The sequence below is a fragment of the Mauremys mutica genome, chromosome 6 (genome assembly GCF_020497125.1).
Source record: "Mauremys mutica isolate MM-2020 ecotype Southern chromosome 6, ASM2049712v1, whole genome shotgun sequence".
Lineage (NCBI taxonomy): Eukaryota > Metazoa > Chordata > Testudines > Geoemydidae > Mauremys > Mauremys mutica.
The window spans coordinates 41088120-41232298 of NC_059077.1; the positions used below are offsets into that span (position 1 = coordinate 41088120).

At 40.8% G+C, this 144179-nt stretch overlaps 1 protein-coding gene across 3 annotated transcripts; it reads left to right on the forward strand.

The window, feature by feature from the left end:
* The first annotated feature begins 29261 nt into the window (after positions 1-29261).
* PIK3R1 (phosphoinositide-3-kinase regulatory subunit 1) lies at positions 29262-105595 on the forward strand. 3 transcript variants are annotated; one of them, XM_045020730.1, is made up of 16 exons: positions 29262-29388; positions 34165-35057; positions 76375-76467; positions 78391-78465; positions 81575-81706; positions 82564-82765; positions 82938-83017; positions 93996-94098; positions 94774-94872; positions 94997-95177; positions 95657-95782; positions 96742-96884; positions 97129-97305; positions 97405-97473; positions 100342-100512; positions 101024-105595. In XM_045020730.1, the coding sequence occupies exons 2-16, from the start codon at positions 34724-34726 to the stop codon at positions 101211-101213; spliced, it is 2175 nt and encodes a 724-aa protein (XP_044876665.1). In that variant the 5' UTR covers positions 29262-29388; positions 34165-34723; the 3' UTR covers positions 101214-105595. The 3 variants fall into 3 exon arrangements, with proteins under 3 accessions (XP_044876665.1, XP_044876668.1, XP_044876667.1); XM_045020733.1 differs by lacking the exons at positions 29262-29388; positions 34165-35057; positions 76375-76467; ... (2 more) ...; positions 82564-82765; positions 82938-83017 and adding an exon at positions 90149-90506; XM_045020732.1 differs by lacking the exons at positions 29262-29388; positions 34165-35057; positions 76375-76467; ... (2 more) ...; positions 82564-82765; positions 82938-83017 and adding an exon at positions 91967-92601.
* The last annotated feature ends 38584 nt before the right edge of the window (positions 105596-144179 follow it).

Sequence of the window (144179 nt, forward strand, 5' to 3'; positions counted from 1 at the left end):
GGATGTTTTTCTAAAAGACATGTTCTAGTTCAAACAGGAATACATTCAGGGGAGCCCGATGACCTTTACTGTACAGGCAATCACAGTAGATGATCATAGTAGATGATCATAGTGATCCCTTCTGGATTTATAATCTATGAGTCATGGTAGAAACACTGGAAATATAACAAAAGGAAGACATGGTTCTTCTCTTCTGTTAGTTATATCTTAAATTATATCTTATATCCTGAATTTTCACCCCACATTACATAAATACCTTAATACCTGTCGTGTTAATTCCTCATTCCCATTTACTCACCATCAGCAAAACAATAGTTTTAAGAACAGAATTGTAATCAGTAGGGAAAATAAATATAGGTGGATTTTTTTATATGTAACCAGCAAACCAATCAGGCTGCAACACTGTTCAGACATCCTGAATGCGCAGAGAAAATGACAGAAAAAACATAAATACAGTATCTTTTCAGGTGGGTTTTAGTCCATTTTTCATGTCTGCAACTTTCTTCCTGGTTTTACTGATTTCCTTAACTCCCTTTACTTTCCATATAATTATTTTTTCCATATTCTTCACCCTGCTTCTTGATAGCTTTTAGTCACTGACCATTTCATCTCTCTCCTCCTCAAAAGGAACTTGATATTGCCACCAAAGGTTCTTCAGGCTCCTCTTTCTGCCCAAAGTTCATTGAAGTTTCAGGCTCCAACACTCTTTTCTTCACATTAAAGAGGCACTGACTGGAGTGCTTTGTAATTGCTGTCTGGAAAGAAAAGGCTATTGATCCATATGTACAGGAGTTATGCCAGATTTGTCTCAGCTTAATGTCATTCCTCCATATCTTACAGGAAGATTTCTAATGTGAAATCTTTCCACCTTAAGCCCATTTGGATGCATCTGTAATTCAAAAGTTTGAGAAATCTTGATGGGCAACCTTTCGGCTAGGACTCCTACTTACTATTTCAGAAATGTTCCATAAATAATCTCACGCTCAGCTGTATGCAGAAAGACTATGCGTGTTCAAAGGTCACTGAGACCTCAAGGTTCTTAGAAGCTGCTTTATTGGAGACACACCAAAACATACTATCTTTGCCTTCTAAGAACAAGGCTGCTTATGCACTTCCATGAACATTTTTTAACCTGATTTCCATACAGCAAACCTGTTAAGAAATGTGGTAAATAGGATTAGATAAGAGTTGGGATAATTTATCATGGCGCCCAGTGACTTCAGCATCCTAACAATGATATGTATTGATCTCCTACCCCCTTCTGAATAGCTGTCCACTCTTGGATGACCAAGGCTGGGAAGCACAAACACGTCAGCTTTGTGTAGAAGCTTTGCAAAAAAGAATGAACATATGTGGAATCAACAAACACTTAAAAGTCTTATCTTGGAAATGCTGGGTCCACACCAGGACTCTGACTTACCTCATAGTGCATGATAACAGGACAAGCAACGAGCCTTGAATTCACTCAGCGAGGAGATATAAGCCAATTATTGGCCTGATTCTCCTTCTCAGTGACACTGGCAGAGAAGAGAAACAATTGACATAACTAAGGTGAGAAGTGCAGAATGGAGAAGCAACAGGTTCGCAGCATATTTCTCATTCCCTGGGAACTTTCCTAGGCACAGGATGGATTTGAAGTGTGCAGGAACAGAGTCTTGGGAGCAATAACTTTCCATGTCAGATTCTCCATATGACCCAGTAGATTTCTGAATGGGAATCTAGTGGGAGTTATAACTAAACTCCACTACTTAATGAACCGCACCTCCATTGTTTCTACACCACTCCAAAGAGTAGTGGTGAACAGCCACTGAGGAGTAGCTAACAATACAAGCATCCTAAGGGATGGAAGAGTGGGGATCCAGAGAGAAGGGCAGAAGGAAGGCTATTCCCAGGCTGCACCCCCCAACCCCCACTACCCAAGGTTGCAAATCTGCCCCTTGGAAGTGAATATGTGGCTTCTGTTCCACAAGGTTCAGCTTGTGATGTTCAGTAATTTTTTCATGGCAGGAGAGCATTGGATCCTGTGGGTTTTTTCCCTCAAAAATCTTTGTAGCTGGCCTAATTCTCTACTGTCTTGCACTTTTCTGTACACCCACTTCGTAAAGCTATAAATGACTACACAAGATGCAAGACAGAGGAGAATCAGGGTCAGAGTACTTAAAAGTTCAAAGGGGAAGAAGTCATTACTACTAGATGGAGTCCATTTGCTCCTGAAAATATCTCGGACAAAAGAGATGAGAAGAACATTTGCTAGCCGTATAGAAAAGACAAGCAGCTGTTTCTAGTCATTACACATCCATTCTTACCAAATGGTACCTTGGTATGGCTGGTGTATAACATCTAGACAAAGTGTGCCCACAGTTTACTGCAACAAGCCCTGGTCCCTATCCAGGGGATAAATGAGAGCAAGTCCTTGCATTGTTCTCCTCATCCCACTGTAGCACAGTCCAGCCCTATGTTCTTCATAAAAACAAAAAATGTATCAAGCCACATGTGTAAAAAAGACGCCAAACTTAATTCTTTGATGTTACTATCTGAAGTTAGCAAAAATAAATAAATCTAAAACTGGTTAAAATGTTACACAAGCTCCCATCAGGGAGGATGTGAGAAAAATCTTGTAATGGTGGACAATATCCCTTACAAACTCTTCCACCCCCCATTTTCATAGATATATTATGACCCTATCTCAGAAGAGGGTAAGCGGTGGATTACATTACTTGGAAAGGGGTTCGCAGCCTAAGAAGTTTGAAAACCACTGTGTTACAGTGTAAATTATAAAGAGGCTAAGAGACCTAGTCCTGCTCCTACAGAAGCCAAAGTAAAGTTGATTTAGGCCATTTGCATCTTTTGATTTACAATTGTTTTTAATTATTTATATTTTTAAATGATCTCATCTGACAACTTATCTGCTACACTATGTTACAACTCAAAGCATTTTTAAATAGATAATCTACGAAACTTCTGAAAACCCCTATTTATTATAATTATATTAATGTATGTGCTCTAACTACAATGTTGCTATAGGCCCTGCTATAATAGTTGGATAGTCCTTATGGTAAAGTCTACTTCTACTTAGGAAAATAACAGTGTGTCATGACAAGTCCCTATGTGTAACATGAATTGACTGGCGGAGACCTATTAAGCTGTTTATTTGAAAATTAATACTTTCCATGAACTTTATTTCACCTTTGTTAACACAAACAGTGTCATACAGCTGGCAACTGAAGAGATAATTCACAGTGAACTGAGTAGTTAGAAAGGGCCAAGAACTTTGAAGCAAGTCTGAATGTAAATAATTCATTTAGTTAAAACTGTAAGTGATATGTTCTGTGCATACAATTTCACATTACATTCAGACGGCATTAAATATGATGCTCTTGGACAGATAAAAGGCTATTTATTAAAACAGCATTTTACGTTGAAATAGAAACACTAATAAAATTAGTCAGACAAAAGGGAATTTCTTCATCATATGTTATTCATCCCAGTTGCACTATTCCAGGAACTGATGCTCCTTGTAATAAATCAGACTGTAACTTTACTCCATCTCCACCCTCATTAAAGTTGAGGTAGTGTTAATATAAAACTTTTAACAATGACATTTGAAGCATGTTACATTAACAAATTTGTAGCCTACTTGATAAAGATGTGCAGCTATCTAGGGTATAACCAAGTTTTTGTGTGGAGTCCCAATTAAACTGTTTTCGGGATGAGTATGACATATATTGAATCTCACATATTTTACATCAAGCTTGGCTTTTCCTGTTGAGAAATCTATGCCCAGTGATAAATGGACTGAAAGAGTTGATATTAAGTAGTCACTATGTTTAATCAGAAAATCAAACAAGATTCCCCATCTGTTTGGATGAGACGTTATCTTAAATAAAAAGTACAACATTAAAGTTGCCATAGAGTGTTTTTAAATAAGCCACCATCCCAACATGAATTAAATATACTTTATGTCTGCAAACCCTTTTCCAGAGACAAGTGATTGAATAGTGACAGCCAAGTGACAGCTTGGCTTTTACATTGTACGGCTCACCTAAGGGTGCTGCAGCTAAGACAAATAGACTTCTCAAAGCTTCTGCAGCCCAGCATGATACAGAGGAATCTAGACATATGCCACAGGACTTGATTCATTCAATGGTCTGTTTTTTCCTTACAGTTGCAGAATTGCCAGCATTTCCATAGACTGTGTGGGAAACCCCAACACGTTTCATCTTACATAATCATTCACGAAGTGACAGCTGAAGAAGTGTATTCCGTGGGCAACTGAAGCAATGAAGTTGACCAAACCTCTGTGGTCTCTCAAGTGCTTTTCTGAGGGGCAGAGGGCATAATGTCACCTTTGCCCTTTCTCCTCAGGCTCTGTGCTCAGGATTCAGTTTTATCACAGAAGGGAAGTTCGAGTAACTGAAAATAAGAATTTCGAGTGAGAATTTAGAATGCCTTCTGAACTTTAGCTGCATACGTTGGCAAAATTCTGTTCTCAGTTATGGGTACAACTGCCCTTTAAGTCAAAGGTAGTTGTAACCATGTAACCGAGGATAGAATTAGTCCCACTAACTCCTGCTGCAAACCCCCACATGCACGCCCATTTGCTGGGAATCCTGCACTGGACTGTACTTTCTTTTAAGATGTATTTTGAGGGCTAGACTGAGGTTATGTCTACACTTCAAATGCTACAGTGGGACAGGTGCAGTGCTGCAGCACTTCAGTGTAGACACTCACTACAGCGACAGGAGGGGTTCTCCAGTTGCTGTAGTTAATCCACCTCCCCGAACGGCAGTAGCTAGGTTGATGGATGAATTCTGTCCAAGACCTAGCACTGTCTACACTGCGGGTTAGATCGGCATAGCTATGTCTCCTGGGGGTGTGGATTTTTCGCATCCTGAGAGATGTAGCCATGCCGATGTAAGTTTCCAGTGTAGACCAGCCCTGACCAATAAAGTCCATGACTATGAAAACAACAAGGAGTCCGGTGGCACCTTAAAGACTAACGGATTTATTTGGGCATAAGCTTTCGTGAGTAAAAAACCCACTTCTTTAGATACAGACTAACACGGCTACCCCCGATACTTAAGTCCATGACTCTTTATGAGACACTAATGGTCCACTTCGCCATTGTTCCACTCCTTGTACAGTTATTTACAATAGTACAAAAAGGGGCAGGAGTAGAACACTTCCATTACACTTTGGTAGCATTTTACACCCCTTTGTACTATTGTAAATAACTACACAAGGGGCAGGACAATGAAAAATCATGCTGTTGGTGTATTTTCTTGTTTGTTTGCAAACTGTGCTTGTAGCTCCCAGGCCTCTACTAACAGCTGAAGTCTACAAGCGACTTGGCTGGCTGCAGCTACCAGCAGCCTCTTCAATCAGGTTTGAGGAGAAATAAAGATCAGGTAGGTGACAGTTTTTATAAAGTATGTATTGAAAACCATCTGCCCCTCCTCCAATCTACACTCCATTTCCACAGCAATAGAAGTGGAAGTCTGCCACTAGCCTCTGTGAATCAATTTCAGCTACTATCGGTTGATTTCCACAACTGAAAAAGGACCTTGGATCAGTGAAAACAAGAGCTTTTAAATGCTCTCTAGAAATATCTTTTAACTTATTTTTACTCACCCAAGCTTAGTCTCCTGGAACCAGAGTCAGGGAGGCCAGCAGGGAGCCAGCAGCTGAGAATGAGAACTTTCGCTTATAGATGTCAACAGAAAGATGTAAGTGCTGGTTTATGAAAAGCAGCTGAAGCTCTGGGCTCCTGAAGTCTGTAATATTTTTAAGCATTAATAAAAATGTTAATTAAAAATGTTTTAAAAATTCTTTAAGACAATGACTTTTAAATATCTGTTTTAAAAACATGTTCTGGAAGCCATTTTATAAAGGTAACAATGTACGGTACTTTAAGAAATGTATTTACTTTAGATTGCTGCACTTCTTGGGTGGTGAAAAGCACCCAAGGCATTTGGTGTATGACCATATATTTTGTGATATGTTACTTTCTCACTGCAGTCCAGCCATTATGTCCAATAGATGCAAGTCTAAAGTGTCCATATAATTCTTGACATAAAATTCAAGAGCAGGGGTGGGCAAACTTTTTGGCCCGAGGGCTGCATCTGGGAATAGAAATTGTATGGCGGGCCATGAATACTCACAAAATTTTGGTTGGTGTGCGGCAGGGGGTGAGGGCTCTGGTTGGGGGTGCAGGCTCTGGGGTAGGGCCAGAAATGAGGAGTTCAGGATGCAGGAGGGGGCACTGGGCTGGGGCAGGGGGTGGGGTGCGGGCTCCAGCTGGGGGTGTGGGCTCTGGGTGGGGCTGGAAATGAGGATCTTGGGGTGTAGGAAGGTGCAATGGGCTGGGACCGAGGGGTTTGGAGGGCGGGAGGGAGAATCAGGGCTGGGGCAGGTGTTTGGGGCGTGGGGGGTGAGGGCTCCAGCTAGGGGTGCAGGCTCTGGGGTGGGGCTGGGGATGAGAGGTTTGGAGTGCAGGAGGGTGCTCTGGGCCAGGATTGAGGGTTTTGGAGGGCAGGAGGGAGATCAGGGTTGGGGCAGAGAGTTAGGGCGTGGGGAGAAGCTCAGGGGTGCAGGATCCGGGCAGCGCACACCTCAAGCGGCTCCTGGAAGCAGCGGCATGTCCCTTCTCCAGCTCCTACGTGGAGGCACAGCCAGGCAGCTCTGCATACTGCCCCGTCTGCAGCCATCACCCCTGCAGCTCCCATTGGCTACGGTTCCTGGCCAATGGGAGCTGCGGGGGTGGCGCTTGGGCTGGAGCAGTGTGCAGAGTGGAGCCCCCTAGCTGCCCCTATGCGTAGGAACCGGAGAAGGGCCATGCCGCTGCTTCCAGGAGCTGCGTGAAGTGGCCCCTGACCTCTGACCCCGCTCCCCAGCTGGAGTGTCGGAGCGAAGCCCCAAACCCCACTCCCCAGCGAGAGCTCAAGGGCCAGATTAAAACAGCTGGCAGGCTGGATCCGGCCCACGGGCCATATTTTGCCCACCCCTATTGTAGAGTATTGAGTTAAGAGAACTCAAGGGCATTGGCTCTGAATTTTTGGCTAAGATATGTTGCAGAGACATAGCCTCCTTCTCCCTTCCTATTACTTGTACATTGGTGTAGTGCCATTGATTTTAATGGTGCTACTCCTGATTTTTATAACTGAGAGGAGTTTCTTTTGTAAGAAACCATAGAAATGAAAGCCAAGTTTTGAGATATTTTTCAAAATATTGTAAATGTACAGTGAATCCCTTTGACACTACTTTGCTGATTATACAGTTTCTCTTACTTTATGGATGTTTGAAACACACACCCGGAAGAGAAGAAAAAAGCAGAGGCAATATTCTTGTCACCATACTTGCAGTAATGAGGGAGCAGAGCTAGACTATGTCTACATTAGAGCTGAAAGTTGTTAGCATCTCGAGGAGACATTCATGCACTAATTCTGATTGAGCTACTGCACTAAAAATAAAAGAGTAGCCACGGTGGGGGGAACAGCAGAAGGGGCGAGCCACCCTAAGTGTGATCCCATTCGAGACTTTAAATATGCATGCGGGGCAGTTATCCTGTCCTGCCACTCATGTCACAGTGGCTGCACTTCCATTTTTAGTACTCTAACGTGATCAGAGCTAATGCATTGTCTTCTGGAACTGGAATTTACACCTTTCAGCTCTAGTGTAGACATACCTCTAGACTTGTCTAGATAAATTACTGTGCAAAATCACTGAGTACCAAGTTTTCAAAACTCAGTGAAACATGTAAGCCACTAAAAAGACAATGGGTGAGATCCTCAGCTGGTGTCCTCAGCTAAATATCATAGCTCCATTGAAATAAATGGAGCCATGACAGTTGACCCCAGATGTGGACCTGCCCCAGTGTGCGCATGTGTCGTTTTCTATGTTTGCATGCAACACCCATTTGAATAGGTTACTCTCATTTTTGCAAATGTGTGTTATTGATGCAGATGCTAAAACTGGACCTACAGTTTAGTGGATGCATCCACAGCAGCAGGCTTTATACGTTTGGGTAGAAGTAAATTCACAGCACAGACTTCTAGTTGGGTTGAGAGTCATGTAACAAAAATTCCGTGTAGCACTTTGAATATGAAGGGATCACTAGGTTCTCCCTTTTTCTAATTAGTTTTACACCCTTGACATGATTACAGCTTAAAAATTAAATACTTCACAGTATTTTTTTCAAGAATTATGCATCAATTCTGCACTGTATTGATATAAAGGTCAAGTTCCATAAGCTTCTGCCAGAGAATTCTCTGAATTTTGCTGGGTTTTGTTCCAAGACACACAATAAACCAGAACATTTGTTCTAAAAATGTTTAACTTTTTAGATTGTGGTGTTTTTCTTACTTTTTTTTCTTCCAAACTGAGCTTCACTTTTGAATAGTATTTGTTTATTTCTTTGTTTTTTATTTAGCTCCTTTATTTCAGCGCTGAGCAGTCTCTGTCTTGGGTTAAGCCCTTAGTTCAGTCACCACAGCTCTCAGAAGTGAAAAAGAACATCATGTTCCTGCGGACTGCCCAGGACACATTCTTCACAGCTGTGCCAAGTTTGCAGCTGACCAATTGGCCTACTTTGCGAGAGGACTCATTTTCAAAATTTACAATCGTTTTTTTCAAAGTGTGCCAAATGGGCTGATGCACTGAGAGATGTCTTTGATTTTATTGAAAGCTAGAGCCCAATCCAGTTCCCAGTTAAGTCAATTGAGGTCTTTCCATTCACTTCAGTAGGAGTTGGATCTGTCCCTAACAGGGCAGAGCCGTTTCACTATGTCACCTGTTGCTTCCATTGACACACTTCAATAGGTGGCTGATCCCTACTATAGTGTAATCGTGAACAATGGCACTCACTTCTTTGGGGATTTATAAAGTCCTCCATCACATTACCTCTCAAGGGATTTACAAAAATGTAGATGGCAATAGAATTAACAAGTAACTAACAATTCCCCCAATTCAAGCCTATCAGGGAAATGGCAATGGCCAATAGTGGAATTTTGTTTCTCTTTTTCCAGAAAAAATAGTGTGTGTATCTTCACTATTATTATTCTCTGGTCCCTGAATGTGGTTGGCTAGTCTGGGTCCAGGAAGAAAGTAAACTTCAGATGTATATTAAATCAAATGTTAATATTCTTAGCCTAAATAGGATTTGTTCAGAACCATAGAATCCTGCATAATTCAACCATATGATGTTTTGATTATAATTTAGCATCTGAAAATATTTTAGACTGAGCATTTCAATTTACAGAGAGTATAAACAGACTTCTGTAATTCAGTCTTTGCAGAGATGACATCATAAACTGGAAGACTCCAAACCCAGATGGCATTTGAATACGTAGCCAACAATAGCACACGCTCAAGAAATGCGAAACGAGCAAGGGAAGTGACGATATTAACATATACGCTACAAGCCCAAGAAAATTGATACAGTACAAGTACACAGCTGCTTCTCAGGTACCAAGAGAAACAAGGTGACAAGAGAAATTGAACACTTTGGAGATTTCCAATGGAATGGCCACCACAGTACAATAGAAAAAAATAAAGTGTAAAGCCCCTTTCCATGCCTCAGGGAGGAGTCCTTCAATACCCTGAAACAGCCTCATATGAGGATGGAATTAAGGAGCAGGAGAGGAAGGGAAAGAAGAGGCGGAAACAATTATAATTCACCATCATTTTTTTCTTAATGGGCCTTCTCTTCCCTTTGATCTTTTCTCCCCTCCACTTGTGTCTGAATTCAGGTTTGCTTCAGATCACAGCTGTTGAATTGACAGCTACCTGTATGCATTAGTTTGGCACAATATTATGTACCAGCTAAGCTAATCACAAGAATGTTTTCTTTTAACCCCAAGGAGTGAGAGAAATTGTTTACTGTGATCAAAAAGGGATGTGACTAGTTCTGACTAAAGCCGGAGAAGGGAAAATTAAAGCTGAATATCAGGAAACATTTTCTAATAGCAAAGACTATCAGAATGTGAAATAATATCCCAAGGGGAATGGTGAAAGATCAAAAGTGTCAGTCACTTATATAGAAATTGGTCAAAGCATTTGAGAATAACTTGTATGGAACAAATCTGCATTGGAGATGTGTATGCATGAACAAGAAAACTTAATAAGCCCTTTCCATCTCAGATTTTTATTATTTTAAACTCATTGAAGCAGAATTACTATGAAAACTGCAAGAAGGACTTAAACAACCAGTCAATTATCCAACCGTTTTCTGGTTTTACGGCACTTGCATTGACACATAGATTAAATACAGGTTTGCTGGAATTTTCAAAGGATCCTATGGGAGTTAGGCACCCAAACCCCATTGAATTTCAATACCAATAGAGCACCTAACTCCGAAATCTGTTATTATTTGTCTTATTGTAGCACCTAGGAGCCCTAGTCATGGACCAGGACCCTACTGTGCTAGGCACTGTACAGACAAACAGGAGCTTACAACATAGGCATAAGACAAGAGACAACAGATGGACACTGACAGACAGATGTGGGAGTACAAGAAACAATGATGTACTTGTGAACAGCACCCCAGCAGCCTAACCATTGTCAGGTTTTTTTGTAGGCATCATGGAAAAGGACAGTTTTAAGGAGGATAATGAGGCAGCTTTGTGGATGTTTACAGGGAGTGCCTCCCAAGTGTGTGGGCAGCAAGGGAGAAAGCATAGAGGTGCATGTTTGCAAATTTAACAAGTGGGCAATAGAGGCTGGCATCATGGCTTCTTGAAGGCAACAGTCGACATTTTGATAGTGAGTGAAAGCTGATAGGTAGAGTGAGGCTAGACCATTAAGGGGGGCCTGAAAATGAAGACAAGCAGCTTGAGTTTGATGTTAAAGAGAAGGGGGAGCCAGCAGAGGGATGCAAAGAGATGGCCAATGTGGTAAAAATGACAGGCTAGGGAAACGATCTTTGCAGCAGCGTTGAGAATGAATATGCATGGGACAAGATTGCTTTTGTCAAAGCCAAAGAAGGATGTTCTAGTAAAGGCCATAAGCCTTCCCCCAGGAGAAGAGAGGGGAAAAAACAGAAGTTAAGTACAATGAGACCTTTATGATGAGCCAGCCTGGTGGCCTAGAGGTGCTGGTAATGTTTCTTGGTACCAAGTGGGAAACCAAGATTGAAGAGTAGCCTTTGGTAATGGCTCAGAAGGCTTCAGGAGTGGTGCTCTTAGCTTTCATGCAGGAAGGGAAGTGCTGTAAAATCCCTGCTGGCCAGTTAAGGAGCAGCACTAACTAAGCACCAAAAGAAACCAGGTTCTTGGTGTGAGGTTGCACTCCATACTCTTTATGGAAATACGCTTATAAAATGGATATGACATAACTGAGATATACTTTATGCAAGATGGGTCTTGTAAGGTATCATTGGAAAAGTTATGATTTACTTAATGTGATTTTCCAATATGTATGCACGTACCATTTCTGTATTTAAAGTTAGAAATATGGACTATGTAACAATTACAACTGGGTGTGTATTGGGAAGACACCCACCACACGACAGGTCATCAAATTTGATAAGCCATCAGGAAGGAACAGCAAAACCATGAAGATACTAATCTTGCTCCCTCCTGGGAGGTATCCCAGGAAATAACTGTGACACTACTAGATCAGGTGGTCTTGTCACCTGATACTAAACATTACCTGGGTCTTCTTGTAACTTTACACTGGAAGGGAAGCGGGGGAGGTGTCAAATTTGGGAAACAAAAGAGCCCCGCCTTATGTAAACCCTATTTAAGGGTGGAGAGAAAGGCAAACATGGCTCCTCCTCTCCATGGCCTGTCTGCTCAAGAAGAAAGACTGCTTAAGCCACCTGAAGGGAAGGCAAGGGGGAAGTCCAGACTGAGACAGGGGTCCAGTCTGAACAGGAATATAACAAACTCTGAGTCACAGAAACTTTGCAACCTGCCTAAAATAACATTTAAAGTAAGAATTTACATTTTGTAACCTGTTTCTCAAGTATATTGAGCTTAGCTTGCATATTTTGCTTTATTTGGTCAGTAATCTGCTTTGTTCTGTCTGTTATCTCTTATATTCACTTAAAATTCACCTTTTGTAGTTAATAAACTTATTGTTTGTTTATAATATAACCCAATGTATGTAATTTCTAACTGGGGGGTGCAAGAAGTTGTGCATATCTCCCTCCACATTGAGGGAGAGGGCGAATTCCATAAAACCTTTGGGTTTATACTGCTTAAAGGGAGTGGGCACGTGAGTGCTGGGGGAGCCCTCTCACACAGAGCTGACTTCAGTCTGTGTCTGCAACGGGGTGTGGCCCTACCTGTGTGTGTGTGCTGCAAAAGGCTGGAGAGCCTAATCCAGTAAGAGGGAACCCAGGCTGATTGAGCGGGGGTGGGGGGGTTAGTTAAACCCCAGCACATCAGGTGGCATCCCAGAAAGGGGGGTCCAATCTGTCTCACTTGGATCTCCTGGCTGTGAACAGTTATGCCAATGCAAGCAAATATAGAAAGAAGGATGTTACATTGCTGGAAGAGGGGAAACATGGGTCACCTTTGAAGAGTTACATGGGCATGGGAATCACCCTTTACTTTGCAGATCCTTAGGCCCCTGATTTTCTGTCTCTAAAATGGTTCTTATCTCCAGATCTCAGGGTTGTTTCATATAGCAGTCATGCAAGAATGACAAGAGCTCATGGACTAAGATGAAAGGGGGCTAGTTACAAATAGGAAGAGCACCACACCTGGATCTGAGAATATCCTTGCTATGAGAGGGCCAAGCAATCCAAGAAGAATCTCAGACACCTCTCACCTTCTGAGAGAAAGGATAAAACTATGAAGACCAGAGCCAAAATGACTTTTCATAGTTACTGTAGGCAGGGAGATCCAATGTTAGAATCACATAAGAAAGCCAGGGATTAATAATCTAGGCTTAGTTTTGTCACTGTAGCAGGAATGCAGAGCGGACAAAGAAGAAGCCCTTCTCATCTATTGGAGTAAATCCAATGACTAAACAAGGTAGCAGTAATTGATTATTTGTATCACAATAGCACTGAGAGGCCCCAATCTGGACTGAAGCCCTATTGTCCTGAGTACTTAAAAAACCCATAGTAACATACAACCCATATTCTAAAGCAGAGGTCGGCAACCTTCGGCACACAGTCCATCAGGGTAATCTGCTGGTGGGTTGCGAGAGATTTTGTTTACGTTGACCATCCGCAGGCATGCCCGCCCCCCTAGCTCCCAGTGGCCACAGTTTGCCGTTCCTGCAGCTCCCATTGGCCGGGAATGGTGAACGGTGGCCACTGGAAGCTGCAGAGGGCCGTGACTGCGGATGGTCAATGTAAACAAAATATCTCGTGGCCCGCCAGCGGACTACCCTGATGGGCCATGTGCTGAAGTTGCCAACCCCTCTTCTAAAGAGTTTACAGTCCAAAGGTATGTCTCCACTGCAATCAGAGGTGTGACTGCGGCATGTCTTGACATACGCAAACTAGCTTTGATGTATCTAGCTCAAATAACAATACCAGCAGCACGGGCTGTACAAGTCTGCTTGGAACCACACATATGTACTTCAGCGCCTACTCTGTGCTGCCACGGCTTCACTGCTGTTATTTGAGCTAGCTAGATCAAAGCTGGCACAGGTATGACTTCCCATGCTGCTGTCACACCTCTGATTGCAGTGGAGAGGCAACACTGACAGACCCCAGTTGTCGGTGGGCAGGATCAAACTGGGGACCTCTGGAGCTTAGTGCATGAACCTCTACCGCATGAGCGAAAAGCCAGCTGGCTCTTAGCTAAGGCTGTAGAGCAGACTCATTTTATTTCTCTAAGTGGTCTCGATGCCACTAGATGTGACACAACACCACATCCAGGAGGTGTGGGGGTTACAGAGACATACCCTAAGACAAGAGGAAGGTCCTGAGGATCTAGTAACTGACAACTGGGAGGGCTCAGGGAAAGAGGATGAGCAATAGAAATACATGTTACATAGACTAGACAACTACAGAATTAGCAGGTTTCAAGTCCTTTTTTATTCAAGATTTAAACGAATATGGAATATTTCATAACAGTAATCGATATTGGCCACCTGCTTAGTCAGATAATAGCTTTAGTCATTTCACCTCCTTGCTTGGCCAAAAAAGTGACATATGAGCAGGAGATAATCTGGATTGCAAAACTCCAGAATCAAACGGGAAGCTGACTAGACCTCTCACATATCAGAAGAGCTAACATCGGAACAGAGGCTTGAGATGTCTGACTAAGAAGCTATATTTCACATTTTGGGGGAAGTTTGTTTTATATTTTTATGGTAGTGTTGATCTTGTTTTTATTATGAAGCATTAATTAAAGTCTTATGTCAGTGCTGCACCTGACAAATTAAAATGTAATGCATTAATGAATATGTAACTCAGACATTAAAACAATCTGCGTGGGCACAGCCAAAGGGCCCGTCCACCTGCCAAGAAAAAAGAACTAGTACTTTAGTGTGTTGGGAGGGGGCCCTCGCTAACCATTAAACATCTGTACTGATCAGCAGTTTATCAGAGATACTATCTCAAGGCTTTGTGGGTAACATGTAAGTGCAGACTCAGCAGGTTCAACACAGAGTCTTAGTTTACAGCCTCGGGATGAGATCTAGCTGACAAGTTTGTCTGTAGATCCCATATCAAGATGGCTTGTTCTTGTTTGTCTGTAAAACTGATCGAGGCATGTGATAGGATGTGCTCTGGGATGCACTGCTGACTAATGAAGACACAAGTCATCTGAAGCATTACACTTCCAGTGTTACATGTACGAATGGCACATGACAAAAAGGGAAGATAGATTTATTTATTTATCCATCTCCTTGGAACTGGCATATTAGCTCTTTGAAAATGAACTGTAAGTGTAAATTAGAGTACTCATACCATCAGCTACCAGATTTGCACCCCTAATCATCCTGCTGACCTTTAAATGGGAGCATAAAGTCAAAAGCAGGTGCAAGTTGAGGTTACTGTTTAGAAAATTTGTTCCCTAGAATGGGAAAGCATGTTTGGCCCATTTTAAACCCTAAGTTGGGAGCTCTATCCTTTAAAATTCTTATACAAGCTCTTAATACTGGTGAGAGAGTGGGACTGTTTGATTATGAAAGCTCTTCCTTAGTCCTTGTAGAGACTAAATTCACTAAGTAGTTAAAAAGGGATAAGCCAAATTCCCATTTTTCCTTTCTTCATATCAATGCCATTTTGAATCTTATAACAATGACAGATTATGAAATGAACAGCCAAGCATCTGACATGATACCTCTGTCCCTTACGGGGAAACTATTCTCTTGGAAAGCTAATGATCAAAATCCTTGATCTAGGAGAGAAGTTTGTAACTGGCTTCTTGCTTAATTATTTTCACCTTCTCACATTGCATTAGATAACATTCATCCATTGTCCTGTGCAGAATTACAGCTCCTTTCTTCAGAGATAAACATACACACAGCCAAGATGTTCTCATAAAAGATTAAAATTCCATTCCATACCAACAAATTACTCAGTCGTTTTCACATTGTTGCACTTCAGAATCAGAAGAACATAAATTATTTACTATTCTTATATTCCTTACAAAAGCAACTATTTTAGTTAGTTGCTAGTTTGAGCATGACTTAAAAACAAACAAAAGTGTAGTGTACATTTTGGTCATATTGAAACCAAAAGTGGATTCCAGCAAGCATAAAATTAGCACTTGGTACCGAGATTTAGACTGTGCAACTCTTCACACAGAGTGGTCAAATAAAGAATTTCACCAAATATTGTGATAGAGAGACAGAGATATTTAATAATATTTTGGCACTGTACATGGCTCACCAGCTAAAAGTATATTTTCTTTTTTCCTATATTTGGGGACTTGACAGCTGACATGAGGGAGTATAATTATATAATTTTGCAAGTGTTTAACAATCCTGTTTGGTACTCTGATGGCAAAGTTCAATCAAATCTTATCTATTACATGAATAATTAATACTTAGACAGGAGAGGACAAAGTTAAGGCCCAGTTCTACAAAAGAGATTGGCCAGTGCAGACCTTTGTACCTGCACTGAACCCAGATCTTCAGCTGGTATAAATAGATATATGCCAATTTACATCCACTGAGGACTCAAATAGTGTGTGCCATAAGGAAAGTTTAGTGGAATATCATATCTAATGTTATGAACAAAACTAGTCTAAGAATTTCAGCGAAATATTACTAGGCAACTCTGCAGCAAGACATTAAACAGAAAAAAAAACTGTACACCCTCCCCCATGTATTTTCCTTCTACATGAAAATAACACCAACTGATGGAGTAATAGAGCCATCACAGCATTGCATCAGAATCTTTGTAGGTATAAAACCCTGATGGGCAGCAGAACTCATGGACTTCCAGTGGGCAAGAGGTGGGCAAGAATGCAGGTGGGCAAGAATGCAGGGAGCACATGCATGGAATCCGCCCTACAATGGTTCCTACCACCCAGAACAATGGGTGAAACAAAGGGTGGGGTGGAGGCAGGGCTGTTGGAGTTGTAACTATTGTGAATCCAACAGCCAAGGTCCATCCCCCATGGGCATGTATGGGAGGGGGCAGAGCTTCAATGAAGTAACCCTGCACTGATGTTATCATAGGCCTGATTGTCAGCAGGTGGAGGATGGGGACAGCATACAAAGAGTGAGCATATGTACAACCATGTTTGTGAAATATTTTGACCTACTTGGTGGCCTGCAGCCTTTGCTGAAGTAGGTTCAGTGAGGCCACTAACCTTGCAGGTGCTTTCTCACAGTAAAACTTCTTTAGGACAGCCAGGGTGTACATGTAACCATACTGACTAATGGGTTACTTGTCTCCCTCTGTGTCACATGCAGAGGATGCAACTGTTACAGTCCCTACCTAAAGCCTGACTTTTTAGCTCAAGCTGTTGAGACTCACTTTTAGCTTTGGAGGTCCCCCCTCAGTAGGACCACCATCTTGGCTACCATCATTGCCTGTCGTCTCTTAGAGTATGTCTACAGTGCAGCTGGGCATACGAATGGCAGCTCTTGTAGAGGTACTCTAGCTAGCTCATTAAAAATAGAAGTGAGGACACAGTGGCCCATCTAGCTCCCTGGGTGCATACTTGCTTGTAAAGCTCAAACCCAATGGTTTTCAACCTGTGGTCCACAGACTAGTAAACTATGTCTAAGATTTCCAAAGAGAATGCACCTCCATTCGAAATATTTTAGTGGTCCGCAAATGAAAAAAGGTTGAAAACCACTGGCCCAAACCAAAGCCCATGCCACCACATCCTCACTTGTATTTTTAGTGAGCTAGGTAGACTACACAAGCTGCCATTTGCACCTCTGGCAGCAGTCCAGCCCTGTGAGGGCTGCTGCGCTCCTCTACAGTCACAAACTGCAACTGCCTGCATCAGTGAGGGTACATCAAATTTGTTGTTGCAAATCCATTGACACTTACATGGGAGCATAAGGGCTCAGATGCAACAGCAAAGCCATATTTCCAGGAGGCCGGAGAATGAGTAGTGTGAAGGCTCACAAAAGGAACCTGATTTTCCTCTTATTTAAGACAGAGTAACCAAGAGTATCTGTTGAAATCAGTGGAGTTACATACCAGCATACACAAGAGAAGTATCAGGCCCACATAATGTCTATGCTTCATAGCAAACAGATCTCCATAGTGACCCTGTTACCATGCCTATGTTGAGAGGAAACAAGACTGTGGCATATGGGTCCATGCACAACACTGATCCTCTGGGCAAAAGACTGTGAAGGGTGAGAGCAGTGGGCCACATCTGCAACTACATTTTTCAAGGCAACCAATTCTGCTCAGCAACTGAGGGGATGCTTCTCTCTCAGAATCAACTAGATAACAGAAGTAAACCTGCCCCTTCCTTGGAATCACCTTGGCCTGCCGAATGCCATACAAATGCATCCCTCATGAGGTCTTAACATTGGGGTGGCTTCTTCTTTGAGTGGCTGAAAGAATCAGACAGGAAATAGATTTTAAAAGGGCAATATAAAAAAAGTGATGTAACTTAAATAGGTTTCCATCTGGGGAAATGAAGGCCTTATCTAACTAAGAATTCTACCCTTTTGCTCTTCAAAACAGGTGCTCATGGTTGGGGTGGTGAGGAAGAGAGAAACCCACCTAGCACTTAGCTGTTATATATCATTTTCCATCAGTAGATCTCAAAGTGCTTTACAAAGGGAGGTAAACATTATCCCTGTTTTATAGCTGGGGAAACAGGCATAGTGAGAAGAAGTGATTTGCCCAAGGCCCACCAGTGTAGTGTCAGGACTAGAGCTAAGGTCTCCTGAGTACTACTCTAGTGATCTACCCACTAGGTGTTGCCTAAGCTCCCAATTCTGCTGTCTTCGTTGAGAGGGGGAGGGAATTTTCAGTACATATTAAAGTCTTATAAAGGAGATTTGTGTGCAAAATAAAGTATTTGTTTATACACCCCAAAATAAAAACCAGCTGTTTGTTTTCAAAGCTTACAATGACACTCTAAAGATACAAGGTAAAATTTACCTCTGTGCAGGGAACCAGCAGTAAGCCAATGCCTCACTAAAATCCCACCTGAGCCCTGCCTACCTACATAGAGTGGGCATCCATCCAACCTGAGAATAAATGGTGCCCTTCTGATCCTGTTCCCACAATAAATCATTGAAAACAGTCACTTTTCAATGGACTGCAGTACAGGACTTCTGTTAAGGATTAAAATGAGACATCATCTTTTATTAAAAGGAGCCGCATAGATGGTCCTCTCTAGATGACAATCGTGTAGGAGTTTTAGTCTGCAGTGCAGAATCTTCACAAAGTATACATCCTTTTTTAAAATAGTCTGTTCCTTAAAAAGCATGTTTTTCAAGTCAGAGCTCAACAGTCCAGTGTCTGAAATGCCATTCCTAAGTGTTCTCTCTTTTGGGGAACCAATGGCAGCCAGAGAACTAGTTATAAACACAACTGGATTAAGAAGTCTAGAGCTCTAGGCACAACTCACAGTAAAATTAATGCCACAACCATATTGTATTAGCACACATCCACCCATCCCACATTCATTACAATGTGAAAATCCTTTGAGAATCCCATCATATTCGAGGGAACAAGGGTCTTCCAATATGTGAAGACCTAAATAACATTGAGATTCTGACACAAATCCAGAAAACCTTTAGCTTTCAGTTCAAGAGCTTGAAGACTCAGGGTTTTGTCCTGAAGATCAATGGTGAGCAAGATGGAAGGATGCCACCATCCCAAACAAACACCTGATTAAGGACCCAACCAAAGAACCCACTGGCTTTTTGCTCCCATAGAAAATATGGTCCACTTTGAACCACCGCTCCACATTACAAGGCAGATGCACTTACCTCCTTCATAAATGGGGACTGAGACACAATCCTATTTGTGACTTCAAACGTTGGAACTCCTCATCAACCAATGTCTCACACAATCATATCCTGGTGGTATCTCTCCCATCCAATCTGCATCACCTGAGGCAATCAATTGAGTCACTAGTCTAGACTTGGACATCTAACATTGATGTTTTTATGCCATGCAAAAGAAGACGACCAGGCTCCATCAGCTGCTGCTATTTCTAGAGAATCACAACCCCTTCTCATCCCAGGGGGTCTCTCATCCCAGGCTTTCCACAGTGCCAGTGTAGCACAGCCCCAGTAAGGTCCCTTCCCAACCCTCACCTCTCTGTGTTGAGCACAGGCTACTTCTTATATGGCTCCCCCACAGGCAGTCATGGGATCCCTGAGACACATGACTCTTCCAGAGGAACTACAATTCCCAGAATTCCTTTTTCCTTAGCGAGTGATGCCTCAATATCAGGTGTCTGGGGACACCTTCTCCTAAAGGGGTTGGCTTCCCTAGAAGAAATATGATGAGATGAAACTAAGCCACACTAGTACCTGCACCCCCATAGAGTTCTCTGCTGGGATGATAGTGGTGAAGGCTTTCCCCGAGCCGCGGATTGCAGAATTAAGTTGGATGGGACAATTCACAACTTTTGGTGCTTTTGTTTCAGGCTGTCTGCTGCTGACACTGGCTGCTGAAAAGCTAATGCAGTTCACGGCTGCATTAACTCACTTTTGTATTTTCCACATGGCTTTGAGGGGCTGATGCTGTAGATATCTATTAGCCAACCCCCCTCCCTCCTTTGTTATAAAAAAAATTACTAAATTTGTAACAAATATTACTTGAATAGATTAACTAACTCTATTCCAGGCATTCTTTCCCTACCCATTACAGGGCGATAGCCTATATTCCAAACAACATTTAAAATAAAGTTCTGGAATTGTGGGAGTTGTACAAAAGCCCAGGATCATCATCTCACATGAGATGTGCAATAACAAGGAACAATTCTAACACTAAGGGGCTGCATATCAGCAGCCTTATCTTTGAACGTACATGCTTTCCTCAGAACTCTCAACTTCATTTTAGTATAGGGTTGGGTTTTTTTTTTTTGTGGTTTAACAGTTAAAAAGAGAATTGGGAGGGAGTTGCACCACTTCAGCTGCAAGTAAAAACATTAAATTATTCTGTTATTCTGAGGCTCACTGATAATAGGGAAATGACAACTGAAGCATGTGGATAGTATTGCCCTCATTCTATTAGTAACAGATGGATTTTATTTCCAATTTAGCAAAGTCCTGGGCATACTTGTTTTGAAAAAACAGTTATGGGTAGCTGTTTAAGAACAACATATCAAAACAACACTTCTCTGCAGTATTCCTTTAGGTTGGACAGCTGACACCTTCTCTTTTTCACTTTTGTAAGAAAATAACTTGTAGACAACAATTCTGTTTATATTTAAAAATACTAACTAAAATGTATTTGATCACTTTTTTGGTGATTAATCACATCAGAACTACAAAAAATCTTTCTGTAACAATTTATTATATCTGGCAAACATTATTTTTAAAGTTGCCAATGCCAACTGAAATGAATTTTTCCCCAAAAGGGTTGTATATCAAACAGCAACCACTCATTTTATTATGTTTCTTTTACACTGACATTTATTAATTTTTTTCTTAAAAACATTTTATTGTAATGCATATTATTTCATAATATAGAATTTTTATAGCAGCTGTAAACAGTAGAAACACACTACACGAAAGGACAATTGCAGTGAGAACAATGGTATATATGTTTACATTATGGTCCCAATTTTCAAAAGTATCCTCTAATGATGTCTCAGATGTAGGTGTGCAACTTTAGACATGAAAATGCTTATGCCAGAGGAAATGTTTTGCTATTTTCATTTGTGTCAAAAAACAAAACAAAACAAAAGTGAGGATTCTTCTGGTTAGGGCACTTGTCCAATGGCTCTGGCTGCAACAGTGGGGTGGAACTAACACAACCATTGTAAGTTTCACTCTGCTACTCCTGTCAGAAAAATGTTATGTGGAGGAACAATAGAGGCACTGCTTTTGTAGTTTAGTATCATATGTGAAGGTGAGAAACACTCTTCGACTCCCTTACATCCATTACTATCTCAGTTTTATGAAACAACCCTGATTTTGTCAATGCTATCATTTGGGGCCTGATAGAACAATATCTTTTACGTTGTGTTGAGATGATATTCCAACATGACATTATGAAGTTTTGTCACTTGTCGAGTTATGTAGCTTGATTTCAACACAGTGTCAAGTTGGCACAAATTCATCATTTGACAACTTTATCCCAAAGGACTAAGATTTAAAACTAACAACTCTAGTCCAGGGTAGCAGCAAAGAATCATTCTTGTCTGGTGCTTCAGCACAGGATATTTCCCCAGCCCAAGCAGCAGAATGAAACTGATTAGATCCTGCATTCCTCATGAACCTTAAACTCCCACTGATTTCACAGGATGGGGCCCTAATTTCTTGTTAGTTTCAAGATACTGATATCTCTCAAGGAGGCATTTTATGCATGAACATTTTATGTACATATTACTGTCATGCAGAATCAGGATCATTCATATTTATATTGAAATATCTCCCCCCACTCCAAAAATAATTCTGTTAAATTGGAAGATCAACCTACTCCAAAACTTTCACCATCAAGTTGAAAATATTGCATGGCAGGGCTTTGTGCCTTGCATGCTTTGAAGACATGAAGGCGCTGCCTATCTGCTAGGTGTATCACTATTTAAAGTGATCACTGACTGCTATGAATAATTGTTTTACGGGGAACTGGGTGTCTCAGATGACTGGAGTCCATGGAATAAACTGGAGAGCCTTTACCATATGAGAGTTTACACAAAATGAGTTGTAGCTCATTTAAATCTAACTGGCAGGGTGGCATCCCAGAGCACAACCTCTCATGGACCAATGTGGTCCTGCAGGCACCTGTCCTCTTTTCCCTCCTGGTTCTCCGAGTAACTTATTCATAGTCCTGAGTACTTCAAGTAACCCCTTTTGGGGTTATTATGTCTTTACAAAAGTCAGTCTCCTTTGGCCCTTTCAGGCCCAACCCTTCCCTTTTGGTGCTTCCATATCACCCTTATTCCAGGGCTTCAAGATCCCAGTTTTGATACAGTTCATTCTGAATCAGGGGGCTCTGCCAATCTCACTGCAGCTTCTGGCCTCTCTAGAGAGTCTTTTCCACAGATCTCCTCCTGCCCTGGTCTCTGTTGGTCCTTCCCATTGATTCAGGAGCCCCACAGCTCTTCTTCTTGGGGCTGTACTGTGATTCAAGATGACTTCTCCAGGTCACCAGTCTCTCTTCTGGTTCCCATCCCTGGGAACCTCTCTCCTGACTCAATATACTCCTGCAATTCTCTTCTCCAGGCTGTCTGCCTTCTCTCCCCTTCCAAGAGTCACTTAGCAGCTGGGTTTTATCATATTTAGGAGATGGCTACCTGATTAAGACCATCCCCCATCTTGTCTGCTGCTCCCTTGAACACCTGTTTCCTTAAAGGGGACACATCATGGAACTGGGGTTGGCTGTCCTTCTCCCCCACTACTCCTTAAAGGGGACACACCACCCTGTTATGCAAATCTATCTGTTTCTTGCATAGTACCCATCATCATGGAATCTGAATCCCCCCAAGGTCAGATGTCCATATTAAAACCCATCTCACAACTGTCATCTCTATTAACAGTCTCAAAAGAAAAGATATAAATTTGATGGCTATAGAAATTTAATTACATTTTCTAATTCCTAGGGGGTCCCTCTAAGGCAGTGTTGACTTACATTGGGTGCATCAGTGATATGGTAGTTGTAAAAACTCGTAAGACTCTTACTCTTGATGTATGTGTTGTCTACACAGAAGACTTTAGTCTGCAGAGCTATCTAACCTATACCTTTCATGAACATGAAATAATCTGTACGGAGCAGTGGGAGGTGTTGTAATGGAACTTCAGCAACAGAAAAAGAATTACTCATATTTAATAAGAGGCAGAATCTATGTTTATATCATTTTACTTGGCTGAAAAATAAACACAGATGTCACAGTTGCAGATATGTTGTTTGTAATACATTATTTTACCACTTTCTGCGATGTCGCAGCTAAGAGAACCATTAAATATCTCTCTCAGTGCATTGTAGTGCTGGTCAAAAACATTCCACTGATGTTTTGTTTTTAACAAAATAGCTTTTTGACAAAATGAAATTTTTGCGAAAAATGTTTTTGTTGAAAATTTCTGGTGTTTTGTAGAAAAAAATAAAAAATTCAGTGTTCAGTGGCTGAGAAATGAAAAAAAACCCCACAGTGTTTGGGTTTTGACATAAAACCTAAAATATGTCAAAGAACTTTGTTGACAAAAACAAAAGAATTCATTTCAATTGACATTTTTTGCAGGAACAAAATAGTTTCCCAGCCCATTCTAGTGTTTTGTAAGTTTGCTCATCACCATAATATTGGAGCACCTTCTAGTTAATAGATTAGCATATCAAGGTCCCTAGTGAATGTAAAAAATTCTTTGGCTTTTCTCCTTTTACTGATTGTAAAAAACTGCTCACGGGGTAAGGGTTTTTTTGGGTGTATTGAACTTGGGTAATTGCTCTAAGAGTCATTCTGAATTATTCTAATTATTGTGGAAAAGTTTAACCAAAGAGGAAGGTCTAGCAGTATGACTGGTCAGGATTTTTGGCTCCTTCAGATGAGTGATATTCATGTGCTTTTTCTATGTGCCTGGTCAGGTTGGGGGTGATCTTGGTGGAATGAGGAAAAATCTTGGGAGCTTCGGAGATATCGTTATCACAGCCATATTCTGTCAACTGCAGAACAAAAGTCTCATACTTACCTCTCTAAACATTCTTGCTTTTAATCAAACAAAGCTAGTAGGTACTGCCAAAGCTCTCCATTTGCAATATGTAGGGACTATAAGTACATATGACTTTGTTATCTTACATGGAATTGTACAATATACAATTAGCAGCTAGCCTTTGCTCTCTTTAATATCAGTATGAGTCATAAAACTAGACCATTCTTCACCTCTTTTACTTGCAGCATGACTGTTACTCATGTGCCAGTTCAGCTTCTTTACAGTCTATTTAGTATGTATTTGGATGGGTTTGCTTCCATGCATCTCAATATGATAGCAAGCTTGGGCTTTTTCTTTTATACGTTCCTGTGCAATTTTTAGCATCCCCTCCATCTCTGTAGGTCGTGAGTGGCAATGTACTGATGTTAAAAACACTTTTAAGCAAAGAAGCAGCTTGCTTTTCATGTTACTGTTTTGCCTTCCAAAGGTTGTCCATTAAGCTTGATTCTTTGGAATACGATATGCCCTTTGTCCAAGCTATGACAGGAATACATCACAGTTCACAGCCTTTAATTCTTTCTCTTCATTGTGATTTTTTGTCTCTTCTTTCATGTTTGCAATGAACTTGGCTTGGTTTTCTGTGTTTATCCTGACTCCACATACTTCTGCTTAATCCTTTGGGGTTTTACATAAGTAACTTAGCAAAGACAATGTGAACTACACACACACACACACTCTCTCTCTCTCTCTCTCACAGTTCATACAGGGACTCGCTTTCAACCAGCACTTCTCAATTGCATTTAAATCTGCTGGTTGAAATCTGTCTATTCCAGAATAATATGATACCATCTCAAGTGTCCACAGGACTCAGTCAGTTGATGACAAGTGATGCAGATGCTTCACTCCTCTCAAAGCACTTTCCAACAGAATTCCCTACACACAGACACCCCTTACAATCTTCCCCTAGGGGCCAAATTCATCCCCATTGTAAATCCACTGAAGTCAATGGAATTACCCAGAGATGAATCTGACTTAAAATTTAAAAGATTTTAAAAGCAACAGAAGAATTTTGAAACTTCCCTGCACTTGTGAATGCACAAAAGGGATTTGTCAGGGAAAACTGAAGTGAGGGACTTGATGTTGTGGGAGCTCTGGCTTCCCCAGGGATCCTGTTTGGTAGATGCTACTCCCCTCATCTCAGATCTTTTAAACAAATACAACTCTGGTTTCCTTTCTCTCACCTCAGTTTTTGGTTTTTTGAATTTCCAACTTGAGATCAGGCAGAACTTCTTTGCTACAAGGAAATATGCTCCCTGGGCTAATTTCACTCTCAAGTACTGCATAGGCAGGGCCTTTGTAAGCGGAAAGTCTACCCAAAGGTGTAATGGCTCAACTCAGCTAGTTGCTAACAGACAGCAAGCACAAACCTCAAAGGGATCAGCACCAGCTCCAGAGAATGGTATGCTTAGGGTAGATGGAAATTCTGCTGATTTATTGCACCCCCTTAGGCAGCCTTTGCCAGCAGTCCTTCTGTGGAGCCCCTGATGAATGAACATTAAAGATGTCCTTCACAGCAGACACCTCCTGTGAATGTGGCTTGCACCTTGCTAATCCAGTTTTGGCGAATTGAGTTCTTTTATTTCACCCTTCCCCCACTTCTGTCTTTACTTCTTTTCCCCAATCACCTGGTTTGACAATTTTCTTTGCTTGTTATGTTACATTGTGGCTTTGCCTTTCAGTTGGTTAATGAAATTTTTCAGGAGAAACTTTGGGCCTTATCAACCTCAAATGTAACTCCCACTGAAATTCATGCAAGCTTTACATGCAGAGGGCTTGCAGGACTGGGTCATGTATTTCTTTCCAAGAAGCTGTTCAGAGGAGAAGCACCCACAATAGAATTTTCCCCACCTCTGCGCTCACATTTCAAGCCCTCAAACTGCAGAGGCTTTTGAGGTCTCTTTAAATTCTTAATTAACTGACCAATACCTGGAACTGGCTTTCTGACCAGCCTTCTAACCCCCTTCAAAATTCATGTGGTTTCTGCCCTCGGCTACAGAAAATGCCAGAGGTAGCAGTCTGGACAGAAGAGGTGTACCTTTCTTTTTGTTCTTTACTCTACCTTTGCCTTTAATCCTGCATTTTTTAAGCCCTCAACAAGTGTATGATGGATAGGCCTGGCAGTTCCCTCAACATCCCTCAATTTACTGTATTTAATATATAAATTACAGTAATGTTCAGGCAGGTCCCCATCATGACTGGAGCCCTGTTGTGCTTGTTGATGTACACAGAAGCAGAAAGCACCAGTGCTGAGATAAGTCAGCCTAAAGAACTGATGAAGAAGTGGTCCCAATGGTGTTCAAAGGGAGTCCATTCAGTTATCCTTCGATGCAAACGCAGAGGTTACAATGAGGCCGGGGATTCAGAGAGGAGGAAAACAATTTAAATAGTCCACAGAACCCTAGAAGGAAATCATGAGAAAACTTGCCTCAGGAGAACATATTTGAAAAAAAATAGTTTGATTTTAAGTTCTAATTAAAAACGTGTGGCATCAGATCAGTGAAAAAATGCTCCTGCTACAAAATACACCCCAGTCTAAAACTAATTTGTTTAATACTGGGCCTACATAACAGTAGTAACTAATTTAACAAACCAAAGAGAGATGTAACATTTAATAATAGAGCTCAGGATTTTCCAGAGTTTTGTGATTAAAAATTCCTTGATTAAAAAGAAAAATATAGGGTCAACAGTAAGCCAGAACTCAAAAAATATTTAGTTTCCTCCATGTCCACTAACCTTTTAGAAAGAGTGAAAACTAATTAGATTGTACTGAAGTGAATCTGTTTTGCTCCCTACCAAAAATGGCTACAATCAGTCGATGAACAGATTTATTTTTTTCAGGAATGAACCACTAAAAACAAGGCAGTTTCCTATAAAAATGTGCTTTTGTCTTAATCATCAGGTTCCACACCATATACCTTTTTGGGCATCTGTATTACTTCATCAATCTAAGTCTTGCTGTTTCTTCTATCACATTTCAAAGATCTGACCTTTTCCCTCTGTCCAGATAGGCAAAACTCTTATCCATGCCCTTATGTCCTGTCTTGATTACTACAACCGCTTTTTCTCTGACCTCCTCCACACTCACCACCTTTCTCCAATCCATACAAAGCACAGCTGCTAAAATCATCTTCTTGACTAGTCGATCTGACAATATCCCGCCCTTCTGAATCCCTCCACTGGCTCTCCCTGTTCCACCGCATCAAGCTTACATTTCTTGTCCTTGCTTTCAAGATTCTGCATAACTCCACCCATGCCTACACATCCAGCCTTGTCCCTTATCTTGTGACTGTGTCCACTCATACCTTCCTCCCTCCCCCCATGACATGGCCTTGATTACCTGTTTGCTTCTTGCATGGCTGTCTCTGTATGATTTTCCATGCTGCTGGCCTCTATGCATTACACGTCCTCCCAGAACTGACCTGCCAAGCCACTCTCTCACTGAAATCTCTCAAGACCCACTTTCATACTGACACCCACGAGTGAATCATAATAACATTTGTATACATATTTGTTATTTACAATCAAATACCTATTCTAGCATGATATGTGCATGCCTTAACCGCATGATCCTGTTGCCGCAACCCATGTGCTTTTGTTACACCCGCTGTTGTCACATACAATTTAGAGTGTAAATTCTTTCAGAGCAGGGACTATGTCTGTTTAATCTGTACTGTGTGAAGCCTAGCATACCTTGGCACTGTAAAATTATAATTAATTATACTTGCCTAGTATCTTGGCTCCCACTGCCTCCCATTTTACTGTGCTTCTTCCTTTATCCTCCCCCCTCACCCTGTGCCAGGGCTGTTCATAGTAGTGACACTTAGGGTACGTTTATACTTACCGCGCGGGTCGACGCGGCGAGTTCGACTTCTCGGAGTTCGAACTATCGTGTCTGATGTAGACGCGATAGTTCGAACTCCGGAAGCGCCGCGGTCGACTCCGGTACTCCACCGCGGCAGGAGGAGTTGGCGGAGTCGACCTTGGAGCCGTGGAGTTCGCTTCCGCGGCGTCTGGACGGGTAAGTCATTCGAACTAGGGTAGTTCGAATTCAGCTACGTTATTCACGTAGCTGAATTCGCGTACCCTAGTTCGACCCCGGGGCTGTGTGTAGACCAGGGCTTAGGTCCTTCACAGCTCTGGGTTCATGGCAGCTTAGAGCATGTACCACGAGTACACAAGGATTCATTATTATCTGTCCCAGATTTTGCAGGCTAGCCCTGTTTTTTTAAATAGGACTGTCCCACAGTCAAGTTTGAGAACTTGGGAACTGTCATCACGTTGTGACAGGATGATGTTTTGACACAACACCATGCTGTTGGTGCAGCCACCAATGACGACAGCACTGCGTTGCAGTGGGTACCCATAATACACAGACGGGTACAGCCAGGCCTGTCTTCTGGACACTCAACCCGACCCTCATATATTACATTATTATAAAAAACACACCCAAAGAGGATCAGGATGCCGAGAGGACGGTGATCTCTCACTGTCCCAACTCTCATCTCCCATTACCCTTCGTGCTCCTTTGTGCCTTGGCGTCCTTTGCTGAACTGAGTTGGATTCACACTGCCACTGGCCTGCCTTGGAGGCTGCGGCTGTGTACAGCGCCGCGCACACTGCGGGGCAGCAGACACAACAGTCACAACTAGGCTGCCCCGCCAGCCCCCCGCATCCTAACCTGCTTTGTCCCTAGGGCCAGGAAAAGCCAACGGGCCCCGGGGTCCCTGCGGGGTAAGGTAACCGAGTGGCAGCTGCGGGCCTTGCTTTCCTTCTGCGCCCTCTCGGGGCTGCTGGGGGTCTCTGGGCAGGCGGGGCGAGCGGCTCCGGGGGGCGCCTGGCCGGCCGGGAGAAGCCCCCGGGTGGAAGCGCGGCGGCGGCGGGACCTGTGCCGGACCCAGCAGGCGCCCGGGGCGGCGGCCAGCGCAGAGGCTGCCCGCCGCATGACAGCGCGGCCGGGTGGGCGGTGCCCGGCCCTCGCAGCCCGAGCGGGTTGGCCGGGCGTGGGGAGGCGGGGCGCACGCCGGGCCGGGCGGGGGCACCGAGCGGAGGGGCGCTGGGGCGGCGAGTGGAGCTTCGGGAGCCGAGCGGGACGCGACGGCGGTGCCGGGTGCCGGGGCTGGAGCGGGCTCCCGGCCGCAGGGAGCGAGGGACGGCGCGGAGCCGCTGCGGACGGTAAGGGCTGTACGCGCCCGGCCCCGCCTGCCAGCCGCAGCCCCAGCCCCAGCCCCGGGGAAGAGCTGCCCGAGCGAGCCGGGCGCTGGGCTCCTTCCTGCACGGCCGGGGCCTCTAGCAGCAGGGCAGGCTCTGAGCCCCGCGACCCGGGGGTGGTGTCAGGCAGGGCAGGAAGCGCTGCCCCGTGCAGCGCGGTGGGTCTGTGCTGCAGGCGGCCTGTGCCCTCGCGGCGGGCTGTTAAACCCTAGCTTAGCCCTTAGTTAGTCCTGCCCGTGGCCGAGGTGGCGAGAGAGCGACCGGAGTTTGCCCTGTGCAGCCAGCCTGGCTCTTTGTGTGCAGCGGCTTGTGCCGCCTGCTCCCCTGTTCGACCGTGCCGCGACCTGCACCGGCGCTTGGGGAAGGGAGAGGGGATCGCAGGACGCTCCCAACTTTTAAACTTCCGAGTTTATTAACTTGGAACCAAAGCAGGCATGATGTCCCCACACCGTACTAGTGATTCGGTTTTTAATAAAGGAATTGGCTGATTTAGCAAACTAAAAAGTGGACGGCACTTCCTACTTCAGTGATACTGTTACAGTGTGTGGTGTCTGAGCATAGCAAGATGTTAAACTTTTATATTGTTGAAAAGCTTTCATAACATTGCAACTTTAGATTTAAATGTCAGCATTCAATCTATTATTCGTGGCAATATGAGCAATCCGTACAACTTCACATGAAACACTGCCCCATTTCTTTATTTTCATTAGAACTCTGGGGTATATGTACATAATGCATTTATTCCTGTTTTTTTTAAACGGACTGTGTTTAGAAACTTTAAAAATAAATAAATATTTACTTGCATTATGTTAGGAGATTTATGGTAAGAACTATGCTTTGCCTTTCTTTCCCTGTGATCTCTCAAAACTTTCCCCTTATATTTAAAAAACCCTTTCAGAGTTACTTAGTAATATAACTAATATCCTCAATTTAGCAAGTTTATATACAGATTTCTACAACAAACTTTTTTCACTGGAGACATTTAGCAGCTTGGTATGGGAATATTTTATACTGCTTTGAGAAACTGCATTGCTTTCTGAATCTTAATGATGGTATTTGAAGAAAGAATAGCTTTTGTTAAGTGTATTGCGACTTTCCTGTCTGGTTTTGTAGAAACAATCTAATGGTTCAAGGATTCTGGTCCGTAAGTGGGAGGAAAAAGTACACTTGGTTGCCAAATCCCTGCCTCCACGCAGTGGCTGTACTTGTAGTATGTTGTGCTGACAATTATTAGTCTGTCCCCCAATCCTACACTGATGGAAAGCTGATTTCCTTGCAGAAGTGATTTCAGTCTATGGGTGACCTCTTAACTGCCTGTCAGAGGAGGATTCCAGAGCGGATTACTTATCCTTCCTCTTAGTAGGATGGAAAGACACTTAGGTCTGACTGCAATAGAAGTTGGTAAAAATACCAAAAAAAAAATTTAAATTAAAAAATCCAAGATGCTGTCATTTATCTCCAGCATGGCCTTGCGGTCATTGTATATATAATACTTGATGGAATGTCTGCTTAAATTTCAGAATGACATTCCTTGCTGGAATCTGGGATTGATCAACGTAGTTTGTCTGTGTAGAAATATTTGAATTAATTCAGTGCAGGAAACCACAGATGCTTAAACTGCTTCATCTAAGGATAAAGCATTATAAATGGTGTGATAAATCATCGACAATACATTTTATGATACTTCATTGGTTTATTATATTAACTTTCTTTTCTTTAGCAAAATAACATCCAAACAAACTACTTATCTTGCTTATTTTTATTTAGCAAATAGTAGCATCACACTTTCATTGTAGAGATAATTGAAATTTGAATTGCACCTTGTAGACACCTAGTGGGGATAAGTTAGTCAAGCAAAATATCCATTGATAAACTTCTATTTCAGTTCTTTCAGTGCATTGCACTGCATCTCTAAATTTTTTGATCTGGTCTGCTGACAAAGCTCATGTGATAATTAAAGAAGGAAAGTTTTTATGCTGGGCACATTTTTTCTAGGAATTTTCTTTTTCCCCACAGTGGATTAGGGAATCTTTGGAAAGAAATGTCAGATGAATGCATGTATGATAGGAACAATTGTATCTTGTGTGTAGTCTATTGAGGGCAGGGAGGGGATGGATTTTTGTTACCCTGATGATATAGAAGTATTTTGTGGATATATGTGAAAATGAGCAAATTGAAGCAAGTCTCCCTCCAGCCTGGCAAAGATTGAAAGCAGCATTTATTCACGGGGGTGGAAGGCAGATACATTTTCCTTTTTAGTTAGTCAACAGAGGAATGCTGCTGTGGGAGGAAATGCTTTGGTACCACAGGTGTGGGTGCCAGAACATTATTTTTTGGATATGGGGAAAAATAGTTAAAAATCTGAGTGGAGGATGATGTGTAGGAACCTCTAGCAATCTAGAGTTGAATTTTAAGTAAGTGTTGTTAGCACAACACAAGGCACATCATAGAGTGAGTGGAATTCTGCGGAGAATTTGGGATTGATAAGGGTTACAAGTACTCCTATCTCCTCAGGATCAAGCCCTTAGGCTGCAAATAGAACAAATTAGCATTTGGTATGTTTACAATCCTTCTTCTACCCCATCGCACCCTACTCCACCTCGTCTGCCACCTGGCTATTCATTCATATTTCCTCCCTAAATATAACATTGTTTCTTGCCAATGGTATGTCTTTTTTTTCTTCTCCTTTTAAACTCCCCTAGTTGAATAATAATTAAGGCAGTCTCTTAGCTGTTTATTTTTAACTCAGATGTCTGAAGATAGAGACAATATAACTCCATTTGGAATATTTATTTATGTAACATCTGAACTGGACAAAATAAAGAACTGGTGACACCGTTGATTTTTCTAAAGAGAGTGTTGCTGTACAGCCGAACTAATATCGAAGACTCATTTATTGCTGTTTTTTTAAACTCTTTAACCAGGTTTGCACATCAGTGTATAAAGACTGACTGGGTTTTATGTGAGGAACTTTGGTAGCGGGACAAAATGGCTACTGTCCCCCCCACCCAAAATTGACTGATGTTGTGGTCTAGCCTTGTGGAAACCGTTATTCCTGGCAGACACCACCTCTACTCCGGCATACTAACTGCAACTTCTCTGTCATTGTTTGGGCCACTAGTTATGTGCAAGTGTGGCTTCAATAACTCCTTCCCGGTCCAACTGCAATGGTGTGCTAGTCTCCAGGTGCCATTATAGCAGCCAGAAATTACCAGGAGCAAGGATTTTATGTTCCCCCTCCCTTGGTAGCTGGGATGGAGGGTGATGCAGCAGCCACTATGGCAGCTCTGTGTCTCTTGAGAATTCTACTATGCGGGATGAATCCAGCAGTGCCCAGTTAAATTGGGCTTAGGGCAAGTTCATGCTACCTGAGCAGGGCAAAATTTTTCTAACATACTAGTGAATCTGGCCCTTTGTTCTCACATTCTTCTTTCCGTTATAGGACTATTCAGTCTTGATTTTTTTTTCTACTACATTAAACTAGTTTATAACCATTTCTTACACTTGCACAGCACTTCAATACACAGTAACATTATTGCCTACTCATATTACATAATTCTTAAGACTTCTATTGTGCTGCGTTTTAAAAGTTTTTCAGTGCAACACTGAATAGTTTGCGCTCTTTGGTATCCCAACACAGCCATTCAAGTTATGATTGGACGCAAGTAGATGCAAAGGAATAACAGTTGAAATAATAAAGTTTTAAAGGATTCTGTTGTTCTGTCTATCTTGTTAGTGTATATTAAAAGGTTATTTTTCAACAGTGTTTTTTACTCATTGCTTTCTAGTTAGACTTGATTGAACTTTCAGACCAATAGTTTCTTGTATTAAGTAATTTAAGTACCCACCCTTGCAACGCTGCTCAGCTGCTCCTTCTTAGGTGGTCTGTGTGTGTCATTTTCAGTTGCTGAGTAACATACTTTACCACTGGAAAAACAAATTAAAAATTGAGAGGGAAGACCCTCACCTAACCAAAACCACAAAGTAGCATAACTTAAGAAAAATTGAGAGAGGGAAGGATTACTTCTGACTTCTATTGCACAGAGCATGAAAATTAAAGGAAGCTGTGCTAAAAGGGCCCAAACAATTTGTTGGAGGGAGGGAATCTTAGTCAAATTAGCATCATTCGTCACCCTCCTTCCTCCCTCGGCTGTTTCTCAAACAGCAAGTAAGCTCTTCTATGCAAGCATGTATGGAGGTCCTTGGGGTTACAGGAAAACAATTCTGCACATCCTCATTTTCTGCTAAAACCTCAGGGGAATACCCTGGACGTGAATTCTGACCATGTCATCACTAATTCTAGTGGGTTCCCATTCTGTCCTGGCATCTCTCCTGTGATGTGCTAGCAGAAAGGCATTAGATGGAGTCCTGCTGCCAGGTTAGACAGTGTGCTGAAGGAAGAAGTGTGGAGCCTCTACATGTCCCCCAGTATCCATAGTGTATGCCGTGTGTCTTGAGACATGGAGGTTCAGAGGGACATACCTCCTATTTGACTGAAGGACTAAATTGGTCTCTTCTGACCAGATAAGACTTTAGAAAATTAGCATGTGTAAATGGCCATAGTTTTGGTGTGACTTTGACCCTCTTTTTGGCCTTTGCATGGGAATGTAGGACCTGTCCGATGTTTTGAGAAGTATGTCTTGCATATAACTTAAATGCAACATCGTTGAAGTCTTGCAAGCTTAATGAAGTCTGAAACAATGTCATGAATCTTCATGGTTTTTTTTCTTCTATTTCTAGGTACAGCATGTGTGCAGAGCTCACTAACGGATGTTAAATATATGGAGATAGGTATATCTCATAGAACTGGAAGGAACCTTGAAAGGTCATCAAGTCCAGTCCCCTGCCTTCACTAGCAGGACAAAGTACTGATTTTGTCCTAGATCCCTAAATGGCCCCCTCAAGGATTGAGCTCACAACTTTGAGCATTGGCCTGCTAAACCCAAACCACTGAACTATCCCTCCCTCGTGTTCTATGGCAAGTACATCAGAAGAAGGTGTAACAGGCTGTAAAATTCAGCTTGAATTCTTGGTCTCAGGAGTGCCAGGAAACTCAGAAAAGGAATTAATTGGAAGAATATTGATCTAGACTTGAAGAAGTGGAACACATCAGCAACATAATACCAGATCCTGGTGCTTTTTGAATCTTTGGAGGATTGTATTCTTTAGGAATTCCTATTGACATTTTAACTATCCCATTTAGTACATTTTTAATCTGTTTGTACATAAAGATTAATCTGGACAACTTGAGTTTTGTTATTGTTTAATTACATTATTGAATGTTAAAATATTTGCCAAGATGAGTGCAGAAGGATACCAGTACAGAGCTTTATATGACTACAAAAAAGAGCGAGAAGAAGACATTGACTTGCACTTAGGGGATATATTAACTGTGAATAAAGGTACCTTAGTAGCACTTGGATTTAGTGAAGGGGAAGAAGCGAAGCCTGAGGAAATTGGTTGGTTGAACGGCTGTAATGAAACCACAGGGGAGAGGGGGGATTTTCCAGGAACTTACGTAGAATATATTGGAAGAAAAAAAATATCTCCCCCGACTCCGAAGCCTCGTCCTCCTCGACCCCTTCCTGTAGCACCAAGTTCTGCAAAAGTTGAAGCAGACAGTGAGCAGCAAGGTTAGTGCTGTTAGCTCAATAATTGTTTTTCTTGTGACTTTTTTCTCATCAGATTTCTCTCTGTTCCACAGTTTTCACTTAAATATGTTTGTGTATAGGACAACCTGGCAAATGTACTGTAGTCAGCAATTTATAGAAATCCTATAAAGATTTCATATGGAGAATGAGCAGATATTGCTGTTTTGTTAAGTTTTAAAAAGCTGAAGGCAGTTTTTCCATTTTTGGTGCATCCAATTCACTAGCAGGAGTTCTCTGCAAATATTGCATTCCTACTGTAAAATTATTTTGTTAATGGCTTAAAATATAAAAATATTTTCACCCAGGGTTATATCTAACATTTTCTCTTATTGTAAGATCAGATATTTATAAAATAAGTAATAGCTTGATCATAGAAGACACTCCAGTTAATTTACTGTGTCCCCTGTCCAGAAAGTGTCAAGTTTAGTTCTGTATAAAGGAGAAAGAACTTCCTACGTTTAAGCACATTCTTCCTTAACTTCTGCAACATGGTGGTCAGAATGAAGGTAGGATTTGGCCTGTGGTCCGTAGCTGACATTGGAAAGAGTTTTAATTGAAAATTGTAAGTAAATATCTGTGTCAAGGTGATTTGTCTAATCTACCTACTAAGATTCAGACTTTTAGGCTATGTTGACACTAACACTTTTGTCAGCAAAACCTTTTTGTTGGTCAGGGATGTGAAAAAAAACACACCCCTGATGAACAAAAGTCTCGCCCACAAAAATGTTGTTGTCAGCCGTACTATGTTGGTGGGAGAGTGTTTCTTGCCTACATAGCAACCACTGCTCATTGGGGGTGGCTTAATTATGCAGGCAGGAGAGCTCTCTCCTGCCGGCATCGAGTAGCTACACGGGAGACATTACAGTGGCGCAGCTGCAGCGGTATAGCTGTGCCACTATAAGGTCACTGTAGACATAGTCTTAGATATTTGCCTTAAACCAAAAGAAACCAGGCAAGCCCAGCAGACAGTATTTTGATATTTAAATTAAAGGACATTTTTTGCATTAGTCCTTATTTCAGATACAGAACAATTACTTAAGTGATTTTTTTTGTTTTAAAGCATTTCTGCAACAGTTTCCTTTTATTCTATTTTGTTTGTTTTTACCAGTAATTAACTACATGTAGTAGCATTTTTGTTTAGATCACCCTGATTTGTATGGTGGCACAATCATCATATACAATGACATCACATTGTGCTACCATGGAGGTGGTGTTACTCAGAATCGTGACATCAGTTAATCGGATGGAGTGGGATGAAAACTGGTTATGAGGCTCTGTTTATACGTAGCTGCTTTGATAATCTACAATGACCAGAAAGGGAATTCAGAAAATTGTATATAACTAAATGGGAATTTCTAAGACACACTTCTAAAATGTGGTGGAGGTTTAATAAAGAACTCGCATGACTTATTCTTCACAGTAACTCATCCTCAAATATTTATGAATTACTTGTAACTCTTAGTGTTTTGATCATAGGGACTTAGACCCCGGGTAAAATTTTTAAAAGCGTCTATATCCCATTTTTAAATTCTGGCCCGAAGTGCCTAAATCACTCAAAGTATTTAGTCACCTAGTGGGATTTTCAAAAGCACCCAGGCCCAAGTCTTTAAAACTACTTATGCTTTACTCTGCTCATTGTTGTAATGCCTAATCCCTAGGTGACCTGCCCCAAGCTAGGCACCCAGCTTCCCATACAATACATGAAGAGAGTTTAGGCACCTAGAAAGGGATTTTCAGAAGCTGACCACCTGGGCATGAACTTTCCTAAGCCATTCAGAAGTGAAGTGGTGGGAAGAAGGGCTTAGGCATCTAAGTGGCTGACCTGGGGCACATGGCTGATGGGCCAGAGATCGCCACCTCTCCACTCAAGATCATCAGCTGTGAATCTTTTGGAGTTAGGCACCTAAGCCGGGTCAGCTTTTAGGTAGCCCATGCCCTAGCATCCAGAGCTGTATCTCCTGCTTGTGCTTGAAACCTGTCTTATGCTTGCCGTGTGCCCTCGTTGCCTTTTCTGCATGTGCTTTGCTGCCCCTGTGCCTATTGGTAGTCTGCCTCTGACCTTCCTGATGCAGGGGTTGACAGGTAACAGGTATTAGGCTCTGAGCATGCCTACAGGATTGGGCCCCACTGGTGAGATAAGTGTTTCCCTGCCTACTTTAAGAATCCTATTTTGGTGTCTCCGGGGCTTAGACTTAAGCCATGGCTCCAAGCCCCTCTTTGGCTGTGGAACAGCATCAGCGCTCAGGTGGCTTTACAGAGGTTGACTTAGGTGCCTTGGGAACTTAGATGCTGGTGCCTATGAAAATGTCAGTGGTGCCTAAATGGTGAATGTGGGCACGTAAGAGGCAGATAAATGCCAACGTATCTTTAAGGATTTGGGCCCTAACTCCCATTGATTTCAGTGGGCGTTGGGTGTCTAAACACTTTTGAAAATCCCATTAGGCATCCTATCTGTATCTTTAGGCATCTAAATATTTAATCTGCTCCAGCCTTCTAAATCCCATTGGCTTTCAATGGGATTTAAGCTCGGAAGAGCCTAACTTACTTTTGCAAATGAGCTTTAAGTTCCTGACTCAAGTAGGTACTTTTCAAAGTCCCAACCTTTCATTGTCTTTTTGGCAACTGGAACATGCTGATTTTGATGCGACTACAAGTCTAGTCAAGATTGGTTATTTCTGCTCTAAACGTGTTGCCTGCAGAATAACTTACTCGGATGGGCAGTAAAAACAAGAAGTCAGCACTCTGAACACAGGTAGCAGGCAGTGTTCATTTGAAAATACATCAGGCTAGGAGTAGAATACATTTATTGCATTACGTGCTGAGGCAGTCACCATTAACGGGCAGTGATTGCTGAGTCAGAAATGTAGGGGGTGCGCAGTAACTTGCCTGAGCTCCACAGGTCTCCTCCACACTTACGTTAGGGCAATTTAGAAAGTTACCCTCAGAGCTGTGTAGTGACTGTCAAACTTTTCAGAGAAGTCACACAGCTAATGTTGATGGTTTGGAGCCCCTTATGGAATGTGCTCATTATGGACACTTCTGCAAGCTATGACTCCGGCTGTTCAGTGAAAATCTGCCTTTGCCTTAGAGCCCATTGTTGGTTTGTTGTATGAGTGCACTGTGCTGGGAAAAATCCCAGACGAAAATAAGTATGTCCCTTTTGAGTGGGACAGTGCCCAGAGCTCCAGTGGCAGAATCTCCCCTAGCTCTTGCCTCAAGCCGGAGTATTAATTAAATGCAAGATTAGAATTCTTTGATTACCTTGGAGCTCTGGTGACTTAGAACTGCAAAACGTGCCAAATTTTAACAGAGAATTTAATAATTTGAAAGGAGATTGGCCAACAGCCAGAGTGAGGTTTTGCAGAAACTTTTAAAAATCATTTTTGCAGTCCTAGACCTGTAACTTCCTGGTAAAAATTCTTTACTTCCCCAAGACTTCTTTGAATTCAGGGGTTTCTGTGTATCTTGTAACAGTTGACTATACAGTTAGCATGTAACGATCATTGAATGGCGTTCTCTGCACAGTTGTGAGGGAAACACAACTTTGAACGTCAAGTGGCAGTGTGAAGAGTTAAGTTTGTATGTTCACTTGAGACAAATTTGAAAAAAGTAAAGATTGAAAAGGGATTTTTTTTTTGTTAAATAAAACACACCATACAAACTTCTTAAAAAAGTAAGGTCTGAGTATGTGCACCAAATACTGGAGACAAAAGAGGATGGGTTGAGGGGAAGGGGGAAATCAAACTGAAAGGAGGGGATAGAAACTAATGTTCAATATAAACACAAGAAAAAAGTCATTTGGACAAAAAAAGGGGGAGGAGAGGCAAAGGGTGTCACTGGAATGAGACCTATAGGTGAAAGGGGAGATGAAAATAAGAGTAGAGTAGTTAAAAATGCATTTGATTTTCAGATGGCTTGTTCTGGTTTAAAACTTGCTGCAGGGAATGGAATAGTTAGTATTGTCTACAAGCCAAACTACCATGGCAGCAAGCCAATGAGATTCTTCCCAGGATGATAAAGTATTGCTCTGCACACTCCTAGAATGCATTTTGAATATATTAATGCTTGCTGAGAAATTTGCTTGACTGTATTTGGTCAAGTTTATATTTTCATTGCTTAACAGTTTGAAACTGCTGTAAATCAAAGTGACAGACTGGTGGGGGAATTGGAAATAATGGCATCTTTCTTTACTGCAGCAGTCTGTCTATAGTCTGTGCTTTTTATTTGTTCTGTAATTTGAGCCAACTGTGTGTGTATATTGACACAATGATAGTAGTTTTAGTGAGCTTATCAGAAAGACAGTTCTTTGTACCATACCAGTTCCTTAAAATTAATTTTTAATCTGCCAGTGTCTAAAGTTGAGAGAATTTTAAATAATCTGTTTGGCTATTTACGTTTTATTTTTTTGTTGTTGTTTTTGTATTTTTCTCATTCTAGTCAATTTCTAGTCAACTTCACTTTCAGGTTTCCAGGCACTAGACCAGGGGGAGGCAACCTATGGCATGCGTGGCACTCACACTGCCTGGGTCCTGGCCACCGCATTTTAATTGAATTTTAAATGAAACTTCTTAAACATTTTAAAAACCTTTATTACCTTGCATAAAACAATAGTTTAGTTATATATTATAGACTTATAGAGACCACCTAAAAACGTTAAAATGTATTACTGGCACGCGAAACCTTAAATTAGAGTGAATAAATGAAGACTCGGCCCACCATTTTGTGAAAGGCTGCTGACACCTGCACTAGACCATAGCCACCGTTTTTGGCCCAGATGAATAACTGCACATGTTAGTAGTCCTATTAAATGTAATGGTGCGAGTAAAATTAAAATTACTTCTAACATTTGCAGTATCAAAGCCTTTGTTTATAAACTGCATAGAAATCTTTATTATTCAAAATTATAAGCTATTAGAATATTTGTCAATTTTTTAAATTCTGTAAAAGCAGTTTTTACTAAACTTAAACTATAATTTTGGGCACCATTTGAACTGACTGTCCCATTTAAGTTATTTATAGGAGAATGGGGAGGGCCGGAATTCTGGTTAGTTACATGAAATTTTAGGACTTTTCATTTTGCATATCTTCCCTCCTCCTTCCAATTTCTCTGAATTCAGGACATGTTTGATTTGCATGGGATTGATTTTTCTACTGCATCTGGGTGGGATCATGGTTGGGGGAAGGGTGGAAGGAGGAGCTGATTCAGTGCCGCTCAGGGCTGTGCTGCACAGAGCCAGCCTTCCCTTATGCCACTGGTACAGAGTTCCTGCCCTGACATGCACCTGGTGTATGGAGGAAAAAGGGAGGCATAGGGATGCTGGCACTGTAGATAGCAGAGCCACTTCCACCAGGGGAATGTTCCCCAGCACAGTGGGGATTTTCTCTTAGCCTTCTGTAGCCCTCTTGATGTTTACACATTGCAAAATAGCCTTAGCAGGCTGGAGAATCCATGACATAATAAGTTCATGTTTACAGCTTAGGTGAGCGATTCCCTTCCTCTGCCCTACAAATCCTTCTCTGATTCCAAAATTAACAGGTTACTTGTAGCCCTGTTAAGTTCCCTGTTTTTTTTTGACTCAGCTCTCATCTGACCAAATGTATTCATAGAATATAATTTATGCATATCTGAATCAGTTTGCTGAAAGTGGATCTTAGACTCTGAAGTTTCATTAATTTACAGAAATGTTTTCAGATTGAATTTTATATGCTAAGTTGTCCTCATTTTTAAAAATTGCCCACCTCATTCTGCAAACTCAGACCAGAATTTCACCGTAGCCATTTGTTTCACTTGTTTTACTGTTCTAAAAAGCTTGGTTACTTCCTGTTCAATTTAAACTGTCACATCTGTTAACAATGAACTCGCTCAAAGGCAATGCAAAGCATTAATAATCACGAGTAGAGTCCGTTCAGCGTCATCACAGAAATTCAGCATAGATCTTTAAACCCTTCATTCTCTGTCGTGCTATATAGATACAAATCAGCAGGTCAAACACAATGGCTGTGATGGGGTATACTCATTGTAGGGGGAACCTCCTGGTGCCTTCCTCTGGAGACCAGCTCATGAATGGTGTGGTGCCCTCTTCCATTGGCTACTCACACTGTGACCCTTCTCTCTCTCTCTCTCTCTCTCTCTCTCTCTCCCCCCTCGATTCAGGGTGCTCCCTCTTTGTGACTCAGTCATCCGGCCAGGACATTATATAGTCCTCCGAGGATAACAAAGTGCCTCCAGACTAGCTGCCCAGCTGGCATCTCCAACAATACTTTGCCATTTCCTAAGAGCTCTCTACAGAGGGTCCCTGGGCTGGAACCCAATAATGAGCAGCCCAGATCTGCCCAGTTGTACTCCATGCTGTTGTTTATCTAGGCTCTTCCTACTGAGCCCTCTCAGGCATTCTTTCCCCACAATTCCTCTGGGATTGACCCTTCTTCCAGGGCTAGGATCCCAGGGCTTATTCTCCTCCCCCCCTCTCTGGTCCCAGAGAGTGATGGCACCCTCCCTCTTTGCAGCCGCCTTCTGCTCTCAACTTCCTGGCTTTATGCTAACCGGCCTGCTCCTGCCTACCTGGGCTTCATGTTCAGTTAAGCCTGGTGTTCCCTCCAGGTGCAGCCAGATACTATAATTGGCCTCTCAGGCCCACATTAACCCCTTCAGGGCCTGAGTGGGGTGCACACCCCACCACAATGGCGCATGGCACAAAGTGTTGGGACTCCCTTTCCCCATACTGCTTAACCTGTCGATGACCAAGTGTGGGATGCAGTGCGTGGCAAAGACCGAAATGGAGGGAGACTAAAAACTTTATTTATGCCTGAACATTAAAATGCTGTAGGATTCATTCCTTTATTTTAATTAACCTCAATGCAATTATTTCTTTCCAATGTAAATAATGTTCAATAATAGCAATGAGGGAGACATTTTGTGTGCAATATAGGTAACTTGGGGACTAAAATGAGTAATGTCCTTCAAAGTAAGGGGCATTTGAGAAGTATGCTTGGAGCATCACTTCCTAGAGAAGTGATGGCTATCTGATGACATGCAAGCTCAGCTGTACAGATCTTAATGCTGTATGAGCTGTGAGACTGCAAAGTTCTAAGATTCCTCTATTCAGAAATAATGTTGATTTGGTGCTCCACTTGCGTTGCTGCACTGGAAAGCTGAAGGGAACAAGACCTCAGTACTTTCTGCTGGCAGCCGAGGAAAGAGTGAGCAGATAAACCCTAGTGGTGTGGGGAGAGGAGATGCCAAAGGCTCATTATTTCCTTCCTTCCTTTTCCCCTACACAAACACGCTCTTTGAGGATGAGTCCATCCTCCTCTGCAAGGTGTGGAGGAAATAGATCATGGGTTGCCAACTTTCTGACTGAGTAAAACTGAACATCCCGGCCCCGCCCCTTCTCTGAGGCCCCGCCCACTCCCTCCATCCCCACTCCCTCTGTTGCTTGCTCTCCCCCACCCTCACTCACTCACTCATTTTCACCGGGGTAGGGAGGGACCCTTTTCGACCAGGTGTTTGGTTGAAAACGGGAAACCTAGCAACCCTACCATGTGGTGGAAAAAGAAGGAAATTGTCAGGAGAAGGGAAGAGTCTTTATCTCATTCAGTTAATGTATTTGCCAGTTAAATGAAGGCTTCTAGGAAGTTGTCAGGATTGCTCCTGGTGCCTTAATACTGGTCATAACAACCTTAGAGTTGTGAGTTTCATTTTTGAAATGTTTACTCATGGGGGAATTCTGCACCACTGTGCAATTCACAATTTGTGCAGAAATTAATGTTATGTGCGGAATTTCCTTTTCTTCCCACAAAAAGGCTGTTTCTCTTTCTGGATCCTGGGTTCTGTGGGGAAGGGGTGTGAGAGTCTGGGCTGGGGAGGCACAGCTGGGCTCTGGGGGATAGGGGATATGTGCAAGTGCCTGGGCTGGGGGCACAGCTGGGTTCTGGGGGAGGGGGTGTGGGTGTCTGGCTCCCCTGCTGGGCTGGGGGGCGGGGCAGAGAAGCAGATGCTGGGTTGTCATAGAGGTGTCCTTAGCTCTCTACTGCTGAGGGATTTTTTTGTCTCTATTGTTATAGACACAGTTGCTGCTAAGTATTTTGAAATAAATTACAAAATAATTGAAACTGGTGTGATTAAATAGTGTTATTTTGACAAAGTTTTCACAACTTTAAAATATTGTGTCTAGACTTCTTAAGTTTTTGGTTCAGAATTCCCCCAGGATTAAATGTTTGACTTACCGTGCTGCTGTAACCAGAAACATGACAGTAAAACAAAAATGTGGTAGTGCATCGGTGACTTCATTAGTTTACAAATCTAAACATTTTCTAACTGCCAGATCAGCCAATGTATCAAGTTTACTACCTGTTACATCATGAACAGGAATTAAGGTTCTCCAGTCTACTGCCACCTAGCAGAGGCAGAACAGAACACGGCTTACTTTCACAGCTATAGTGACTCTACAGTGCTAACTGTAATTAAAACAAGAGGAAATGGCTTGCCCTGAGTAGGAAGGTGTCATTTTATTGACCATGGCTTTTGACTATTGACCCACATTAGATTTGGTTAGTTGTAGTTTAATGTTTTCTAAAACTACATTTAATAGTTGAAGAAAGTTGCCTTGCCAAGTGCCTAGTTTCTGAACTATTAAATTATATGGGCCCTTGAAACTTCATAGCAATGAATCTTTTATATCTTCTTGCTTTTCTTTGCTTCTTCCTCCGATTTAAAAATAAAAAGGTGAAAATATCCCCTCCGTTAGCTTATAAAATGATTAAGAGGGGAGCTCTATCTGCAGATGGTACCTGTTGTGAGAGACACTTGTTGGGCTGTTGATTTTAGATGGAGTTGCTAAAAACAAAGTGTACAAAATAATGCAATCTGAGTATACAAAATAGCTGTATATTTTGCAGAACAGTTCTACTCTGAAAATTGTTGGAGGCTTCTCTTAGGTGCTTTGTATTTGGTCATGATCATCTGCAAGTTAGAAAGGCTAGTGTAGTTGTCAGGTCCTTGCAGCATAGCAACAAGGCCAAGCAGTTGGCTGTTATGGTAAAGATTGAAAAAGATAAGCACCAAAGTTCAACTTCTGAAAAGCCACTTTTCATATGGGATTGCTGGCTTCTGATCTCAAAAAAAGCTTTTCACAGGATATGGGGGGCGGAGGGGGCTTTTTTCCCCCACCTCCAAGTCTGAAGTGCTCTTGTGTATCTTGTTTGTTTGTGCCTCTAAAATGTGTTGTCTTACTATGCAAAATATTTTAATACAACAAATACTGGGGAAAATGTCAGTTTTTCCATCGTCAGGCATTTTTGTGAGCCTTTTTCTCCATAGGATCAAGGCATTTGGCCTACTACATGATATAAATGGCCTCTTGTGCCAAATTCTGCCTTGGCTTACACTCTGTGTGCAATCAGTTGCATTGGGTGTAAGTCACTACAGTCAGGGCAGATTTTTCTTCTTAATGATTTTCTTTGTGGATACTGTTGAATAATTGCCCTCCATTTCACATGCCATGAGCTCTGTAATGTAATAAAAACCATAAAGACAAATGTCTAGCATGAGGGAAGCTAGTCTGTCTGTGACCCGTTCTTGCAGTTAATGTGAAATGCTGAACAGATAGTTGTCAAAGGACATTGTCTTCAAGTGCCCTTTTTAATTAGCTCAAAGAGTAATCATGCTTCATTTTTCACAAACCGCTTAGATATTTTTAAAAAGAAAATATGGAAATTGTGTCCTTAGTAGACTTGTAAGACAAAAAAAAATCCTAACAATGTTCTTGTTTTATTCAAAACAAGAAAAATGACTCCTTAAATCCAGTAATCTATACATTTTTATGTTTGTGCGTGCTAGTGCAGCTGGTAATTGTTCAATGATCAGAGATTTTATGCTGAATTGGTTAGTTTTCAAGTTGTATTTGCATTGCACAAAGTATAATGGTATATTTGTAAAATTGAGCTTAAATTGTATGTTAAACACTAAGACATGGGGAGGTGCATGATTGTTGCCTGACCCCACTGGCTGGTAGAGGGAAGTAAACATGCTAGTATTGCAAAATCCCAGGTTGACAAAGAAACTACATGTTTTATGCTGTAAGGAGTACTCACCTGTTAGTTTGGTTCTGCAGTTATTTTAATGATGCTATTTTAGTCAAATCTGTACTATTATTTAGCTCATTATGGTTGTGCTTTAAAAGTACAAGACAATCATTTTGACTAATCTTTCAGCCTTTTGTACTACCCATTCACTACTTTTAATAACTCCATATGTCTCACACGCACAGCAGATTTAAACTTTGGCAAATACCAAGTGGCCTCCTCATCTTAATCAGGATCATCGTAATCTGTTCTAGCATCTATAACTCATGGCTGTCTGAAACAGACACTAGACTAGTAAATGCTTTTCATTTAGGTTGTACATGAGAAAATTAAAACTTTGAGATTCAGCAACACATGGTGTTTTACAGCTGTTGAGTACTTGCCAAGAAAGAATAATTCTGTACCACCAGCAAATGACCATACCCTCTTAAATAGTTGTATGGTGCCAATTGCACATCCACATTTTCTTGTGTGAAAGAACACAGATGTTAGCAATACAGCTGGCCATCAAATCTTTCACATGTATATCTTTCTTCCAAGCTGGTTTCCATGATAAACTACCATGAAATCAGCCTACAGGCTGAAATCTGATGAATTACATTATTTTAATAGCTAGGAACGAGAAGGACAATTGCATGATAAGTACTTAAGAATAGTGAGAGGCCTTATGTACTTTGGTCATTAGATTGAAATCACCCTAAGTTTGAGAACTTAATTACATTATTTTGACACTGAAGGGAAGAAAAAAATGTAATCTTAAGTTTTATTTAGTAATGTAATTGAAATTAATATCCTACTGTTTGGTCATTAAGGCCTTGGCTACACTGGCGCTTTACAGCGCTGCAACTTTCTTGCTCAGGGGTGTGAAAAAACACCCCCCTGAGCGCAGCAAGTTACAGCGCTGTAAAGCGCCAGTGTAAACAGTGCCCCAGCGCTGGGAGCGTGGCTCCCGGCACTGTAAGCTAATCCCCACGGGGAGGTGGAGTGCCTGCAGCGCTGGGAGAGCTCTGCGCTGATGCCGTGACCACACTTGCACTTCAAAGCGCTGCTGCGGGAGCGCTCCCATGGCAGTGCTGTACGACTGCAAGTGTAGCCATACCCTAAGACTGATTTCTGTTTGCACATTTTAATTTAAAAAGAACTATTAAAACTGTCATAACTTACAGTTAGAAGAGCATTTTGTAACTTTAACATATGGAGCTATACCTATCTCATAGAACTGGAAGATCATCGAGTCCAGCCCCCTGCCTTTACTAGCAGGACCAAGTACTGATTTTGCCCCAGATCCTTAAGTGGCCCCTGCAAGGATTGAACTGACAACCCTGGGTTTAGCAGGTCAATGCTCAAACCATGGAGCTAGCCCTTCACCCTTCGCATGTATTTATTACATTTGCCTTCCTATATCTTGCTGTTTGGTTTCAAAGTTAAAATACTTTTTTCACTTTAATTGGCATAGTCAAGGAAAGGTGCTATGTCTATAACTTATCACCTGAAGTCTTATGATGAATTGCAAGGAGGTACAACTCCTTGTACCAACTTAACTTCCCTTTGTCACAACTGATGTTTGGATTCCATAGTGCAGTCTGGAGTAATAACACCTATATGTTAGTCTGCAGTTTCATAGTTTGACCGTTATTACAAAATCATTTACAATTGGATGGTATCAGAAGTTATTAATTATGATGATAATAAGTGTTTAATATAAGTAGGAGTCTAGGCTTGATATAAGTATTTAAACTCTTGAATAGATAAACTGAAATGCAACCTTCACTGGAGCTTTAAACCTTTATTTTGTTTTTTAAAAAATCTGAAATGGCAAAAAACAAGACTTAGAAATGTAAACTTTGAGTGAAATTTGAATGAACGGAAGCTTGATGAAAAATGAACTGATTTGAGAGAGAATGAGTTTAAAAATCCCCCCCTTTGGCAGTCTTTTATTGGATTGTTCTTTATCCCTTTTACAAGAAATCTAAAACACTCTGGGATCTATCATTTGTCTCCATTGTTGCTCCTTCTGTTTTCGATTATGCCAATATCAGTTACACCGTATGGACAAGTGCTATATTTATTATATCTATTTTTCTGGGAGGGTGGGGGGTTAATAAGGACACACTGAGTCTGTCTTAGTGCTCCCATTTATCTGATGTGGGTACCATCACTGACTCACTTTAGCAGGAGGGAAAAAAACAAAATTCCTATCTCTGTAGCCTAGGAGAAAGTTCCTGTGCTAGGAATGGTGAGTCCCGGGGTTCAAATCTCATCTCTTCTAGCTACTGTCTATATTTCCGTGCACTTTAGTTCCCTTACTGTTGACTAAGGCCATGAATTCCAACCCTGGAAATTGATGGCAAAAAGCTGCTGAATCTCTACCTCCATTTTTGAAATGTTAGCGAAGAGCTTATGCTAAGTCACTTCATGGAGTAGGAATAGAACCCAGGCAGGCGTCTAATGTGATAAACCTCAGTCTTATTCGCTGCACCATATTAGCTGTCAGTGTGGTTATACCAATTTTGGACATCCTATCTCTAAGCACAGTCCTCTCTCAGAAACAAGGGTGGAATCCAGGATTCTTGATCACCAATATTCTACTGCTGACTAGTAAATAGTTGTGTAACCCCCTGGAAAGTGTGTGTGAAGTCCAGATCTGAGGGCTGATAATGAATACTGTAGCTCAAGTATCAAGGGTCTAAACTAGAGAGCTAAAGATAAGGGTGTTCAAAACCTATTGCTGACCTACCGTGGGGGATGATTTGACTGCATGTGATTCACACAGTGGGAGAACCTGTCTAAAACATATTTGGTACATTAAAAACTAATCTGTAAACTATGGTGCGACTCACCAAAATGTGTTTCACATTTTAGTAATTTGTCAGGCATTCTACTTGTGTAATTGACTGTCACTGTGTGTTATGCCTCCTTTTATTGGGCCCATTCAATCCACAGAGGATATGAGTTTGTGGCAGCTCCTTAATGTGAGAGCAGGGCTCTTCAGCAGAAGTGGTAAAAACGTATCCTTTTAGCTCTGGGGCTCCCTGGTTCAGTCGCTGACGGTGGCTGTCACATGTGACGTGTTGAGAGGTATGCTTCATAGAGGCAGGGACAGGAGCCTTCCTGCAGTGGTTAGAGCTGCTGCTGGGATGCAGGTATGCACTTTGGGATGCAGCTGCTTCTGGCTGCATCTGGGATTCAGAAGTGTGATTGGCTATGGAGTGATGACTTGGGATGGTTGACAAATTTCTGTCAAAAATGTATTTTGACATCAAATTGGGTTTTTGAACTAAAAAAATTATCATGGAAAGTTTTTGCTCTCCAAGGAAAATTCTAATACTTTGTCATAAAACTTGTGGCTGACAACCAAAATATTTCAATTGAAAATGGCATGCAGTGCCTCATAGGGCGCATAAGGCATCAAAATTACAAGTCCTTTCTCCTCTATTGGCCAGCTTTTCTGGACAGACTACATCTGCCATGATGCAGCACAACCAGGGACTCCTATGAGACACAGCTTACCACGAAGGGAGAAGGTGGTAAATCACAGGATTTATAGTTCAGCTAGAGAGCATGGCCCATAGAGGAAAATGGAAGCAAAATGCCCCCAAACTACACCACCCACGCCATGAGACACCTTTGAACCACTTTCAGTCGAAATACGTAGTTTTTTAAAATATATTTTGGTAAAAAATCAAAAATTTCAGGGGGAAATGGACTTTTTTTTTTAACTAGTTCTAGTGATGATATGAACTTCTTCAGAGGTTCCCCTCAGCTAACAGGTTATGTCATTGGTACTAAATAGGGAAGGTTGATCTTGGTGCACTTACTTCCAGTAACTTTTAAACAGGGATAAAATGTTATAGACACACAATTTACTGCAGCATGTCACAGCCTTTCTGATATCTTCTGTCACTGGGTTTTTGGTTAGGCCAGTGAACACAGAGCTCTACTCCCTCACACTAGGGAGCTGTCCCCTGGAGGTTCACCAAACTTGTATAAAAATACTAGTAAATTAACAAAGAAAAACTACATATAGTGACAGTTAAGGTTTTGGGGGTATTGTCATGTGATCCAACCTTAAAAACTCTCTGAAATAAGAACTGAAGGTGAAAGATTCTTGCAGACTTTTCCACCTTCATATTGCCTACTGTCAATAGTGCATCCCAATGCTCCATTGCTAGGTTTTGGTTTCTGTTGCTACCTGATGGTGTTAGATGGAGGAGTAAAAATGTCTACATTATTTAAAGAGTTAGGCCCAGATTGCCTCCAGCTTGGGAAAGGCTGTCGGGGAGTGCATTATCTTTCCCTGATTTTCTGAGCTGGTTGGTGCTCACCCTACAGGCTTCAGTGCCAGCTGATGCGGGTTGGAGGTCTCCCAGGACTGTAAACTGTCTGGGGAGGGGCAGAGTACACTGTGCTGCAGCCATGTCCTCTCTGTGCCCCAACCAGCCCCATATGCAAGCCAGATATAGGGGGTGATGCAAGGGTCAGCTATGTTGACTTTGCAGCAATTGAGAGCTCCACCACAGTGGGGGAATTCTTAGCTAGCCAGATGTGGTTGCTTTCCAGCCCCGTTGTGCCTCTCACAGCAGTACAGGCAAGATCTGGCCATTCCTTTTTCACTTCATGTTTATTTTACTTGTTTGCAGTGTACTTTTTCCCTGGAGAGAAACTTCAGAAAATGTCATCTCTTGACATTTTTGAGGCAAGTTATTTTGAGTAGTTTGGAGTGGATTCTGTACAATGGTTTGAATTGAATTTAAACTATGTTCCTGCCAATCCAAATCTAGTCAATTGTTCTAAAGCCAGAATAACATAGTTACTCATTAGCCTACATAAGCAATTTTCTTATGAAAAGCAAGACTTAGCGAGGGTTTTTTCCAGTATAAGCCTGTTCTGGAACTTAAATTCTTTTTGTGGTCTTCACTTTCTGGCTTGTTAGCAAGAGAAAGTGTTGAGGGATACATATTCAGTTACATAATGGTAAGTAGCAAAAGCTTGCTTTGTATCAAATATCTGGAAATAAAGGACCTCTGTTCATTTAGTAAGGGGTCCTCGAGGGCACTGGGAGTTGTGTTGAATTCTTTTTGCTCCGCTGTATTTGTAATTTATTACCATTAGTTGAAGGATTAGCCTGCATTCCCTACTGCTTTTATGTGTTTCTAACTTCCTCTTGGGTTCAAATTTAGGGCTTACATCTACTAACCCCGTCATTGTTTAATCTGTGTAACTTGCAGTCCCAAATTTAAACTGCTACATTTTCCTAATTTTATTCTTAGCAGGATACTTTCTTTTTGGTATAGTAAATCACTGGGTTAATAGCGTTTACCACAGAACGTTTTAAGATCCCCGGCTTCTTTTGAGCTGGTTATTGGCTGACTATAGAATTCTGTTGCTCTGCAGAGCTAAAGGAACATTTTGCACCCATCTGTTGTATAGAATATTAATTATTATCCTGGACTATGCTAGTTTAACAATCAGATCTGCAAATACCAGATGTGTTTTTCAAACTTATGTTAAATCTCACAGTGAAAAACAAATTGGTATCTTGATGATGACTGAAGATAAGAAACTTTGACTAGCTTTTATAGCTTAGTGAAAAGGGGAAGACAGTTATAGGCTGGTATGGTTTTTCTCCAGATGTTTCCTCCAAGACAAATATCTAGGGTTTTTATTATGACACGGTAAGGGCACACCAACCAAATAATGGAAAGCAAAGAAGATTCTTATCTTACTGTTCTAAATATCCAGTCAGTCAAACACAGTGGTAAACAAAGTATGTCAAAACGTTCAGATGGAACATACATGTGCTTGTTAAAAAGATGTGAGCAGTTCTCTTCTAAATGAAGAAATAAAATATTGTATTCAAAAGCCTATCAGATGCAATGAGAAGTTCTTTTTAGTACTGAAGTGCTTGTAAACGTTGCACATGAGTTGGGGTTGGGGTTCTTTGCTTGTTTAAAAGAATAGTAATGTAAGATAGAGCAGGCCCTGATCCTACTCCCGCCTAGGTCAGCGGCAAAACCCCCTTTCATTTCATTGGGACTAGGACCCAATATATAGTCAAGGATTAGCAGCACTGGGACACATCCTGCAGTCCTTTAAATTGGTCAATGGACATTTTGCCTGAGAAGCACTATGGGATTTGGACCACCAAAGACATAATTATGCCAGTTCTGTGGTGTAGTGCCGCCATATGGCAGCACACCAAATTAGTGAATAATGCACTATATCCATGATTTAAAGGAAAACAATTATTCTTTGTCCTTTCTGAGACTTTAAAACCAGAAGGGACCATTATGATCATAGCAGAGGGCACGGAATTTTACCCACTAATTCCTGTATCAAGCCCATAACTTATGGTAGTGTCTCTCTCTCAGGGTATGTGTACATTGCAATTAAACACCCGTGCCTGGCCTGTGCCAGCTGATTTGGGCTCAGGCTAAGAGGCTGTTTAATTGTGGTGTAGATGTTTGGACTCGGACCTCAGCCTGAGCTCTGGTTCCTCCCATCTTGCAGGGTCCTGGAGCCTGGACTCCAGGCCACGTTGGAATTCTACAATGCAGTGAAACAGCCCTTAGCCCACGCCCTGTGAGCCCAAATCAGCTGGCATAGGTTTTTATTTGCAGTGTCCACATACGCTTAGTCACCTCTGTCCCCTCTTGCTGGTACACATGTAATGAAGTTGGTTTAACTTTTCCACCATGCATATCTCCTGTACAAATAAAGATTTACTGGAGTCATGGTACTGTTGCCACCAATTATGGTTCACAGACTTAATTGCAGCTGGTGCTTAAAACATGGCACTTTATAAGTAGATTCTGTTTAGCCAAATTGCTCTTTGTATTCCAATATCTTCACTAACTAATGTAAATAAGAGAGATCCATAAAACTAGATAATCTGGCAAGCACACTTGGTTTCTTAGGTTACAATTGAGTAACTAGTATGGCAGTAACTATGGTTTCTCATAAGTGAGGAAATGAAATGGCCACAGTTTAAATTTAATACTCTGTAGCAATAACATTACTGTACTAGAGTAAACATGGAGTTTTACAATTTTGATGTGGGTGCATACTGTACATAGAATGTATTACACACATACAACTATGCTTTAAAGAACATTAAGGCTGAAAAGTCAAGAAATGCCAGAACTAAAGTTGCATGTGCAATCTTAATTTCGCCCTGTTGAGTGTATGCATTGCGATTGGGCTTGGTAGGATTCGGTATTAGTTGATAGCTGTTGGTAAACATCGATTTCAGCTGACACTAAAATCAATGGGGAAAAAATATTAGTTGGTGACAGTTGACGTGCCTGCAGAGACTGGGTGTCACCATGCCTGTGGTAGTGCAGGGAGCCTTCTGCAGCCCTGCTGTCACAGGAGTGAGGGAGCAGGTCTGTCACAGTGGAGCTGCAGAGGGCTCCATGAACTGCTTCCGGGTCAGAGACACCCGACCTCTGTGGACACAAGGTGTGGGATGGAGGGAGGAAAGCTGTGGTTCTTGCAGGGAAGAGCAAAGACCACTGGCCAGGACTGCAAGGAGGAGGAGAACAAGCCTTTGGCCACGCGGGGGAGGCCACCCCACTGCCTGTGGTGTAGGTGCAGTGAGCTCTTTGCAACCCTGCTGTCACAGACCCTCTCTCACTCACTACATGAAAGTGGTAGGGGTCTCTGCTCTGCCCCATTAGGAATACAACTGTCCCTGCACTTTATGCTGGCAGTATGGCTGTGCACCAAGCCCTGTTCTGCAGCCCCAATGTAGCAGGAGTGTGGGAGCAGGGCTGTGACAGTGGGGCTGTGACAGCGGAGCTGCAGAAGGCTCCCTCAGAGCCAAAGGACTGGTGACACCCATTCAGGTATGGGGAGGCTTCAGTCGGGCTGGCCTGGCAGAGCAAAGACATCCTCCTGCCCCCACTTCCCTGCCAGGATTGAAAGTGGGAGGACAAGTCTCTGGCTGCGGGGGAGGTCATGTTCCTGCCTGGGGATGGCTCCCACACTCCTGGCGGTCGAGTGAGTGAGTGGGGCTGGTGACACCTGATCCCTGCAAGCACAAGGTGCAGGGAAGTACTGTGTGCATGTTCTCTTTCTGAGATTGTTTGCACAATCCTCCTAGTTGTCATTCCTTTGACGTCTCATGTCTTGCTGGATCTTTGGCACGTAAAGAGAGAGTGCGTGCAAATGAAAATGTCTGTGGGGAGGAGCAGCGCGGGCACAGGACTCACAAAGAACCACAATATTTCCACTTTTGAAAACCAAGGGTGTATGAATGTACGTCCTTATGAGAAATCCAAATTACAGGAATCGTTGTGTTAGGCTGTAAAGGCATCTGACAGATTACGTGCGAGTACATACATGTGTGTTTCATTATTTGATTGCCGAAGGAGACTAGTGTTTAAATTGGCAGATCTACTTATTAAAAGCAAAGCTTGTCTGCTGGCAAAATTACAGAATGCCAAAAGAAAAATAAATGGACCAAATGCCAAGGAAGGAGGGAGAGTATGTAGTGTGTTTAAAGCATGGGGAAGCTATAAAGTGAACAGGAAAAAGTATAATTAAATGTGGTTCCAGCCTGTTCTACTGTGTTCAGGATGATAGCAGTTCAGCAATAAACGATGAAACTTCCTTATTTCAAGATCAAGTTAATATACTGGAAAATCTAGAACTCTCTATTCTACTAACTGTTAGTGGGATTTGACTTCTTATTTGAGGCTGCAAAGAAGCCTGTGTTGTCCTCTCTCAAATAAGAGTAGGAAACTCACTTTGGGCCTGATCCAGACCCACTGCAGTCAGTGGAAAGGCTGTCATTGACTTAAATGGACTTTGGAACAGTCCCTTAAGTTTTTGTTCTGATTCTATTTTACTGGTTTGTAAGAGGGGATGATAGCAGCTCCCAATGTCTTAAAGTTATATAGGTAAATTGGTACCCTATTCAGTCACACCAGGTTAGAACAGGATTGGTCCCCCTTAAAGCTGACTTGGAGACAGAAGCCAAACAGATTGAATTTTTACATCTCTACTTTTTACCACATTTTCTCATTCTGGTCTATTGCTGGAAAACTTTGCACAGCAACTTCAGGCAGCATAGGTAAGGATTACTATATTCCCTTTCACTATTTTCTCTTAACTGGATGCCATCAACACAGCCATCATTTACCCACTTCTGTGCATTGGACCAAGTACAAACCCTAGAGTGTGATGTTGTATAAACGTGCAACCTTAACAGACAGTCCTGCATACCTGCCTTAGGCTTTGTCTCCCAAGTGTCCTCTGATTTAAGCATTGGTGGAGATGAAGTGCAAAGCTGACTAAAGTGCAAGGAAAAGAAGCAGAAGAACTGGATGACTCCTCTGAGAGACAATCTAATTCTTTGGGTTAAGAAGTCCAGTGTTTCTGTTTAAAACAAGGCTGTAGTCTTAAGTGAGTTCCTTTTAGTGTCTCCTCATTGAGACAGTCAATAGTTTAGTATGAAATACGACAACAACAAAAACCCCATTTTTGTACTATGTTACAAAAAGTGCCTGAATCCTGAAAGAACCACAATTCTGATGGTGGTGGTATGTGCATAAGGTAGTTTATATAAGCATCTGCAGTATCGACAGTTTTTAAAGTAGCGCAACTTCATACAACTTTATAGAAACTTCTAAAAATGAAAGGATACAAGTTGGTTCCAGTTGCATGTTCACGTTCAATAAGGTAAAACTAAATGGATTATGGATACAAAGATCACAGAGTGTTCTGGAGCTGCATGGGGACATCTGCAATATCCTCAGGGATCATTAGCCCATTAAAGAAAAATGAAGTCTACTTAAAAGACAGGTTCTTCCTCTTCTTTGGGCAGGGAACAGTTTTTTGCAATGAATTAATTTTGGCAAGCAGGACGGAAGTTCTGTTCCTGCCTCAGCAGGGTCCAAATAAGCAGCTCCCTTTATTCCTCCTTGTAAGTAGGGAAAATAAAAGGGGGGAGAGGTCCCCTTTTAGCAGGGTCAAAGAAAGTCAACTTTGGTTCTGTCTTTTGGCAAGAAGAAAGTCAAGGGATTTCCTCTTGGGCACAAAAGCAAAAACGAAGTTCCGTTTTTCACAGGGTAGCAAAAAACAAGTAGAAAGTGTCTGGCCTCTTAACATAAGGACAGCCAGAGCCAAGTCCTCACTAGTCAGCATGGAAGAAGGCAAGCTCTCTCCAGCCAGAAGCCTCTCAACTCAGCAAACTTCCACCCGTTTTATGGCTGCATCTTGTTGAGTCATAGCTGGAAGACCTTTTCGTGTACATTTTTATCCTAGCTTGTGCAACTGTGGATATTTTACTAGTCATTAATCATATATTTGAAGAAGCAGCTAGAATATTTTGCCCTTCCTCTATTTATTAATTATAGAGTATTTTTAATTATGTTTGAAGAGGTGAGTGGGTTGGTCAAGATAGTGGATAACATAAGTGGGGAGGCAGCTGTCAGATTTTCCAGCATGATCTGTGGAGATGGGGAAGGAATCTGCCTTATGCTTGCAACACTTTAAACAAATGTATGGCAGATTTGTATTTTTTTGGCATACTGAGTTGTATGCTTAGTGCTCCTGTAGGCTCAGATGGAGCCAGTTGACTCAAGCTCCTATCCTGCTCCTCTGAGGTTCTCACAGTCTAGTAGGGAAGCACCAGAGCCACCACAGCTACTCCCTCTACCCTCCCCTGCAATATGGGGTGGCTAGCAGGGGAGCTGCTGATCAGCTGCAGCAGGGAAAGGACAGCAGATGCTCAGAGTGCTCCCATATCCCAGTAACACCTGTCCTGGCAATGCAGGAGTAGCAGTGAGAAGCAGTGCCCCCTACCTCCTCCCTGTAGCAAGGAGGATGATTCAAACACTTGAAATCAATTTAGCAAGGAACACCTCTTCAGTTCCTAATCAAATACACGTGGTGGTGTTTTGTTTGTTTGTTTTTAAGCACAACCACCCTCAAGTATTCCAGTTCAGCACCACCAGGGTCCTTCATGTGATCTTTGGTTACTTCATGTGATAAGTGGTTGAAAGGAAAATGAAATATTCTGTGCCCCCAATTGAACTTGCTGCTTTTGTTTAACATGTGATGTTTGATCTATAATCTGACCTTTAAAAATATTACATTACTTATAGAGGCACAAATTCTATCTCAATTTATATCCCAGGCAAGTCAATTGAGCCCATCAGGGTTGCATGGAGTGGAAGTCAAGCCTTGTCCCAGAAGCTCAATTGTTTAAAATTTGGATTTCCTTAAAGAGAAAGCATCTTCATGTTATTCCCATTGTCACTTCAACTTAACTGCACCAAAACATACAAGGTGAAATCCTGGCCCCATTAAAGTCAATTGGAAAATTCAGTAGGGTCAGGATTTCACCCATGGGCACAGACATTCATACTTTAGCAGATATTAGTGCAACTTCCAGCTTCTCAGTAGCTCCCAACCTAGCTATTCTTTCCGGTTGTTCATCTTTTCTCTCTTACCAAAAATAAACTTTGTGGTGTTTGTGTCTAAACTGAGCACTGCTCCACAATATATAGAGAAAGACAAGTTGTTGTCCCAGTTTAGATTAAATGGACAGTACAATTCAGAGACTTACTGCTTTGAGCAGCAAAGAATCCTGTGGCACCTTATAGACTAACAGACGTTTTGCAGCATGAGCTTTCGTGGGTGAATACCCACTTCTTCGGATGCAAGCCTTGCATCCGAAGAAGTGGGTATTCACCCACGAAAGCTCATGCTGCAAAACGTCTGTTAGTCTATAAGGTGCCACAGGATTCTTTGCTGCTTCTACAGAACCAGACTAACACGGCTACCCCTCTGATACTTTACTGCTTTGAATTAGTCCAATTGCTAACTTAGCAAATAAGCCTGAATAAAATAAGTCAAGCTCCTAGCAATCATTCAGACAGTAAAGTTTGAACAAATTTACAATGGATTATGAAGGCGCTAGAGTAGATTACTTTGAACTCCTATGCAATACGTGCCAGTACTTCATATTCTTCAGAAGGACCTTTGGACAGCACCCTGTATGGTATGTGAGGAATGTGAAGCACATTAAAATGAGAAATCAAACACACATCTACACTGCAATTAAAAACCCATGGCTGGCCTGTGCCAGCTGATTCTGGCTCAGACTAAGGGGCTGTTTAATTGTAGTGTAGACATTCTAGCTCTTAGCTCTGGGACCCTAACAACTTGCAGCTTGAGTCTAAATGTCAATTAAACAGCCCCTTAGCCCAAGCCCCACAAGCCTGAGTCAGCTGGTACAGGCCAGCCACAGGTTCTTGATTCCAGTGTAGACATACCCTGATACTGGTGCATAAAGGAATCTAGGTGGCTGGGTGGCAGGGTTCAAGGATCTTCTTATATCCGGACTAAGAATTATCATCTTCTGTATCTTAAATAAAATATTATGATTATCATTATTAGATTTGTCATTGCTGTTCTACCGGACGAGTTTGTGAATTAAGAGGCAACCTGATTTTTGGAAGTCTCCTGATACTGACTTTTTTTTTTGTTCCTTACCAGTAATATATTCATGTGAGGTCAGGCTGTAGTTTAATGGCTCTAAGGTATAATTAGCCCATATTTAGTTTGTGGTGAGTTCACCACAGCATGAATTAATAAGAATTTATTTCACATTTAACCGATTTGTCATCATACTTCTAGCATTGCTCTGTTCTTTCAAATTCCTAGAATAAGAGATGCAATTCCCCTTCTCTTTCAGGGTAAGAAAGAGAAAGAAACCTGAGTTTAAACATGTTGACTTGCAGAATGAAAACAGCCATCCTAATGCTGGGATTTTTTTGATGGGTGACTGCTGTATACTCATTATTTTTAACTTTCTCATTTCTCTGGAAGGATACTTATAAATGCTTGCCATCATTCCCAAGATGAAGTAGTTGTTTTGGTTTTTGTCTGTCATCAGCTTCTGCCAGGATTTTTATGTAAATCTTCCAAATCTAAACAATTTAACTTCTCAAACACAATTGCACACAGTATTTTTCTATTGCAAAGGCGAAGATTTTGTTCTACTTGTCTAAATCGCCTGGCTGGATACTGTGAGAGTGACTTGATTTTTCCTTCACTTCCACATTCATGCACAGTCACTTGATAAAACAGAATTTTATTGTTTTGTGCAGAAAGATCTTCTTACCTCAAAGTTGCATATTTTCACTCAAATTAGTGAATAAACAGAATCCTTTAAAAGACGTCTCTAGAGCAGAACACTAGCACAAGTTGGTGGTCCTTCCTGGCCTTAAACTCAGTGACTCTGATGAGGACCTACTAACTAATGATTAGCTCACCAGCAATATTAGTTGCATATTCAGTTTGATACAATACAGAAACAAGCCAAATTAGCATATGCCTTCGTAGGAGTGTTGTGCAAATCCTGGGGTGAGTGTGAGACAAATTGAGGTTTGTGTTGTTAAAGTAATATTCCCTTTTAATTGTTTTCCCCCAGCAAAAATAATTATGGGGGAATTTTTATGTGATCTATACTTCTACTATGAAAAATAGCACATAGTAGCAATAAAGAAACAGTAGGAAAGAAGCTGTGGCTGCTATTTCTCTACTATATAAAATTATTTATATTTTTCTCTAGTTTAATTTTGTTAAGGTTCTCTGAGATTTGAACCCTTTCTCTCCAACTCATGTGAGCCTGTTTGCCCTTCAGCAGCACATCATAGCCTAAGAGATACTTACTATGACCTTGTGTCTGATTCAGCAAAGCACTTCAGCATGAACTTAAGTCCCACTTAGGTGACTAGGAATTCAGTGTGTTTAAGTTAAGCATGTGATTAAACTCTTTGCATATGATAGGTGCGTTGCTGAATTGGGGCCTTAAATTGTTAATCAAAAACTATGGCTACACTATGAGCTAGGACTGATTCCCAGCTTGTGTAGACACACTCATGGTAGCTCTCCTCTGAGCTAGCATGCTAAAAATAGGTAGTCTAGCCACGATAGCACAGGCAGCACCAGGGATGGCCCAGGCCAGCTGCCCAAGTATGTACCCTCGGGGGTCTGGGTGGGTTTGTACTGGGGTCAGCTAGCCCCTCGTGCCATGCCTGTGCTACTGTGGCTGCACTACTATTTTTAGTGCGCAAACTCAAATGAGAGGTAGCACAAGTATGTCTGCGTGAGCTGGGATTCACACCGCTAAGTTGTAGTGTTAGCATAGCCTAAGAAGTTAAAGATGCAAAATATTTATTAGACTATCAGCAATACCAACTCCAAACATTGAAAAATCATGAGTCACCCTCCCCCGCCCCAAAATTAGCTTAAAAATCATTTTTGTCTGCTTTTTGGTTTTTCTGCACATTTTGAGAATGATGGTACCCCAAACTTGTCTGTGTGATCATCTCAGGGACAAAATGCGCGCGCACACAAATTTAGAACCCCTTGTTCACAGTTTGGGACTCAGGGGCCACCATTGTCCCTAATGGCAGCCTGACTTCAGCCCCACTGGAAACAATAGGAGATGGTGGTAATCCTCTTTGCTGGGGCATTGTCATTTTCATAGGGTAAAGATAAGATGGTTATCTTGCTGAGGACAGCCTGCAGAGCAGCCCCGTTCACTCCTGTGAGGGCCCGCAGGTGAGTCAGCAATGTCTTGTGGTCAGTGGTATTGAAGGTTGCTGATAGATCTAATAATACCAGCCTGGACACCTGGTCTTCATCCACTGCTAGGAGGAGATTGTCAACCAGTGTGGTTTCTATGCCATAGCCAGGTCTATACCCAGACTGAGAAGGGTCAAGGAGACTGAAGGTCTCTAGTTATGTGAAATTTGACCTATCACCTTCTTCACAATCTTACCCAAGCAGGGAAGGTGATATACTGGTCAGTAATTAGCAAGTTTGTCAACTCCAAGAAATGCTTTTTTGGACAAAGGCTCCACTATTGCTTCCTTCTGAACAGTAAGCAGCCTGCCCCCTCTCAGAAAGGCATCTGCAGTCTCTGCAAACAAGTGATCCAGTGCTTCCCCACTCGTCAGGATATGGCTAAGAATATGGATCCAAAACACAAGTTGTATGACAAAGTTCTCCCAACACTTCCAGGGTGAGGAGCTGGGTGGAAGAAAATCAGGACTGGCATAGGGACAAGCTTGAAGGGGAACAGGGGCAGAAGGGTCTGTGCCCACTAAAGGATACTCCCGTTCCAGACCCTGAATGGAACCCAAGAAAACAGCCTCTTCTGCTTCTTAACCCCAAGTAATCCTTAGAGCACTGACCTTTCTGTGCACTGAAGGAGTCAGGGATCCTGTGGGGGAAAAATAATCCATGTAATTAAAGATTTACCATAATGCATATGCACAAGGGGGGCAAATTAAGATTTCACAGGCAACCTTAATTCTAGCATTTCCTAATTTCTGAGTGCTTTGGCTTGGAAACCTTAATATTCTTTTATGGTAGGGTATTTTTGTGTGTGTGAGTAATTTGTATTTAGTGTATCGCTTGTAGTGTACCACATGTCAGCTGGAGGGAGCCCTGCTCCTCCTAACACTCCCCTCAATATGTTCACAGTAAGTGAAATCCTATGTAAATGGCTAAAATGATATTCTCTCCCTACACCTGGTATGTTTTTAAATAATGTGTGTTCTTATTGAAGTTGGATAGTGTATTTTTTAAATGGGATTACAGAATGCAGAAGTAGTGTTAGAAATAACTGCATGGTTTTAAATTTAAGGAACGTTAACATTCTGACAAGTCACATGCTTAACTGAAAGGTCATTGGGGCAGGGACTGTGTTTGGACTGTGCCTTCTACAACGGTGCTTTGACTAGGGATATCGGCAATATAAAGTTATGCAAGGATCTGGTAAGTAGGTCACCAGACGTTGTCCTCAATACAACACACTGGTAGTGCTCACAGCCTATCCAGGATACGCTCTAATATTCAGTGGAGCACCTTCTCTCACCCCCCTCCCTCCCACTTTCTTTTAGCTATAAAACCACTGCCACAAGCTGGAATATTAAGTTATAGCCACTCTGTGGCACTCTGTTCTTAACCACAGTGTTTGCTGTGAAGGAAGTTGGACAGGATTCACACCGAGGAGCACGGCACTGCTGTAATTCTGGAGCTGCCATCCTGAACAAGAAAGAGAAGGGGAGAATGTGCCTCAGAACATGCGCATGACAAAAGGAAATGAAGAGTGCAGCTTCTGCATAAAAAATAACAAAACCAAAGGAGCGGGGTGGTCAGGAAACGTTCCTCCACTAAATGTGTCATAAATTTTCACCCTGATGATCACATAGGCTGCTTCAGCTCAGAGAGCAGTTTTCCCAATTAGTCATTTAAATAAATTATTGACTTGGGTAAGCCTTGGTATATACTGTGCTCCTGTAGTCACTCAGATATTTAGGGTGAGGGGCATGGTATACAAACCTAGATGGAAATATGTATTGGCTCATACTGGCATATCGGTTCGAAAAGCATGGGAACTACTGAACTATACATACATACTACTAACAATTGGGAATGAAAGAATGAGACCCCCTTTTGATCCAGACAGGCAGTAGTACAAATCCGGAGCCCAATTCTGCTCCCATTGCAGGGTTGAAAATGTCCTGTTAGAGGGTGCGCCTGTTCTTCCCAGCTCTTCCTGCTGGGTGCATTCCCATCCTTGGAGCAGACAGGTAGCTTGAAAACCAGAATGAGGTAAAAGCAGGAATTACTTTTTATTTTAGTTTACTTGTCACACCTTTTGCTTGACAACTATTTCTTTTCTTTCTACCTCCTCTGCTCATTTTGATGCTTTTTACAACAGATTAAAATTCATACAAACAAGGCATGTAGCTTTGTGATGGAATATATGTTGTATAGATCTGGTAACTTTCTTGTTAGTTTTCCATGGTGGGTTTTTTTTCCTCCAGAGTGCGACTTATATATCTCTTTTCTTTAATTATATCATGTGCATATATTTCTGTAGAAAGTGCTGGTTAGTAATATAATGCAGTGATTTCAATAACTAAATGCAATTAGAGAGACGAGGTGGATGAGGCAATATCTTTTATTGGACCAACTTCTGTTGGTGAGAGAGCTACACGGCTAAAACACTGCTTACTTCAATGTAATTAGACCTTTAAGGGATACTGCAAAAACTGACCCATAGGGGGAAGCAAAATACAATCTTCACAACATGTTCTTAACTTCAGGCTGATGCTTTTTTAAAATTATCTATGCTCCAATTGAAGCCAACAAAAAACATCTGTTGGATTATTTATAGCTCCTATTTCTAAGAAGTGTATATTATATAGCAGATGAAAAAAGTGGATGACAGCTCATAATTCATAAAGTTACTGAGGCCTAATCTGATAGAACATTATGTACATGACTCTTCCCCACCATAGACAATATCACTTCCTTTTCAACAGAAGATAGAAACAAGGCTTTATGAAACATAAATTAATAGATGCAAGACCTAACTTGCAGCAGTTAAGTATTACATCTTAATGAAGAAAAATAGTATCCCAAAATATCACCTGTTGGCTTTAAGCCAATGGCACAGTGTCACTAAGATTTATTTTGTTTGCACATCACACCAAGCTTTTCTAGTCAGATGCTTTTTTTCTAAAGTTTGTTGTGGAGGGATTTTTCCATTATTAATGCTGGAGCTCTAGCATGCTCTGTTGTGTCAGTGACAAAAATTTGTTTGTGGGAAGAAGACAGATAAATAGTCCCCCTCGTTTGGTGGGGCAGAAGATCAATATATAGTAATGTATGACTTGCCATACCAGATCAGAACATTGGTCTGTCTGGTTCTGCAACCTGTCTATCATCTAGGAGTGACTACTACATTAGTTTTTATAGCAAGCTAATTTTCCTCCAAGCATGCTCCCCTGACTTCTGCAACGACCTCTTGCTACCGCCTTCCCCTCCCTTCTCCCCCCCCCCAAATTGCCCCAAGTCTTGTTCAGTGTTGTACCTGCTGACTGGGGCAGGGATTTTTTTCTGCTTTTCTCTCTTCATCTCACCCCATGCCCTCCACCCCATCACATGAAGCTTGACACTTGCTTAACCAGATCTTTGCTTTTATAGCTATACTGGTATGTCCTGAAAATATCCAGGCAAAGTATTTGACTCAGCTCACTTATAGCGTTAATTTCTAGAAGTGACTGTATGACTTGTAGTAAACTTATTTCCCTTTATAATGAGTAGGCAGGGTAAAAAAGAGGGTAGATTCAGTTTTCACTATGTCCTTTATATATTGTGTTGATCAGATGGATGGTCCAATTGGATTGTACTTTTATTTGCCCACTTGAAAATCAGCTGTATTGCTGTTGGTTTATTCTGTGAAATATTGTGTGTTGTTTTCTCTGTACAACTATACAAAAATATTTTTGTACCTTCCCTTGAACATTTTTGTCATAAGTACCTACCTCATTTACAGGATTCTACAGATGTTCACTAAGCATTCTGAGCAATATTATGGATTGATTGAAGTTCAGAAGTTCAAGTTAATAAGGGTGCCCCCCCCTTGACTTCACAGTCCCTTTTAGGAAAGAGCATTATTTTTCCCTTGAAAGCATTCTTACCATTATTCTATGCCCTGATATAGGACCGAAAGAGCTTTTTTGTTTTACTTTTTTCTTAAAAAACAAAAAGGCACTTAACAGAGTGCTCTGTATCCATGAGAGGTCATTGGCATTGTTGAGAGAGATGTCAGAGGAAAGGTACTGCTGGGTCATTCAGCTCTCTCCATGCCAACTGGAGAAGGAGAGGACTGACATAGGCTGCTGTGGTAAAGTCTCCTGCTAATAAAAATCCTCTCTCTGATTGTGGCTAAAATATTCTGCAGTAGCATTAAAAAGGAACATCTAAATATTCTGCAGTAGCATTAAAAAGGAACATCTGGAGTGGTCATTCTCATCCTCCAAATCTTATCACAGCCTACTGTTTTGGTTGCAGTAGGGGGACAAGCTTTCATTTGCAGCATATTGTGAAGACATTTCTGATGTGGCTCTAGGCACAACTCCATTGCTCCCCAAGTTTTCCAGTTGTACTTTGCTTCACACCAGGTGAATGGCAGTGGTTCTTTCTCACACTCCTTTTCCTGTCAGAATTGTTCGTGCCTTTGGTATCGTTCACAGCCCAATAAATCTTGACTTGCAAACATCTCTCTGCTCAGACGAAAAGGGGTTGTTAGTCCAAAAGGCTTTGAGCCCAGGTAGGCCAAATTGCTTCTGTATCTAACTCAGCGACATTCTGCATTTCTCCCTTACTGCCAAGGCTTTCCTGGTGACCTGAATCTGCACCATCTGCCAGGTTGACAACATCAGATAAAAATAAAAAGCCAAATTTAGTAAACAGGCCTATTAAGCCACCAGTAATCACACAGGTCAATATTAGAGATGTTTGAGTCCTCTCTTTTTCCCAGGAACTATGTTGACTTTTAAAATATTTTCTTAATGAGGTGCTGGATAGCTCTGTCCTAATAGTCTCCAGAGCCCTGAACAGATCTCTCTCCCATGCTGAGTGGCACTTTCATTCTTCATATAGCCAATCCAGCCTCCTTGGTTAATGAGGGCCTCAAGAAAGAACCTGCTTCTTCCCTCCTAACAGCTTGACTTTCTACTCTCAATTACAGTACTTGACTAATTTATGACAGACTGTGCGTTGTTACTTAACATCTTTCTCTACCCGCAACTTCCTTCTTGATATACATAATGCAGTTAAAGCCTTGGTTAACAGAACCTGGCTTGCTTGCCCCTTTGGCTAATACCATTAAACTCTTTATCATTACTAATCCCAAAGCTAAATTGTGGTCATAGGTTCCAAGGCCAAAAGGGACCCTTATGATCATGTAGTCTGACCTCACATATAACAAAGGGCATAGAACATCCCTAAAATAATTACTAGAACATACGTTTTAGAAAACCATCCAATCTTGATTTAAAAAGTGTCAGCAATGGAGAATCTACCACAATCCTTGGTTAAATTGTTCCAGTGATTAATTATTCTCTCAGTTAAAAATTTACCTCTTATTTCTAGTCTGCATTTCCAGTCTGCATTAGTCTAGCTTCAACTTCCAGCAATTGGATCATATTATACCTTTCTCTGCTAGATTGAAGAGTCCATTATTAAATATTTGTTCTCCACGTAGATTCTTACTGTCTGTTATCAAGTCACCCCTTAACCTTTTCTTTGTTAGACTCAGGAGCTCAATTATTTATTTTATCGCTATAAGGCATGTTTTCTAATCCTTTAGTCATTCTCATGGCTCTTCTCTGAACCCTCTCCAATTTATCAGCATCCTTGAATTGTGGGCGCCAGAACTGGATACAGTATTCCAGCAGCAGTCTCACCAGTGCAAAATACAGAGGTAAAATAACCTTCCTACTCAGGGGACTTTATCCTGAGATTCCATTAGCTGTTTTGGCCATAGCGTCACAGTGGGAACTCGTGTTCAGCTGATTATTCACCATAACCCCCAAATCTGTGTGAATCACCACTTCTCAGGAGAAAGTCCCCCAACATGCAAGTATGGCCTACAGTCTTTGATCCTAGTTGTATACATTTTCATTTATCCATATTAAAATGCATATTGTTTTCTTCCACCCAATTTACCAAGCGATCCAGATCACTCTGAATCAATTACCTGTCTTCATTATTTACCATTCTCCCAATTTTTGTGATATCTACAAACATTATCACTGATGATTTTATGTTTTCTTTCAGGTCAGTGATAAAAATGTTAAATAGCATACAGCCAAGAACCGATCCTTGTGGGACCCCACTGGAAACAGACCCACTCGTTGATGATTCCCCATTTACAGATGCATTTTGAGACCTATCAGTTAGACAGTTTTTAACCCATTTTATGGTTGCCATGTTAATTTTATATCATTCTAGTTTTTAATCTAAATGTTATGCAATAACCAAGTCAAATACCATAGAGAAGTCTATAGTACATCAACACTATTACCTTTATCAATCAAACATGTAATCTCATCAAAAAAAGGAAGTTCATTTGACAGAATCTAGTTTCCATAAACCCATGTTGATTACCCTCGTTTTAGTTCTTTATTAATCAAATCCTGTATCAGCTACTCCATTATCTTCCCTGGGATCAATGTCATGCTGAAAGGACTATAATTACCTAAGTCATCCCATTTACCCATTTTAAAAATTGTCACATTAGCTTTCTTCATGTCTTCTCAAAATTCCCCAGTGCTCCAATGCTTATTGAAAATCAACATGAACGGTCCAGGAAGCTCCTCAGCCAGTTCTTTTAAAACTCTTGGATGAAAGTTATCGAGACGTACTGATCTAAAAAATCTAACTTTTTAGCATTTTCTGTGTAACATCCTCTAGAGACACTAGTGGAATGGAAATACTATTATTATCATCATATGAGGAGAACCCTTCCCCTGTGAGTAGAGGCAGTCAACTTCTGGAATTGGTGTATCAGAAACCACATAACCCTCTTAGCAGTATAACTACCAGGGGTGCAGAACTCCCTAGCAGACAGTCTCAGCAGACATTTGTCCACAGACCACAAATGCGAAATTTATGATTCTTTTCTGAACCAAATCTTCAACCAGTGGGAAACAACATCCTGGGATCTCTTTGCCTCACAAGGAAACAAGAAACTACCCCAATACTGCTCCAGGGAAACTCTGAGCCATGGCTCAAAGGACAATACCTTGCTGCTACCCTGGACGGACCACCTCAGGTATGCCTTCCCTCCAATCTCACTAATACCACAAGTCTTGCAAAAAATCTTCCATGACAGGGCTTGGGACATCCTCATGCCCAACTGACTGACACAGTTCTGAATCTCAGAACTCCTGAGGATTTGAACCCATCTGACCATTTACGGATCTGCTGATACAACACAATGGTACAGTGAGTCATGCCAACTAAGGACAGCTACAACTCAAGGCCTGGTAACTGGATAAGCATCAGATGTAGAGCCATCATGTTCAGTGGGTGTTCAGTCCATTCTCAACCAAAGCAGGAGATGCTGTTTGGGCCCATGGAAGTGCTTCTCCTGTTGGTCACAAGAATGCCATCTATCTCCAGAATCCACTAGGATCCCTATTGTTCTAGAATACCTACATACCCCTAAGACATCAGGCCTCTCATCAGTTCCCCACAGGTCCATCTTGCAACAGTTCCCCCAATTAATGACCATACCATCCTTACTCATCCGACAATTACTAGATTCCTGATGGGGCTTATTAGAAGTTTTCCACCAATGGCGAAGCCAGCACCTCAGTGGGTCATCAACCTTGTACTTTCAGTTCTCTCCAAACCTCCTTTTGAACCATTAGCCCATCTCTCAATAAAAGTTGCCTTGCTAGTTGCCATCACGTCAGCTAGGATCATGAGCAAGTTGGGAGCACTCATGGCAGATCCATCATATACCATCTGTCATAAAAAGAAGGTCTCTTTGCCCTCACCTGAAATTCATCTCTAAAGTAATTTTGGAATTTCACATGAATTAAACCATCCACTTACTGGTATTTTTTCCAAAATCGCTTGCCTCTGATGAAGAGAGAAGGCTTCATTTTCTAGATGTCTGATGGGCACTGGTCTTTTATCAACAGAGAACAAAAGCAATTAGAAAAACACCCAAACTTTTGATCACAATAATGGAGCAATCAAATGGTCAAGTTCTATCTGTGCAGAGACTCTCTAAGTGGATTTCAAGTTGCATCCTCCTTTGTTACCAAGAGAGCCCATTCCACCAGAGCTCAAGCAGCCTCTGTGGCATCTCTGTGAGACATACCTTCACTAGATATATGTAGGGCAGTGACCTGGAGCTCCACACACACATTTACGAGACATTACTCATTGGTCCAGACTTCTACCACAGATGCAGCTATGGACACAGCAGTAATATGGATAGCTATACTATCTGCATCCTTGCACCTACCTCCTGTTTTACTAATCTCCCACATATTGAATGAACATAAGGGAACATGCTTCATTTCTTCTTTGAATGTACTTATCTGTAACTGGAGGGTCTTCTAAATGTATGGTCCCTATACGTATTCGACTACCCAACCTCTGTCCCCTCTACTGTGGATCATGACCATATTCATGGTAAGAATAGGAACTGGAGAGGTGTCTGTCCGCACTGCCCTTTATACGGTTGGTTCAGAGCACAATGAGACCTATTGTGCATGTGCACACCAATGGACATTGTTTAGTAAAAATTTCTAGATTCCTGTGCATGGTGCACATATATACCCACATATGTAATACAGATAGGGACCACACATCTTGAAGAACCCCCAGTTACAGGTAACCTCCATATTTTGTATTGATACAGTCATTTGCACTAATGAAGAGTTTTAAAGCCTCCAAGGGTATTTGCCCAAAGTTGGTGAAAGCCAGTATTAAGGTAGCAACAAGGATACAGGCTCTCTCTTTAATGGCAACTGCCAACCAATGGTCAGAGAGAAGGGAAGCCTTCATGATAAGACTAAGAGCTATTCTGCGTTTCCCCACCAGGCTTTGCAGAACTGTACCTTTGTATCAGTAGAGAGAGTATAGTGCTTTTGCCTTCTTGAATCCTACTTTCTCTGTATTTTGGAGTCTCGATTTTGGGTACAAGTATGGAAATAAACAAGTCCACACAATCAAAGAAATGTGGTGGTGGGGTTGTTTTTGTTTTTGTTTGTCTGTGGTTGGGTTGTGGTGTTTTTTTTGTAAACTGTCAGTCTATTTTGCTGCCTTTGACAGTCAGGTGTGCAAAGATTGTCTCATCTCTAATTTATACCTTCATTTAACTTTTTAAAAATATCCTGCACAAGCATTTGCACTCAATCATTATGAATTCTAAATTTAAATTTAGAAGTTACTTGGGGAATATGGATGGTAAAATGATTTTTTTTTTTCATTTTTCCCCCTACCAGGTATTGTACATACCTGCCTATTTCCTGGATTTAACTATATGTGAAGCAGCTAAGGAAGATTATTTATTTCCCATCAATTTTCAATACTTGAAATACTTAGTATAGCTCTTAAATTATCTGGAGGTTCTTCTAATGTCATAAATTATACTGAGGGCATCAATTTAATTTGAGGATATTGTTTGAAAATAATGTGTTGAGTGGCTCCTGACATCCACTGTTTCCTAATCATTTGCCTAGTTAATCATGTTGAAAGCATTACCCAATTTGCTTGATAACTCCGTTTACTGTTATATATTTAAGTTTAGTGTTCCTCAGGATCTCCTTCTAACTAGGCAAACTTTTTCTTGCTCAGATGTGAAGAGTGTGATTTTCAAAGCTGATGTGTGTATGAGAATGATACAGCTGAGTGGATAAAATGGGCATCTTTGCTCACACAACCAGCTATGAATATAATAGGACCTATACATTTTCATATACCAGACTTGCATGCACCACTCTGATATTTGCATGTGCAGTTTAAGTGTTCACAATTGCACATACCCATGTCTAAAAATCTCAAAAAATTGTGTGGAATCATTTTGGTTCAGATCCAAATTCAATTGTTTATGTACGGTCTCCTCTGTAAAAGACTTGTAAATGAACCTTTTTTCCATAGTGTATCTTATTACATTTTAAAGGGCAGGCTTTAATTTTTTCTATACACTTTCATGCTTCTTCCAGCAATAATGAAAGATTTGCTCAGAGACCTGTGGATCCAATATTCCACCTTTAAATTTCCATTTGGCTTTGCCAGGTACTAACTCTAAAATATCTCTTTTTACTGAGAACTCCTCCAAAAGGTGCAGCTGTGTGCTGGTTTCATCTTGCACTTCGTAGCTATGTTGGCAGCACTTAAATGTAAGGTATGCTATCGTCTCCCACCCATTGCTGTTGCCTTAGAGCTGTTCAGGCCTGCCTGTATTGGTGAGAGAGAGAAGAGCTCTCAGATTGGAGGGAATCCTGACTTCTGTTTCATCTGATTGGTTATCACTGTGGCAAGGTAAAAATAGAACTAGTGGAAAATTCAGCATTTATGATGTGTCATCAGAAGGCTTACTACTATCTGAGATACATACTAGTCCCCAGACTTAATGGCTGGCAAAGAAGGCAGTATAGTGTATAACAACTCATGAGAGTCTTGATATTTTGGAGACAGTGGGATTTAAAAAAAAAAAGTTAAGGAATTTGTTTTGTGAAAAGCAAAATGATTACTTTAAGTGAAAAACTGATATTGGATTGTAGCAAAGGAATCTACAAAGTTGCTCAGATTCTTAAGAGTGGATTTGGTTCTCCAAGCCTCTGTGCTGTGCTACAGCATGCTTCAAAACAAAAGATAATTTTAAAATCAGGTACTAAATGCAGGTTGCATGAGGGTTTGATTCTTTGTGCTTTCACTGAAAATGGCATGTGTAAAAGGGTTTTTTCCTGCCACAGTCAGTCTCCTGATGTGTGCTGTGTTTTGCTTTAGAACATCTAATCCATGTTATGATAACTTGTTTTACGGCTTCAGAAGTTGAAACAGAGACTTTGTCCAGAGTTGGTCATATTTTTTCCAATTCAATTACTGCCATTTCCTTTCACTATTTTAAAAGTGAAGGGCGCTGTGCATACATTTGGCTTTCTTCTGTGTAAATGTTATGAACTGGCATTTAGTTCTGAGAGTGGTGTAAAATCTCTATTCTGGCAGACATATGTTTTCTGAGGTCTTTCATCTTGAAATGACTATAATTTTCTGTCTTATGCCAAACGTGGAAAGACTAAATTACCAGTGACAATATAATGCTATGGGAATTTTATAAAGGAAATACATTGAATAGCATAAGTAGCAGCAGATAATAGAAAATTGTAGAATTGTTTAAAAAAATAAATTTGATTTTTTTAAAAAATGGTATCTCAAACTTTTATATTGTGACATTTTGTCAATTTTGATGACTTGTGCATCTGTTGTTCAGTTGCATTGCCTTTTATCAGCATATTAAAAGACAACTTTACGTTTTAAAAAACTTCCTTTATATTTATAGCCTTTTGTTATAAACTCCTTATTTCTGTTGTGTATTATTATTGAAATGGGGATTTGTAGGCCAAATAGTCATGAATTCAAAAATATTTGATCACTTATAGTTATGAAACAGTATTATTGTGGTTTCAAAAATATTCTAAGTACTTGCAAAATTATCAATTTCTCCGACGTAGTTATCTGTAGCTGTGGGAAAAAATGAAACCAAAATCCTCCAAGCTCTCTATATTTTATGATATTATGTTTTTTCCCCTTTAAAACAAACATTTTCTTTTGAGAAAGAGTATGGGGGAGAGGAGTTTAATCTTTTTTAAAATTAAGTTTGCTCTAAATGTATATATTATATGTACGGTGTTTCCACTTCATTGAAGTCTTTATAATCCAATACTGATATATCAAAAGAGGATTTGAGCACAGGTTAAATAGCTTGTAAATTTGGTATGTGCTTCAGATACTGCGTGTGTTTTGAAAGGCCATCGTCAGCACTTTTACATGTGCACTGGAAAATCCATGGCCTGATTTTCAGAGGTGCTAAGTGCCAGCACCTCCCACTGATTGAGACCACCACCAATAGCCAAGATCTGTGGGGAAAAAATAGGCTACTTAAGTGCCTAAAGATGGATGTAGGTGACCAAGATTTTGGGTGGAATTTTCAGAAGTGTCTAAATGAATTGGGAGCACAAGTCCCACTGAAAAACCAGCTCTGTTGTAGCAGGGCAGATTTCAAGGTCAAAAGACGGGTGAGTTTCTTTTATTTTGGAAGAGAATGGTTTTGTGTGTCAGACAGGTTTTTACATCATTGATATAGAGTCTTTAGCATTTCAGGGTATTTTTGAAAATGGGTAGTAGACCTAATGTCTGCTTCTGTTCTAGAAGAATGACATGACAGAGGACTCTGTTTACATTTTGCTCTCACCTCATGAATGCTTACAAATGTTGCCATAAGTCACCTGCTTAAAATGTAAATCAGAAGCAAAGGAAGTGAGATAGGGAATGGAGAAGCTTTCAGTTTTGGAGTAAGTTGGCGGCTGTTTGTGTCCCTCCATCTTTGCCCTTTTCTGAGGGCATGTTTTCTGAGATTCTTCTCTGCCTTCCCAGTGGCTTCCTCCAATGACATGAAGCTTTCAGGGGACACTAGATGCATAGGTTTTCATTTTTGGTCTGCCTGGACTACACCTTTAACTTTCAGAAACAAAAATCAAGTTAGAAATTAGTTGAAAGGGTGTTCCTTTTCCTAAAGACAACTTAATTTTTCTAAGTAGACATTTGTAATGTGCCTATTATCATAGTCTCTAGGCACTGTTCGCTTAATTTGATGTAGTGTAGCTCTCTAGTTCTTTCTGTTGTATGAAGAAAAGAGTAAATTGTGGGTTAAGATCTGTAACTGTAACCTCCCTGCCCTGCTATCTCCTCAAGCCTTTCATCCTGGATGTCATTTACCCCTACCATCCACTTTTTCCTCTCCCCTTCCTTTCAGTTTTGTGTAACAGCTCTGCATCTTGCCTTCAGTTAGAAGAATGAAGTGAGCATCTCTGCTCTGAGCTCATGCCATTTCATGACTTGGCAGAAGGGAGGTGGGAGAGTAGTAATTAATGCAACTAACTGCCTGAGGGAGCAAAAGGTTATTTTCATCATGGAAAAAATGTAATCTCTATTTTTAAAACATATTCTCACCTTGATATTGGGAGGGATTTTATGCCTTTGACTTTCCAAACATCAGAATGAGATTTATTAATAGTAGTACTAGTGTTAGATTATATCTTGCAATTGGTATTTTGTAATTTGAGGATTTTCTTGGCAGAGCATTTGATTTGACACTGTCATATTCTTTGAATAAATGTACATTTATTATAGCAGATTCATAAATTCTAAGGCCAGAAGTGACCGTTAGATCATCTAGTCTGACCTCTGTGATATACGGACCATTACATTTCACCCACTTACTCCTGCACTGAGCCCAGTGAGTTGTCTGGCTAAATCATATATTCCAAAAAGGCACAGCCTTGATTTGAAGGCATCAAGAAATGGAGAATCCACCACTTCCTTTGGTAGTTTGTTCCAATGATTAAATACCCTCCACTGTTAAAAGTAGTGCCTAGTTTCTAATTTGGTTCTTCATATGCCTTTTTCCACATTTTCCAAACAGCATTTTAGTACCTGGTATTTTCTCCCCGTGAAGGTACTTACACACTGCGATCAAACCACCTCTCAATCTTCTTTTTGATAAGCTAATCAGAGGAAGCTCTTTAAGTCTCACTGTAAGTCATTTTCACCAGTCTTCAAATAATTTCTGGAGTTCTTTTTTGCACTTTCCAATTTTTCAACATCCTTTTTAAAATGTGGACACTAGAACTGTATGCAGTATTCCAGTATTGGTCTAACCAATGCTGTATACAGAGGTAAATCATCTCCCTTGTACTCACTACTCCCCTGTTTCTATATACAAGGACTGTGTTGGCCCTTTATGCCACAGCATCACAATGGGAGCGTATAAACGGGCTGACTCACCCCTGTGGCACCTCCTACTGGTGACTTCCGGGAATTAGCTTTTCCAGCTCCAGAGCACTCTCTGCAAGCTAGTGATCTGTCTGTCCTTTGGCCCCCGTCCCTCCCAGGACCCTATTAGCTGGGGTGCTGCCCCCAAGCAGTAACCCCTTTCTCTTTGGATCTCCCCCTCCCAGGGGAACCCCCACCCACTATTCCCACCTCACCTCAGAATATAGCTACTACCAGTCATTGTCTAGCCCCACACCCTGGGGCAGACTGCAGTATCAGCCTACTCATCACTGGCAAGGTTGGGTTTGGACCTGCTGCCTTGGCCTACCCCTGGGCTGCCCTCTGCAACCCCCAGTACCTCTTGGCCATATGCTAGGCTGTGCAGCCTGGGGCTTTCCAGGCAGAAGCTCCCCAGCTCCTCTGCCTTTCCCCAGCTCTGCTCCACTCAGGTACCCTATGTCTAGCTCCCTGCAGCCAGGCCCTTCTCCCTCTACAGGCAGAGGGCACCTCCTCAATTTGGCTTCCCTGGCCTTCTTATAAGGTCCTGTTGCTCAGTTTGGGGCGTGGCCCCTGCTGCAGCCACTTCCCCCAATTAGCCAGAGTTTTACCTTGCCCAGCCCCAGCCCTCTGCAGGGCTTTTCCAACCCCTTCCAGGCTGGAGAGGGTGGTCACCCCGCTACAGCGCTCATGTTCAGTTGCTTGTCTACTATGAGCCCTAAATCTTTTTCTGAGTCACTGCTTTCAAAGATCCAGGCCCCCATTCTGTAAATATGATCTGCATTCTTTGTTGCTAGATATAAAACCTTAAAATTCATTTTGCTTGAATGGGCCCAGCTTACCAAGTGAACCAGATCACTGTTTGGCTGCTTTATCCTTGTTATTATTTACCCCTTGGCCAGTCTATGTGTCAGCTGCAAATTTTTATCCACAGTGATTTTATATTTACTTCCAGGTCACTGATGAAAATGTTGAATAGCATCAGGCCTGGTGCTGTTCCCTGTGGAACTCCATTAGAAACACTCCCGTTTGATAATGATTTCCCATTGACAACTACTTTTCATAGGTGCTAGAACTAGGAGTGTGGAGGGTGCTGCCGCACCCTCTGGCTTGAAGTGGCTTCCATTATATACAGGGTTTACAGTTTGGTTCAGTGGCTCTCAGCACCCCCATGATACAAATTGTTCCACCACCCTTCTATTTTTTGGGATCTGTCAGCCAGTTCTTAATCCATTTAATGTGTGCTTCTCTTATCAATTTTCTACACTTCATAACATCTAAATTCTATCAATTGGTATCTGTTTTCCCTTTTTTTCCCCCCATTTGTTATATATTACTCATTTATTTCTAATTTCTGTCTTCACTTCACCACTGAACCAGGATGGGCTTTTAACCAAAATAGTCCTTTCTATAAATTGTGGAATTGTGGCTTTTTAGCCATCTAATAAACTCTTCTGAAAGAATTCTCAATTTTCATTCACATTTTTCTGTCTAAAGTTTTCTTCCGAATAAATTTTGTTCATAACATTTTTCAGCATTGTGAAATTATCCCTTTTGAAGCATAAGGTATGTATATTACTGCTTGGGACTGTCCTCTGGTTGCCCACGTTGAATGTAATCAGGTCATGATCACTGGTCCCTAGGCAACCGCTAATTTCCAATCCAGTGATTAATTCATCTTTATCCATCATGATCTGTCAATCATGTCAGATGTTGCTGGCAGCTGTTTAGTAAGAATACATTTCTGTCAACATCCTAGCTTTACAAAAATTAAACACGACTTGTTTTCAAACTTTTAAACTTCGCATTTATCACAGAGCGAGAACGTTCTTTTATTCAGTTTGTTCTTTCAGTAAAGAAACTGCATTGTGTGTGAACTGACTTTGGATAAAATCAGTATGCAGCTTTGTTTCAGTTTGCAAAAGATTCATTTTAGAATATCCTATTTTTATTCTTTATTTCTTGATCATTGTACAAAACAGGAGGCTCTCTCTGCATCACGGGGCATATATTGTCAATATTGTGAACCTATAAAAATTAAAACAAACTGCAATTGTTATTGAGCTTTCGCATTAATATGACATGTTGGTTGTTCCTGCAGAGAGTTCATACCAATAGAAATGTGTTGCATTCAGTAGATTAGCAGTTCCAAGGAAATATGTATATAGCTCCCTCATCTGGTGCACCATAGGAGAAAATGTTTCAGGTCCAAAAAACTGTCCTTTAAGAATTTTATATGGATTCTATATGGCTTCTGTGTGGATTCTACACTTTTTACTTTATTTTATTTACCTTCCTCACAGCAGTATTAAATATTTATTAGTGATTAATAAAGCATTTTTGATATTCTCTGAATGAAGGTGCCATAAAAATGCATTTTCCTTATTGTTATTTATCATCACTATTCAGTCTTGGAGAATCGGTTTGTGTAAATACAAAAGGTGAGGGGTTGGAATATTGGAGGAACAAAATGTCATGAAGTGGAATGTCTTTGCTTGATTTAAAAAAGAAAAAAAAAGATAAATGAGGGGAATAGTTACTAGGACTTTGCTAATTATGTATTGGTTGTTTATCTTTAGTTTAAATATAGCAGTGATATTTAGCATGGGAGGGTTGGGTTTTTTTTAATTACCAGTAAGTAATTGTGTGGTGTTCTAATTTGCATGCAGAACAGACAAGCAAAATGTCTACATGGACTTTCACAGCTGATAAAATGAATTTGTTCAGTGTTTAAATATTAACCAGTTGCAGTATATCTCATGACTTTCATAAACTGAAATTGCATCTAACTATAGCTTAACTGATTTTTTTTTAACAGCTTCTACACTTCCAGATCTTACAGAGCAATTTTTGCCTCCTGACGTCGCTCCACCAGTTCTTATCAAGATAGTGGAGGCTATTGAAAAGAAAGGTATGCTGATGAACAGTCTGCCAGTGTTTTAGTTATGTTTGTGAATGGGGACTGCAGGATCAGGCCCAGAGTTTGTACATTTCCCTACCAAGGGTTTGTAATGTTTCACATTACTCAATTGGTATTCAAGCAGATCTAGTCGGAGCCTTATCTTGTTGGTATGTGCTCAACAGAGGTTACTTGGGTTATAGAAGGTAATAACATAGCTTATACCACTTGACACCTGGTAACCTGCTACAGAGCAAAAAGAGAGATTTTAATTTCAGGTTTTGAATAATATAATACAAACATCAACTGGCAGCAAGAGTAAGCACAGAAACGCATTGCCATGAGATAGCAAGGGAAAATATCTCAGAATGCTAAGTTTTGGGAGGTATTTTTTGCCCTCCCAGACGCAGTCATTTATTGCTACTGTCTGTTCAATCGGCCTGTATTTGTTGCCCTTTGACTTTTCTCCCTTCCCATATTCCCAGCTGTCCCCCTCCGTCCTGTTCCCCTCCTCCCCGTACCATTCCCCCCTCCCCCTACTGGCCTTCTCAGTCTTTTGTTTCTCTTCCCTCCTGTTTAAATAACCCGTTCTCTGTCCATCTCCTGCCTCCTAATCCCCTTGTTTCTTTCCCCAGCTTCTGATGCTGATGTCACCTTCATCAACCTTATGTGGCCAGGAGATGCCCCCTGTACCCTGCTCTCCTAATGGCCATTTAGCTGGGAGTGGGAGGGCAAGACAGGATTTGTGGCCTGGTTACTATCAGTGTCAACACTTCGAGGGCTGGGAAGACACAAAGGTTTAATGGGTGGATCAGGGGCTGCTGATGCCAGTACTGAGAGCCAGAGTTTAATGGCAACCAGCATAGTCAGCCACTGTTTCTAGGAGACCATACGGAATGTTATGAAATCATACGTGACCTGTATCCCTGGGCATGCTCTTTAATGTAAAATATAGAGCAAAAAATTGTACATTTATTCTGGTGTCTTTTATTTGGAAGGATGTCTGCGCTTTACAGAGTATATCTAGGGATCACTGAAATGGTGCTAATACAGGGCAACTGTTTAACATATCTGCAGCAACACTGCCCAGTACTGAGAGCTTACGTACTATGTGTGCTCTGTATGTCTGAAGTCAATAAAATAAATATGCAGAAAACCAGATAGTGATTGGCTTTAGGGTAAGAACAGTAAAGTATCCCCCCAAAATGAAAAATTGCCCCTTCAGCTTTGAGTTACATACACTATCACAGTCTAAGGAATTATTTATTCTCGAGCAGTTTTTCAACTGTTCTTTTCCCCTTGAGGCAGACTGTTTGTTGTCTCTGCTCAAGTTGTATTCCTGGGGTGGCAGGCCCTGAGCGTCTCTTTCCGCTTTTGGTAGGACAACTCCACTTCATTTTCTCTGTCTCCTCCCTGCATCCCATCTCTTCTCGCCTTATGAAGGCACTTGGGAGAGATGAGACAATAGAACATGCACAAGGGAGGGTTTAGGGCCAGCTATTCCTTAGCTGGAAAGTTGCGTAGAGTGACAGGGAAGGGCTGGGTGTTTCCTACTGAACTGCACTCTGCTCCACTGCAGGCAAACCTTTACCTTGGCTAGTACACACTTCTCCTTCTGCTGGTGTTGGCCTCCTAAAGCCAGCGCCTGGCGATTTGTTTGAGTGGGGGCGGGGGGGAATGAGGGTTGACTGGATTTCTACTGTTTCTTGGGTGGCAGCTTCTGCTGGCCCAGCAGTTTGCAGGCATGGTATATTTTCCTGTGCGGTATATTGTTGCCCTATAAAATCAATAGCATACAGTATTTTGTCATGGTGTATAAGAATTATACTAACTTATACTGTAAATGGTTATTTGAGGACAATAGAAATATGTTGTGTCGTATATAAAGCCATAAGGGATATTAAGTTCATGTGTCCAATCTATTGTGTTTTTAAGGTCTGGAATGTTCAACTTTGTACAGAACACAAGGGTCAAGCAGTATTGCAGAAGTAAGACAAATCCTTGAGTGTGGTAGGTGCAGCTGTTCTTCTTAAAGTACTAAATAGTTTTTGTATTAAGATTGAATTTTTTTTCTATGCCCCCTATTCAAACTATATAATTTGATGTTTAGTTGATATAGTTTTTATTCCATTGCATTTGCCGTAATATTAACCTTTCCACTTTCATGGAATAAATATTTTTCTCCAGGTCCCCATTATACTGGTATTTTGTCCAAGAATAATCAGTTTAATGTTTATTAGTAACTTAACTGTTTGAGGACAAAAAACAGCAGGGCTCTAGGAGAGGAAAGGAGTCTCATTCAGAAGCAAGATAAAGATGCACTGTCCCAATAATGCTGTGGGCTAAATTTTATTTATGCATGTACAGCTGCACACAATTTTGTGCATACATTAATACATTCAGCCTTCTGCTTCTTTTGGCCCAGCGGAGAGGGTTGGAGGGAAGCCTACTGGCTCTGCTGCAGGTTACCTGCCTGGTTCTGTGGTGATACTGGAGAGTAAGGGAAGAGAACCTACCTGATGATGCTACTCTGTGCAGGGATCTAGGTATCAGGGCAGTAGAATTCCTCCACCCCCCCCCCCCACCCACCCCATATACAACATGCTTCCCCAACTCCTATCTCTCTCTTTTCCTCCCCTGTGCCAGAGTCCTGGGGTTTTGGACACTCATCTGGCTTCTCCCTTCTCTGGCCCCTGCAGTAGGCCTAGTGGGGTGGGGAGATACCCACCTGGCTACTTGTCCTCTTGCCTGAAGTTATAGGTGCTGGAAGTAGGGATGCAGCAGCACCCCCTGGCTTGAAGTGGTTTCCATTATATACATGGTTTACAGTTTGGTTCAATGGCTCTCAGCACCCCTACTATACTAATTGTCTCAGCACCCCTGCCTCCAGTCTCCTTTTAGCACAGATAAATTGTGATTCTTAAAAATGTAATAAAACCTAACCATCTAAATGAGAAATAGTTCCAGCGCAACAGCCAGTCGAACTGTGGAAGAGCAGGAGCTCTACTGTTGTGGTGGCAGCATTACCCAAGCTTCTGCAAGCTGTGGGGGAGAGTATGTGTATCAACTTCCCCTTTCAGAGCAGTGCATGAGGGTACAAGGGCATCATACCACTGCATGAGGCTCGGAAGTGAAACTGATTACACACCGTGTTGTCAAAGGCACAAAATATGCAAACTCTAAAAAAGGAAGTAATTTCTCTACTCTTTCAATTTTAGTAATTAAAAGTAATTAAAGATTAAAATTGAGGAGGAAATGATTTTTGAGTTCACTATGTTTTAAATCTAGCTGGCATCATGATCTCGAATGATGGTAGAGAAAGGTATGGAATTGTGGGGTTAGCAACAGAAGCTTTAGTCTTAATATTTTTGTTTTCAACACTGACTTTCCAAACCACAAATACCTGAATTTCTTAATTTATTCAAAATCCATATAGAATCTCACATCTGAAATGTAGTTTTATGCAAGATCTACCTGTATCCTGAGACCATTGTAAAACTGGGGTTTGCCTGTATTCTTCTTCAAAACTTAATTTGGTTGGAAAACAGGAAGATAAGGCTTAAGCCTTTGAGGAACTGACTGTCTTTCATTCCTGTTGAGCAGAGCTCACAATCTTCCAGGATCAAGCCGGTAAAGGTGATCAAAAATAGAAAGATCACAACAGCAGCAGCAGCAACAAATAGCTTGCTGTACATCAAATAGGTCCAGCTCTCTCACTAAAGCTCTCTTGTTCCAGTAATTTGGGATGTTTCTTACAGACACTGGACCAGTGGAACCTGGACTTGATCCAGCATAGAGAATAAAAGCCACAGTAACTAATGTAGTTTGAGTTCTTGGTCCGATAGACTGGGCTTTTTAAAGAATTATTTTCCTTCCTTCCCCTATTCCCCACCCCAATTATTGGGCCCTTTGGAACTTCCAAGATTTGGGAGCATTTGGGAACTTTTGTGAGAGCTTCATATCTGACAGGAAACCTGTCTGGCTTGTAATAAACACTTCTAAAATTTTGTTTTTTATTTTGACTTCTTGCATTCACTACGCCAATGTTAACAGACAGTTCTATAAGTGATAAAGTTCAATAGAATATTCTATCCCAAGTCGTAATTACACTAGCAGGCCATGGGTCATTACAAGTGTGTAAATTCTAACTGCTATTTAAGAAACCAAGGACCCAATTCTGCAAATATATCTACACGTGCTTCAGTTTATTCACATAAATGTTTAGCGATTCAGGCCCTGAACCTGGAATCAGCTACCGATAGAAATACTGCATTTGCACCCAGCCCTAACTATGGATTGCTCCTTACTATAGTAGTGTTTACACAAAATATTTACAAGTAAAACATAAACCTGTTAAAAATATCCAGGTGTCTCGTAACCTTGCAGCCCTATAACAATATTACAAATATTGCCACAAGCATAATTTGTAACTTTATAGTAACATTTGAAAAGTATGCAGAATCCAGGTCTTCCTTATATAATTTACAAGGTTGGTATATAAAGAAAGCAAGGTGTTTTTAAACACTCTGGTCACTTCAAAAATAATACCAGTGAAGGTATAACAACCTTCACTATGGCCATCTACAGAGGTTGAACCAAGGACCTTCGTCACCAATATATATAAACCACCACTACTTTAGCTACACTAATAATTCTATCAAGTGGCAGCTATATTAGTATGCTGTTAGTCTCTATGTAGATTAGCCACTAGAAGGGACATGAGACAATTTCCAAGCATGTTATAAAGCTATTTCTTGAGTAATAGAATTTGTGTTACTTGTAACATTTTCACATAAATATTTTCCTGGATTGGCTATTGACTCCCATGCGTAATTTACATCTTATCATTTATTAGTCAGAATCTCTTAATGATTGAAGAAGGCTCTGACCCCCTAACTTTACAGTGTATTGCTGAACAATTTTGGTATCTCCTGTGGGAATTCACTGCACATTGTAAATAATACATTTTAGCAAAGACTCGTTTAGATGTCTTCAGAGATTTCTTACAAATTGTTCTTCATAAATCAGATTTGGGTTATCTGTTCTGGTTTGGTATGAAATGACAATTTTAAGGTCCTCAGAAATTTTTTAATTGCATATGTCTGGGTTTTTTCTTCAGATGCCTCATCAATGGATTTTGAGCCAATTGATGTGCAGATCTTATCAGATGCTCTCAAGAGGTATCTTCTGGACCTGCCAAATTCTGTCATTCCAGCATCTGTTTACAGTGAAATGATTTCAGGAGCTCAAGGTATGAATGTGAAAGTATTTCCACTCACCGGGGGCGGGAAGGTTTATTAGGATTGTCAGTACCCAGCATGAAGGGGCTGATACTGTCTCAGCATACATATAGTGTGGAGGATTTTTGCACACCACAACAAGTGGTGCTCATAAAACAAAAATAAGTCTTTTCCTCACTTATCATATATTAGCTAGTTTTGATTAAAAGCTGCTGAAATTACCTAAAAATATAAATATAATGAAAATTGCAAGATATTACACAGCTTGATGCATTTAGTAAGTAAGAATAACTGCATGTACTGGTTAAAAAAAATCAAGGACTTATCTGTGTGCAGAAAGAGCTAATTGTTAACCTTTTATCAGTGCTGATAAAGTAAATGTATTAGAGAACACAGTGTTCTGAGGTCCATTGGCAGTTATGAACTACAAAGCAATAAATACATGAATATAAGGTATATCTTTGGCAGTGGTCATTTCAGACAGTACAGCTGACAACTTTCAGTATGTAGGCCTAGTACTGTTGCATGTTCTTCGGGCAGGACATTGTGGCTGGTAACCTTCAAAGTTAGAAAAGCACCTGTGATTCTTATCTACTGCATCTCAGAATTACCCAATCATATGTGACGCTAAACACAAGACAGACTCCTACCAGTACGCACTGCACATATTGTGGTTTTTACCAAACGAATGTTCTGTTTCCATTTTACTTTTATTCAGTTGTTTTCTTCTGTCACTTGAGTTTTTCACGTTTGAAAAAGAAGAAACAAGAGTCTGGGTTCTATTAAAGGACAAAATATTTTTTCTATAAAATTGATACTTACCAGGGAACCATGTAATGGTTTCATTTTCCTTTCTATTTGCTTGCAGAAGTGCAGAGCTCGGACGAATATGCTCAGTTGCTGAAGAAACTCATCAGGTCTCCAAATATACCTCACCAGTATTGGCTCACTCTCCAATATTTGCTCAGACATTTCTTCAGACTTTGTCAAACCTCCAGCAAAAATCTCTTGAATGCAAGATCCTTAGCTGAAATTTTCAGCCCTCTGCTTTTCAAATTCCAGTTAGGAAGGTATGTGAGACATCTTAATTATCTAGTATATTGTAACCATGATATGTAGCTTTGTTATACAAAATAGTTAATAAATTCATGGATAGGACTTGTGCTTATGCTGTTATCTTTGCATTACTTTTCTAAAGGCATTTATGTAAGCCTTTACATTTTTTTCCATTACATTTTACAGTTCTGATAATGCTGAACACCTCGTAAAAATCCTAGAAGTTTTAATCACAAGTGAATGGAATGAGAGACAGCCTGTACCAGGTAAAAACAGTTTGGATTTTAAAATGTAATTGGTTATGGATGAGTTTTAAATAGTTCAAAACCAGCTTGTACTCTGAAATAATTTTTGCATTGAATAATTTGTGCAGATTTTTTCATAGCCTTAGAATTTGTATTACCTCTTACTGACTACTGTATGAAAAATCAAGAATGTGAGATACTTGTGAAGCAGTATATATTTACTTTTGCATTCCTTACTATTAAAGCGAACAAATTCTGAAGTCCTTTCTCAGCTCTCACTCAAGCCTTTCTAAGCATATTTCCTCAAAAGAACTGTGCCCAATGAGGACTGGTTAAAGACCTCAAATTTGGACCTCTGTTTAGCTTTGTGCATTTTTCAGCCAGGTATGTGGAAAGATTTGTCTGTCAAAATCCACATTCTTATTAGTGCAGGCAGAATCAAAACTGGTTCAGAATAGCTAGTTGACACGTTTTTACTGTCTGTTCTAGCACTCAGTTCGTACGACCCAGAGCAAAGGTTAGCAAACTTTATACAACAGATTGTATTTGAAATCAAGCATTGCTCCTTTTCTTAGTATGAGTGAGGCAGTGTTGCTAGACTTGTGCAAAGGAAATTGTGCTGCTGTGCAGCGCGACTTTCTCTGTTAAGCAAAGCAAGCACGTGTTGATATAGAGAAGCTGCAAGCCTTGGCTTACTGTAATATTAGCAAAGGGTACTTTAACAAAGAAATTACCACCAGGAACAGAACACTGTTTTAGTGTTCCTCCCTCTCTGCTTCCAAAGTACAGTAAAGAGATCACAGCAGTAAGTTCAAGAGGTTTTGCAGGATTGGGTAAGAACTGGAAGAGCTGGTACAGGACTTCTCAGAGTGTTGGAACAAGGTATCTTCCAAACCCACTGTACATTGATTTGAGCGAGTGATGTTGCAACCTGACATGCAGGGTTGCAGCACCTTTATGCTGCAGGGGCACCTAGGCCAAACCAGACCCGCGGTGTGACAAGAGCGGGGAGCCAGGCCCAGCCCCAAGCTGCAGGGTGAATGCACGGTGGGCTTGCTTTCCAACTTCCTCCCTGTGCCTCTCCTCAACACTGGGCCAGGATTAGGGTTGCAGTGCCAGGGCAAAGGGTGCTCTGCAGGTGGTCTGTGTCCCCTTGTTAGGGCAAAGAGAAGCAGGTGAAGGATTATGGCCTATGATTTTTGGTCTCCCCATGAATATGGGCCCTAGGCACATGCCTAATTGGCCTCTCTGTTAATCAGCCCTGCCTACTAGGTTTGAACTCTGCATTTTGATAGGATTTGTTATAACAGCTTCCATTCTTATCTGTATATTTCAAAGTCCATACTTGGCAAAAGGACAATCTCTGTAGTAATTGCCATACTGTACATTATTCTTCAGTTAAATATAATATCTGCCCATCCATTAATATGTAGCCAAAAGGTTTAGGCCAAAATTTTCAAACTTGGCAGCCTCTGGTTAGTTCCTTTCAATCCTGCTCCTGAAAAAACTCTCTCTTGTTTAACTTTGCATGCCTGAATATTTTTCAGAAGTATATGAGTAAATCTTTGCAGGTCTAGGATCCAAATCTCTGCTTGGGCTCCTGAAAAATCGAGTCATCTATTTTGAAGTGCAGAGTCCCCACAGCTCACATTGAAGATTTAGGGACAGATTTTCAATTTGGCCCTTCATATAATTTAGGCAGCTAAACTAGAGAATTTTGACTTGAATTGCTTTACAAACATCTTGACACTAACTGAATTGTAATGGTCATAAGTGGGGATGGGGAATTTGCAATTTACCGAGGCAGGGGTTTACTGTTGACATCTTTATTTTGACAAGGCTGGCTCCCAATGCCCTATAAACCCTAAACAATATAAATGTTCTACCTGACAAAAGTACAATAAACGGGTTTATATGTGTTATATTTTGAAATGACACTTACAAAAATGCATCCACGTGCTTCTGACTGTCTCTAAGAAAATATCTCCTTCTCTTGTATATCTTTAATTTGCTGGACATTTTTCCTCCTGGATGGAAAAGCTGTCATTTCTAGATAGTTATGACACATTGCGTCATAACTGAAGTCTAAAAATTGAACACCTTAAGCATATGTAAAAAGATGCAAAACTCACTGTCAAAGTTCATTTCTAATATCTGGTATGTTGCAGAATATTCATGTGTAGTATAGTTATGAATCAAGCCTTTTAACATCTCTAGCTTGAGCTTCAACCAGGGATGTTGCAAGACATTAAAATAAAGGAAGATTCCTAAAAATGTGAAAGGCAACTTTCAGCAATCTTTTTTCTGGTCTTGAGCAGTTTGTGACAACACCTAGTGAAAAGAATTTCAAAGATGAGAAATGGAAGGACTTTAAAAAAAAAATCTTACTTTTTAAAAAAGATTAATACTTCTTCATAAAGTGATTTGGTTTTGCCTTTCTGTTTATCAGTCTTTCTTGTTGCCCTTTAACCTGGCATATACGTCCGTCTAAAATGAGTTGTGTGTGAATTTTAGTCATGTCTTATACAGGATGCAGATGTTTTAATTCAGGGTTGGGCAAAGTTTTTGGCCCGAGGGACACATTGGGGTTGCAAAACTGTATGGAGGGCCAGATAGGGAAGGCTGTGCCTCCCCCAAACAGCCTGGACACTGCCCCCTATCCGCCCCCTCCCACTTCCAGCCTCCTGACTCCCCCCCTCAGAACCTCACCCATCCAACCCCCCCTGCTGCTTGTCCCCTAACCACCCCCTCCCCTAACCGCCCCCCCGGACCCCACCCCTTATCCAAGCCCCCTGCTCCCAGTCCCCTATCCACACCCCCGCCCCCTGACAGGCCCCCCCAGGACTCCCATACTTATGCAACCCCCTCCCCCCCATTCCCCATCCCCTGACTACCCCCCCACCCGAACCTCTGCCCCATCGAACAGTCCCCTACTCCCCTGACTGCCCTCTGGGACACCCTACCCCTTATCCAACCTCCTAGCCCCCTTACCATCCCGCTCAGAGCAGCATGTCTGGCAGCTGTGCCGCCCGGCTGGAGCTAGACACGCTGCTGCTCTTCTCCGCAGGAGCGCACCGCTCCGCCACCCAGAGCGCTGCCCGCACGGTGGCATAGCTGTGGGGGAGAGGGAACAGCAGGGGAGGGGCCGGGGCCCAGCCTCTCTGGCTAGTTGCTCAAGGGCTGGGCAGGACGGTCCTGCAGGCCGGATGTGGCCCACAGACCGTAGTGTGTCCACCTCCATTTTAATTGCTTGGGTTTTTTTAAATGCAAACTTTCTTTCTCTCCATGCATCCATAGGAAGAAAGAAAAATAGGACTTGTATGTTAAATTGAGCCATGTGTAGTTATGATGATGAGTATCCTAAGGCAAAAACAGGATTTCTCCCTAGGCCCATTTTTGATATTTTTTTTAACACAATCACATAACCTTACCCTGCCAATATATCCAGCCAAAACCTACAACTTTTTGTTCATGAACTGAGGACACAGTTTAATCCCACACAGAAATATGCCACAATGAAATACATTGTCAATATCTGTGTAATCCTATGAAGAAAAAGTAATGTTACAGGATTAGAGAGAGTAGAAAAAATGTCTGGTGGCTAAAATTATTATTAACCAGTTCCATTTTCTGTATTACATTGTCCCTTTCTAGTTCTGTGCAGCTATTCAGTCTTTTGACTAGAATTACCAGATTTTTTCTATATATATATATATATATATATATATATATATATCCAAACTTGATCAGCTAAACAAAAATATAAAGGTGGTGGAGGGAGAGGGAGAGATTGCTTCTACTCCTGATTAAGGCACTGGGAATTTTGACATTGAATTGACGGTTATAGCATCAGGAAAAAGGTGTGCATTCCTTTATGTGCCATATGAAACAACAGTGCTAGGAGAAAAGTATTTTAACTATAGTGCAGTTTAAAAAATATCAAGGAGCGTGGCCTTTTACATGTACATATTTAAAAAGAGTATTTGGGAGTTGGGGCTATAAATTCCTACAGGTATAAGAAGCCAGCTGATTTTTCAGGTCATGAATGATGTTGGCAATGTAGTTGTGGCCGTGTTGGTCCCAGGATATTAGAAAGACAAGGTGGATGAGGTAATAAATTATTATGGACCAACTTCTGTTGGAGAGAGAGACAAGCTTTCAAGCTACACAGCGGAAGAGCTTTGGGTAAGCTGGAAATTTTGCCTCTGAAGTTGGTCCAATAAAAGATATTACCTCGCCCACCATGTCCCCCATCAGGACATTGGCTTTTCTGTCTAGGCTATTATCCCAGTTTATTCTAGGCTTGCAAATAACATTTGTGAAAGATGCCTCCTGTGACAAATGTTACAAACTTTGGTGTGAAATGTCAGATTTTACTGCTTTTATAGGGTCAAAGGTAAAAACTGTCACTTGCTGAAATGTTAGTTGGTGGTGTGGTCATGAATGTTAATGGCAAAGCTGAAAGACAAATTCTCTGCTTTTATAGCTGTAAATGCGTTAGAGAGATTTCCAGCTTAAATGTTATGAAATACACAGAAGGTGTAACTGGTGCTAGTTGTTTCAAGTGAGTTTAGTACAGTTATAAACAGAGCAGGAAAATATATGGCTCACTCCTGTTTCCATTGAAATCAGTATCAAAGCTCCCACTGACTTCACTGGTACAGAATCTGCCCCCTAGTTCATAACTGTATTGTAGTGTGTTGTGGTATCAAACAATCAAACAAAAAGAAAGTAAGACTGTTATCAGTTGTCAGTACTTTACATGCAGTGTCATAGATTTAGTCTATATGTTTCTCATAATTCAACATCATTTTGTAAATGTTAATAATCCTGTGAGTATTGTGGCCCATGCTACGAATGTTTTGACTTTTCACCATTAAGCTGTTGTACATTCTCTTTTTCATCCAGCAGAGGGCTCCCCTCCTAAGCTAATAAAAATCATGCGGTTTACACCTAATTTAACAAAGTCAAAATACATTGTTAACTAATCTCCAGCCTTGGCAACACAAGATTGTTCTGTTTAAATTTTGACAATGTGTAGAGCTTAGGTTTCTCAATGCCTTGTAATTACTGGTAAAACCACATGTACTGTATTATAACAAGTATACACCAATAACTGTACACCACTCAGCCATGCCCAACAATCAGTCCTGCTTCTTACACTGTATGTCTTGCATGCAAACCACTTTAAGTAGCAGCAGCTATCGTGTAGTAAGAATTAGTATGAAATCTGATCTTTCAGGAGTTGTAAAAGCTATAAACTGCACACCAGTTGAGGTGAAGTGACTTGTAAAGATAAGTAAAGTCTCAGATGCAGCTGTAGTGCGCAAATGTGTGTTCATATATTCATGTGGGGACACACACCTGAATCGCATGTGTGGGGATGAATGGAAATTCATTTTTCCATGGGTCATTGGAGCCTAAACAAAAATTGGACTTGTACCGCTTTTCCACAGTGAAATTTCCACAGTGTGCCTTGTTTGTGTGCTAATTACAGTGCTGGTGTGGTGGTTGTTCCTCCCCCTCAGATCTCCTGTGGGAATACCATAGTGAACTGTGGCTGGTTGATGGAGATTGTGTGATGCATGCTGTACTCCCTCCCCCCTGAAAAGGGAAAGTGGCATCTCCAGCAGGTGAACAGTCTGTGCAAGCTCTAAGATCAGGACTTCTCTGATGGCTCCAAAACTCTGAGCCTTCCAGAGCACTGTTTAATACATCATACTGGCTAGATATTTTTTTTAAAAAATCCTATAGTAGAGTACATATCAATTACTACCAAAAGCTAGGTTTTTCTGTTCTCTCATAGTTTGATCATTAGTACAGAAAGACCGATTACCATCCAAGTGAAATATGCCATGTTATTTCCAGACAATACTGCTTCAAAGGGCAAGTAAAAATGGCTGTCCTTTAGTAGGCAAAGCAAGGAACTGTTGTAGGGGAAACCACTTAATTGGAAAATTAACTAAGATTGATGTATAGGGTTTTTTTCTGTGTAGTTTGGGTGTATGTCTGTATTTTTGTTTTGGGGGCCAGGAGTTGGCGTTGCATTAGCATTTTTGACAAATTGATCGCAAGGAATATAGCGAATTAGGAGAAATACTAGTTATGGTGTGGTAAAGGAAACAGGAAGTCTTAAGCCCCATCCCAGGAAGCCTGTTTCTCCTTTCACTTGCTCCTGATCTCCTTAAGTGTAACAGTTGAAGTGGTTACTTAACTGTCTTCACTACTGAGGGTAAAGGAGTGAAGCCATGTAAGTGAAGGGGGAAACTGACCCGTTAATTCCCTCTCCCTTCCCTCATCAAACATGCATACTCTACCTGACACTAAAATTTGGAAGATTGATTTGTCCCAATCACCTTCCTGCACCACATGCCCATGAAGCCATCTTTGTCTCACCAAGTAATAAAGAGAACATGTATCTGGTATTGGAAACCACCAGGACATAGGCATGTGTCTAATGGTTAAATTGATATTAATCTGACTGTGCAGTGTTGTTGTAGCAATGTTGATCCCAGGATATTAGAGACAAGGTGGCTGAGGTAATGTCTTCTGTTGGTGAGAGAGTGAAGCTTTCGAGCTTACACAGAACTCTTCTTCAGGTCTGTGTAAGCTCGAAAGCTTGTCTCTCTCACCAACAGAATTAGGTCGAATAAAAGATATTACCTCCCACACCTTGTCTTTCTGTTATTCTGACTAAACAGTTTAGAACTTCATTCTAAGGGTCTTCAATCAACACCTGTAGTTGGTCCTGTAAGTATGTGGGAGGTGGTGCAGGGCATGCAAACAAGCTACTTTTGCACTGGGCTGTTCTGAGAGGTACAGAACTTTACAAGGAAGCCTTTGATTCTATTTTTTTCTGAACTAACTCAGCCACTTCCTGTATCTGGCTGCTCATAGTGCTTTTCTTGACACTCGGTTACTTTAATACTGCATTGAGCAGCCTGTTACAGAGACTATTTTAAATCCACTTACAATGGTCTTCTCATTTACTTGGCGAAATGAGAAAGTTACTCCTGCATTGGCCATTTGTTAGCTGATGACAACTTTTACTTTGACTCTAGCTCCCCCCTCCCCCATCTGAAATCCCTGGCTCAGCAAATATTTGAACCTGCCCAAGTTAATCATGAAACTGAGATCTTTATCTGAGAGAGCCGGGCAAGCTACTGAGGTTTTTTCTACAGTACTAAAATCCTGTTCACTTTTTAATGATGAACCAGAAATGTGTGGATACCCGTTGCACAGCACAGAAGTTTAATTTGTTTAGAATAGAAGAGGGGTCTTGGATTTTCTGACTTCATGTTACAGCTCTTTCGAGTGGATTTTATGGAGTGTTAATTGGAAAGCACAGAGCGTCTTTTCAGAACTGTTCACCTAATTCATTCAGAGAAGTGTCCTAACAAAGGAATCTTTTGAAAAGACTTTTCTATGTGAAAGAATTGCTATCTGAACTTTTCAGGTTGTTGGATACAAGTATTACAGGGGCGAGCATTTGCGATGCATAATTTGCAAAGTAAGTGGTTTTGAATGTGTATGCGTTTCCCCCCCCCAAGTCTTTATAGAAATAAGGGTGTTTATATTTTCAGTACTTTATTATAATTGATCACCAGTCATAATGTGCCAGGTTAAGCTGGGGCAGTGGAAAATCACCTGTCTGTCTGTGTCCTGCCTGTTCTGGTTTGCCAGATGGAGTCACAGCAAGCTAGACTAGTTTGGGCTGAGCAGTAACCTGATTTAACAAGTCTGGCTCTCTAAAATTTGACCAATGGATTCAAAAAAAAAATGGGAAGAATTTTTTTTCCTGATAGCAGTTTTTGATGAAAGTTTAAATAAAAATCCATACTAACCTCCTATTAGACTAAATGTAGCAATATATTCTTTGTAGGAAATCTCTCATAACCTACTTTAAGTAATGTACTGTGGCAACTCAACTGTTTGAGGAGTAGGTGGGCTGGCTAAACCCTCAAGTTCAATGTTTGGACTTGTGTCTGGGAGCATCTTGCGTATCCTGTTACCCTCTGCAAATAGAACGAATCTTTGGTGCTTGTCTACCTAAATGGGGAAGAGAGGGAAGCTACTTCAAGAGGAGCTTAAGCATGATCCTGTGTAGGCAAACCAGCATGTACAAGTATTGAAGATGTTGGTACTGTAGCCATCTTCTTGCATGCTAGTACTTGTCTAAAAGGATAAAACTACAACGGGATAGCTGGGGTCGGGATGTGGGTGCAGTATGGAGGAGATGCAAATCATTTTGTTCATTTTAAAGTATTTGTGTAATATGTGCAGATTTTAGCTATACCCCGGTCAAAAGGATTTCTTAAGATGACTGAATTGCTTCAGTTACTTGTATTTTTGATATCTAGTTTTCTGCCTAGATAGAGGATAGTGAATATTGAAGTATTCATAAGTGCTGTGCATAGTAGCCCACATTCTTTAGAGGAGGCTCAGAGAGTAATAGTCAAAAAATCTTTTTTCATATTCAGTATGATTGAGAAGAAATATTTTTCAATAGAGAAGGAGGCTTCTGCTGATATAAAGTCAGATGTATAAATAAGAAAATGACAATGGCTGCTGCTTTCAGAAAATAACTAGCATGGTAAATGATGAGAGTGGGGCAGAGAAACAATAGGAAAAGGCAGACTAAATCGTATTGTGACTGTCAGGCTCTGTATGTTCTGAAGAGTCATTTTTCAAGATTTTGCTTAGTTTGGTTCACTGCCCTGCTTTAAAAAAAACAACTCATTAACATCTTTAGTATGAGATTGCAATATTTTATTTCTAGCTTTCAAAATTAAAGTGAAAATGTTTAACAATTGTATTGCACTCCAGAATAAGGAAACAAGACACTTGATATTATATAAAATGTATCAGGGCATTGTGACCATTTCAAAGTTGAAAACTCAGCACTGTTTAGAAGTGCAATTTTTGTTACATATTTGGAGTGCATGATTTCTTCCCCCCCCCTTTTTTTTATATGTAAAGTAGATACAAAAGGCTTTAAAAGGATCTTGAATGGTCATCTTTAGGTAACTTAGTGGGCTATTGAAACTGAGAAGTTTCCTGCCTATCTGTAAACACAGATCCACTATATGTATTTAAAAAAAAAAAAAAAAAAAAGCTACGTGCTGCAGCATATCAGCCTTTGTCAACCTGCCAGCAGTGGAATGTACCATGCTGCAAAGAGTCAGAAAAATAAAATGGAAAAGTCAGCATAAGGAGAACATACTCAGTCTGTTTGTGTATAACATCATTCATATATTGCAATTCTGTTTAAATGTAGGTTCTTTCTGAAACTGAAATTGTTTTAAGATTAGTGTAGAACAAAATGATGAAACAGGAGTGGTCTGGTGACATTATTTTGACATGATTGGCTGAGGATTATGATGTAATAGGTTACAGTGCAGCCCCTTATAGGTTTTAAAATGAATTCCAAGACACCATTACAAAGAGAGCCTGATTCTTTTTTCTTATAACTGAGCTTTACTCAGTGAAACCCATACAAATGTACAACACTGTTTGGAATATGGAAGAACTGGATCTAGAATATCCCAAGACAGATATAAATTGTGGCACAGACTTGATGTTTTACATAGAAATGGATCCACCAGGTAATACTGCAGTTTTATTGTAAAAACCTAGTTCATTTTGGTCTTTATGATAGCTGCTGCAAAATCCTGATTAGATGTTTAGGATTTACTTACTTTGTCATTGATGCAAATTATTTTTTTCATAAATTGGAATTAAATTGTGGTTTTAATGCATAGAAGTAGCCATTAGAATCATAGCCTGTAGTAAATACCTTTTTTCTTCTTTAATAAGAATTGAATTGAATTCAGGTGTTTCAGTTTTGATTGTATTCTCTCAGATGTAGTCTTAGTTCTGTTTATATACTAAAAACGTTGCATCATTTTTATTTTTATTTTTGCTATTTCTGCTCTATATTATGACTGACAAGAGCTCCTATAAATACACTTGTATTTCCTGATACAGTGATTACACATCAGTATGCAGGATTGTCTTGGCGGAAACATTTTAAAATCTAACAATAACTTAAATCCTCAGTTTGTATCATTTAGTCATTTGATATTGGAATTGTTATACTATCCTGACACACTCTTTATTATTATAAAAACATTGTCTTTTGCAGTCAAGCATATTATACAAACAATCATATACATAAATAATGTAAAAATTACTATAGAACTCAAAACCTTGTTTCATTTTTAATGCTGATTCCAATGTTGTCCTCCTAGCTAGTAAGACAGAAATGCTGCAGTATCTTTTTTGGCACCCAGTGGTGTATGTATGCAGCTTTGACATTGAGAAAAGGGGATGTGGTTTTTAATCAGACTTGGCATTTGGAACACAATTTATCCTGTCAAATACTAAGATTAACACTAGGGATATTTGGGTCACAGATGGGTTCCTGAAAGTGGTTTTTAGCAGATCATTGTATAAAATAGTGAGGATCAGAGAAACTCAATTCCTCCTCCTAAAACATATAGTATTGCTGTGGTGTTGCTGTTTTTATTACCCACAGCAGCTCTTGTACAAGAAAGGAGCAAAATTCCTCCTGGATAATTAAATAGGAGGAAAAATAAAAATGAAACTTGACATGTTTTGTTATTTGTAATGATCTCAAGATAGACATTTGTTGTAGGAGGTGGACTAAGGTGAAAACAAACTTCAGTTTAAACATTTTTGCCCCCCCAAATTTTTTTTTTTGGGTTGTGTTTTGCTTGAAATGTATTCTTCAGTAACCTACATCTTTTGGTATAGTACATCCTTATGGTGTAATTGTTTGTTGCCAGTAAAATATCTTGATTTATTTGGTATCTTTCAAAGATTGCCAATAACAGAAACAGTGTGTTTTGCAATCATTTTAGCTTTCTGTTGACATGATGATTGTTGTAAATCATAGCACAGATTAGAATTTTGAGGCATGTACTATTTAATTTGCAGCTGGGCTACAAACAACTTTTTTTTCCTCCCTCCTCTGCAGCACTGCCTCCTAAACCACCAAAACCTAATGCTGTAATTAACAACGGTATGAATAACAACATGTCTTTACAAGATGCTGAATGGTATTGGGGAGATATCTCAAGGTAAGACAGAAAAAAGCATGCATGTATTTGCTATATTATCTTTGTATTCTACTTAACTACAGAAGAATGATTGTAATAAGAACCATTTTCAGAACATTTTCCAACACAAACACAACATAGATGGTTTTGTTGCAAAGATGACTAAAAAGTGACTGACAGTTAGAATGCAGTATGTCCAAAAATATAATTCTTTGTGAGTTCTATTATTTTAAGACCTCTATATGAAACACTAGCATGAAAGGACAACCCTGAGAACCATCATTTTTCCCCCTTCTTGTATCCAAGACCAGAACTCTGAGGCACAATACTGTTGTGTTAATAAACCAGACTAAAAAATGTTGTATATAAGCAACATTTTTAACCTTACTATATATAGGTACAGTAGGGTGTCACTGGATGCTCCAATTGTGCAGACTTGTATGAACAAGTAGTAAGAACTTTGCATAAATATAAATCTGTTCCAGCAGTGGGAGGGTATTGGGTACAGCATTTTTATATTCCATTTGTTCACCAGTAGAACTATGAAATGAATGTAATGTTCTTAAGGAGATAAAGAAGGCTGATGAAAAAGGCAAAGATGTATTTCTGTTTTAAGAAAGATAGAGGGAGAAATGACAGATTACAGTGAGGAAATGAGTAAGAGGTAGTCATAGGTTACTTTTGCTTTCATTTTAGGGAAGAAGTAAATGAGAAGCTTCGTGACACTGCTGATGGTACCTTTTTGGTACGAGATGCTTCTACCAAAATGCATGGAGACTACACGCTTACATTAAGGTAAAATATTCAGCTAGATTCTGATATTGGAATATATTTTTACAGAGCTGCATTTAAAAATGCTACTTTCTTTTAGCATGAGCATCTGAAGTATGGCTGACTGTTTTCCAAACTTTATTTACAGGAAAGGGGGAAATAACAAATTAATCAAAATATTTCACCGAGATGGGAAATATGGCTTTTCCGACCCATTAACTTTCAACTCTGTGGTTGAGCTAATAAACCACTACCGGAATGAGTCTCTAGCCCAGTATAATCCTAAACTGGATGTAAAATTACTTTATCCAGTATCCAAGTACCAGCAGGTAACATTTTTTATTCTCTTTTTATTCTGCTTATGTACAGAAAAGTTATTAGCCATTCAATATGGAGAAACTCACTTCAATTAATATTTGAGATAAGAATAAACTGGATCTAAGACTTAAAAAAAAAAAAAGCAACTTTACAAATTGTACATCAAATAATACAAACTTTAAATACTGTAGATAGCTCATTAAGAAATAAACATACCAGGTTAAATATGACAATTTTAATGATGAAATATATCATTTTCAGCATAATGCTGCATGCTGGCAGTGCAAAACTGTCTTTTGTGCTTAATTTAATTTCACATATGCATATTATATGCATTCAGTACATCTCTTCTCCATATTGTAAGAGAAATGTCAAGTTATATTGTATTTCTTTTCAATGGTCACTTTTTTCTTAACCAATTTTATTATGAAAATTTGTACTGTGTAACTGTTTCTTTACTGGATATATTTCCTTCTGCTTATCCTCTCAGGATCAAGTTGTAAAAGAGGACAGTATTGAAGCAGTGGGAAAGAAATTACATGAATATAACACTCAGTTCCAAGAAAAGAGTCGAGAATATGACAGACTCTATGAAGATTATACCAGAACATCTCAGGTGAGTTATCTTTGAAGCAGGACTTGTAGAGTGCAGGACTTCTTATTTGGTTTTAGAAGGACACTGATATAAATTGCTAATGTTAACTTTGAGATACTTTTTTTCTTTTCTTCTTTTAAAAGACAAAAGTTACTTGATGTGATAGTTCAGTAAGTTGGAATCGTTTACTCATGTCTGAGCCGTTACCCTCTGCACAATATAACCATAGGTTGGTACCCACTCTTGCAAACACACAATATGGAGAACTCCTATTGGTTTGGCAGCAGCTCTGCATACTGACCATTTGTAGGGTCTTGATCCCCATGCCTTGAAGGCACAAATTAAAACGACCACAATACCTTAGAATTTCTTTCGAGAGAAAAGTATCATGTGCAAAATGTATGGAGCGTGGATGTGACAACTAGACACAGTGCAGGAAAGAATAGCAACCCACCTCCCTCATATTTACCAATAATTAGCAGAGCCTGGAAATGCCAGGGAAGTGGCACTGTTTTATAGTTGCAGAATGAATGCTGTGCCTTCTGGAACCTGCAAGAAACTACCTAAAAGATGGGAATTTTATAGCATACTAGAAGTGTGGGTGAAACCCCAGATAATCACTCAGATCAGCTTAGTATTTCAAGAGTCCCAACTATAGCTGTAAGGGTACAACGGGTAAAGTGAGGGCAGTGTTGAAAGGCTCCCATTGGAAAAACAAAACTAATATATAAAACAAATATAGTAGATAATTCTGCGTGTGGTCATTGCCTTTCTTGGAAAGCAGCATCACTGTAGCAAGTTGTACAAGGCTTGCTTTTCATATATTGGAAGAGTCCACAGACAACACATATGTTGCTTCAGGGATACTAAAGTACAATCATTTTGCTACAAGATAACTTAAACCTTTCCAGAGATATATAGGCCAACAAATCATCCCTTCAGTTTTTTAGGGACTATAATGATGATTACTTTATTTTCAGGAAATTCAAATGAAAAGAACAGCTATTGAAGCATTTAATGAAACAATAAAAATATTTGAAGAGCAGTGCCAGACACAAGAAAGATACAGCAAAGAGTATATTGAAAAGTTTAAACGGGAAGGAAATGAAAAAGAAATTCAAAGGTTGGTACCAGTGCTTATCTGTTTAAAATGTGTGTGATTTAGACAAAGTAAAAATATACAAAGTCCATACGTGAGATGGAATGTCAGCAGAATAAATCTGAAGTGCAGTGGGTGACAACTTGCAAATTTTCCAACTGAATCTTGAAAAATAAATCTTGTCTTAGATGTTTACAAGTGAAAATAGGAAACCTGGATTATGTACCAGGATCTAACAAAGTATAACAAACCCAATTCTTCTCTTCAGAATAATGCATAACTATGAGAAGTTGAAGTCTCGAATAAGTGAAATTGTGGACAGCAGACGTAGACTAGAAGAGGATTTAAAGAAGCAAGCAGCTGAATATAGAGAGATTGATAAACGTATGAACAGTATTAAACCAGACCTTATACAGCTGAGAAAGACAAGAGACCAGTACTTGATGTAAGTACATGTATGAATTACGAAGAATTTAGTTTTCCCATAATGTCCAAATTTTACCAATTAAAAAAATGTATAAACCTGTTTTTAATTATTTTCCAGGTGGTTGACTCAAAAAGGTGTTCGGCAAAAGAAGTTAAATGAATGGCTGGGCAATGAAAATACAGAAGAGTGAGTATTTAAGGAATTGAATATTCCTGAAATCAAATAATTCTACACAGTAATGAGTTTAAGCATGTTTAGTTCAATGACTGTAGGAAGACTCTCGGGCACAGCACAGTGTATCTGAGCATATCTGATACTGGTTTGGACCTGAATCTGTTTTACTGAGAATATGAGCTAGGGCACCAGTCTTATCCTTTGCTCTTCTATAGATACCTAAGAGAGGTGTATGGTCAGGTGACTATAATGAGGAATTGGAATCTAGGATTCTGGGTTTGGCTCTTGACTCCATCACTGACCTCTTAAGAGACTTGAACTTAAACTCTAACCTTGCTGCTCCTGTCGGTAAAATGGGGATCATATGATATAAATACCTCAGAGGGGTATCATGTAGCTGAATTAATATTTATAAAACACTATGAGAAATTCTGATGACAGACTCTTTACAAGTGCAAAGTATTGGTGGTGGTATAGTATCAACCATCACCAGAAATGGACAGAATGGAATAGCTCATCCAGAGCATGGATCTGCTCTGCCTTTATATTCCAGTTTGACTTTTCTGAGTGGAGGCAGGTATTGTTCTGTCATTAAAGCAAATGAGTTGGGTACAGGTTTTTAACTTGCTTTGGCCACTGGATCATCACCACACATAGATCATGGGTGAAAAGTGCTGATCATGTAACTGATGAATATTACAGGCTATGTGAAGTGGCTATAGTGATGGATTTTAGTTTCCCTTTAAAACCAAATCTAACCAACAGAAGAATGCAAAGAGTAACTTCATGAATCAATAGTTTAAAAAAAATAAAACCTGAATGTGAGAAGGGATGTCAGTGGAATACATATCCTGTTAACATTATCACCCTGTGTTGCTTCCTGTCCTTGCCTTCTACACGGCCTTTCTTGGTCAAAGGTAGCAGCAGCAGCATGGTCAGTGGTGTGTTTTTCTATGGTTCCACTCTAGCTTTGTCCAAAATAGTGGTTTGTCTTTTCTTAGTTGTCTTCTATTGCTATAGAACTGGTGCAGCTCCACTAGGATTGGCAATCATGGAAGTATTGGACGGACAGGGCACAGGCATTTTTACAATCATGTTGTTTAACCTTTCAGAGCACAGGTAGAAGATAAGGTGGTAAAAATGTAGGCAGCCAGTCCCCATTAGCCCTCCCATCATTGTTATGACAAGAATTCTGCACCAAAGTGCAGATACATAACCACAAACAAAGAATAACTATGAATGGAATGATGTCAGATTGAAAGGAGATCTCAAGTGGGTTTCCACAGGGATCTGTTCTGGGTGTTAGTTAACATCTTTATTAATGACCTGGATGGAGGAGTAGAGAGCAAAATGAAATTCAACAAAGCCAATAAGGTGCTACAAATCACTGGAGGCGATAGTACCACTCTACTTAGCGCTGGTTAGGCTCAGTTGGAGTACCTTGTCCAATTTTGGTCACTGCTGTATAGAAGGAATGTAGCAAAACTGGAAAGGATCCAGAGGCAAGCAACAAAGATGATCAAAGGGATGGAATGCAAGCCATATGAGCAAAGGCTGAAGGAACTGGTTATGTTCAGTTTGGAAAAGAGGAGATTAAGTGGGGGACATATTAGAGATCTTCAAATACTTGAAAGGCTGCCATAAAAAAAATTTGAGAAAATTTTGCTCTCTTGCCACAGAGGGGAGGACAAGAGGCAATGGGCTCAAACTACAGCATAGCAGATTTAGATTAAATCTCAGGAAATACTTCTTAACTATAAGAAGAGCAGGACAATGGAACAAGCTGCCTAGGGAAGTCGTGGAAGCTCCATCACTGGTTTTCAAGGACAGGCTGGATAGCTATCTGTCTTAGATGATTTAGACACAACTAGTCCTGCATCTTGACCGGGGGGTTAGACGAGATGACCCTTGCAGTCCCTTCTAATCCTTTGGTTCTATTATTTTATTCTTAACGCTAGAACTTCTCCAAAAGATTTGGAGAAGATTTCTCCAAAATAAAGCTAGCGCAGACAAGGCCACAGTTTGGGAACATAGGATCCAAATATGAAATAAAACGTTGAAAAAATAGCTTTTTTTTTTATTTTGTGTCTTTCCTTGCTAATGAGCCATCTGATTTCTGCTCAAATTTATGCTGACACCATTCAGATTGTTTTCTGAAGTTATAATATAGCCAACATAAACACTGAAAATGAGCATAAACAGACAACTGGGATCCCTGTCTAGGAGATGGCTGGAGTTAGAGTGGTAGAAATACAAATAAGGAAAATGGGGTGTGGCAGGATAAGGAAGGTAGATGGTGTTCATTAGTGAGAGAAACCAGAATCTTCCAAAGAAACTGAATTCCAACAGTAGACACTGGTGTTTGTAGCACAGATTGAGGCTAACTAGAATCAAGGAATCGGGGATGAATGAGAAGCTGTATTTACTCAGTGCTTGAAAAACTGACCAGATACCTACTAGCCAGAGGTCTAAATCTACTAGCCAAAAGTATACTGATGGACAAATTTGGAGGGGCCCACCAGTGCAGGCTGGCAGCCATACCGTGGTGTGCGGGGGGAGCGCTATTCCATTTCTCCACAATCTCCTGCTGCTTGTTTTCTGTCAAGGTCTTTTGACCCTGGTTGGAGGCTTCATCTAGCTACAGTAGTCTGAATAACTATGAAATTCCATCCCATGTGGCTGGGATGTAACACTGTAGCACTACTGAATGTGGCTTGCTGGTGTAGGCAAATGATTCTTGCTTTGGGTGTGAGAGATCCTGGGTTCAAAAAATCTTGGACAAGCCCTTGCAAAGGCTGTGTTTGAGGGCTGGACTTGATGAATTCTCGAGGTCCCAATGAGCACTACATTTCTCTGATTATCCTTTTCATGTTTGTACAGCCAATACTCTATGGTGGAAGATGATGAGGATTTGCCCCATCATGACGAGCGAACATGGAATGTGGGAAATATCAACAGAAGCCAAGCTGAAAATCTGCTGCGGGGAAAACGGGATGGAACGTTCCTTGTTCGGGAGAGCAGCAAACCGGGCTGCTATGCCTGCTCTGTTGTGTATGTATCCTGATTTTTTGCATTGTTTGTAAAGCATAGGGATGACAATGAGGTTAAAAAAAATTGTTCCTAGTAAGTTTACCTGGGTGATGAGCAGATATCCTTTTAGGGCCTGATCCCATTGACTTCAGCAGCTTGGGTCTGGGCTGTCAGGCATAGGATCATCTACCCTCATTGCTGCTCCTCTCCCTCCTGCAAAGTTCAGCCCTGGGAAGTTCCCACAGATGGACCTTATAGCAAAGGGGGAGAATGACAGCATAGAACTACTGGCTGTCAATCCACTAAGTTTTGTACCTTCTGCCTACCAAAAACAGTGTGTAAAGCATGACACACTGAGAATTCTGGTTAGATTTAAGATGAATGGAATTATTCCAATGTAGAATGCTGTCATTTTATATATTTACCAACATTTATTTGTTCACTGTCAATTCACTATTCTCTAGCCTGCTTTTTAACATGTAAACTTTGCTTTCTTGACAAATTAAAAACCTTTCTATTTTTTTCCTTTTAGGGTGGATGGAGAAGTAAAGCACTGTGTCATAAACAAAACTCCTACTGGGTATGGATTTGCAGAGCCATATAACTTGTACAGCTCTCTTAAAGAACTGGTGCTACATTACCAACACACATCACTCGTGCAGCACAATGACTCTCTCAATGTCACACTAGCCTACCCAGTATATGCACAGCAGAGACGATGAAGACCTTAATGCTCTGTTTTAAAACAAAAAAATCAACAACACTGAGGCCTCTGGAGAGAGAAGGTTCCTTTCAGCCTGATTTGTGAATTTCAGCTGCAGTATCAAAGCTGTCTGTCTTCAGATGGGACTAGAGCTTTCTTGACAACTGCAGTGGGAGAGATCACAGTATTAAGCTGTGAATGTATGTTTCTAATCTAAAGTGCTTTTTTATTGAGAAAAGAAAAACACAACAAGAGAGGGAAATGCTATACCTATCTCCCTGCAGGAACATAGAGGCCTTTAACCATGGTGCTTGTTTACGATCTCTTTGAAGCTTTACCAGCTAGAATGTGGGATTCTGCAGACCCAAGGGGCAACAGGTCTGTGTAATTCTGTTAATGGAATTTCTCAGTCATGGCGAGGTTCAGATTTGGTGTTGCTGTACTCAGTGGATCCAGGCACAGAGCATTGTGGATTTTCGTTTCCTGATGAATGATATGTAGCAGAATGGCACTTTCACTTATAAGGGACACTTTAAAAAGACTTCGGTTACAGTATGTTGTTCAGAGGAAATGATGTAGTAGCAAAGTGCCAGGAAGTGTTTTGTTTAGACGTTTAAAATCCCGTGTTAAGAACATATTTAAGACTGAAGAGAATGGGACTTTCAATGGCATACGGTATATAAAAATGTACATAGTGGATGACTAACGATCATCAATGGAAACTATCAATACCAAACTGCTTCTATTTTCTCGTTTCTGTTTGCTGAAAGCTGAATCCTTAGACAGTGCTATGCAATACTGAATTTTCTTTTGGTTGTATTTCTTTTTCAAGTATACCTACAGGATAAGCTTTTTTCTGTTTTTTGTTGCCTGAAAATGTTTTTCCTGAGTATTATTTTTTGTTAATATTCATTTTGTTGTTCGGAGTTTTTTGTTTTGTTTTGTTTTTTTAAGAAATGTACAGGATGCCAGTAAAAGTTGGCTTCAGAATTAAAACTATGAATATTTTACAGTTTTCCTTGTATAGAAGGTTTAAAAAGTTTTTGTGGGTTTTTTTGGTTTTTTTTTTTTTTTTTACTAAATATTTTGTTGGGCAGTGCCTGATAAGCTTCAAAGCTGCTTTATTCAATAAAAATATATGAGCATTACAAAGTATCACTGAGTCTAACAATATTGTTTCAAGGATATCTTTAGAATATGGTACCACGCTATATTTGCTTCTTAAAGCCTTTTGAACTTCTGTCCTGATTGTCTTTGTATTTGGAAGGGAAAAAAAAATGTGCATCCTCTTCTGAATGTTACTGTGGAAGAACAAATGAAAAACTGGATACAATAGTAGTCAGTTTGGATTTCAAGTTCAATCCACATAGTAAATCCATCGTAAAAAGTAAATCCAGCATCTTGACCGACCATGGTAGACTTTTTGTCAGCATGTCAAGATACCTTTCATTTCATATGAAGGAAGATTCTCTAAAATGTTTGGTTTTTGTATTACTAGAAAAAGACCCCCAAGTTTGTTCTGAACAATAGAGTACAAGATAGAGTAAATTCAGATGGGAAAACCTTGCTTTTTTAACATTACAATTTCCATAACACACTTTTGTTATTTTCACAAACTTATTTACTGAAAGGTAATGTCATCTAAAAGAACAAATTTAAAATTCCAGGTACCAAAGAGTTACAGGATTTCTATTAGTTAAAGAAACAAAGGATGTCAGTGTCCCATTTACCAAAATTGTAAAGGATTATTCATTGTGGGTTTCTGACATGGTTATCCACTCACAACAGTGGATAAATTCATGCTGCTACTTCACGTTTTGTGGATTAATAGGGCAATGATGTCTAAGAGGAATCTTAAAGATTTTTTAGTCCAGCTGAGATATGAATTGGTTTTTCCTTGAACTACAAGTGGAACAGCCTTTATTGTTAAAGGGAGCTAGTTGCATGCACAATGGCAGGAATAAATCCCATTGAGTTCTCCGACTATTGCCCCCCTTTAAAAAATGTACATCTCTTAAAACAAAGTATTAAGTACTTATTTAGAAATTTTTACCTTTTAGAAATACTGTTAGGCAATTAGTTTGTCACCTGTGGTTTATTTCTACATTACCTCTTCATTTCTGATGCTGTGAGGTTTTTGTTTTTATTTTGTTTTTGGTTTTTTAGCCTGTTGACTTTGCTTTTCTGTGGAATGTATTTTATCTTACCAGAACCTAATCTTTCACATATCAGGGAGCAAAGCTCAACCATCATTAATGTCTCAGGACAATTACAATTTCAAAATCATGCTGAACTTTTTTCCAGTTATACAAGCCTACAAGTTCATCTCTCCTTCCCAGGCAGACTTCTCAGAGTGAGACAATCTAAATTTGTTTTTTGTAATGCCTTTCCTTTACTTCACCAATAATTCTGCTTTAAATGTCATTCAACAGAGCTCGAAATTCAAATCCATCCAGTACACAGCAGTTAAGCAACCTTCATACTATGTCAAAATATCCTTGTAAGGATAAACAAAAATTAAAAATGTTGGAGGAAAAGTATTACAATTATTTTCTTTAGGCAAAATGTATATAGCCTGGATTGATGTATCACTTAAAACACTTTTCAGGAAAGGATGTAGTTAGACCTGGGGTTCTCAGACATTTTTAGTGGTGACCCCTTTCACACAGCAAGCCTCTGAGTGCGACCCCCCCCTTATACATTAAAAACACTTTTTTATATATTTAACACCATTATAAATGCTGGAGGCAAAGTGGGGCTTGGGGTGGAGGCTGACAGCTCGCGACCCCCAGTTTGAGAACCCCTGGGTTAGACATTTAGGACCTGACTTTCCTCTCATGTCCACAGAAGTCAGTGGGCCTAGTTCTCAGCTGGGATCCATTGGGTTGCTCCATTGCCTTCAGTGGTGCTAGGCCGATTTACACTACCTGAGGATCTGTGCTTATGGTGGAGAAAAACTAGTATATGTGAGAATCAGGCCCCTGTCTTCTCTTGCACAAACAAGGACAAACAAGCACAAAGCTAAGAAGATTTTTTCATTAAGGCATCTTAAGGTGAAATTTAGCCTGCACAAGGTCTATGCACTACTTAAGGATCATTTAAACCCTCAAAATAGGGCTTTAGTTGGTTTGATGTGGTGCCTAGTCCATGTGTGGACTCTGCAAAGTGAGTTGTATAGTACTGCAGCTTTGTCAAACACCCTTTTTGATTGCTGAGGTTTATGTCTTTAATATATTGTATGATCCACTCACTTTGGTTGAACTAAACCAGCTTTAATATACCTGGAAACTCAAACTTCATATGAACATGAAACAAAGATATGTTGATGTAACTGAAGAAACATGGTGCTTTTAATGTAATTTAGCGGAATTTTTTCCATCTAATATGATTAAAGTGTTTGAATACTTAAGTCTCTGAGTTGCCGCAGTACTTTTTACAAGGCTGCTGAAAGGTAGATGTACATGTGACCACAAGAAAAGTGAGAGAAAGCAAATTATTGTTTCTTTAAACTGAAGCTTAGATTTCGTGTGTGGGTGTGAATGGATCATAAGCTAGATGCACCTTTCACCAAACAGTGTCATTTTCTCATTCAAGCACATGCTGTCACTCATTTCTTTGTTTAAAAATAAATACACACACACACAAACCCTTTTAGGTGAAAGTTGTTTCCAAATAAAGTGAGAAGATTGTGTAGTTCTGTTTTTAAAAACAACTCATCTGGATGGTTCACTTATCTATCAAAAAATCTGTAAAGCCAAATCTTCTGTTTAACGCCAGCTGTTCTGTAGAAAAGGAGTGGCTTTGTCTTGTAATTGGCAATGAACTATAATGCTTGGGAAATCCTTCTGATGCTTCTAATTGGGAAAACTTCTGCCAGTTATAACACAGTGCTTTTGCTATGCATGGTATTCAGTTGGGAAAGTGAATCCTGATATTATTTTTCTTCGGGGTCACTTTAGAAATGGGCAGCTCAACGCACAATGCCTCCCATGGGACAAGGTTCCAAAATGCAACATTCTGTACAAAAAAAAATATGAACTATTACTATCATAGAAGGCCAAACTGGACTGGTGTGTGAGTTGATAGTTACATTGCACTTGTCCCTATGAGACTGCATTAGCTGCCCACGATGCTGCTATTTTTTGTATTCTTGTTTTAAAAAATAAAGCTCTGTTCTGTTAAATGTCTTTAAAACATTAAAATGACTTTGTTTAAAAAATGGTTTTGGAGGAGATGGAAGGTAGGATGGGTTGTAAATTGCCTTTACAAGGCAATAATAAAAATGTGCCTCCTTGAAATTTTGTTCAAGCTATAGATTTGATGGAGCTGTGTCTTGTTTTTAAGTTGCTTTAAAAATTGTACTAGGTCTTCAAACAGAATAAAGATTGTTTTGAAACTGCATTTTACTTGTTGAGGCCTCACTAAGGACTTTTTGAGAAGTTAGTTCAACAAGTTACATCACTGACTCCTATGGTGTGCTTGTTCCCCACTTTATAGAGGAGAATTGAAGGTGCATATTGGTGAAGGGAGCTAATTAGCTTATGATTTATACTCATTCTTAGTTCTTCTAACTTAGTGAAGTGAGACTAGCCACTGAAGAGCTCTGAAGTAGTCTTGTGCATATAATTACACCAAAAATTGTACTTATCTTAGATCAGTGACACTGCAAAATCAATGTAAGGTTAATGCGCCTGTTCCCTATACCTTCAGACTCTAGGGGTAATCCTGGCTCCACTGACGTCAATGAGGGTTTTGCCATTGACTTCAGTGGGGCCAGTATTTCATCCCCTGTATCCAAATTTAACCTAGCAGCATGAACACAATCATCTACAAAAAAACAAGAAAAATGTCATTCTCAATGTTGTTTTCTTCCAGACTTTGCTAGTGGGAAATGTCTAATTGTCTCCACTTTGTAAAAGAGGGTGGACTTGAGAAAAACAATCAAGATTTCCCTTTCCATCTGCCCTAACAAAAAACAAAAAAATCCAGACATCTGAAGGCTTATAACCTTATCTGGGGAGGTCAGGTGACAGTTCTATCCATAGCAAATGTTCCATCCTAGAAGCACAAATAGTTCAAATTATAATTGCATACTGGGGCCTCCAGAAATCACAGCATGCAAATAATAATAGTTATTAATGTTTTCACAGCCCTAGTAGAGCTCCCATTACTGGACACTCACCAGGGTCCCATGATGCTGGACCCATGTACTCATAACCTTCCCTTAATCCTGGAGCCTATCCAAATAATCTCTTGGGCCTCTCTGGACTACTGCCTGGGCATAAACACTGACTCTTATTCCTCTGCAAAAGTCATACCTCGCAATCCAGTTGCCCATGGCACGTAGGTGACTTGTGGTGATCCCCCAAAACACTCCAGTAGCTTAAGCAGAACTCCAACCTCGTGGGCACTCTGGTTTACAGCTTCTCTTGCCAGAGACACGTGATAGTTGAAGCACATAACAGGCTTTGTAAAGGGTTTCTAACACACGCTACGTTAGCACAATCAATATACAGATCTAGACAAAAGCACCTGTATGTCGTTCCCCGACCCAATTATCTCCCCACTTTTGAAGGTTGTTTGGGATTTGATCAGAGTCCTATAGAGTATTCAGATCCCACATCCTGCACATTGTTTCTCCTCTGAATCAGGGAGTCTCTCTCTCTGATTGTCCTACTTCCTTCTTCCTCAGCTGATCTTACCATCAAAAAGGACAAAAGCATGCTCCTCTATTCGTCTCCCTTGCCCCAAGCCTCCTTATTCTTTTTAAACCTCTGCTTTGTCACCTCTTTCCTTTTATTCCCGTTTGGGGATTTTCTTTGAAGTAGTCAGTGATGCAGCAATATCATAAAGTCAACCAGAATTCAGAGGCTGTATATAGATAGATTCCCCAAATCATCGCAAACATGTATTGGAGATTATTATTTAAAATATTTACTATGGGCTACTGTTAAATTTTTATTCCTCTCAATATCAAGTCTGGTTGGGTTTTTAAACTGATCACACACACTGCAGTTCCCTTCTGCTAAAACTGAAAGCATAGCAAACTTCTCTCATTTCTTCTACCAGAACACGTTAACACAAGCTTCTCTTCTAAACAATAAACTTCCACAAGATCCAACTTCAGGATGTAAACTTATATGGTGTTATTCTGAACCACGGACTATTTTATTGTCAGCTATTGGAATGATTTTGGCTAAGCATATTTCTGGACAGTGTAGATGTGGTCCTTGGCAGAGAAATGGAAATTTGCAAAAATGTTGCTGTTCCATTTTGATCTCTCTCTCTTGCGGAATGCAAACCTCCCCTCCCCTACAAAATAAGTCTAATTTGTGCAAAATAAGGAACATGAGTGAGCCCTCCACACTAGTCCCTTTGCCTGAGTTTATGAACCCAGAAAAGGAAGAAATGGTAAACCCTTCATTTGTTGCCGCCTTCAGATTAAAAGATTATACATAGTGTGATTTCTGGAAGTTGCACATGCTCAATAAAGCACCCTGAAGGATGATACTGTGGGACTAGTCCCTCCTCCTCAACCCTTCTTCCTGGCCATTTTTCCTTCCCTAAAGCTAACCTGCGTATGCCCCTGGTTCAAACACTGATGCAATTAAGTGAATTTTCTTTCCTATACAGTAGAACCCCTATATAGGAACTACTTGGGGATTGAGGACTTCATAAAATCAAAAAGTTGATAAAATTGAACAGCTCAAAATTACAGTAGATCGATGCATCCATTAATAAATTGTTCAGTGGAAGTGTACATAAAGAATGGTAACAAAGGTCTACAGTCTGCCTGATTTTTCTTTGAGAGAACTGCATCTTTTCTTTGCTGTCAAAGCTCTCTTTTCAAACCTGTACAACTGCTTGAACATTGGCTGAAGGATTGAAGTCACATTCAGGGGAAGAAAGATGATTTTGGTGGCAGGAAAATGGCTCATATAACTAGCCGTCATAAGATCGATGTTCATAAAACCAGGGGACTACAGTGCATTGCTCTAAATCAATAAATCAGAGACCCAGCAACTCAAGTGCCAACATTAATCAACTGGGCATTAAGCAGCAATGCCACTGGTAAGCATAGCGCAATTTATGCCAACTAGGCAAGGAGCAGATAAACAGCAACATTCCACACTAAACAATAGGAGCCAAATGACTAAAGAACAGGTAGAGACTATGTGAGAAAGCATGGGGGGAAGGATATACTGCATGCTCACAATAGCAAAGTTAGACCTTAACCACCTTTCCTTTTCCCCAAACACATTTCAAGTACAGTAATCGCTAGTCAATCTGACCTTTGACGTGCAGTCAACCAGCCACTGGACTGAAGGTACGTATGACTCATCCTCATGCTGCTGCCAATTGGTGTTGTGAAATCAATGGCTAGGAAGCAATAAAAGATAGCAGCAGTGGCAGCTTGTGTTTCATGCTATTGCTCTACTTTTTGAGCGGTTTTAAACACTTGTCAAGCCACAGTTCACTAAAATGAGGTGGAATGAGGCCCCCATCCCAGCATCCTCCTTGCCCGTTAGAAGATTCCTCTTCTCCAAGTCCAGCAGCAGCTTCATTCTCTTTGTGGCCAATCTGCACCCTTCCTTCTAGCTCCCTGATTGTTTGGTTCTTCGAGTCATGGCTGGTAAATTAAACCTGTTTGGGGGCCACTGCCTGAGCTGCCTGATTCTAAGCTGCCCAACCCTGAGGAAGCTCTACTACAGCTCTTACTTGTGGGCCCTACCATACAACTGCAGCCGCCTGATAGGTGCCTCAGCCGGAGGCACTGCTTTACTTTTGCTCTTCTGCCCTGGATCCTCTACCTTGTGAGGATGAGGAATGCTTTTGGAGTATTGCAGGGGTTCCTTTTAAAGGATTCAGAGATGTTCTGGCTAGAAGGGACCATTATGATAGTATAGTACAGTACGCAAGTACATCCTCAGGATGATGTACTACTCCAAAACTTTACATTTAGAGCCCTCCAACTGCTTTACTGAACAGAGGGAATTAAAGTCTCTGAAGTCTATGAGGCTGGATGCCTTGCCCAATGCCAGAGGGGATGTCAGTGTCACAGCCAGGACTAGAACCCCATGGCCTGACTCTCAGTGCTGTGTTGTAGCCACCAGCCCATCCAAATATGAGGCTTATATAGAATCTAAGATACTAGGAAAGGAAATCAGTAAATACAGGAAGGTGCTGTCTGGCTAAAAGTAGGACAATAAATATTCGTCCCTTCTCTCTGGTCAAGGAGAGTGGGCTTAAACATGGCCCCAATCAGACTTTAATCACACCAGCAACAGAAGGTCTGTATTAATGATATTGACATAACAAAAAATGTTCATTAATTGAGTCCTGATGACAAAATTCTTGTACAGAACAGTCCTGAATCTTGATCGTTCAAAGGACCTAAGCCCTCAGATACATGGACTGCCAAAAATAGAAGCTGTGCAGGGGCACTTCTTACAGTATGTAAACAGCTGTACTGATTGATCAGCCACTATTCAAACTTTGGATGACCTTTGTGGAGACTAGCACTTTAACCTCCTACTGGATACTGATGTCGTCAACCCGCTGATCAGAAAGGAACTGAGGTTTCCTAGAAAAATTAGGATTATTAAACATGCGCGTGCCCAGCCATGTCTATTGCCAGAACAATATTATGAGAACCTTCCACTTCTTACCACTCATTCCTTATATTTCGGAGAGATGACATTTGTCCTATTATTAAAGATGGAATTTAGGCCACTAATTTAAGCACATGCAAATAGTTACAGAAGAAAGACCTGATGGCTAATGCACAGCAGCACACTAAAACCTCCCACCCATCGTCATTTGAACACATAGTAACTGGCTAGTGACAATAATACTGGACATAAATTCAGCTAATTAAAATGATAGGTTTAATTAGAATATGTATCTTATCCTAATCATTAATTTTAGGCTGAAGCTGCAGGATCATGGAAAAAACAGGTAATGTGTTCACAACTGGCAAAATGCTTATTGTTTTATCCTTTGAAATGCAAAAGCGCTGGCATCCCCGCCCCGCACAAGGCAAACCCGCCATAACCCCAACCACAAGGCAACTCTGCAACTCCCCCACTTCAACAGCCACTTATCATATCTAGTGAGATAACACGTACAGATAAGATTGGTAACATCAAAGAACTCCTCACTCTCACATGACTCAAACTCTCTCACACACACATGCCCGGTGCATTTGGGTGTTGGTGGGCAGACAGCTGCTGTATTTTCAACTATTTTGATCTGTTATCACTTAAACTGTGGATGCGGGAACACTGCAGCATCTTTCACTGGACACAGAAACTTTTCACAATAGAAATCCTAGTGTATTGTGATAATAATGAAAAATTTTAGACCCACATAAAAAAAAACCTGGCGGATTAAATTATTTTTCTGGCAACTGGCAAATCCATTAAAAAAAACTGTTCAGGATGGTCAGATACTAGCCTGGTGATCACCCTGTTTTATCCAGACACTTTCCTTTTCCTCATCACTCTGTTCTCACTATAAAAGCTATGCTCTAGCTCAGCTGCTACTTTGGGGGGCAGTTCCAAGACCCAGTGGGTCTCAAACCCAGGCTTACAAAGCAAGCAGGCAGTAAACACCTGCACACTACTCTTTCTCTGGCAACTCTAACCAGCTCCTGCTCTGCTACTCACTGACCTACTGCACACACAGACCACAGGAAGGCCCATCTCAAGGGGTTTGACAGGCAGCAGCCTTATGGCTCCTCACCCTATATGAATCTAAAGGGTGTTTAGGGGGAGGGGTAGCTCAGTGGTTTGAGCATTAGCTACCTTAACCCAGAGTTGTGAATTCAATCCCTGAGGGGGCCATTTAGGGACCTGGGGCAAAAATCTGTCTGGGGGTTGGACTAGAATGACTTCCTGAGGTCCCTTCCAAGCCTGCTATTCTATGATTTCTAAGTGTCCAGGCAATACTGTGGCTCTCCTATCCCTGCTGTGACTATTCTTGTACTTAAACCCCTCACTTGGACTTTGCATCCTGATCTGAAACCTCACTTAAACCCTAATCTAGGGTATCAACTCCAGCCTGGAACTTGACTATGAACTTCTCAGCCTCTGTTTGACTCTGCTCTTTGGTCCTGACTGCCCTTGTCAGGATCCTGACAGTTTACCTGGCCTACCTTGGGGCACCAGGCAGGCAGTGGGCCACTCCCTGCCCAGCAAACCCCAGAGGGTACTGGAGATAAGTGAATGGACTGACCACTCCCAGGAAAATTTCCCCACTCTTCAAGCCCAATTATTGCACCTCACAACAAAGAACCAGGCGCTTCACTGACAATCCATGATGAAAATGTGGGACTGCAGGCCTGACTGGCACAGCATGTGGCAGATAACCTGATGCTGAGAGAGCAGGCGGCCCCTCTGCAGGATGAGAACACTGCATATGGGCACACACTGCAGCTGCCTATCTGGATCCAGGCCCCCAGACCACCTCCAAGAAGGCTTTAACAGGGACTGCCAAAAATTCAGGGGGATTTAACAACCAATGCCTCCTGCTGGTCCTACCCCACTGACCAAGCAAAAGTAGTACTCAGTGTTAGCCTCCTAATAGGCTATGTATTGGACTGAGTCTTGTCCCTGCTTGAATGAGCGAGCCTGGCTCTGTCTGACTGGGATGGCTTTCTCTAGGCATTTTCGTGCCATATTTGATTATTTCCTCCCCTGTGCCCATTCAGCAGAGACGTCCCTGAGCAAATTCTAGCCAGGCAGGGACCATCCTCCCTCTAAGCTGCCCACTTTCAGCAACTAGTCTCTGACACTGATTAGAATGAAGCAGCCCTACTCAACAAGTTCTGGTGGGGACTACACAAGGAGATTAAGGATGAGCTAACTCACATGGAGGCTCCGACCAACCTAGATGCCTTGGTTGACCTTGTCCTATACATTGACAATAGGCTCCATGAGTGACGTGAGGAGAGGAGTGGGTCCAGGCCATCCCCAGTTGGTGCCCCTTGGTTCCCATCTCTGACCTGGACCTTGAACTGATGCACCTGGATACTACCCACTGCCATGTGACCCTTGGGGGAAAAGAGCAATGTTGTTGCCACAGACTGTGTTTCTATTGTGGAGGATCTGGCCACACTCTCACCAACTGCCTATCGTGAGCTCCAGCATGACTCAATTCAGGAAAAAAAACAAACTCAAGACTGGTAGAGGGGGTTGGCCTGATAGGGTTGCCAACCCTCCAGGATTGTCCTGGAGTCTCCAGGAATTAAAGATTCATTTTTAATTAAAGATTATGTCATGTGATAAAACTTCCAGGAATATGTCCTACCAAAATTGGCAATAGTCTGGACTGAAGATAACTCCCCTTCAACGCCTCACATTCTAGCTATCCAAGTAGCCTTCAAAGAGTGGCACCACTGGTACAACTATTTACAGGGTGCTTGGTACCCAATACGGTTTTACATGGATCCTAAAAATGTAATGCCTCCACTGAGCCAAGGCACTGAACCAGAGGCAGCTATGCTTGGCCCTGTTCTTCACAGGCTTCAATTTCACCATCACATACCCTACAGAGTCCCAGAACAAGACTACCAGTGCCTTGTCCTGAAAAGGGGAATACCTCACCAGCCAATACATGCTGAGTCCCCAGGCATTCTTAAGCCCAGGAACTTCCTGGATGCCACGATTACCCAAGACCTTGTGTCACTGATCTGCTCAGCTGCAGGGAAGGAGCAGCTTCCCAAGGAACTTGAGGCAGCAAGCTAAGGGCAACACCAGATCCAAGATGGCTTTCTTTATGTCCAGGGCTGCTTGTATGTTCTGCCAGGACTCTCGCAGTTAGAGGTACCATGGCTCTGTTGTGCCTCGCCATTAGTATCACCTCAAGACCCTCTGTGTGACCACCTGCTCCTGCTGGTGGCCCTGAATGAGCACAACAATCCACTTGTATGTTGATTCCTGTGAGACATGTGCCTGCACCAATATGCTGCAATAAAAACCCCTCAGCACCCTAATGCCTTCCGAGAGCCCCTCTGAGCCCCTGGGCAACCATTACCCAGGACTTCATAGTAAAGCTCCATGTGTCTAATAGGTACACTGTAGCCTTCACTGTGGTCAACCAGTTGACAAAAATGGCCCACTTTGTCCACAGTGTGCACCTACCTTCCTCAGAAGAAATGGCTCAGCCCCTGGTGACTCATGTCATTTGTTTCCATGGACTCTGGAAGCTAGTCACAACTGATTGGGGTCTGCAGTTTGTGTTGCAGTGTTGGTGTGAAACCCTATGATTGCTCAGGGTCCATGCTTACCCACAAACTGATTGTCAATCCAAATGAGCGAATTGAATGTTAGAAAATATTTGCACTGCTTCATGAATTTCCATCAGGACAACTGGTCAAGCCTCCTACCCCATGCAGAGTTTGCTTATTACAATGTCTCCACCAAGCAGAATCTGCTCTATGCAAACTGTGACATCCACCCCCATCTCCAGCTGGCTGTACCTGTGAACTCCACCAATCCTGCAGCCTCCGACTGGGTGCTCCTGATCCATGAGATCCAAGAAGAACTCAAGGCACATCTGGACAGGCCAAGGAAGATTACAAGCAGCACATTGACTGCCGACGCTGGGAAGGCCTGGCATTCACCATCGGGCAAAGTGGGGCTCTCAGACAAACACCTCTGCATCAACTGGCTGTGTTGTAAACTGGATTACCAATACCTCGGGCCATATTCCATCAGCCAGGTAATCCACACACTGACCATGAGACTTCAATGACCCAGATCCCTCAAAATCCACCTAGTGTTCCACATATCCTTGTTAAAACCCTACATTGAGAAACCTTTCACTCACTGGGCCCAACCACTGCCCCCTCCAATGTGAGTCCAAGGACATGACAATTATGAGGTCCACAAGATGCTGGACTCAAAAATCAAATGCAGCTCCCTCTGGTACCTTGTAGGTGAGGAGGGCTGTGGGCCAGGACAGTGATCCTGGGAGCCACTGTTCCAAGTCTATGGCCTTGACCTCATGACAGCCTAGACAAGCCCAGGCCAGCAACTGGTGCTCAGGGAAGGAGAGTAACCATAAGGGCCAGGGGGTCTCAAACATGGGCCTGTAGAGCAACTAGGCAGCAAACAGCTGCGTGCTGCTACCCAAGGGTAGCTGTAATTAGCTTTTGCTCCACTTTCCATGACCTGCTGCAAACACAAATCACAATGTCCCTCCTCAAGGGGTTTGCCAGGCAGCAGCCTCATGGCTTCTGATTGGCTCCCTGCCCTTTATAAATCCAAAGGGTGATCCAGGAAGTGTCTAGTCAGCAGTACGGATCTTCTGTAGCTGCCATATTCATTTCTGCTCTTGAATGCCTGGCTTTGACCTTGCCTTAATTTGGACCTCATCTCCTATTCTGGCCCCGGATCCTTGGTATCAAGCCTGGAGCTTGACTGTGAAATCCTTTGCTACACTTAGCCTCATGTTTGACCCTGCTCTGACCCTTAGTCTTGACGACCCTTGTCATGATCCTGACAACAGTAAACTTTGTGTTCATCACATCTATCAAGATAGTTTTGCATTACAAGTCCCCCAATATCTTTTGCAGATGTGGTCACATGGAAATAGTGCAGCTCAATCATCTAAGTATCATATGTTTCAGTGATATGCCTGAACAGAGTGTCATTTAGCAGTCAAAGTAGGGGATGAGAAATCAGGCCTTCTGAGAGTCTGCGCCTGACTAATACTGAGTTGCTGTGTGATCTTGGACATGTCACTTATCAGAGGTGGATAAGGCCTAGCTATTATCCAGCTAGAGAATGCATATAGCAACACTCACATACTTCACTAGCATGTTGTGAGACTTAATGGTTGTAAAGAACTTGTAGATCCTCCGAGGAAAGATATTCTGGAAATGCAAAGTAAGATAGTTTAGTAATGGTTTCTTCTTAATGCCAAATGGAGTTGCACCTGCTTACATAAGGTCTGAATTTAATCCAATCCTGTTCATTTGATCTTCTACAAATTTCTCCCCCTCTCGTTTCGATAAGACAGTACATTTGGATAACTTCAGGGACATGTGGCGGTGGATAGGAAACTAACTTCTCTTTAACCCTGTCAAATGTTGTGTGATATCATCATAATGAAGACTATAGCATAAGACATGATTAGTTTGTGACATGAAGATCAACCCGTTTCATGTCATAGTGTTTCTTGTAGTTCATTTTTCACTGATGAAGGAGTTTGTTTGAAACTTTCAGGACCATATTTTCCTCATAGTTATATCACTGTGATTCCATTAAAGTTAATGGAGATAAATAATGTAAGGGGAGAATTTGCTGCTCTGTTTCTATTCTTGATTCCAAAACAAGCCATGGAATGATCATGGGCATGTCTGATCAGGGCTTTGGACTGTACATTTTTAGGGGCAGGGATTCTATCATTGTCTGTTGTGTAATGTACATGCACATCTGTGGTGCTCTATAATAGGCCTGGCAGAATTCAATTGTATTTTTATAACTGACAGATAACATCTGTTTATTTTTAAGCATTTTTTATTTTTATTGTTTTAAATTTTCATAGTTGTGGGATATTATGGTGGGAGGAGATAATGTGGGGAGTTCAACAATTATTTATAACAGTAGACTCTGAGATTCAAAAAGTTAAAGCTTTATAACTGCTAAAACACAAATTGTCAACATCACATGTCAAAATATCCAGAGGAAGTAGCCTTAAATCAAACTCTACGTTCTCAAGCAACATCTTTCTTGCTTTGCGTATCTGTAAATTTCAATGATTATCAGTGGAAATATGTTGTGTGTTTGTGTATGTGTGTGCAATGAAATCAACTTTTAACCAACATTTACTAATTAAAAAGCTAACCCTTCCAAGCCTATCTGTAAGTAATAATACAGCCTCTTGCCAAATCATGTGATCCTGGTCAGCTGAGGAAAGATGACTGAATGAGAAGACACACTGCTGAGTTTCTCTAGTGAGATCAGTTTGCTACTCACCATATCTGTTTCCCTCCTTTGCCAAAAGGAACTTAAGCTGCTTTCTTTTCCAGCTTTTCTTTGTTGTCAAGAGGGTCCATGGCCAGGCATAGAGGGTGGGGAAATAATGAAGATAAAACTACGTTGAAAATCTCTGCAGTCAAACCCCCTATCAGCCTGACTGTTCTCTACCTTAGGCAGCCTGGCAGTGTAAGATTCCCCATGCACCCATTACCCAGATAATGCAAGAAAACAGCAGGTCCTGTAGCATTTTCTTAATATAGTACTACACACATCCTACAATTACAGTGAACTTTGTAGTAGAGCCCTGCGCGGAACTATTTTGTTAATCCCGCTCCTGCTATTATGGCAGTGGGTCCTGCAGTGCCCCCCGGATCCCAGTCCTGCTGCAGGACTCTACTTTGTAGTAGAGGAAACTCTTTAAATTGCATTAGGCAAGAGTGTCACTTTGTAAGAAACCGCTAGTAAAATGAAAGCCAAGTCCCTAGTCCTGAAATTAACTGTTGTGCCCATTTAGAACCCCATTGACTTCAACAGGGTGCTGTGCAGGTAGAGTGAATTGCAGGGTTGGGGTGGTAACTGTGAAAAATCTATGGCGATCCTTAGGAGGGCTTGAGACAAACAGGCCAAAGCTATTTTGCAAGCAGCTGTTGCTTATACTGATAAGGGATAGTGTACACAGGAAAAATTTGAACTTTCTGAAGCGCCTTGAAATCTAATAACCTTTGAGTCCCAGGAGTCCTTTAATTATTGGTGGAAGATCCTTGGAATGTGTTGTTTGCCATTGTTTTGTGCTAGGCAACATGTAAATTTTGAAATAAAAACAATCCCTAAAGCAAGTGGGCTTCTCATACTTGAACTTTGAAAAAAGAATTGACTATGGTTTAAAAAAAAAAATTAAAAGGGGAATGGCTTTTTTAAAAGATGGATGTTAAAAGTCAGGTTTTATTATTTGTATTACAGTAGTGCCTAGAGCTACCAGTCTGTTGTGCTAGAAGTTTACACTCTCTCTATATTATAAGACAACAGGTGGATAACCCAAAAAACTCTTTGCGGGGGCAGGTCACGGAGGGGGAAATGTTAGAGGAAGCCAGGGTAAACAGAAAAGGAATCCATATTGGCTTAATAAGTGGAATGCTATATTGTGTCGGTGTTTTAAATGTCCAGAGCTACGTTATTAATAACACCTTAAAGTATTTTCAGTTTTAATAACTTAACAATCTAGTTTACTTTCCACTGCTTGCCTGGTACTTTCTATTTTCATAGAATCATAGAAATGTAGGACTGGAAGGGACGGCAGTAAGTCATCTACTCTAGTCTCTTGAACTGAGGCAGGACTAAGTACTATTTAGACCATCACTGACATTTTTTTTGTCCAACCTAGTCCTAAAACCTCCATCGACAGCTTCCACAACCTCCCTAGTTAATTTGTTCCAGTGCTTAACTAACCCTACCATTAAGAAGATTTTTTCCTAATGCCTACCCTAAATCTCCCTTTCTGCAATTTAAGCTCATTACTTCTTGTCCTGTCCTGTGGGGAAAACTCATAAGAGCGTTTGTATAAGATCAAATAATATTAAAATACTTATGATCTAAAATCTCTGATAGCTATAGAGGACAATTTTCCAGGTGAAGTTTGCAAATAACAAATTTGCCTATAATTTATTCTTCACTCCTTTGGACCTCCAACAACTTCGTGACTTCAAAAACAATTTCCCTTTATAAGCCAGGCATCAATATCAGATGTTATATACAGGAAGAAAGAAGACCCATCTTGTCAAAACTAATAGGGTCAAGAGATAGTACAAGTGTATTCCAGATGTCCCTTGCCCTTTTCAGGTTGGCTTGAGAGTTGATTATTCTCCAGCATGATCACATTCACACTGTATACCCCAGAGTAAAGAACAAATGTAGGTTCTGCTTCTTGTAGCGGGCTCCATTATAAGTGGACTCCTCCTGTAACTCTGAAGAACCACATTGGCATTGATGCTCATGCTGAGCTCATTTCAGGAGTGCAACTTTAGGAATGATCCAGCACTTTCTAAGCTGGAAACATTGCATTTGAAGTAAGGGGGAGTGTTGCCTGAATCAGGAGCTTGGGTCTGGGCACACAAAGGTAGACCTGGCATTATGTTCCCCACATGAATATGCCCCATAACAAGTTTTAAATTTCTTCCACCACTTCTTTTTAAAGTACTTTATCTCTTAAAGTGGCTGAACATTAATGAAGACAACTGATGACCCCAGAGCCTTCTAATCCTAAGAAATGCAGGGCACTTAAACAAAGGAGTGATTAAGCTACATGTGCAAAATAGGCAATCGCAGGCCTGTTCAGCAGCACAGTGCATCTATGCACTCATGGCCATTTTAGTTGGAGTGACTTTACAGTTCCAGTCTGAAACAGCATGTCTGGATTCGGTGTGTATGGCGTGCCTATGACTTCCACTTCAGATTCTTCTCAGTTTACTGCCAGCCGCACAAATTCAGTCTGGAATCTAAAAGTCAAACTATTCTCTTTGACTCGTGCCTCATCATCAGTAATGTTCTGCAGGCCACATTGTGCCCTCTGTTCCCCCTATCCAACCACATCATCTTTCCACCAGTGATGGGCAGATTCAGGCTGAGTTTTCAAAGAATGCTAAGGGAGCTAGGCACCAACGCCCATTGAATTTCATTGGGAGTTGAGCACCTAGCTTCCTCAGGCTCCTTTGAAAATTCCAGCCCTAATCGCTGGTCACTGGAAATTGCTGAATCAGCATATCCCTTGGCCATCTACTTTTGCGACTAAACTGGCCATTTGTGGGCTCCCCAGCAGAGGAAAGATTGTAAGTACCTTATAGATTTTTTCAACCCTACCAGCTTTCCACCAGCTGCCATCTTTCTAGGTTCTAAAGTCTTGAGAAGGTTCTCCCCCACTGAAATATGAGCAGGTGGAATGCACTCCACTTTCAATTTTTGTTCAAGTCTCCTGTTTCTACACCTCAAAGTACTGTGAGAGCTGCTTGAATAGGGTACAAAGAATGGAAACTCCACAGGCCAGGCTGCTACTTTTCTGCTCACATCGTCTTACAACGACTAAGTTTGGATTTTTTTTAGTTATCTCAGGCATTACACACACTCTGTTAAGGATCCGTTTTACAAACTAGCATCTTTAATCAGTTTACAGTTATAGGTGAATCTGTACATTAGACATTCCTGTAGTCAGATATTTGGCATAATCAGTGACTTGTGGTTGCTTTTGTAGTAATACACTTCAGCTCTGATCATGGGCACTGGATAACAGAGATGAGATAAATAGAAATTATGTAAAGTTACATATCCTATTACTAAGGCTATGAGTTGGTCACGGAGGTCATGGATTCCGTGATTTTATGTGACTTCCACAACATCAGGCTCAGGCGGCTGGGTTCAGGCTGTCAGCCCCAGGTTCATGCATCCATGATTTATTGTTTATTGCCCATGACCTGTCTGTGCCTTTTACTAAAAATACCTGTGACAAAATTTTAGCCTTACCTATTATTAATCTGGGGGTGACAATGCTAGTACCTCTGTTACCCAATGTGCCCTGGGTGGGCCTACTAATTGCAAAACCTAAGGAGACTCAGTCTGAGATGTATGTTTATGCATCTAATAAAAAAGTGTTGCAACTCTTCAATTCAACAAGGATGTTGTTAAATTAGAGAGGGTTCAGGGAAGAGCCACGAGAATGATTAAAGGATTAGAAAACATGCCTTATAGTGATAGACTCCAGGAGCTCAATCTATCTAGTTCAACACAAAGAAGGTTAAGGGGTGACTTGTTCAGTCTACAGCACCTACATGGTGAACAAATATTTTATAATGGGCTCTTCAGTCTAGTAGGCAAACATATAACATGATCCAATGGCTAGAAGTTGAAGCTGGACAAACTGAGACTTGAAATAAGGTGTAATTTTTTAACAGTGAGTTTAATTAATCATTGGAACAATTTATCAAGAGTTGTGTGGGATTCTCCATCATTGGAAATGTTTAAATCAAAACTGGATGTCTTTCTAAATGATATGGTCTAGTTCAAAGGAATTATTTGGGGGAACTTCTGTGGCCTGTTTTATACAGGAGATCAGACTAGATTATTGCAATGGTCCCTTCTGGCTCTGGCATCTCTGAATCTAATTTAATTAGGGCTCAGTTTTGAGTTCAGGTTTGAACTCTAAAGTACCATAACCTTGTGAGTTTCTCTCATGAGATTTTGACATAAGATGGCAGAAATCATGAGATTTCACAGGAGAATTCAGCTGCATCCAACCCAGAACAGGAAAATAAGCCCTTCCAGACTGGAATCGAACTCAGAACCCAAAACTAGAAGGGAGTACTTATACTTGGGGCTTTGAATCTTGACCCAACCAAAATTCAAGGTTCTGGTTTTGGCTTATATTTACCAAAAAGTAGCAGCTGAATATCTAGAGCTCTTGGATCAGAAATAAAAAGCAGGTGAATTCAGCGGTAACAAACAGGCCACTGAATGCATGGTCCTCTTATATGGCCCTTCTCTCTCTACTACCTGAGCATCTCACAACCCTTAATGAATTTATCCTCCAAACAACCCTGTGAGATAGGGCAGTGCTATTTTCTCATTGTACAAATGGGGAACTGAAGCACAGAGAGCTTAAGAGACTTGCCCTAGGTCACATGGAAAATTTGTACAAAAGCAGGCAGCTGAACCTAGGCTTCACAAGTCCCAGGCTCTGGACCATCCTGCCTTTCTCAGTGGCTCCAGGAATTGTGGATTTTGTGGTGTGGAACACTGGTTTTGGTAAACTGATTTAAAGATGCCAGATCTGAAAACAAAGGTCCTTAATGATGTTAGTTGGAATACAGTACTCAAAATGCCAGACTCCTATGGTCCTATCATATATGCTCTGGTATGAACACATGCTCTGGAAACGGATTAATATGCATTATAAGGGTGGGGGGGGCTGAGAGAGAGCCAGGAATTTCTCTGGGATTACTGCATCCACCTAAATCCCTGTACTACAATCTAATAAGAATTATTTTCAGTCCCTATAGTCAGGGCTGGATGTCAGCCAGGTTTCGAAAGGTTTTTTATTATTGTTAAATTAAAGTGATTTATCTACCTGTCTACTTGCTGGGTAAATATATTTACAGTTTCTGGTTTTTTGCTTGGCATTTGCAATTTTTAATTGTTAAGTAACAGAAACCACCGATTTTTCTTCTAGGCTTAAAGAAATATGCAATATGTTAAAGGCTCAATCTGACTCCCATTTGTTTGAATGGGAGCTCTAAATGCAGAAACCTATGTTGGTGGTAGAATTGTTTTGAAGAGTATTTGTTGGATAAAGTGCTTGATGGATGAATTTTTTGATTAATACTTTATTCAATTAATACTCTTTTTGGTATATTTGAACAACAGCTGTTCAAACACTATTCAACCAACAGAGTATTTCCCAAGTAACAATAATATTAATTCTACTGACATGTTTTCTGTATTATAGAGCCAAGGTGGGTGAGGTAATATCTTTTATTGGACCAACTTCTGTTGGTGAGAGAGACAAGCTTTCAAGTGTTTCTGTACTTCAGCTAGCTCTGGTTAATGTATTGATACTATATGTTTGAAGTTTTACATGAATGAAAGTAAGGAAACCTAAGTTATGGGTCTCATTCAAATGTTACTAGTGCTTCTTGCTCACATGCGCAATTCTGTATTAGTGTAACATATGTTTTTAACTTATATGCCTTAGTACCATGTGACCAAATTACATTTTCCCCAACTGAGTCAAGGTTGGTTGACATTTCTTACAGCTGAAGGTTATCTCTTTCTCAAGAGTCTGCTTGCAGAGCTTGGTGGGTGGAGGAAGTGGTTTGTTGATGGTTGGGGCAGAGGGAGGTCTCCAATTTCCTCTAGTAAAAAGGAACAAATTGTAGATTCTTACATGTAGATAAGGTGTATTTTATAATTCAATACATAACTGAAATTCATGCAGCTGCACACCTATTTTGTACATGGAAATATCTAAAAATTGCACACTCACTGCTTCACAGTGTCCAAGGTTCTGTAAAGCAGGCCCACTGGTTCTGGAGCTTCAGACGAGTGTGTCGTCTTATCGAACATAAAACTTGTGGGAAGCCCCAGATTGTGTGCATATAAGTACTACACACATTGGTTCAGAAATTGAAGATTTTCCAGGTGTTTCAAACATCTTCAAATATAGCTAAGGTACTTGTGCTCATTAAGAACTAAATCCATGGCTAATTTAAAAATTTTAAAATAAAACTGGTGACAAAAAAGAACATAAGAATGGCCATATTGGGTCGGACCATTGGTCCATCTACTCCAGTATCCTGTCTTCCAACAGTGGCCAATGCCAAGTGCTTCAGAGGGAATAAACAGAACAGGAAATCATCGAGTGATCCATCCCCTACTGTCTACTTCTAGCTTCTGGCAATGAGTCTAAGCTACTAAATTCACATCTGGATTCTGAACTCCTCCTGAGTCCAGGGGATTTTGGTTCAGTCCATTGTGCATCTAGGGACAACTGCAAAATTCAGATCCACATCCTTGTTTAGATTTTGAATCCTCCGAAGTTAATAGTTCTGGGTTTTTTTAGGATTTTGGTTCAAACTCATCGCTAAACAAGTAAGTAAATAAATAAAATTACACACTTTTTTTCTATTTGGCAAAATTCCATCTTTGGCTCATCAGGAATTTCAATCTCATACGTAATTTTTTCCTGAAAGATACAAGTTTTTGACTGCAAGGGCAGACAATAAAAGTACTAGCTCAACCATAGCTACAAGTGCTAGGATTGCACTATTTGTCAACACAAACAGATAAGGGTGTGTTTTTACTGAGTTGCAGTGACCTTTTGCTTCAAAGGTAAATGCAAGCTTAATTTCTAGTATTTCTCAGCTTTTGCAGCTACATTCTAAGAGGCTTGGTTTTAAACAAGATTAAACATGTTCACAGCTGAAATCTAAATGGGTTCTGCATAAATGTTGAAATGGTGTGCTTAAATGCTTGATCCCTAATGCAGCCTACACACTACCCACAGCAAATGTTCCTCCCAGCTGCTGTTCTTCCCATTAACAGAATGGGGGAGAAGAATTAAGGTATTGCTTTATCTAAACAATCTGAAGCCAAGAGTTCAGTAGCTGTCATCCAGTCTGTGGAAGCCTATAATAGATGAGTAATTGCCTACCCATGTATGCAAGGCTCAAACTGACAGGAAATAACATTCTCTATTAAAATTATTATGGGCCTGAGCCTGCAGTCCTTAAAACTCCAGTGACTTCAAGAGGATTTTTCCCTTAATTTCAGAAAGAGCCCAAATTACTATCTGGAGGGGACAGAAAAGAGGGTTGTGTTCCTCTTGCAAAATGACTAGCATTGAAGGAAGTTTAATCTTGTGGCTAGAACACTGGATGCAGACAGAGCTCAGTTCTGTCACAAATTTTCTGTCTGAGTTTAGGGGACAAATTGCTTAATCTCCCTGTACCTCATTTCCTCGTCTGCAAACTATAGGAGCTTATTTTCTACCATCCTTCTTCTATCTTGTCTGTTTAGATTTTAAGCTCTTTGGGGCCTGGCCATTTATTTCAGACTCGAGTTGGGCATGAACTGAATATCCTCCAGACTTTGAGAGAAAGATCAGATTCGGATCCAATCAAAACTGTTCTGGGTCGTTTCTATGGGCTTGGCTACAAGCTGAGGTGTGACTCTACCTTGCACTAGCCTGCTATGGGCCATCTGTCCAGATGCACCCTGCTGACATGCATTAACAGTTTGTTAGTTTGCTTTGATCTAGTCCCATTTCAAAGCAGGGTGGCTGCCAATTAAATATGTGTGTGGACAAGGCCTAAGTCAAATATTTCAGTGCCCACTCAATGGTGAATGGGGAGAGCCCTGGCAACTAATTCAAGCTACTCATTGAGGATCTATCACAAAGGGGAGTGTTTCAACTTAATTTCATTTGATAAGCTCCAGGTTCCACCAGGACCACCCAAAGGATTCAGGGGGCCTGGGGCAAAGCAATTTCGGGCGCCCCTTCCATAAAAAAAGTTGCAATACTATAGAATGCTATATTCTCGTGGGGGCCCCTGCAGGGCCTGGGGCAAATTGCCCCACTTGCTCCCCCTCTCCCCCCGGGTGGCCCTGGGTTCCGCTCTGTTACCTGAATTTCATTTGACAGCCTCAAACCATTTTGCTCTGTGTGCGTGTGTGAAAGAGAAAGAAAACAGTAGAGGTAATGTTTCGTAATGACTCAAGGGCGATTATTAATGAGAAGGCACAGCCGTTTTTGTTAACCATATGAGAACTGAGATCAGAACACTCTTCATGTATGTCTAGAAAACACTGTTTACATTGGGCATGCTCAGATGTTTAATATAATCATTAGAATAGTCACTCCCAGACTGGTAAAAAGGGACCTAGTACCTATAACTCACATCGGCACAAATCTTGGAACAGATTCACTACTGGCATAATTGGACGCAATTCAGTTGAAGAATGCAGTTATCCCTGCTTACAGGAGTGGCGAGTTTGGCCTAGTTTTGTTTGTTGTGTGAAAACTTCAGAATATTAAAAGGTTTTTCTGTCCCCGGAATTTTTCTGTGGGTTCAAGTACGGCATCTGGCTGCAATAGCTGACTAGTGCTGTGGGCAGGGAATTCAGCTGACTACTTGATAAGTTACCCAATGCAAGCTTGTCACTGCAATTGGTCACATGCCTTCTTTTTCGCTGTCTCAGCAAAGTCTTATCTCCTCAGCTCACTGCCACAGGCTGATTTGAGGAGGGAAATGCTCAGTCTGTACATAATGGGAAATTACAAATGAGAGTTAATAGGAGCAGCTCCCACCGACTCTGGTGCTTCTAAAATATCAGCTACAGCTAGAGGGGTCCCCGGTGTCAGAAGGGGCATGCCAAGCACTACAGCACTTGCTGCAAAGCTCAGCAAACCCATGATACTAGCAAACCCCATCGCAACCAGGGATGATGATCCCTTGCTTTGTCTTGACATTAAAAGACATAGAGCAAAGGCTATCCCCATGGCCTAATGATAGTGTACTGTAGTACCATGTGGAGACCTGGGTTTGAGTCCCAGTCCCTCATTTCCTGGGCTACTGAGAATATGTGGCAGCAACACAATCAGTCCAAGACAGGGGATGCCTGCCTTTCCCTCAGTAGTTACCTTACTGATGAGCTCTGGAATCAAATGAAAACCAAGTACTGTTGTAAAGCTGACAATGAAACTATGTGAAGCAGGTTTCACATGTGGAATCACTTAGCAATATAGCACAACTTATGCCTGTCTAATTTGAGTCAAAGCAATCCCCTGCCCTGTTAAGAGGAACGGTTGAGACCCTCAAAAGTTCAGAACTGGAAGGGAGGGACTGAGAGCTCTGGGCTCAGAACTGATCCCATGGAGGAGAATTTGTTACAAATCAGCTTAGCTAAGAAACAGTTTTGTAAGGATTACTGAAAGAAAGCCAGCAGAAGCATAATTTGATTAAGACCTGGAATTATGAGATGGACTGGCTTGAAATAAATTGTTCGGCTTTTTAAAAAAATTAGTGCTATGTGAGAAATGGGGAATGTAGAGGATGATCAGTAGCTAAATTTTCATACAGCATTTGCTAAGATTCCTCATTGCCAGTGGTAGCAACACATGGTACAGGGGTATAATAGATAGGGACAGACAACAGGCTCAAAAGTAGGAAGCAGTGAATGTCAACAAATGGTAACACCTCTAGCTGGAAAGGGGACATCACTGAGTGGAACTGGGATCTCTCCTGTTTCCATAAGACATTATTTGAATTAATGTAAAAGCCCCATTGTCACTGATGTACATTGCAGTTTGCTGCAGATGGAAATTGAACCACAAGCCAGGGGGAGGGGGAGAGCACGGAATCCTCTCCCCTGCCTGAGAGACTGAGGAAGCCAAAGGGAATAAAAATGGACCGGCATCACAATCAATATCTAAATACAGTACACTTGTACTTCAAGGAAGCCTGGATCTGAATTAGAAAGTTGCTATATGTGGACCCTATCCACTGAAAATCTGAAATAGATCTGGACCAGTACTTAGCACCTTGCATCTTGTGATAGAAGAGCTGAGACCTCTAGTGGGCTTCCTAGTCTTCAGAAGGCACCAGACCCTGCTAGAGCAGCCATGTCTATATTGAGCTAGGCCTTGTATATTTATATATAGCTTGTGAACATGCTTCTTTGGACCCCAGCTACATCTGTGTAGTTTCCTCATATGTTAACGTTGTGTAGAGAGCAAAGACTTTTCAAGGAGTGTTAGCTGGTGGTGCTGAAACCTAGACTCCTCACTAGGTGAAAACACAGCCAGCCAGCTAACACCCCTTTGAACATGTTAGCTTGCCTGCGTCTTGACTGGGGGCTTTTCAGTCATGCTAAGCTAATTCACTTGAGCTAACATTACTGAAACACACCCCTTTTGTCTGTTAAGACAGGGCCTCTGAGTCAGAGGTAACGAGGGTCAGGGACAGAGGGGTGCTGCAGGGAAAATCTCTACACACAGCCAGGAATAAGCTGAGGATTGTTTTGTGTTGTTTAAGAAGCAGAGAGGCCAGGTGACTTGCTCAAGGTCACACAGCACATCAGCAGCAGAGGCCAGAACAGAATCCAGGTCTCCTGGTCCAGTGCCCTACCCAGATGTGGATGGCAAGAGAGTCCCTTGCTTGTGTGCACTCTCTCTTCAATTCAATTCACCTTCAGCAAGTCTGGAAGACTTTCCACAAAGATAGCTTAATAGAAATGTTGCTGCTAGTCCTTGCCGTTCCACTCCATATGGTACATGAGCTAGTTATCCATACCAAGCTCCTAAGTACTGGGTTTGCTTTCCCCTCCACCCCCCTTAACTGAGCAATTCTTTAAATGTCATTTTGATAGCAAGATTGCAGCCACAATAAGGCCCACATCATTCACAGATGGTTTTGTCACCCATTTTCTCAAACAGCTCTAAGCTTTTACAGTAACTGGTTTTACTTACGTAGTAAAAACTCAAATAAAAGAGTACATTTACAGCTTATTGCACTACCGATCACAGCGGTAGACCCCATTAACAGCCACATTGTTCAGCTAGAGAAGTAGTAGGACAGTGCTTCTCATGGTATATAAAAGGATTTGACATTGCCGAGGTCACAACTCCGTGTCTCTTTTTGAAAGATATCAATCTAGCTGTCAAATACAAAAGGCAGGAAGGGTCAGGTGTGCCAGTTTAGAAAATGGCCAGACAGGAGGGGGAGGAGAAGCGGTAATGATTTAGATGCATGTTTCTTTGATTATGATTTTACATATGTTATCCTGGTATTAATTCACATTACTAATGAGAAAAGGGGCACCTGCTCATTTCTCAGCCGTAAATGGTATTGCTTTTTCCTTTAATCAAAGAATGGTGACTTGTCTTGGGTCTTCCTTGTCCAAGAGGTGAGATGCTGCATGCTATATCAGATGCAGTTTCTGTATGGTCTTCACAGTCATCCCCATGCTAAGCGAGTTTCAATAAACTGATCTTCAGGTGGTGAACATATGGATCAATGTGGATAGAACCCAGGAAGAAACTTCTGGAAGCAGTGAGAAAGCCCTAAGCTCTGGGGGTACTCAGCTGTGGAAATTCTTCGCATTAGTAGCTCTAGTTAAAACCTATAGGGGAACCTGGGTTTGAACTTGAGCAGTTTACCTTTGGTAAAGGCCAAGTTGCTGTCTCTTCACTGCTATTTTACTTAGCCTAAGTAATAAAGCACCTTTTTTCAGTGTACAGCTACCCTGAACCTGGTCATCTTCACAGCACAAAGCAAGAGACAATTTTTATGCAAGCCTTACTTGTAAAAATGCTCAGAGAACACCAACCAGACTTTTCATAACTTCAAAAATATAGTAACACCAGGTAAGACAAGAATGCTACTATGGAATCATATGGTTCTTTTCCGATGTAGTCCACCCTCATTTGTAAAATAGCCCATCTGCCAGTGAGTTAGTTCAAGACAGCTGCTGCTATGCAAGGGTTCTCACACACGGTGCTCTCTCATGCAAGCTTTGCATGTATTCTTTTCTTTGATTCCTTTCATCTGACACAACTTATCCAGACAGTAATTACGTTTGCTCTGTCTATGAAAACACATGACCAGAAATAGCAAACTGTAATTGCATCTGTGGATAAGCGATGCAATTTTTCATGTTGAACTTCATTGCTAATTTCCATGCAATGGTGAATGCATTAGAAGTGCACAGATTAATTAAATTGTTTACATTTCCTACTGGACATCAGGATCATGGTGGCATCAGTATCTAAAATTGCCTTATGTCACCTCCAGCTTGCTAGCATGCATTGGTCACCTCCAGACTGGATTACTGTAATTCACTATACCTGATGGTGATGTACAGGCTCCAGCTAGTACAGAATGCAGCTGTCTGTCTTCTCCATGGTTTGTGCTGTCTCGAGCACCTCAGCCCTTTCTCAAATACTTCCACCTGCTCCCAGACAGCTTCCAAAGCCATTTAAGTATTTGGTTCTAATCTTCAAAGCAATTACTGGATCAAGCCCTAGTTACATTAAAGATAGCACTTTGAACCACCATGACAGATGTGCTCCTCTGAGACAATGCATGTGACAGCTAGGTTCAAAGCACTCTCCATCAAGGAGCCATGCAACAATCTTCCAGAGGAGATCAGGTGAATGCAGTCTGAGCATCTTTAGGAAACACTCCAAAACCTCTCTTTGAAAAAGGACTTTCCACCATACAAATAACACTCACAACTCTTACACCTGTTCCGAAAAGACACAACTAACCAGAAATCCCCTGAAACAAATCAACCAAAACCCAACCAAAGTAAATTAATAAAACCTAAAAAAAAATCAAATCAACAAATTCTCCCTTTTCAGGGTTAAGCTTTGCTTGGGGGAGACATGCAAGAGACTTTACATCCATAGGGATGTGCTATTTTTATTGACTCTTTTTTTTAATCTGGAAGGCACTCAGATGCGCTCATAATGAGTGGCAGTATAAACCTTTAAAATAGATAGAGACCTCTATGGATTAGAGAAATGTTGGATATGGTCCCCTATAAACTTGTCACTCAGCAAAAAGTTGTGAAAGTTTTATTTACTCTAGGCCCTGTACCAGTATGATGATTGTCCAAATCCACACCTCCTAACCATGAAACTGATCTAAACTGTAAACATCAGTAGCACAGCAGCTCCTTGGAGCATGGCCTTAAACTCAAAATGTTATTGTTGTATATCAGATCTGGAGTTGGGGGACTTGGATTCATGGCCCTTACCCATTTCCTTCAACAGTTCTACAGACTATTCTAGATACAAAATACTTAATCTCATTTTAGTATAAGTATTCCAAGCATCAACATATAGTCAAAGTGGTTTTCTCTTACAATATTAATAGCAGCATGTAGCAAGAAAAGGTATTGTTTCAGCAACATCTTGTTCTAAACAGATACAAAAAAATAACTGTGAAAATCATCCCTTAATGGCTGATAAATACAGAACTGCAATTTATGCTCCCAAATACTATCTTTATCTTAAGGAGCATTTTCAGTAATAATGGCTGATTTAGATGGATTCCCAGGGTGCTGGATCATTGCCGATGACATTAATGGTTTAAGGCTCCCTGAATTTTGATTGATTGCTGTAATCTGCAGAAACTATTTCAGGACATAGATTTATTATTATTAAGCCTATAAAATGGTGTCAGGGTCAAAGCAAGCTGATGATTTGTGTTGTGATGCAAACATTACACAGGAGAAGATGAAATATTTTAATAAATGTGAAATGCAGGTGAGGACAGTGTTCCATCTTCTTTCACTGAAGAATCTGTGGCCAACAAATACAGATTACAACAGCAGGGAAAGTATATTTAGGTTAAGATTGTACTGAAAAAATAACCTTCAAAACCACGCTGAGCACACTGATGATATTCCCCCCAGTGATTGAAATCTTTCAAGGTGTCTCACACTGTTAACATGGTTACCAACCCTTCTCCATACTATATCTAGCAGTCTAATCTAATCTCTTGATTTTATAAAACCTACTTGTTGGACCTAAATCTACTTGATAGCAACCTGACTTTCAAAGGTAATTTTCCTGATGGTCCCCTGCACCTTCACCTCTTAGTCTTCCTATTTAGAGGCAAGAAGGCCATGTTTCCTACCTCATTGTTAGAATGTAAAAGCTAATGATTCCTATGAGAAGAGAGAGGTTAGATGGGCCAGAATCAAATCTCAAGAGCTTTTTTTTTCTAATTTTTATTTTTATTACTGATCATAAGCACAAACTGAATAGCTGGCATCCTTAATGCTGTACAGGGGACATTGGATTTTAGAGAAAGCACATCACAATATTTCATAAAGGGGATACAAAAATATCCTTGTTCCCTTCTTCTCTTATGAACACGGGAACATGTGTTTTCGGGGCTTGCATTAGTGGCAGTGGGCAATAGGCATGTTCTCAAACAGTCACTAGACATTTGTGTGCCAACCAAGCCTGGCAGGTCATTTATGTACTTATACTACTTCTGGCAAAAATTGATTTGCTCCATTGAAAGGACCGCAGCTGAGGCACTGAAAAGCACACAGACTGTGATAATTCAGTCATTGTAGTTGTTGTAATCAACTAACGACTTGGATACAAAACTACCAGAGAGTTCCAAAATCATGACAGTTTGTTTTGTTCATGGCAGCGTGACTTGATTTTCTTGTGACATGTTAGATCCAAAACCACGGTCATTATCATTACTGTTCATTATTACTATTCTTACAGTAGTGCCAACAGTCTATTAGACACTGTGCAAACCTAAAAGGACATATAGTTCTGGCTAAAAAAACAAGGGCGGAGGGCAGAGGAATGGTGTATGTGTGTGTATATATATATATATATATAAAATAAGCAGTTAGGGTTTCCAGTGACCACATCATGTTAGTTCTATGATAAGATGTGCTCTTTGTGTATCTATACACTGGGTATATTTATATTTTAAGAATGTTTCAAGGGGCACTCACTGGAATAGAAATGAGATAGTGGAAGGAAGAGGAAGGTAGAAAGGAGAGCAGGCAGGAGGGAAATAAGCAGGGCAGGGAGCACATTTTGGCAGGGATTCTAAGATGGGCATCTGCAGTAAAAGATAGGCAGAACCAACAACTAATGGCTGCAGAGCAACTAAAAAAAAGAACATCCAGAGTCCAAGGTGCAGAGTTTAGTGAATCATGATGTTAGAAGGCTGTGAAGACTCCTGCCAGCTGCTCCTGCTGGTGAGATCAGATGCTGCTGGGCAAGTGCCCTGGACAAATTCTACTGTGTATGGTGCAGGAGGCTGAAAGTACCTTATCCTTGCGTCCATAGTACTTTTGGTAGGGAGCCCCCAAGGTCAGGGAATTTCCACCATGTGACTAAGATAACCTATTGGAAATGACAATGAATACTACCAAATCCCAATCAACAACTAATGTTGTCCAAAACTGGTGAATTTAAATGACCATTTTCATCTTTATAATAGGCCATTTTTTCAATGAAATATTTTTACTTCACAACATTTTGACAGGCTGTGTTGGCTAGGTTTATCACTCTTTGCTCCACTCAATGCATTATCTTTAGCATGACATTTAGAGGACAGCCTTTAATCCCACAGATGCAATCCAGATTAACTTGTCTTGCCAATAGGTTGTAGATATCATTAGTAATGAGGGCTTTCTTAAGGCCATTTCCTATTATATGAAGATTGCCTTTGGCTCTCAGCCATTTCACTCAAAGCCAGGGCACCGAGAAACATACAGGAGGTGCACAGTCCATCGAAGGATTGTGCTCAGGGTTATCTTGACACCTGAAATCTTTTAGGATTCTAGGAGTGTGACACTGGGTTACTGGCCACATGTCAAAGCCCTGACCATAGGATCTGCTTTACCTATGGATGGAGAATCAATGCTGCTGGAATTATTGCTAGTAACAGTGCTGCTTGGATGTCCTTTCAACTCAATTGCCACTGCTGAGGATGCCTGGACAAGAGTTTCTTCTGGTGTGTGATTGGAAGCATTTGGGAAAACTTTTTTTCACTTATTTTTCAGGGATTATGAAGCAGGACTTCTGAGGGGGAAATAATTAAGGCAACTGCTGTACTTCTTGTGCACCTGTTCAAACCTATTTTCAAAGACACTATAATGTACATTAAAATCATCCCCTGTAGGCCAATGTCCTCTACATCCACCTTCAATATATTTTAATACTTTATATTCTGTGATGCCTAGCAATATGTTCCGTAGTTCTTTTTTTAGGAATGTGCACCCTTAGCCCCTACTCCCTCCATTTACATGTAGATGATAATTCAAAGAACACTCCAGCCACTGTGTTTATTGAGAAGGGAGGTACATAATGTGCCAAAGCCTCTGCAGAATTAGTGGAAGTAAAAGCAGCTTGATAGGTTTCCCTTTCTCTCTCTCTTTCTCTGTGTTTCTAGTCTCTCTACCTTACCCTTAATGTTTCTAACCTCTCTAATTTACCTTGATCAATCTGTGAACTCTCAGTTCAATAGCGAGCATCTGGGGAAAGCTACGGCAGTATTTATTTGAAGTTTTCAGCATAATAATCTTTCCCCACAACAGCTGTAGGTCTGGGAAGATGGATGGAAGGGAAAGTTTGTTAAGGAAAAGTTCAAATACAGGGCTGTCTCAGTGTACAGGCTGAGAAAGTGTTTATTTGGAGTTAGTAACAAACAACCTCTCGCCCTCCCTCCATCCCCACTCATCACTCAACTATCAATTTGCACTCCCCATTCCAGGTCACCTGACCTTAGCCTTATGCAGCAAGTGCAGTATCACTTAAAGCATTCACTGAGCACCAAGATGAAAGTAAGGAAAAATTGATCAAAGACATCAGTACCCTGGCTTTGGGACTGTGTGATATCCTGCACAGCTCTTGTACAAAATGTTGCCAACAGGTATTGAAAAAAATGGTGCAGCAAATGGGATGTGAGTCTTAAAAACACAGTAAATAATCTGGGGAAATTAGTACATATTAGCCGGTAGAACAGCAAATAAATCGATCAATAATGGCCTGGTGAGGGTGGCTGAAAAAAATGAATATTTATTAAAGTGGCATAAATAAAAGGGGAGTGGAGGCAATTCTTAAAAAACTCCAGGTTTGACTTTTATTGTACTCTGATCTTGAATGGTGTTGCCTGCAAGAAAAAGCTCATTTAACAATCCATTGCACTGCAGTCCATTGCAGTAAATAGTGCAATGTATCAGTGGGTATTTGGGAATGTTCTTATAACACTTCTGAAAGAAAGCGCAGAGTCAAATGAAGTAAACATCTTAAAGGAACCAAACTGTACAATAGAATCTCTATAGATATTCATGCTTGAATAATAAGAATATAGCAGTAGGGATATACTACCAACCATCTGACCAGGAAGGTGATAGTGACTGTGAAGGGATATTAGGGAGGTTATAAAAATAAAAAACTCAGTAATAATGGGGGTTTCAACTATCCCCATATTGACTTTATACATGTCACCTCAGGACAGGATGCAGAGATAAAGTTTCTTGACACCTTAAATGACTGCTTCTTGGAACAGTCAGCCCTGGAACCCACAAGAGGAGAGACAATTATTAACTTAGTCCTAAGTGAAGCACAGGATCTGGTCCAAGAGGTGAATATAGCTGAACCGCTTGGTAATACTGACCATAACATAATAAAATTTAACATCCCAATGGAGGGGGGACGGCATCAAAACAGCCCACCATGGTAGCATTTAATTTCAGAAAGGGGAACTACACAAAAATGAGAAAGTTATTTAAACAGAAATTAAAAGGTACAGGGCCAAAAGTGAAATCCCTGCACGCTGCATGGAAACTTTTTAAAGACATCATAATAGAGACTCAATTTAAATGGATACCCCAAATTAAAAAACATAGTAAGAGGACCCAAAAAAGTGTCACTGTGGATAAACAAAGTAAAAGAAGCAGTTAGTTGCAAAAAGGCACCCTTTAAAAAGTGGAAGTTCAATCCTAGTGAGGAAAATAGAAAGGACCATAAACTCTGGCAAGTGAAGTGTAAAAATATAATTAGGAAGGCCAAAAAAGAATTTGAAGAACAACTAGCCAAAGACTCAAAAAGGAACAGCAAAACAATTAAGTACATCAGAAGCAGGAATCCCGCTAAGCAACCAGTAGGGCCACTAGACGATGGAGATGCTAAAGGAGCACTCAAGGATGATAAGGCCATTGTGGAGAAACTAAGTGAATTCTTTGTATCAGTCTTCATGGTTGAGGATGTGAGGGAGATTCCCAAACCTGAGCCATTCTTTTTAGGTGACAAATCTGAAGAGCTGTCCCAGATTGAGGTGTCAAAAGACAAGGTTTTGGAACAAATTGATAAATTAAACAGTAATAAGTCACCAGAACCAGGTGGTATTCACCCAAGCGTTCTGAAGGAACTCAAATGTGAAATTGCAGAACTACTAATTGTGGTATATAACCTATCATTTAAATCAGCTTCTGTACCAGATGATTTGAGGATAGCTAATGTGATGCCAATTTTTAAAAAATGCTCCAGAGGCAATCCTGTCAATTACAGGCCAGTAAGCCTAACTCAGTATCAGGTAAATTAGTTGAAACTATAGTAAAGAACAAAATTATCAGATACATAGATGAACACAATTTGTTGGAGGAAGAGCCAACGTGGTTTTGTAAAAGGAAATCATGCCTCACCAACCTACTAGAATTCTTTGTGTGGGGAGGGGGTCAACAAACACGTGAACAAGGGGATCCAGTGGATATACTATACCTAGATTTTGGAAAACCTGTGACAAGGTCCCTCACCAAAGGCTTTCATGGGAGAAAGGGAAGGTCCTCTCATGAATCAGTAACTGGTTAAAAGATAGGAAACAAAGGGTAGGAATAAGTGGTCAGTTTTCAGAACTGAAAGAAGTGAATGGGCATGTCCCCCAAGGATCTGTACTGAGACCACTACTATTCAACATGTTCATAGATGATCTGGAAAAAGGGGTAAAGAGTGAGGTGGCAAAATTTGCAGATGATACAAAACTACTCAAGATAGTTAAGTCCCAGGCAGACAGCAAAGAGTTACAAAGGGATCTCACAAAACTGAGGGACTGGGCAACAAAATGGCAGATTAAATTTAATGTTGATTAATGCAAAGTAATGCACATTGGAAAACATAATCCCAACTATACATATAAAATGATGGGGTCTAAATTAGCTGTTACCACTCAAGAAAGAGACCTTGGAGTCATTGTGGATGTGCAGCAGCCATCAAAAATGCTAACAGAATGTTGGGAATCATTAAGAAAGTGATAGATATTTTCTGTCTTATTATCTCATTACTTCTATATAAATCCATGGTATGCCCATATCTTGAATACTGCATGCAGATTTGGTCGCCCCATCTCAAGAAAGATATATTAGAAGTGGAAAAGGTACAGAAAAGGGCAACAAAAATGATTAGGGGTATGGAACAACTTTCATATGAGGAGAAATTAATAAGACAGGAGCTTCAGCTTGGAAAAGAGATGACTAAGGGGGGATATGATATGATAGAGGTCTATAAAATCATAACTGGTGTGGAGAAAGTAAATAAGAAAGTGTTATTCACTCCTTCTTATAACACAAGAAATAGGGGCCACCAAATGAAATTAATAGGCAGCAGGTTTAAAAACAAACAAAAGGAAGTATTTCCTCACACAATGCACAGTCAACCTGTGGAACTCCTTGCCAAAGGATGTTGTGAAGGGCAAGACTATAACAGGGTTCAAAAAAGAACTAGATAAGTTTATGGAGGATAGGTCCATAAATGGCTATTAGCCAGGATGGGCAAAGATGCAAAACCATGCTCTGAGTGTCCCTAGCCTCTGTTTGCCAGAAGCTGGGAATGGGCAACAGGGGATGGATCACATGATGATTACCTGTTCTGTTCATTCCCTCTGAAGTACCTGGCACTGGCCACTGTTGGAAGACAGGACACTGGGCTAGATAGACTTTTTGTCTGACCCAGTATGGACGTTCTTATGTTTATTTTTGTATTATTAAGGAATTGGCTGTTGCCTGAAGGATAGGAAGCATTAGGACTATAGATTTCATTTAAATGTCATTAGATACCATGGTGATTGGGTCCAACAGACATTCCTAGAGAATGAAATAACTATATGAGTGCAGAGCTTGGGGAAGAGGGAGCCTCTCACAATTTCCCCACTTGTCATTGCTTGTATAACAGGACACATTAACACAATAGCCTGAGCTTGTTAATGTTGGAAGTAGGCCTATAGTCAGAAGGTCCCAGAGTAGGAGGAGCTCTCTGCTCACGCTGTTGGTGGAAATGTAAAAGAACAGCTGTAGAGAGCCTCATTTACATATGTTACATACCCACAATTCCAGTTACACTTGGAAATCTCCCTAACTGACCCATACTTAGAATCTGGTAGGGAGATGAAGTTTGAACTCTGTGAAAAAAGGGCAAAGGACTCTCTTCTTATGGTGAGAAGCTCATCTCTAAGTAGCAAGGACTCTGCTCCAGGGTCCTAAATGTATTTGACTTCCCTTTATTGAGGGAGAGGAGACCAGCAGGGCAGTAACAAATCTGAGATTTCAGTGAGGACCCTACTACCCCACATTGAAACTGAGCTGAATCACAAAGCTGGTTCAGGTGGTGGCACCTCAAGGTGAGTACCCAGCTTCAACAAAGGCAGGTCTGCAGAGAGCACTGCTTTTAGGTGCCCGGAACACTAGAACATACTGACCCCTGCACTGTCAGTGGGCTTTGTAGTGGGTGGTGTGAAGTAGCTGAGGAATGGTCCCTGCTAGGGATTGAGAGGCTAGTGGAAGGAAAGTGCATGGACCGCTGCAGACTGACTGACTGTTCTAATCTTTCCTTGAATCTGATATTTTGGAGTGTCACAAGTTACAGGGCTACCTATACCGCTGGTCTCTCTGAGCGCACCTCTTCAGGTCTTAGGCCTCATGTCTTTACCTTTCACAGGGCAGCATATAACAATTCTCCCACTCTTAGTCCCTGGGCTACAGTACCCCGTGTAACAACCATTCTTATGCTGCTGGTCCAACTGAGTTCATGCACCTGTGGTTCTTCCCTTCAGGAGTCTGTCACACAACCTTCTTAAAACCACAGTGTTGTTTGTTTAACAGTAGGAACAAAGCATTTAGGGGGAAAGTATTTTAAAAAAACAAACAGATAAAACATGCCTGTCTTATCTAAAGCCCCGTTATGGTAACGTAGACAGGCCTAGTTACTCTAACTACTGCAATAGGTTCCTGTGTCTTAGTGTGGTTCCCCTGAAGAACTACTGCCTGTCTCTTGAGAGAAGGTTCCTTCAGAATCGTACCAGAATTATTTTATTCTACTGTGTCCCTTGCCTGGTTGAAACCAGTTTTGTAGGTTAACTGAAGATAGAGGCAAAACCATCAAAGCTAATAGTTCTGGAATTGTCCCTTAACATCTCTCAAGTGTTTGCTGAGAGATGGCTATCTTGAGCCATTCTTTTCCTTCCTGCCTGTTTTTTTCAGACAGCCCACATTGAACTAAAGCAATATATTCATACAGTAAACAATCCCAACATCCAAATCAACATACAGTATCAATCGATTATGACAAGGCAGCTGAAAATCTGTCACACTGAGTTTTCCCAGCTTCTATGTCTGTTTCCCAAAATACAGTTTCCCTCTATTTGGGTGTGTTTGGGGAGATGGGGGTGTGACAATGGGCAGCCTGCCTGCTAAGGGCAAACAGAGAAGGATTGATTTATGCTTCCCAGAATTCTGGGTGGGCTTTAAAACGGTTTTGTTAGTTTTCAAGAGGGTCTTTAGACATATTGAGCCCTTATTAGTTCTTATTGCTGCTTTTTAACTACCTGACAAAAGTTTACATATGTGTGGTAGGTAGATAGATAGATTTAGATATTGCGTAAATTAATAACAAAATGAGTGTTAAAAGGGTTCTGGACTAATAAATGCCAAAATGTTTCCAGAGACACTAACCCTCCCTTCCCCAACCCCATTTGTCGAGGAAATACCAACATGTTTCTAATTAGTAGGGCTGTCAAGCAATTAAAAAAATTAATCGTGATAAATCACACTGTTAAACAATAATATAATACAATTTATGTAAATATTTTTGGATATTGTCTACATTTTCAACTATATAATTTCAATTACAACACAGAATACAATGTCTACACTGCACACTTTATATTATTTTTATTACTAATATTTGCACTGTAAAACACCAAAATAAATAGTATTTTTCAATGTACCTAATACAAGTATTGTAATGCAATCTCTTTATCGTGAAAGCTGAACTTACAAATGTAGAATTATGTCCAAAACAAACCTGCACTCAAAAATAAAACCTAAAACTGTAGAGCCTACAAGTCCACTCAGTCCTACTTCTTGTTCAGCCAATCACTCAGACAAACAAGTGTGTTTATATTTTCAGGAGATAATACTGCCTGCTTCTTGTTTACAATGTCATCTGAAAGTAAGAACAGGCATTCACGTGGCACTTTTGTAGCTGGCATTGCAAGGTATTTACATGCCAGGTATGCTAAACGTTCGTATGTCCCTTCAGGCTTCAACCTTCATTCCAGAGGACATGCATCCATGCTGATGATGGGTTCTGCTCAATAATGATCCAAAGCGGGGTGGACTGATGTACATTCATTTTCATTATCTGAATCAGATGCCACCAGCAGAAGGTTGATTTTCTTTTTTGGTGGTTTGGGTTCTGTAGTTTCTGCATTGGAGTGTTGCTCTTTTAACTCTTCGGAAAGCATGTTCCACACCTCATCCCTCTCAGATTTTGGAAGGCACTTCAGTTTCTTAAACCCTGGGTCAAGTCCTGTAGCTCTGTTTAGAAATATCACATTGGTACCATCTTTGTGTTTTGTCAAATCTGCAGTGGAAGTGTTCTTAAAATGAACATGTGCTGGGTCATCATCCGAGACTGCTATAACATGAAATATATGGCAGAATGCGGGTAAAACAGAGCAGGAGACATGCAATTCTCCCCCGAGGAGTTTGGTCACAAATTTAATTAATTTTTTTTTTAAACAAGTATCATCAGCATGGAAGCATGTCCTCTGGAATGGTAGCTGAAGCATGAAGGGACATACGAATGTTTAGCATACTAGGCATGTAAATACCTTGCAGTGTCAGCTAAAAAAGTGGCATGCAAATGCCTGTTCTCACTTTCAGGTGATAGTGTAAATAAGAAGCGTGCAGTATTATCTCCCGTAAATGTAAACAAACTTGTTTGTCTGAGCGATTGGCTGAAGTAGGACTGAGTGGACATATAGGCTCTACAGTTTTACATTGTTTTGTTTTTTAGTAGATTTATGTAACAAACAAAAAATCTACATTTGTAAGTTGCACTTTCATGATAAAAAGTTTGAACTACAATATTTGTATGAAGTGAATTGAAAAATACTATTTCTTTTGCTTATTTTTCCAGTGCAAATATTTGTAATAAAAATATAAAGTGAGCACTGTGCACTTTGTATTCTGTTGTAATCGAAATCAATATATTTGAAAATGTAGAAAAACATAAAAAAATTAATAAATTTCAATTGTTTAACAGTGCAATTAAAAGTGTGATTAATGGCAATTAATATTTTTAATTGCCATTAATTTTTTGAGTTAATCCTGTGAGTTAACTGCAATTAATTGACAGCTCTACTAATTAGTCTACAGGTGTGCAGACCTGGTCAGAGTTTTCCACAGGCTCCCTTCCACCTTCAGAAACATATGACTCCCATCACCATTGTATCTGAGCAACTTAAATATGAATTAATTTATCCTCACAACAGCCTTGTTTAATATTTTACAGATGGGGAAATGGGACACAAAGAGACTGGGGTATGTCTGTACTGCAAAGGAAAACCCTTGGTGATAAGTCTCAGAGCCCAAATCAATTTATTCGGTCTTGCAGGGCTAAAAATAGAAGTGTAGATGTTCTCACTTGAGTTGGAGCCCAGGCTCCAAAACCCAGTGAGGCTCCGAGACTTGGTGCCGCAGATTTTTCTGAGGGACTTGCTCATAGTCACCCAAGAAGTCTGTAACAGATCTGGAAACTGACCCCAGATCTTCTGAGTCTCAGGCATCTGACCCACCGCAACCATCTAAACACCCTTTTCAGATAAGCTTCTGTGTCTTAGTTCAATGCAAAAATAATTCAGTGTTGCTGATAAGATGGTTAAAGAATGTTTGGAAGCAAAAAGTGACATTTACAGAAAGTTAATTTGTTTTCAAGGCTACGTTCTTAACAATCATCAGTAGGAAAGTCAGTGCAATAAGTTGGTAGTAATTATTTTTTTAAGATGACAGACAGCTCCACACCCATAAACTCTTAAACCTCTAATAGCAACAATTTGATTTAGAGCTTGAGGGCATGCCCAAAACTCAGTTTTTGTCTAGAAATTCCATTGTGCCAACTGGTGTCTGCCACCTGTAGCACCTAAAATTCCCTGTACTGCAATGCCCCAAATATTTAATGGCACAATATACGACTGCTTCCTTGTAAGCCAAGGAGAATTAGAGCTGCAGGATTGTATGTTTCAGATTTCTGGGAACCTTGGATTAAGTTACTAATTCTGTAAATGAGAGGAAGTAAATTTGGATCGTCTTTTTGTTCTGTTTTTGTACAGCACCAAACACAATAGTCCTGGTCCATGACTAGAGATCCTAGGCACTATGGCAATACAAATAATAATATTAAATACAATCCATTTGGGTTCACATATACAACAGTAACTACAGTTCCTGAAGTCTGGTCCCAGCATGCACTAGGTCTTCTGTGAAATGTGGGAAGGATTTCTTGAAGCTTCAGATATTTTTTAGCTTTGGTTTATCCAGTGTCCTGGTATGGCACATGAAAAGAATCTTTCTAATACATTGTCCCAAAAATCAAACTGATTCCAACAAACTATGCATGGGGAAAAAAAACTGTCTTCCTGATATACAGTACATCATTGCTTAGTGCCACTTCTTTACCAACAATGAGCTTAAATATATTAGTTACAGGCCATGAAAGAAAGCCGGAGCTTTAGGGTAGAGACTCCCCTAGTAAAGGGTTCTGCGTCTTTCTAGATTCCAAGAGTGTATGTAAAGCATAACTACAGTCTGACTTCATGGGAAAGTACCAGCTTCATTCTTAGGAACAGGAGTCTCATTGGAAACCCCCCTTCAGAGTTTAGGCCTTTCTGTCGCTTCTGAGTAGTATGTAGCAAACCCCTCACATTCCAGTAATACTAAATCAGAATAGTCACCAGAGTTCAAGTCTGAAGGAAAATATTTCACCTGTGAGTAAGAAAGGGATTCAAGAGGTCTTCAGGGCAAAGACTATGTCTACCTCTTTTTTCATATGGTACCTAGCACAACAGGGCCCTGATCCTGATGGGGGGGGGGGACTCTGGGTGCCATGGTAATAAATAATAATGATCATAAAGAACCAGGGATGTAAGTATAATGGAAACAGAGATAGAGAAGCAAGGAGGCAGGAGTTTAGAGAATAGAGACGTTATTGGCAGTCATCTTCATCTTCGTATGTCATGTACCTTTGGTATGGTGCTAAATAATTTGATAACCAGATAAGAGATCTTACTGGGGCTGAGACTGATACATGCCAAAAAAGCCAGGGAACTGAAGAAATGTGACTGGGGACCAGGAAAATAAGACTAGTATACTAACCAACAGTAGTTGTTATGGTGGAGGGAGGACAAATGAGAAATGCCCAGGATGGGAATGAGCACTGATAGTCCTGGACTGCTGGACAACAGTTTGTGTGTGAGGTATTGCCTAAAGTACCTTCAGCATAGGAAGAAACACACAATTCCAGAAGGAATCAGGCTGTACAGTAATTTGGAAGGGGAGTGCAAATTCCTTGCCAATTTTCAGAAAAATCCTTTCCTCCAAAGACTTCAAAGGTTAGTTAGAAATAAGAAATAGTAGCTGAAGTGATGATTCTCTAGGGAAAGAATTAGAACTTATGAAATTTATTCTATAGCAAAAGAGTACAGTGTCCTTACTTGAGGGTAGGCCTGGTTTTGTGCATTTCTTTCATCAAGCTGGACCAGGAGTTTGGACCAATATTGAGAACATGGTCAGAAGAAGTGAGTTTTAAGGAGGGATTTGAAGGAGAAGAAGTATGTTGTATTGCATGCAGGATCAGTGAGGTCTTGCCATGCATAGGAGCAGACGACAGCATGGGAGAAATCGACAAAGGTGTTTGTGGGAGGATACAGAAGAAGCATGAAGGAAGTTGGCCAGCTGTAGGGTAGAAGATGAGGGATGAAATGTAAATGGGCTGAGCTGTGTAGAGCCTTCATTGTAAAGAGGAGGAGTTAGAATTTGATGTAACACATGTCAGGTGCCAGTGAAAGTCTCAGGAGGTTGAGCGGAGGAGGTGGGAGCGCACAGTTTGCTCATCAACTACACACTGATGAAATGTAAGAGGTTTGCTTCAGGTAAACACTTAAAATATTGGGATGCTTTTCAGATCCTCCTGATGCCTCTGTTTGCCTTTCCTCCCGTTTCTCTCAGCCCAGCCAGATCTTTCTTTCTTCTTCGTTTACTCTTTATCTAATCACTTAAACTCTTTCATCCTGACTCCTAACAAGCTTTCCTTCTCCCACAGCTTCTGCTTTCAGTGATTCTTCTGAGACTCAGCTACCTCTGCATGATATCCCACCCCATCACCATCACCCTGTAGCTTCTCCCTGATCATGATTCCCTTTTCCCCTTTCCCCAGTAGGCTCTCCCACTTCACTGAACTCTCTTTCCATGCCCCAAATGGCTCCCTCTCTTTGTGGATATGTCTCCATGTGTGTTGAGTGAGAGGTCAGATCTAGCACTCTCTCTGCTGGCTGTGGCTGGCTAATTTACTTAAATTCCCTGCGTCTGAGGGCCTAGAATGCATTGCTCCCGCACAAGAGAACAGCCAGACGAGAAGCCAGACGAGAGGCTTTCAGTGGTGGGTTGGTAAGAGGCTACACAGGGTCAGAAAGAAAAGAGGTGACAATTCTAAACTTTTCAAAGCTAGAACAAATTGGGATTTTAGTTTGAGATTCAAACTGAATTTTGGTTCTTGTTTTTCCTGAACCAGTTTGCCTGGGTTATTCCTATCCTTAATCCAGGTCAGGGCCAGCACCAAAGAGGCACTGCACAATTTGTAATGATGTCCAGATGCATCACTTTTCTTTCCTCACCATATCTTTATGAAATATTTTTAGCCAGTGAGAGAGGCACCTAGTGCCGTCCATCTCCAGAGTGACAGTACAGTAAAAGTGCCACTGCATGTGTGACTGCAACTCAAACAGATAATGGCAAAACTTTGTGGCTCTGCAGGTGTTACTTTTTTACTTGTTTTAAACGCTGCGCCTTCTGCAAACAGTTCAAGGAGAATACATCAGCTTTCTTCATGCCAAAATGAAATCCATGCTTTTTATTTACATGGGTAAACAATTAACAAGGATACTAAGTAGCAAAGGCTGAGTTCTAAACCATGCTGTTGTTGCAGAGCCATATCTGAATTGTGTCTTTGTGTAATGTAATCTCTGTAAAGTGCCCTTGGGCAGGAAGCCATTGTAAGCAAACTGACTAGTTCACCTCGTGCTTTTATGGAAAAGGCTTACCTAACTAACACAATATCCTGCATCTACCTGACAGCTCTGTAAAGAAATACAAAATAGACTAACAGAATAAACCATGCTGCTAAATCCTAGGGCCGAGTGAATAATGCACAGTGAATAATTTACCCAATTAATTTAGCCTATTCATCTGTTTACAGAATACCCATACGTGGACCATGATTCCCTCTCATTTATACTTTATTTGAATTTACTGAACAAGTATGTTGCAAGTCTGATTTTCCTCTATGACTCACTTCCCCACTGAACAGCACTCCCTTTGTCTGTTCCCCTTTCACCCTCCATGTACCTCCTCACAGTCCCCCG

Bases quoted from the DNA above. Each gene is read 5' to 3' on its own strand.
- PIK3R1 (XM_045020730.1), top strand. From the start codon at position 34,724: ATGAGTGCAGAAGGATACCAGTACAGAGCTTTATATGACTACAAAAAA. The intron at 95,178-95,656 runs GTAACATTTTTT...TTATCCTCTCAG, and splicing joins CAGTATCCAAGTACCAGCAG to GATCAAGTTGTAAAAGAGGA. The intron at 97,474-100,341 runs GTGAGTATTTAA...ATGTTTGTACAG, and splicing joins GGCAATGAAAATACAGAAGA to CCAATACTCTATGGTGGAAG.